Source organism: Macrotis lagotis, chromosome 1 (genome assembly GCF_037893015.1).
Source record: "Macrotis lagotis isolate mMagLag1 chromosome 1, bilby.v1.9.chrom.fasta, whole genome shotgun sequence".
In the NCBI taxonomy this organism is placed as follows: Eukaryota; Metazoa; Chordata; class Mammalia; order Peramelemorphia; family Peramelidae; genus Macrotis; species Macrotis lagotis.
This window is the reverse complement of record NC_133658.1, coordinates 908,269,584-908,393,904: the sequence shown is the minus strand read 5'-3', so window position 1 is coordinate 908,393,904 and position 124,321 is coordinate 908,269,584. Positions and strand designations below refer to the sequence as shown.

At 46.0% G+C, this 124,321-nt stretch overlaps 3 protein-coding genes across 7 annotated transcripts; 1 reads left to right on the top strand and 2 right to left on the bottom strand.

Moving 5' to 3' along the window:
- Positions 1-32,782: 32,782 nt before the first annotated feature.
- ATP1A3 (ATPase Na+/K+ transporting subunit alpha 3) lies at positions 32,783-54,368 on the bottom strand. Its single transcript, XM_074192692.1, has 22 exons — positions 54,246-54,368; positions 53,768-53,827; positions 53,386-53,589; positions 52,364-52,477; positions 51,857-51,991; positions 51,520-51,637; positions 44,099-44,367; positions 43,329-43,527; positions 43,048-43,157; positions 42,294-42,428; positions 41,384-41,576; positions 38,817-38,992; positions 38,565-38,701; positions 37,588-37,738; positions 37,037-37,205; positions 36,421-36,575; positions 36,003-36,126; positions 35,031-35,176; positions 34,693-34,823; positions 33,711-33,812; positions 33,164-33,255; positions 32,783-32,884 (listed from the first exon to the last, which is right to left on the bottom strand). The coding sequence occupies exons 1-22, from the start codon at positions 54,246-54,248 to the stop codon at positions 32,856-32,858; spliced, it is 2,952 nt and encodes a 983-aa protein (XP_074048793.1). The 5' UTR covers positions 54,249-54,368; the 3' UTR covers positions 32,783-32,855.
- Positions 54,369-66,123: 11,755 nt separating this feature from the next.
- GRIK5 (glutamate ionotropic receptor kainate type subunit 5) lies at positions 66,124-93,030 on the bottom strand. 2 transcript variants are annotated; one of them, XM_074192685.1, is made up of 19 exons: positions 92,900-93,030; positions 92,045-92,209; positions 91,447-91,544; positions 91,197-91,362; positions 90,713-90,891; positions 87,132-87,185; positions 86,599-86,760; positions 85,314-85,466; positions 84,141-84,245; positions 83,834-83,941; positions 83,145-83,348; positions 82,177-82,293; positions 81,785-81,894; positions 80,842-81,015; positions 79,872-80,037; positions 78,400-78,625; positions 75,412-75,540; positions 75,184-75,305; positions 66,124-66,994 (listed from the first exon to the last, which is right to left on the bottom strand). In XM_074192685.1, the coding sequence occupies exons 1-19, from the start codon at positions 92,976-92,978 to the stop codon at positions 66,563-66,565; spliced, it is 2,949 nt and encodes a 982-aa protein (XP_074048786.1). In that variant the 5' UTR covers positions 92,979-93,030; the 3' UTR covers positions 66,124-66,562. The 2 variants fall into 2 exon arrangements, with proteins under 2 accessions (XP_074048786.1, XP_074048787.1); XM_074192686.1 differs by having other exon boundaries at positions 82,177-82,290.
- A 15,801-nt stretch (positions 93,031-108,831) lies between these two features.
- ZNF574 (zinc finger protein 574) lies at positions 108,832-116,342 on the top strand. Of its 4 annotated transcripts, none has more exons than XM_074219405.1 (2): positions 108,832-109,023; positions 110,702-116,342. In XM_074219405.1, the coding sequence occupies exon 2, from the start codon at positions 110,714-110,716 to the stop codon at positions 113,378-113,380; it is 2,667 nt and encodes an 888-aa protein (XP_074075506.1). In that variant the 5' UTR covers positions 108,832-109,023; positions 110,702-110,713; the 3' UTR covers positions 113,381-116,342. The 4 variants fall into 4 exon arrangements, with proteins under 4 accessions (XP_074075506.1, XP_074075503.1, XP_074075505.1 ...); XM_074219402.1 differs by lacking the exon at positions 108,832-109,023 and adding an exon at positions 109,121-109,706; XM_074219404.1 differs by lacking the exon at positions 108,832-109,023 and adding an exon at positions 109,614-109,734.
- Positions 116,343-124,321: the final 7,979 nt, after the last annotated feature.

The following is a 124,321-nucleotide window of genomic DNA, read 5'->3' as shown; positions in this document are numbered from 1 at the left end:
CAGTAGATAAAGCACCAGCCCTGGAGTCAGGAGGACCTCAACTCAATTCCAGCCTCAGACACTTAATAATTACCTAGCTGTGATCTTGGGCAAGTCACTTAACCCCACTGCCTTGCTTTAAAAATAAACAAAAACCCAGAACAAAGTGGTGATAATGTTTTCAAAGTTGAGATAGTGCTCATCTCAGCCCAAATAAAGTTTTTGTCTGTTTTTGGTAGCATCCTAGTTTCTATAGGTAATAGATTTTTGCATTCTCAACTGAAAAATTAAAGCCAAACCTTTTCATACCCCTTCATACTCAACATCCCCTTCAGTCACTGCGATGACTGGGAACCAGAACATTGAAAGCTTACTGGTACAGTTTCAAAGAAAAAAAATTTGTATGTAAGGGAATAATTCTGGACAGTTCACAAGCCTAAGGTTATATGTCTTCCATAGAGTTCTGAAAGAAGCAATTATTACTGAGTTGTCTGACTTCAAAGTTCTGAGACTGCTTGTTGGTCATTTGCATATGAGAGGTTTTAGAATACTGGATCAAAAGCAGTCCACTGTCTCCTTTAGTTATTTGTAAGTGAAGAGTTGGAGAACTTTTAGAGTAATGATAGGGAAATGAGGACATAAACTATTTTTATCAGTCAAACAATAAACATTTATTTAATGGCTACTCCATGGCAGACATTGTGCTAAAGGCAGGGGGATATAAAAAAGAGGCAAAAGACCCTGCCCTCAAGGAGCTTACAGTCTTATGGGGAAGACAACAATTATCTACAAAGTAAGTTATATAAAGATAAATGGGAAATGACAGAGGGAAGGTGCTGGAATTAAGATGGTTTGGATAGAGTTTCCTGTAAAGGATAGAATTCCTGTAGAGGATGGGAAGCCAGAAAGGTGGAGATGATGAGAGAGTATCTCAGGTAAGGGGGATTGCCAAGAAAGTATTCCCATAGTGAAGAGATGAAGGGTCTTGTTAGTGAAATAGCCAGGTTCTCTGGATCAAAGAGAAGGTGGAAGGAAGGAAGATTGTGAGAAGGGAAATGTGAGAAGACTGGGAAGGTAGAAGTTGGAAGGTTTCTGAAGGAACGCTGAGCAGAGCCATTTATGTTTGATCCTGGAGGCAATAAGAACTTGCAGGGTGAGAGATAGGGAGGATTCCAGGGTGACTCCTGTGAGCCTTAGGGCCTGGGACAAAGATACTGAGTTCTATTTGTGACATACTGAGTTTAAGAAATCCACCGGATGTGTAGTTTGAGATATCTGAAAGGCAGTTAGAGATTTCAGATTGGAGGTCAGCAGAGACTTAGATTTGAGAATCATCAGCATAGAGATGGTAAGTAAGTCTTCGGATCATCAAGTGAGATGAAAGTAATGTGGTGATCCCAGGTCAAAGTTGAGCATTTGACTATTCATCTTACATTAAGGTGGAGTCTTTCAGAGAGACGACCTACTTGCTTATCCAATAAAGCGTGGGAGAGTGGAAGAGTGGGAGGAGAGAGAACCGAATTTCAGTACAGTGTCAGAAAAAGAAAAAACAAAAAACAAAAAAAAAACGAACTCTGGTGGGTCACTTGTTGCCAGACAGATTGGTTGGACTGCTCTCGATTGCCATCTGCTGCTCAGAAGGAGTAGAAATCAAGAGAGAATTCTCTGTTCTCTGTTATAATTGGTAATTAAAAAGAATTTTCTATTTGTCCTTCATTCTTGAAGAGAAACATACATTAGGAAGGCGGTACTATGACTTTCATGAGGCAGGGCTATGCAAAGTCACCAACCTCATTTTCTCTTCTGGAATCATCTGGATGGAGAATAGGAAGCAGAGAAGGTGTTGCCAACATCAAGTTAAAGGGCTTTGCCTTTACTATAGGGGAAGGTATCGATGAAGTTTGAGCCTGGATGTGTTGTCTAGAAGTCAACTGCCTAGAGGAACAGCAGGCAAATAGAGAATCAGAGAAGCTGCCCCATGGGTTGAGTGGTCAGTCTGCAAGACATTGTGCTCAATAACGACTTAGTGGTTTAATTCATGGATACAATGAAAGTGTCTGTTTAACCCAGAGCGGGAGGTATCAAAGAACTTCTAAAAAAAAGTTCTTGAGACAAAAACAAGCTTCCCAAGCTTACAGTTCTCCAGTTTTTACATGCCTTTGCCACACATCTTCTTATACATGTCCCCTAGAAGTAACTCTTCAACCCACACCTTGGAGTCCCATCTGGAAATACAGGTTTCAACAAGAGAACCAAATCAGGACTCCAATCTGTGGGACCAGATTTCTCAAGATTTCTATTGAATGAAAAGATCTGTCCATAAATCTCATTTACTGAAAATAGCTAGGCTGGCACAGAGGATAGAGGGGTTTGTCTACAATGATAATTTGCAGAGAAGAAGTTATTCTGTATTGATAGAGATATAAGGGAATTTTTTCATTGGGAGTTTCCTATTCCAACAGTCAAAAGAAATAAACATATGATGTTATCTCATTCTCTCACTTGTTATCAAATCAGATCATACATGTAAACTACTTAGCACTAACACAAAGTAAATACTATATACATTTTAGCCATTGTATTATTATTGTAAATTCAGACATTTTTCCTCAGAGATGTCCCAAATGCCAAAATTCCCTCATTGTCATTAGACATTCCTTTACCTCTAGATAATCTGAGATAAAGTTTATAGGAATCTTGAACAAGGAAAGGGCACAAAATGCTAAAATTCAGGAGTTTGATTTTAATTTTTGGAGGGGGAAGGGTTAGCATTCTAGAGTAATAGTCACCTAATCATCCACTAAAAGGATCTCTTGCTTGGAGAAAGATATCTAAACCAGCTCCTCAGACTCATGCTCCTCAGACAGGGTTCCTCTCTAAGCAAGAAATGCTTGAATATAGAAAAAAATTCATTAAAAAATGTCCTTTGTGTTAAACAAACATTTCCAAAACATGGAGGCTAGTATTAATATTTTTCTTTGAACCAATGATCAATTCTATCCTCAAACCTCATCTTATTCTGTGCTTGCTCTGTTATTTTCCTTCCTGGGGTGATAATGAATAAACCACAAAATCACTTATTTGTAGAAGTAGGAAGTGACATGGATAGGAGAATCTGGTCAATTCCATTTTTCAATTATTTTCTCCAGAACCAAAAATCTAACCCTAATGTATTTGGCAAAAGGATGCTAATTTGAAGTTGGTTTGCCAGTTTTGTGGAAGTGGTAATTCCGAAACATGAGAAATTCTCGAGAGTACTGTTTCTGGAAGTCCTAGATGGATGATGATGATGATGATGAAGTGAGTCACAGAGAATTCTAGGATTTGTAGTTTGTGGTGCAGAAATGGTGAGAGCTATAATGCCAGCAAGCACAGCATTATGGGAAATAGAGTTTTTTTTTTGGCAAGGAGTGCATTGTGTCTATGAAATGAGGAATTGTGGGATCTGTAGTTTTTGAGAGTCACAGCTTTCATGCTATGGAAATAGTAATCTGGAGTTAAAGAGCATGGAGGGACTCATAGTCTTCGGGCACGTGGCATTAAGGGAACTGGATGATGAACAGAAATTGCCCTTGTCGAATTGATGGGAGAGCTTCTTTTATCTGATCACAATGTCCTATGTTGTTATTCTTCATCTTCACCCTAAGCTCAATTTATCCATCCTCACTTGTTTAACTAGCGATAATCTCCTTCTTTCCCCATCTTGACTTTTTGTCCTCTACACTATCTTCTACACTCAAATTCCTTGCCAACCCCCAACCTTGGACTACTCTTATACCTGCAGCCTTTGCTCCTGTTCACATGTTGCTGAATGAAACAGGAGAAAATCACAAAACTGTGCTGAGTTCCCTACAACAATCTCAACAGAGCTCTCAAAACGGCAAGACAATCTTTTTTTGGACCTCCCTAATTAATTAACTAATCCATTCCTTGAAATCTTTTTATCCTTCTACCACCCTCTCCATACCCTCTCAACTGAAGATCTTGCCTCATACTTTATTGAAAAAAAATTGAGCTCCCTCTTCTCCTCTCTTCATCTCAATTTTGCAGATATTTTCCTCTATTCCTGTCTTCCATGAAGAGACGGCCATTCTCCTGATGAGGTCAAGCTCCCTTTCATGTACCCCCGATTCCATTTTATCCCATCTTCTCCAGGAGATTGCTCCCTCTACCATCCATACTCTCCTAGCAATGTTTATTCTTTCCTGTCTTAGTAAGTAGCTATTTCTCTATTACTGAAAGAAATACTGATTTCTCCCCATCCTTAAAATCCATTTGATCTATTTGTCCCTTCTAATTAGCTTCCCATATCTTCCCTCCCTTTTGAGAAGGCCATCTTTAATGGATTCCTGTACTTCCTTTCTTCTCATTTTGATCTTAATTCTGTATAATCTAGCTTCTAGCATCATCAGTCAATTAAAACTCCAAAGTTTCCACTGATCTCCTAATTGCCAGTTCTAATGGCCTTTTCTCAATCCTCATCATTTCCCACTTCTTCTCAGACTTTGACACTGTTGATCACTCTCTCCTTCTGAATATTTTCTTCTCTCCATGTTTCTGTCTCTCCTGGTGGCAAAATGGATAAAGCACTGGAATTGAAGTCAGAAAGATCTGAGATTAAATCCAACCTCAGAGAAAGACTCAGGAGAACTTCTTTTTTTAAATTAAAAAAAAAACATTTTTTTTTGCAAGGCAGTGGGGTTAAGTGGCTTGCCCAAGGCCACACAGCTAGGTAATTATTGTCTGAGGCTGGATTTGAACTCAGGTACTCCTGACTCCAAGGCTGGTGCTCTATCCACTGTGCCACCTAGCCACCCCAAGAACTTTTAACCTACTCAGTCCCTCACCCCATATGTCCAATTGTTGTCAAATTTGTCATTCCTACCTTTACAATACTTCTAGTAAATATCCTCTTTTCTCCTTTGATTGCCATCACCCTGGTGCATGCCCTCATCACCTCATGAATGAATTATAACAATATAGGATGAGATTCTTTTTCATGTACCCCTGATTCCATTTTATCCCATCTTCTCCAGTAGATTGCTCCCTCTACCACTCACACTCTCCCATAAATCTTTTATCTTTTTTGTCTAGTAGCTACTTCTCTATTACCAAAAGAAATATCAATGTCTCCCCTGTCCTTAAAATATTTTCACAATAACTTCTTTCCTCCCATCCACAATATAGCAAGGCTTTCCCTAAAAGAAAGGAAAAGTACCTCTGGAAAAGTGACTTGACCCTTCTTCCATGGCACCGGTTTATGCTTCCTAGGAGCATAACACCCCCTAGAAATAAGGAGTCTGGGCTTCTCAGACTTAATGGGTGCCTAAAATAACATGCTATCATCTGTGTTTATTATTCCTGTCATATCCAACTCTTTGCTGACCCCATTTGGGGTTTTCTTGGTAAAGATACTGAAATAATTTCTCATTTCCTTCACTAGTTTATTTTGCATATGAGGAAATGGAGGCCAACAGGATTAAATGATGTGCCCAGAGTCAGTGTCTGAGGCCAGTCTTGAATTCAGGAAAAGGTGACTCTGAACCCAGGGCTCTATCCAGTGCACCACTGAGCCGCCCAAGTACCCTATTCTGATGACTTATGATGTTCTTGTCAGATTCCTTTCCAGATGGAGACAAGGCATATCCAAAGACTGTATCCTGGCTGCATGTCCTTGCCTTCTCAGGACATCTGTGTTAGTTGTTCAATGTTTCACAAGAGTCTCCTTTCATTAATCTTGAACTAAGAGAGCACTAGCATTAGAGCTGCACCTCCAACAACTTGATAGTTGATCTCCATGCCTCTCCTCACTCCAATCCATTGTTTTATTTATTTTTTAACTTTTTGCAAGGCAGTGGCTTGCCCAAGGCCACACCGCTAGGTAATTATTAAGTGTCTGAGACCAGATTTGAACTCTGGTACTCCTGACTCCAGGACCCACTGTGCCACCTAGTTGCCCCCCAATCCATTCTTCAGTCAACTGCCAAAGTCATTTTTACAAAACACAGGTTTTACTATGTCACTCCCTTACTCAATGATCTCCAGTGCTTCTAGCACCTATATAGGATCAAATAAAAAAGATCCTCTGACATCCAAAACTGAGTTTGTCAACTGATCCAACCTCCTTTGCAATCTTCTTATACCTTATGTTTCACCTCTGGCACATGGTAGGAGATCCAGTTACACAGACCAGCTTGCTGTTCCTCACAGTCAGTACTCCCTGTCCCTACTCAGTTCCTTTTCACTGACTGTCCATGCCTGGAATGCTCTCCCTGCTTACCTCTTCCTCCTGGTTTTCCTGTCCTCCTTTAAGAATCAGTTCAAACCCTACCTTCTGCAGAAGAACCTGCCCCATGTTCTCTATCTTCTGTTTATACTGACTGTATCTTGTATGTATCATGATGTATTTTCATCTTATTAGAATTTGACTTTTTCAGAAGTGACCCGTGTTTCTACTTTTCTTTGTGTGCTAAGGACTTCATATGATGTCTGGCATACAGTAAGGGTTTAGATTATCACATCTGGAAAACTTTGATTGTTAGGATCTTGTTCCCATTCCATTAGGGTGAGGAAATCCCATTGTGAGATCTTCCTACATCAACTGTAGATCCAACCCTTCTGTTACTTAGCAGATAAATCCCAGGGAATTAGATCCTGCCCAGGGTCACAATCTAGTCATCTGAGCTCAGGCCTTTCTGACTCAAAACAACAGATCCAAAGCACCAGCTTATTACCCTTATTTATTAAAATAATAAAATATTATAAATAATTCAAATAGAGTAATTATTCAAAATAAGTTAGCCTTTATAGAACACTTTGAGATTTGCAAAGATCTTTAGAAATAGGATCTTATTTGATCCTCTCAGCAACACTTACATGTAGATGTTATCACCTCCATTTTTACAGATGATTAAAAGGAAGCAAGCAGGTTAAGTAATTTGCACAGGTTAACCCAGATAGTGCATGATTCCCTCTTCCTTAGTCTACCATAAATCTAGCTCCATGTAACGTTCCCCCTTGTCCTGCTTTCTAGGATCAAGAAGAAAAAACGGAACCCTTCTCCTTCATGATAATCCTTCACATCTTTGGAGTCTTTGGGTAAGAGCCATAGTGGATAAATATTTGAGCCTGGAATCAGGAAAATCTGAGTTCACATCCAGACTGTTATTTCAGGAACCAGAATCAGAGAACCTTTACCTTGCTGAGTAACCAAGAGCAAAATGGAAATGAATCGATTTCTTTCATCTTTCATGAAGGTTTGGAACTAGGTACTGAAAAGGGCTTTCCTAACGGGTCATTTGGGAACAATAGCTTGAGATCGTGGGCATGGACTTTTCTGAGTCTTAGGTTTCCTTTCTTCCTTTAAGGCCTAGCTAAAAATCTCTCTATGCACAGGAAGCCCATTCCAATTCCCATTAATTCTAGTGCTTTCTTCTATTATTTCTATTTATTTATCCCATATAGCTTGTTTGTATATATTTGTTTGCATGTTGTCTCCCCAATTAAATTGTGAATTCCTCAAGGGCAGGGACTGTCTTTTACTCGGTATCCCCAGAGCTTAGCTAGCAATATATCTAGCATTTTAATAAATGTTTACTTACTGGAGTTGGACTGGTTGAACTCTTCCAGCTCTTGAGCTATCCGTGGTCCTGAACAAAAGTTGGGCCTGAAAGAACTGAGCACAGAACAGAGGGGGTATTGAGTTGAAGACAGGAACATGATGCAAATCTTATTTCCTATTTCATTTCTTTATTAGTAAATATATTATAATCTGCATATGAATAAGTGGTCCTTTTAGTCATGTGAAATTGGGTAGATGATAATCTCAGTGGAATAGAGGCAAACTTGAGTTTTGAGTTCAATAAAAGATGAGTTATTATTGTGTGGAAGATCCCAGGACTCCATTAATTCCTGCCTTGATGACCAGGTAAGACAAGGCAAGTCATCTGACCTGCAGCCTTCTCTTCTGCACTCCAGGTTTTCATTACTCACTCAAGGATTGAGAATCCAATCACTATTACCATTTCTTTCAAGAAAGTCACAAGTGATCCATTCAAAATCCCTGTAATTCAGCCTAGACTTAACTCCCTTACACAGCCAACCCTTCTTCCTTCTCAGAGTAATAACAGCTAGCATTTATGTCATATGCTCAAAGTTTTGCAAAACACTTTACAAGCATCTCATTTGATCCTCATCACAACCCTGGGAGATAAGTGCTATGATTTGCCTCATTTTACAGATGAGAAAATAGAGACACAGAGAGTTTAAGTGTGAACCAGTGTCACAGCTAATAAGTATCTATGGCTGGCTTTGAACTTGATTGTTCCTGACTCCACATCCAGCCCTGTCAGCTCCCCTCCTTTGTCTTCTTCTCACTCTGCTCTTCCATTGTGCCCTCAGGAATTCCTATTCTATTGTGAGCCCCTTGTATTGAATGAATGAATGAATGAATGAATGCTAAAAAGCATTTATTAGATTCTTACTATCAGTCAGTCAATAAACTGGATGCATGGCCAGTCAGAGAGACTCAAGTGGGAGGGATAAGGAGGTCAGATAGATGGGAAGAGAACCAGGAGAGGAAGAATTACACTAAGCACTGGGGATATAAATAGAAAATAGGAGACAGTCTGCACTCAAGGAGTTCATATTCTCAGGGGAGAAAAAACACATAGAGGAAATTTCACTTGCAAGTTGGATAGAAAAGGCTAGTGGTCCTTAGGGTGCAGCAGCAAAGAAATGGTAACGAATCCTCTTTAATGTCATTTCCAAGGATAAAAAGCTATCTGTTTCTGCTATTGAACCACTTGTCAGGGTGATGGTCTTTGGTGATGGGAACTTTTTCCTGATCTTTAGCAGTTGTGGCTGCTAAGGAGATGGGGGCTTCAGTACCTTCCCAATGAGGGCAACAGTCAGTAGTTGGAATTGATTGTTCATTTTCTCTTCCCCATCTTGGAAATTATTTTATATTTTAATTTATATTTAATTTTCTTTGTCCACATTGTTTCTCCCAAATAAAATATAAGCTTACTTTGTGTTAGGAGTGTTTTTTTTTTTTATTTTTCTTTGTATCCCCCAATATGGAGAAAGGTGGTAGGCTCATCATCCGTGTCATGCCCACTAACCAAGGATCTATTCTGGGTCCTCTTCTCTTCTCCCTTTATACTATCTCATTTGGTGACCTTATCAGTTTCGAAGGGTTCAATTGTCATCCCTATGTAGATGACTCCCAGATTTTTCTGTCTATGTATCCATCTATCTGTCTGTCTGTCTGTCTGTCTGTGAGGTCTCCATTGGTGAAAACCATAATGTGGATTCCTAGAAAAAGTCTTTAATAGTAAAAGCCATGAATAATGTGGGTTTCCTAGCAAAAGTTTCTATAAGTGAAAGCCATAATAAAAATAATATGGAATCTCTACTAATGAAATGTATAAATAATGTAAACCAAAAATGTAAGCCAAAAGAAAGCACATTGATTGGAGCATGTCCACAGTGACAATCTTTGTATTCCTGGGACTCCAGTACTGATAGGGTACCCAGAGGTCTAGGACCTGAGCCCTGTACTTGAGCAGAGAAAACTCAAAAATATCAGGTAATCTGCATTAACATATTCTATAACTCATCTTCTCTTTGTCTGATTTCTATAATCACTACAGGGTTTTTTTGGGGGGGGCAATCTTTATGAGAATTTCGATGTGATATCTGGTTGCTGCACGAGCCAAGGCCTAGATGGGAGTATCCCACTTTGATTATTAAACTACCATATAGCTGATCTGAACTCCCTAACTGCTTTATTCAGTATCATGTTGTACCCTTTGTTTGGGAAGAGCCTTGAAGGGGGATTTTTGGTCAAGACGCTGTCTGTCTGTCTGTCTGTCTGTCTGTCTGTCTATCTATCTATCTATCTATCTATCTATCTATCATCTATCTATCTATCCCTCAGTCTCTTTTTCTGAGCTCTAGCACCAACTGGCTTCCAAACATCTCAAACTGGATGACTCCCGTAATACATCCAAAATAGAATTTACATGTCCCCCGCCTCCTCCAATTCTCTCTCATTTTTAGATTCCCTATTCTTATCCAGAGTACCACTCTTCTTTCTCCTGCCCTAGTCACCCAGGTCTCTACCTTATGTGTCATCCTTGACTCCTTATTCTCTCACCCCACATTTTCAATCTCCTGTCAAATTATGTTGTTTCTGCCCCCACAACATTTCTTGGATATATATCCCCATTCTCTCCACCCACACAGTTCCTATCCCATGCTTTTATCACATCCAGTCTGAACTATGTAGAGCTTTCTAATTGGTCTCCCTGCCTCAAGTCTCTTTCTGCTTCAATCCATTTTCCACAAGCTGCCAAAGTGACTCATGTCACCCATCCTTCCCTCATTCAACAAACTACAATGACTCCCTAGGATGTCCAAGAATAAAACCAAACTCCTCTGTTTGAAATTTAAGGCCCTTTATAGCTTTCTATCTTTCCAGTCTTCTTATCTATCGCTGTTCCCACACACTTTGCTCAGACATTCTTCACATATTATTCCATCCCCAAATCTCCTCACTTCCTAGAATTCCTGACTTTCTTCAAGCCTCAGTTTAAACACCTTCTATCCTGGGAGGTCTTTCATCCAAGCCAAGGTTACTGGTTCCTCCAATGTTTCCTTGTAAAATCTTGATTTTTATGTCTTGTGTGTGGCCACCTCTATGTGTAAATACCCTGTCTCCCCCATTACAGTGTAAACTCCTTGAGTGTAAGAACTGTTTCCCCCTTATCTTTGTATTATTCCCAGAACTTTGAAAATGCCGGCACATAGTATAATCAAATTGAATTCATAGGGAATCTAGGCTTGGAAGTTAATAACAATTAATAATAAAAGTTGGTGGTTGTAGGACTCATAAATATTGGCCCCTGGGAATAGCAATAACACTTCCTACTAAGGTGGTTGCATCAAAGGAAATAACTGCGAAATGCTTAGTCCAGAGCCTGGTACACAGTATCTCGTAAATATTACTTTTGTTGCTGTTATAATTACTACAGAGAAAGAGGAAAAAGCTCACCGAAGAAAAGAGCTGGCTCAGCTCAAACTTGGCGTGCCATCTGGAGGCAGAAACAGAGATTACACCCTATTCTCTGTCCACTGAGGATGAGTTTAATAAAAAAATGTTGCTTAAGCCCAGTCCAGAGGTGTTGCCACTCCCATCCCAATGTAAATGTTCCAAGTTTCTTTTTAAGGTGGTGCAAGAAATTTCACCTCAGATTTCCCTAAAGTGTGGAAACTATCAATTGGTTTGAAATGATCTAGGTCAACAGCATCGACCCATCTAGATTTGAACCAGGCCTGCCATTATGTTGGTGTAGGGAATGACCAACATGGAGATTCCCTCTGTATATGTTAAAAGGCACTTTCTCTTCCAGTGCAGTATCAAAGAATTACCTGGAGAGATCACTCAATCAATGAATACACTCACTATGTGTTAATAAATGAGCATATGATAGGTCGGAGGGAAGTCTTGAACCCAGGTCTTGGTACTGAGGCTTGCTGTCTATCCAATATATCAGATAGTTCACAAACTATTCCTCTTTTCTTGACTGATGTGCCTAACTGTAATATTGTAGACAGTGGTGTTGCCTCTTCCTACCCAATGTACAGATTCCATGCTGCTTTTGAAGGTAGAATAAGAAATTTCACTATATGCAGAAGAACCTACACCTGTCCTCTGAATGGGAAGAGAGAGAGGAAGGACAGGACTTGTGGAAACTTTAACCATCAATGCCCACCTGGGACCCTTCAGCAGCACTAAGATCACCTGATGCTTTGTTGAATACTAGAGTCCTCAGAACTCATTTTGGTTTTTTGCTTGTTTGTTTTTGTTTTTGCAAGGCATTGGAATTAAGTGGCTTGCCCAAAGTCACACAGTTAGGTAATTATTAAGTGTCTGAGGTCGAATTTGAACTCAGGTCCTCCTGACTCCAGAACCAGTGCTCTATCCACTGCGCCACCTAGCTGCCCCTCGAGAACTCATTCTGAAAGTTAATAATCCATGATGCTTTGTGGATGACTTTTCCTACATGTCCTGCTGGCATCAAGGTCTCCTCCTGGTATTTCCTATGGTTCTGATCTCAAACTCCAGAGACTTAAGAGAATTGGTGTCTACTTACTCCATCATCATCATAGGAAACACCATCTAAAATCTCTGTGTGCCCAACTCCTGTGTTGTCTATACTGGCCTTTCTCCTTTCGCCTCCACAGGGTGTGGCTGTCTACACCTGCTTCTCTTCATGTCCCTTCAAGGGATGAGGTTGTCTATACCTGTCTCTTTTTCCTTGTGCCTCCACAGGGTGTGGCTGTCTCTACACCTGCCTCTTTCTCCTTGTTCCTTCAGGGGATGTGGCTCACCTTGTTGTAGGAGGCAGTAGATGAAGCTGGCTGGGATAGCAGGAGGTAGAAGTTGCCTTGGTCTGGGGCAGATGGAAACCAAGCCAGGTCCCTTGACACCATTTCTGAAGGGACATAGGCACCTGGTGATGGGAGTCATGCACGGTCAGATGGAACATCTTTCTGTTTGAAACTGGAGTTCAGTCAGGTGCAGAAGGATGTGGAAACCTCCTGTGTATGACATTTGTAAAGTTCATTGCACTATATTAAAGAACCATATAAATGTTGGCTATGATTATTATGTATGGGGGACCTTTCTTTTTATCTCACATCATTTTTTATGAAGTCTTTTCTCCCTGCCCACCTCGAAGGCCAGGGAAAGATTAAAATGGAAGGCAAGATGAAGTTCCCGAAGCCCACCAGGGATGCCTACTAATTGACTGAGGGCTCTGGGAATTAGAAATTCTGGAAGCCCTGGACTGGGAAGATATGCAGGGGTGATACTGTGGGAAACAAGCTAACATAAATTTTTGAAAAGGGTGAGAAGTAGTGGAGAAAATCTAAGCAATGTCAAAAAACAAAAGGGTATCAATAAAATATTTTAAAATTTTTACATTTGAATTACTATCTTTTGTCTTTCCTTATATATTCCCCATCCCTCTTTCAGAAAAACCATACCTTATGATGATGAGGCTTATTCTTTGTTTTTGAAGTAAATCAGGGAGCTGAGGTCATGACAAATAGATGAACTGCATTTGGGTAAGGGGTGCTGTGCTAAATCACCAGTCTCACTTTCTCCTCCAGAGCGCTCTGGGAAGAGTGGCCAAATATGGATCAGGATGACTGGTAATGGCCCTGGATGGGAGGTAATCAGGGTGAAGTGACTTGGCCAAGGTCACACAGCTAGTAGGTATCTGAGGCTAGTTTCAAACTCCAGTCCTTCTGACTTCAGGCTCAGCATCCCCTGTGCCATCTAAGAAAGAGAAGGGGAAAAAAAGTTAAACAAAACTTACAAGTTCATGGACTAAATTTTATGTTACAGGCAATGGTTCTTATTTCTTAATAGGGTCAAGCAACTCACCTATGAAATGAAAAAATTAGAATGGCAGATTTCCCAGTACCCTTCCATCTTTAAAGATACAAATGTATAAAGTCCCTGGTGGTGACTTATAGAGTATTCATTAAGGAAATTTTTTCTATGTCTGGATTTTTGTCAATGTATGAGCAGCCTATGGATGCCTCTGGAATTTTTTTGGAGGGGGGTCTTTAGAATTTTTGTCCTGATGATCCCCTTCAGATAATAATAGCTAACCTTTAGATAGCTTTTATCTCAAATGAGATATTTGTAAAGCACAATGTCTAGCAAACAGTATGTATTTAATATGTGCTCCTTCCCTCCCCTCTTTACAGTTTCCAAAACATTTTATAAATGTTACCTCACTCGATCTTTGCAACAATCCTGTGAAGCAAACTCTATAATGATCTCCCCCCGCCCCGCCTTTATAGATGAGGAAATTGAGTCACAGAGCTAGCAGATAACATAAGTAGCATTCAAGCTCAGGTCATGCTGATTCTACATTTAATTTTCTATCCACTATACTATAAAGCTGCCTCCTGAAAAAAAGGCAATTGTTGTGTTTCCTTGTATTTCCAGGGGCAGCCAGGTGATGCAGTGAATAGAGGAAGAACTGAGTTCAGATCTGGCCTCAGACATTTATTGGCTGTGTGATCCTGGACAAGTCATTTAATCTCTGCCTGTTTCAGTTATCTATAAAAGAGATCAAATGAGATAATAAAGTATTTCTTACAGAGTCTTTCAGTGCTATATAATATATATATACACACACACATATATAGGTGCTATATAAATGTCTATTATTATTGCTATCCTTATGCCTTTATGCTAAACCTACCAGTCATCTTATCTTGGTTTTATACTTGGGCATTGATGTTTGCTATTGATGTTAAAAAGAAGAATGGATGTTGAATCCTTGGAGCTTTGGCAGGAGATAGGAAAATTATATCCTCATGAGGAATGAATGACTTTAGGAGTGCCTCTTGGCTGTGAGGTCAGTCACTGAGTAAGGAGGGAAGAATATGAATTTATTAAATATCTACCATGTGCCAAACATTTTACAAATATCTTATTTGGTCCTCACTATAACTCTTGAAGGTAGGTACAATGATTATCGTCATTTTTACAAGTTGAGGAAACTGAGGCAGACATTAAGTGCCTTGACCAGGGTCACACAATAAGGTCTGAAACTATAGTTGAGCTCAATTCTTCCTGATTTCAGGTTTGGCACTCTGTCCAGTACTCTATTATGCCCCCAGCTGGCTCTCAGACATGAATGACCTGGGCATTCTCCCTCTCTCCCTCTTCCTCTGTCTGTCTCTGTCTCTGTCTCTCTATCACACACACACACACACACATTTCCTTCTCCCTTTCCCTCTCCATTTTGCTCTCTCTGTCTCTCTCTCTTTTTTTTAGGTTTATTAAGTGTCTGAGGTCGGTTTTGAACTCAGGTACTCCTGACTCCAGGGCTGTTGCTCTATCCACTGTGCCACCTAGCTGCCCCTGTCTCTTTCTCTCTTACACACACACACACACACACACACACACACACACACACAACAAACACACAAACAATTCCTTTTCCTCTCATTACCCCTCTTTCTCCCTCTTACTATCCCTCCCTCTCTGTCCCTCTCTCTCCCTCCCTCTCCCTTTCTCCCCTCTCCTTATTCTTCCCCCTCTCCTTCTCCACCTCTTTCCCTCTCCCTCTCCCTCTCCCTCCCCCACCCCTCAAAGGTGATACAAGGAGTGAATCTGTGCTCCATAAGTTACCTGAGTCAGGTGGGTGATAAAAGTTGTGAGGGGCACCGGGACCTATTCTCTAATCATTACTGAAGAGGAAGAGATGGGAAAAAAAACCACCTAAAGAATCTCCCACCAAGGAGATGTATTATCTGAAAATGAATGAAGGAAAGGTGATGAGTGAGTGCCCAGGCCACTGGTCAGGGTCAAGGCTTCATTTAGGAATTGCTGTGTCCATCTAAGGAGGAACCATTTGCATCCAGGATAGCCCTTGGATCACTCCACAGCAGAAGCAAAACAGTGGCAGGTGAATGAAGTGGAGAAAATGACGAGGGCTCAACATCTGACATGGTAAGTGGTCTGCTATTAGAGGACCCTATCTTTACTATGTTGGAACACTCAGAAAGCATAGAGAAGCAATTTACATCTATAGTCTTCATTTTTTGCCTTGTCCTCCCCACCCCCTGTCCCCTCAGAAAACTAGCTAACAAAGAGAGGAGAAATACAAAATTCAATGAAATTCTTCTATATATCTAACAAGCCTGTCATCAAATGCAATGCTTCACACCCACAGCCCACCCCCAATCTCTACAAAGAAACCCTTAGATCTAAGAAGATCTTAGGAAGGTGAGGCAACAACTGTAAACGGAAGGGACTAGGTTGGATGACCTCAGACTCGTCCACAATGACCTTATGCTTGGTTCTGGCATACATGCCAAGGTTGGAAACTCTCCAATTTTGTGCCAGAGATGGACAGACAATCTCAGAGACTGGTAATCAAAGGACCAGTGAAAGCAGATGCTCCCAAACTGCTAGAAGTGACCTGTGGTTTGCTAGTCAATACAGAACTAACTGGGGCTGAACTTTGGATTGGATGACTGGGTGTTATTTCAAATAAGATACTCAAAAGGTGTCATCATGAAAAGGGAGAGGTGAACCACAAAGTAAAGTGTCCATGGACAGAGGGCAAGTAAGTTTTCCTTCCCACCCACTAGTTGCCCAGATTTGCCGGTGACTTGGGGAAAATCTGATGAGAAATAAAATGAAGGACAGAATGACTCCACTGATGTAACAGAGTACACCACAAAACCACAGCAAGGGACTATGTAGATAGGTGCTGGGGGATTTGATTTTGATTTAATTGCTTACTGGGAGGGGTAGTGGAAAGGACAGGTTGATTAAAAAAATACTTGTCATTCATAAAAAAAAAACCCAAATGGCAAGGATACTGAACTCCCCAATATCAACGGTATTTCCAGACAGGGATGACTTTGATGACTGCCCAGTGAATAAAGAATGAAAGAATCATTTGAGGAAGAAACTCAGCATGAAGATTAACACAATGTTTTTGCCCTAAGTGGAATGTACGTGTACCTAAAAAGCTAGCCAAGGAATCCACCATAGTCATTCCCAGCCTTTGAAGCAGAATCTGAAAAGATGTTTTCTCAGAGAGGGAAAAATTTAGAAACCACCTTAAGGAAGTGTTATCCAATGGTACCCTCTTAGAGTCCTGAAATTCATGGGCATCATCCATAGTCTTGATAGAGATTAGGACATTCAAATATATGTGGACTCTAAGATAAATGACCAGTAAATGACTAGTTTGTTTACTAGAAAGCTAGTAAACTTGGACTTATAAAGTGAATTCTTATATATCATCATATGAAAGGAAGACAAGGGGGAAATAGCCTTCATCTGCCCAGCGTGATTATTATCATTATTCTAATTATTATTCTAATTATTGAAGAGAGTCATTAGAGAGGAGCTGTTCCACTATACTATGTATGGAGTTCAATTTTAAGCTTCGATTCATAACAAACCATTGATGATTTTGATTAGCTACCTTTTGAATGATGCCTCATTAACTAACAGCACTAGCCAACAATGACATCAGCATGCCCTTATAAGTCAGTAAAAATTTACTGGGGTGTGGGGGTGGCTAGGTGGTGCAGTGGATAAAGCACTGGCCTTGGAGTCAGGAGTCCCTGGGTTCAAATCTGGTCTCAGACCCTTAATAATTACCTAGCTGTGTGGCCTTGGGCAAGCCATTTACATCTGCCTTGCAAAAACCTGAAAAAAAAAATTTACTGGGGTGCCCTGTCCTATGGGCATCCTGAACCTGAAATTATGATAATACCTAAGAAAGATAGGTATAGGGATTGTACCTTGGGATTTTATGGGTACAGGGAAATCCTAAAGAGATTAAAACGGGTGCTGTATCATTTATTTATTGATCTTATTTATAATTAATTGATTTTTGTCTTGAAATTGCTTAAGAAATGGGTCTTTTTCTCTGAACTTACTTCAGAATTCAGCTGACTTGTAATGGGTTAATTTTAGAAATCAAATTCTGTTTTATGACTTGTCTATTCTTGCCTCAAGGGATTTAGATGACCTTGGGGGAACGCTGCCAACCCAAAGGATTTAGGTCTAATATCTTCACACCATCAAACTATCCTTCAAGAAAGTTCAGTTTGTTGTCTTGCACCTGAACTCTTAGGAGAAACAGAGGTGGATGTTGCACTCTCTCATTATCAAACCAATGATGTTGTTTCCTGTACCTCAACTTTGTGATCAATCATTTTGCCCTCAATTATATAATGACACCTAACCTCTTCTGTTCTTTGTTTTGTTCTCCCCAAAATCTAAGTAAAGGGAATTGTCCTTTTGTTCATGGTTTTTGGAATAAATAGATGTAATTCATGACTTGTTGCCTTTCCATACTCAAAGAAGACATGGAGACAATTAAGACTTACAAGGAACAGGTTCATGATCCCATGAAAACTGGGACCCTGAGATTCCCATCTTCATCATTCAGTTTTTTAAGGTATTTTTTTTTACAAGACAGTGGGGTTAAATGACTTGCCCAAGATCACACATTTAGGTAATTATTATGTGTCTGAGACCAGATTTGAACTCAGGTCCTCCTGACTCCAGGGCCAGTGCTCTATCCACTGCACCACCTAGCTACCGCTCCCCACTATCATTATTAATGAACTCTGCCCCCTCTTCATCTCATTTGTCCTAGAATGGATGGAAGTGGAAGTAGCTGCATGATGAAGGGCCAAGACAAGCTAAGAAATGAGAGTGATTCTTATGGATACAATTTTCATTCCCCAAAGGGGACTTTAAAGTGAAGACAACAGCAGAAAGTTGAACTATACCTAACTAATGGAGTGTGGTAAGGGTCTGTTACTGATTCCACATGTGGTACCATAAAATACTTGGCTTTTGGCTCAATGACCATGGAAATTCTATACTATGATTTAGGACATCAGTCTCAAGAAAGATTTCTCAAACTAGCAAGAAATAAATTGCCTCCCCTCTCCCCAAATCATCAAGTATTATTAAAAGTTTGAGAAATGCACTAAAACTTAGAGTCAGCAATGGCAGCTCCATAGGGTCATAGAGTTGAAGGATACTTCAGGGACAATCTAATCCAACTCCCTGGTTTTACAGATGAGTAAACCAAGGCCTAGAGAGAGTGACTGGCCCAAAGTTACATAGGCAGGAAACATCAGAGGCAAGATTTGAATCCAGATCTTTTGAGTCAAGGACCAGTATTTCCCTCCCCACCACCCACCATGTTACCTCTTTTATTTGGAGACTATAAGCACTAGTAAACCTCTAGAATTTGTGGTATTTAGACTTTTTTTTATCCCTAAGAAGAAAGAAGAAAAATGTGGCGCTATATCATTTAAACATCCCTATGGACAAGCAGACTTATCCAGGAATGAGAAAGCTTTGACAATTGCTAAGAGGTTGTAGAATAAGCATTTCTCCTGCTAAGTTTTATTTTTCAGGCTCTATTCTGATCAAGGGAGAAATTTGAAGAGGAAGCATTGTTGGCCTTTTTTGACTTTAAGAAGTTTATCATAAAACTAGACACACTAGGAACCTTGAGCCCTGAGCAGAAGGCTCAGTGGTCTCCACACCTAGAGTCCTGGTGCATTTATACAGTGGATGAAATGTTAAGAATGGTACCACAGGGATGCAAAATGGTATTTGGATGACAGATGCATTTGCCTTTTGACCGGTAACTTAAGATCTCAGAAGATGGCACTGATTCTTAGGATCAGCCTGTCTTTCAGCTGTGAGATTGACCCCTAGCTGTGACCTCCACTCAAAAAAGTTCTGAAGCCCAAGTTCATTGTCAAGATTTTCAGCAAGGTAATATAGCCTTGCTAAGATATTTAGTATGCAGGGAACACACAGAATTGCAGAGCGATGGAAAGCCATCCCATACCAAGTAATTGAAAGACTGGGCAAACTGCCAGTCTATAAGATAGACCCAGAGCGTTGATAATAGCTCAGAAGTCAATGTTTTGGATGAGGGAGAAATAGAATACTGTATTTGGAATTCCTCGGAAGGTCAAGGAAATGAGCCAAGAGTCTTGGCCCCAGGGGTCCTTTTGTTGAGACAGGGGCTGAAGGTTGAACCCACAAGCAATCTCTTTTCAGCTTAATACTCCAACAATGGGAATCCTTTGGAAATAGAATGTGAAGGGTATAATAGTCACCCAGAGAAATCCTCAAGCACAGGATTGGGGCTACAAGTCAGCAGGTTCCTGGATTCTGATTATTGGATATCTGGATTATCAAATTAGTTATTCAATTAACAAACAATTATTAAATATTTACCATGTACCATTCACAATTGTAGGAGGTCAAGAGGGGTCTGCCAGGCCTGGTAGACCAGTGACTAAGCCTACTCATTGTGCTTTGCTGGCAGATAATGGATACAATACTGGATTTAGAATCAGAAGGAGCTGAGTTTGAATCCTGTCTTACACACTTACTAGCTATGTGACCAAGTTCAAGTTATTTAACCACTCTCTGCCTCAGTTTCCTCATCTGTAAACCAAGTATAATAATATTACTTATTCCATAGGGTTGTTGTGAGGCTCAAATGAGAGTAATGAATGTAAAGTATTTTTCAAACCTTGTTAATAAGTCATTTTTTTCAGTCATGTCTAATTCTTCATGACTTCATTTGGGATTTTCTTGGCAGATATTGGAGTAGTTTGCCATTTTCTTCTACAGTTCATTTTATAGTTAAGGAAACTGAAGCAAACAAGGGCAAGCAAACAAAGGCAATCAACAAGTCATTTATGACTTGCCCAGGGTCACACCACTAGTAAATGTCTGAGGTTACATTTGAACCCAGGTCTTCCTGATACCAGACCTGGTGTTCTGTACCTGTCCCAGCTAGCTGTCCTTTCAAATCATATCATCATAAAAATATTAGCTATCATTATCACAATTAATATTTAGGAGAAATGGGAGAAGTGATTAAAGAGCTAACACCCATTACTGGAGAGCATAGGATGTATTTTGTATGTTACTTCAATGTAGACTATCATGTGTTCAGTATGACCTGTGTATGTGTGTGTGTTTTTTTTGGGGGGGGAGGTGTTTGTTTTTAGTTTTTGCAAGGCAACAGGGTTAAAGTGGCTTGCCCAAAGCCACACAGCTAGTAATTATTAAGTGTCTGAGACCGGATTTGAACTCAGGCAGTGCCGACTCCAGGGCTGGTGCTCTAACCACTGTGCCACCTAGCCACCCCCTGACTTGTGTTTTCTAGACAGTGTGCTCTAAGTCTGCAGTGTCAGCCTGGTAGCCCACTTTTCTTCCAAGTACAGGATGGAATCAAATTAAAATGCAATTGGGGAAAGTTTACAAAATAAAATAAAAATTTTATAAAGTATAGGTAATATTAATATGTGGTTTTCTAAGTCAATATGCAGCTTGCCTGAAGGTATCCTTACATGTGATTCTACTGGAATTTCATGTCGCTGCTCTAGAAAATTCTGTAACTTGCAGAGAAGCTACTAATTTGCTTTGGGAGGAGAGGTTTCTGCACCTGGGAATTAGTTCTATATCATGAAATAGACAGAATCCCATTTCTCCATTCTATAGAGAACTGAGTCAAATTGATGAAAACAAGTCATTCCCCAATTGATAAGTAGTGATATGGAAAGATCATTCACAGATGAAGAAATTAAAGCTATCATCATATGAAAATAGTTCTAAATCATTATTGATTAGGGGAATGAAATCAAAACAACTCTGAGATACCATCTCACTCCTATCAGACTGGCCAATATGACCAGAAAAAAAAGGTAAATGATCAATATTGAAGGGGATATGGGAAAACTGGGATACTAATGCATTGTTGGTGGAGTTGTGAACTGATCCAACCTCTCTGGAGAACAATTTGGAGTTAGGTACAAAGGGTAATAAAACTACCCTTTGATCCAGCAATACTACTACTAGGTCTGTCTCCCAAGGAGATCATGAAAAAAGGGTAAAAAAGACCCACAAGTACAAAACCATTTCTAATAGCTCTTTTCATGATAGCAAAGAATTGGAAATCAAGGGGATTCCCATCAATTGAGGAATGGCTGAAAAAATTGTGGTATATAAGTGTGATGGGGCACTATTCTATAAGAAATCATGAGGGGTGAGACTTCAGAAAAGCCTGGAAAGACTTGCATGAACTGATGCTAAGTGAAATGAGTAGAACCAGAGGAACATTCTACACACTAATGTCCCATTGAGTGCTGGTCTGCTAAGATGGACTTGTCCATTTCTGCCGTACAATAATCAAAGACAATTCTAAAAGACTTGTGATAGAGAATACCATCCACATCTAGAATGGGAACTGTGGTTGTTTAAATGCCAACTATACTATCTTCAATTTTTAAAAGTTGTCTTATGTATTGTCTTTTTTTTTAATGTTTTCCCCTTTTATCTTTGATTCTTTTTTCACAAGATTAATATGATTCTATGTTTAGTTTAATTACACAGGTAGAGCCTATATTAGATTGCTATCTGTCAGTGGCGGGGGAGGGAAAAGAAGGCGGGAGAAAAATATAAAACTCAAAACATTGCAAAAAATGAATGGTAAAAACTATTGTTGTTGAAAAAAATAAATAAATAGTGATTAAAAAAAAAGAAATAGAGTCCTATCTCTGTTTGACTGGGAACTCTTTGAGGGCAGGAGCCATCTCTTTGCCTTTCTTTGAATCCCTAGCACTTAACAGTACCCACCACATAAAATGTGCTATATAAATATCAGTTATCATTATAATAGGGGCTTGTTGACTTGACTTGACTAAATTCCTCCTCTTCCTCAGTAGTCACTGCTGTTGATCCAGAAAAGAAACTTTTTGACACCAAAGACCTTGGCTCTGTCCAATGGCTTAATCTCAGAATCAACTGTATGTATCATCACCTGCTGCATCATAGGGATCATGGGATCTGTCCATCTCACATTTGAAATCTTCTCTATGTGTGATCTCCCCCTTCCCTTAGAATGTATACATGTAGATATAAAAGACTGTCTTTCTTTACTCTCTCTATCCCTGGGGCTTGCACATGTTTTTTTCCCTTTCATTTGTTCATACTCTATGTGAGAGGTTCTTTACCTTGCCTCTGTCAGGGACCCCTGTGGCAGTCTGGTAAAGCCTGTGACCCCTTCTAGGACTCATCATTTCAAATACATCAAGTCAGGTGCACAAGATTATAAAGAAAATCAATTATATTGAAATAATTAGCATTAGCAAAATATTAAAATAAAAACACTTTTATGGACCTTAGGTTAAGAACCTCTGCCTGCTTATCTGCCTTGCCTGTCTATCTGTCTGTCTGTCTGTCTCTCTATTCATCCATCTATCCTTCTATCCATGTTGTCACTCTATGTATGAAATCCTAAAGTAAACATCGTTATGAATGAGATATATTCGTGTGAAAATGAGATAACTTCCTGAGATGAAAGAATATGCCAATTTATGTTATTTGTGATGGAAGTCCACAGGTGTTCATCTACAAACCAAGTAATTTCAAGGGCTGTGATTTTTTTCCCCTTCAAGAAATAGCATAAACTAGCCAATCTGGGAACTCACTACACATTAGGACAGAGAGATGCCCAAATAATTAAAGAAAATTATCATATTCTCAAAATCTTCTCTTCTCCAAATTAAACATCTCTAATTCCTTCAACTAATCCTTGCATGTCACAATCCTGAAATTTTTTATTAATTTGTTTTTCCAACAACAATAGTTTTTGCCATTCTTTTTTTGGCAATGTTTTGAGTTTTATATTTTTCTCCCTCCTTCTCTTCCCCTCCGCCTTAATCTAGTCACCCTTCTCTGGTCATGCTCCAGTTTATGCGTATCTTCCTGTGTTACTCTTCTTCCATCTCCTTGACAACCATTTTGATCCCTGGACCAGAGACCATGGCCTGGAGGATTTAAGCTTTTCATTATCCTGCCCTATCCCCCAAACAAGCCTTACAACTCTGGATTGGTGGGTAAAATGGGAATAAGTATTCAGCTTGAATAATTCCATTTTGTTTTATGTTTTCATTTTTGTGATTAAGTAGATGTTATGTAAGTTACTTTTTCATAAGTACCTGTGTAGAGTTTAATGTAGTGTGTTGTCCCCCAAATCTGGAACGTAATCACTAATGATATGTATATGTCCCCCGAATCTGGCAAACAACTGGTAAAGACTTGCTAATGATGGTAGAAAATGAAAGCTCTAATTGGTAGTGTCCTTTTTTCATAATCTCCGGTAACCGATCACCAATTTAGAACTTCGATTTTAATTTTAAAATATCCTTAACCAGCACCATAAAAACCCACTGCAGATCCCAGCTCGCAGTCTGCCTCTAGGTGGACACAAGAACTAACTCCTACATTCCCTGAATCCCACAACTGATCAAAGAGCATCATTGATTGATCCCAGAATACTGCCTCGGAGGTAGATATACTGCCTATCTCTGAGCAAAGAGGGAATATTGTAAAACCCAGTATGAGACACACCTATGGGACCAGTTAGTGGTTTGTTCCTACAGGGTCGATGTCTGTTTTGTCAAATGGATCATTTAACCCTGTTGGTTAATAAAGACTGATTGCATGCATTGATGGTTGTAACTTTGATTAAATGTTTCTGTCAGTGTAGGTAGAGGGGGAATAAACCCATATTTATTTGTTTATTTATTTATTTATTTGTTTGTTTGTTTGTTTATAGATTTTTGCAAGGCAAATGGGGTTAAGTGGCTTGCCCAAAGCCACACAGCTAGGTCATTATTAAGTGTCTGAGACCAGATTTGAACCCAGGTACTCCTGACTCCAGGGCCAGTGCTTTATCTACTGCACCACCTAGCTGCCCCACAAACCCATATTTAACCCTAGGAATAGTATTGTCTAAATTTAAGAAAGCAAATTTTAAAAAAAGATTCTTACTAAGCTCATCCCTGCAGGGGTGGGGTAGAGATAAGGACCCTCTAAGCAAATACAGATAGAACATAGATATGTGAAGAGCAACAAAATGTATGAGTGACAAAAATAAGGATACTGGACTACCGGTTCAAGATCATGTGACTTTGATAAAGTCAAAAATCACCAAAACAAACATTTAATAGTACCCCTTTGCAAGGAGCTGAGGATTTCCTATTTTAAAAATTTAGAAGAAGAGGATAGATTTGATTTTACAGGAAAAAATGTCTCTCACATTATGGAAATGGAAAATAAGCTAAGAAATTATAAAAACAATGAACACACATTTGTGGATTAATTGGAAACATTATGCCAAATGGCTTTCAGACATAAGAAAGGATGATGCCTTTTAGGTCTTTCACCCTTTATCAACCCACAAGATTTTTTTTAAGATTAGAGAGGAAACAGCCCTTGACTTTGAACCTAGAACCTATGACAGAATTGAGTTGGGTCAGACTTTATAAAAGAGAGAGAATTCACCTACATTTTGTAGTTGTGGTTATTTGGTCATTTTCAGTCATGTTTTGACTCATTATGGGTCCATTTGAGGTTTTCTTGGCAAAGATACTTACCATTCCCTTCCCTGGTTCATTTTTGCAGATGAGGAAACTGAAGTGAAAGTGAAACTAGGAAGGTCTGGCTCCAGATTTAAACTCAGGAAGATGTCTTTCTCCTTCCAGACCCAGAACTCTATTCGCTGAACCACCATTACCTAGTTATTAAGAGTCTATTACTCAGATAATGAATCCATCAGGTTAGAACAAGATGAGGTTAAAAGTTTAGGGATAATTAGTAAGGACAAAAGACTGACCCATGCAATTAAGAAGTGAGAAACTATTAAGAAGCATAATAATCTCGAGGTTAGCAAAAGATATTTAGCTGCAATAGATTTTTTTGTGTTTCGAGGAAGTCATGACCCACCAATAAAAGAACAGTTGAGACTTAGAAAACTATGCCTGAGGCAGTATAGCTTTTATTAAAATCCGCCATGCTAGAACAGATACACAATATATTGAAAGACCAGAACTAAGACATAGCACTGGGAAGATGAAGAGAATCTTGATTCGGTCTGAACAGTAGCAAGACTTTATTCCTTCCCCTCTTTGGCAGGAGTGGATCCTGTAGAACAAGCTATGACAACTTTAAAATGAAGTGAGGATGGTAGTTCAGAAACTGGGACACCCGAGCTGTGTAATAATGTCTTTCAGGGGCAACGTGATAGTAATCAAGGCAATTTTAGGTATTACGGAAAGAACAAGATAGAATATGAAATGAACAACATCCTATTGGGGAAGGCTATGGTACAATTGAAACAAAGAAGAATTATAATCTTCAATTTATTCTGCCTATATCTTATTTGTACTTAGTTGTTTGCAAGTTGTCTCCCCATTAAACTGTGAGCTCCTTGAGGGCAAGGACTATCTTTTGCCTTCTACCTTGTCTTTTTTTTTTAAGGTTTTTGCAAGGCAAACGGGGTTAAGTGGCTTGCCCAAGGCCCCACAGCTAGGTAATTATTAAGTGTCTGAGACCAGATTTGAACCCAGGTCCTCCTGACTCCAAGACCGGTGCTTTATCCACTGGGCCACCTAGCTGCCCCTCTACCTTGTCTTTTGAGACAGTTAGAGTGTACTGTGGATAAAGAAATGGGTCATCAGTTGGATGACCTGAATTCCAATCCAGTCTCATCCATTATTGTGTGCCTTAGCACAAGTCACTTTACCTCTGTCTGACTCAGTATCCTCTATCATATATTGCATCAAAGTGGCATATATTCCAAAGGTTGTTATGAAGATCAAATGAGATGTTTGTAAAATGTTCCACACAGTGTATGTGGAGCTTTGTAAACACCCTTTCTAGAACTAGTTCTTTGGCATAAGCAAGGGTGGAAATGATCACATGCTGACACTGTTAGATACTCACAAGTGACCAGACTAAGAGAAAATGGAAAAAACAACAGCCCCAAAACAGACTTGGAAAACTGGTTTTGGAGATTCCCAAACTCCGGGTTAGAAAATCTATAGAGTTTTAAATTTTGTAGATTGGCCTGAGGAGATCTATAGATGTATGATCCTAGGATTACAAGAAACCATAATCAGAAGGAGAGAATTGAGTAAAAATTTGCCTTGTGGATGCAACCAAAAATAAACATTCATTTATTGATGGGAAAAGTCTTAGAGGTTTCAGTAGTCTTGCTGCCCCAAAGCAACTTGTAAATACCCTTGTGCCTAGACTTAAAGGAAAACCAAGGACTTTATTTGGAAGGATTTGGGACAAGGAAGTATAAGTAATTGGATGTTATTACCCCAGCCTTACTCAACCTTACTCAACAGTTACCATTGTGAATGGGCACACACATTTTTCCTCTCCCCACTCCCATTTCCAGTTCTGGAAGCAAAATCAGTCAAAGAGTATTTATTAAGCTCCTACTACAAGACAGTGATCTTGACTTATGTCTTGCCACTAGACTTCATTGATTCTGGAAGAGAGTGAGGCTGGTGATTATGTGCAACAATTTCTCACTTAAATCCAATTCATTCACAAGTCAAGACATCACTCTGTGATGTCATTGGTCCTTTTTGAAAATGAAGGATGAACAACAATTTCAAGACTAACACTGTTCTAGGCTATTGTTTTTCCTTCGTTCCTGAAGAGGACTATAGCATCAGGGAAGTGATGCCATGACATGCAAGTGAGTTGGATTTAAGGGAAGGCTATGCAAAATTACCAATCTCATTTTCTCTTCTGGAGACCATTTGGATCCAGTAGCAAGATATAGATTAGGAGGACTAGGAAAGACCTTAGCTTAAAAAGGTCAAGGTCTCCCACTGATTTGCAGTCATCTGTTCTAGGTGATGTGATACTAAGTGCTAAGAATGAGATCCTAAGTACTAAAGATGAAATCACCTTTGTTAGTAATCAGCTTGATAATGATAATGATGATGATGTTTGTCCTTCATTCTCACAGAAGACCATTATATCATAGAATTGATGCCAAGGCATGCATCTGAATTGGATTTGAGTTGGGAGGAGATACTGTGCTAAGTCACCAGCCTCACTTTCTCCTACAGAGCCATCTGAGTATAGAGCCAGATATGAATCAGGATGATTGGAGATGGCCCTGGATGTGAGACAATAAGGGTTAAATGACTTGCTTGAGGTCACAAGATCAGTCAAATATTTTGGTCAAATTTGAACCCAAGGTTCTCCTGACTCCAGGACTGGTGTTCTATCCATTGTACCACCTAGTTGCCCTTAAGTAATTAGCTTACAGTCGAATCAGATAAATACTACCATTGTTCCTGAAAGGATGTGCCCTATTAGTTCTACTCATCAACAATCCAAAATACTCTTCCCTGGTCCCCATGCCTTTATGGGTGATCTCCTTAATTAAAATATGTAAGCTGGGGGCAGCTAGGTGGCGCAAAGATAGAGCACCAGCAGCTAGGTGGCACAGTGGATAGAGCACTGGCCCTGGAGTGAGGAGTACCTGAGTTCAAATCTGACCTCAGACACTTACCTAGCTGTGTGGCCTTGGGCCAGCCACTTAACCCCATTGCCTTGCAAAAACAAAACAAAAAAACAAACAAAAAATATGTAAGCTCCCTGAGTGCAGAGATGGTTTTCTATTTTAATTTTTTTTAAATCCCTTAATGTTTAACCACATAAGTTCTTCAAAAATGCTTTTCCTTTCAATCATTCCTAAAATTTGGGTTCTAGACCTAAACACAGTTCTCTAGATGATGTCCTCTGACTTAACATTTAGAGGTGAGAAAAGAAGAAAGGAGGGAAAAGTAGGGTAGGAGAGGAAAAAAAGAAGGGAGGGGAGAAGAGAAGAGATAGCTAATATGACTGAGGACAGATTTGAAGGAACTTTGGAGACAATCACGTACAATCCCTTTATTTTATATCAGTATGACCCCTTTAGACTTCAGCAAATTCCAGATCAGAAGGATCAAAGACAGAGAAAACAGGATGTAAAGACAAAGTACTTTCAGAAGTGACTTAGTCATCCTATATCTAGAAAAGGATCCAAGGTTTTGAATAGCTCATTTGTAAATGACAGGCCCAACAGAAACAAAGTTATAGCCTCTAGTGCTTAGATTGGCCAATAGGGTAGAGATTTTGAAAAATCTGTTGGCCCCATACTCCCAGATATAATTGATGATATTTGGAAATGTCTATTATCTACTTATAACCTAGCCTACTGAGATGAAGGTCTTATAATTGTATTGGACAATCACCATAGATAAGTATGAGATCTCTCATGCTGGAGGGACCTATTCCTGAATTGGGCAGATTTGTCAAAAAGGAAATTTTAATTGTTTTCTAAGAGTTATTGAAGATATAACAAATTTCAGAGTTAGTATCTGAGACAACAGATCTTGATATGTTTTTTACCATTCCTAGGTGTCTGGAAAGACATCGCAGTACCTTAGCTGATGATCAAAGTAATGGTGATAAAAACTATTCTTGATCATTAAGAATGAAAGTGGTGGTACTCAGAAAAATGGTATCAAGGCCTTTAGCACCAAGGTTATTAAGTTATTTTGAGTACCTGTCCTCTTCACTTGTTCTTCACTCATAATATTATTTAAACTTGTGCCTACTTTAAGAACTGATACAGAGTATGCTTTAGTCTATAAAGGAGAATTGTTTTTATAATTACTGTTCTTCCAATGGCATTTGAAATGCCTTTGCTAAAAGCTAATTGATGCTACAGGCTGGCTATTAATGAGAAGCACACTAGTGGGGGCTTGAGAACTACAGCAGAAGTATTCCTGTACACGATTATCCCTAGAACCCAACATGAAAGTCACCTCTTGGAGACTCAACCCATGGGTCTTAGAAGATACTACATAAGGATAAGGTGATTGGAGTCCAGAGGAGGCAAGTGAGGTCCCCTAAGGTCACATGACTGGAAGAGGCAGGATTTAAACCCTGGTACCCCGACCCCAAATCAGTGCTCTTTATTGTGCACCAGACTACCCTAGGAAAGGACCCAGCACTCCATGCACTCTCCCCAGGATCAAATTAGAGATCCCTGAGGGGTCTGAGATCTGCAGTAGCTGGAGTCTTAAAGGAGGCATCCTCAAAGTGACTAATCTAGAGGAACTCTTTGGGTGATGAGAGAATCACTTGGCAATTGTGAATTCTCTGAGGTCAAAGGGGATTGATGGGAGTTCTAGTTCCTGGGAGGGGGCTTGGGAGGACTAGAAAATACTGGGAAGGGGCAGATGGGAAGACACATTAAGTTTTAAGCACAGCTAGTGGAGGCCAAAGTCCTGGGACTGGAGGATGGTGGGGAACCAGAATCATCTAGGGGAGGATGCACTCTTGGAGAAGACGGATTATATAAAATGGAGCCTCCAGAAGGAAAGGATTATGGGAATTGGAGTCCCCCCATGAGAGCCAGCTGCAGTCCATCTAAAGACCAAAGGATAGTGGGATATGGAGTTTCCAAGGAGGGAGAATTCCAGGGAAGGGAGTGATTGTGGAAGGTTCGGTAGTAGAGGATTATGGGGAATAGAGTAGGTCAAAGGAATGATGGGAAATGGAGTTTCCAGATTGAGAAATTATGGTGGAAATTGGCCAAGAAGGCACCAAGTTTATGAGTTCTGCCCAAGGACCTGAGACTGATGTGGGCTGGAAGAGGCCATGGGGAGGACAGGGATAAAGAAAATCAGAACATTGTTTGGGTCTCTTTTTGCACCATCTTTGATGTTTCCTGAAGTCAAAAGTCATAATGGAGGTAGAAGAATTCCAGTTCAGGTTCTGTCACCTTGGACAAGTCCCTTCCCCTCATTGAGCTTCCATTCCCCACCTCTTAAAAATGGGGGACTTGGTCTTCCAGGTCTCTAAAGTTAATTCCTGTTTTGGCATTATTTTCTCCATTCTAGGTCCTCTGTCAAAGCTCTGACATCCCTTGTTCTAAGACCCTCTCAGCACATCCCTTGTTCTAAGACCCTCCCAGCTCTGACCTGTCCTTTCTGAGCTCTATGATATGCAGGACATCCTTTTTACTTTTGTAACTTCCATCTGAGATAATCCCGGGATTTTTTTATAAACAAGGTTGGTGAAGTTTATTGTTGCCCTCCCTTGCCCTTCTGGCACTCTGTTCTTTTTTGCTTTGTTACACACACACTCTCACACCCTCACTCAAATCCAATTCATGTGCTTGTCATGACAATGCCTGATATCACAGGCTTCTTCAAGAATGAAGGACACACAACAACACACACACACACACACACATACACACACACTCACACACTCAGCTCAGAGGTTCCTTTACAAGTCCTATGGCAGTGCCCACTAAATTTGGTAGCTGGTACTGTGTAGCCTGGCAGGGCTTCAGCTCTGCACATAAGCCTGGTTGCCCTGGTTCCTCCTGGCTTCTTTTTTTTTAGGTTTTTGCAAGGCGAACAGAGTTAAGTGGCTTGCCCAAGGCCACACAGCTAGGTAATTATTAAGTGTCTGAGACCGGATTTGAACCCAGGTACTCCTGACTCTGGGGCTGGTGCTTTATCCACTATGCCACCTAGCCGCCCCACCTCCTGGCTTCTTAAGACACTTTGGACTTTGGACAAATCTGAATTGTTGATGATGGGACAAGTTGATCTGTGGAGTCCAAAGTGAGACTTTTGGGAAAATCTTCACAATAACTAACATTATTGTGGTGCTTTGTGGTTTACAAAGCCCTTCCCCAATCCTTCCCAGCCCTGTCCATTGGATTGTGCCTGTCCTCAGTTTCCCTTGTGATATACTTGAATCTATGTCGAATCCCTTTCCCTCAATAGAATGCAAGCTCCTCAAAGACAGGAAGCTTTCTTTGATATCATGCATACCCCAGTGTGTGGTCATTAATCATTGTTTATAAGGTCAGTACCCCCTGAGTTCACATGTTAAGATTCTGGCTTTTTAAGATTCTGGGATTTTACAACTTGAAGAGTACAGAGTCACAGGTTCTTATGGAGTCTGCAATTGAGATTTAGAGCTGGAAGAGACATTAGCTACCATCACGTCACCTCATCACTTTACAGATAAGGAAATATAGCCTTTGGAGATGAAATGACTGATCTAAAAACACCAGCTCATAATAATGACTGCTGGCATTTGTAAAGAATTTTAAGGAGAGTAAAATACTTTACAAAAAATATGTCATTTGAGTCTCACAACAGCTTAGGGATGTAGATGCTTTTGTGATCTTCATTTTTAGTGATGAGGAAACTGAGGCAGACTTGTGCAGTTACATAACCAGTAGACGTCTGAGGTTGGATAAACTCAGGGCTTCCTGACTCCCTGCCCATTGCTCTATCCCTAGTTTTCCAAATGGTGAGCTTTGAAAGGTTAAGGAGCTTGCCCAGGGTCACATAGCTAGGGAGTACAGTAGATAGAACACCAGCCCTGAGTTCAAATCCAGCCTCAGACACTTGCCACTTACTAGTTGTGTGATCCTGGGCAAGTAACTGAACCCAGATTGTTTAAATTCCAGGTTTATCTCCAGTTGTCGTGATTCACATCTGGTCACTGGACCCAGATGGCTCTGGAGGACAAAGTGAGGCTGGTGACTTAGCGCAGCCCCTCCCTCCCCCACTCAAACCCAATTCACTTGCATGTCATGGCATCACCTCCCTGACGTCATGATCTTCAAGAAGGAAGGATATCAACAAGAAGGTAGGATTTGAATCCGGATCTCCTAACTCCAAACAACTTACTTTAACCATTATATCCCATTGCCTCTATTCAGTTCGAGGAGTCTAGATTCTGATGTTCTAGGGTTCTCAGAGGCTGGAGTCTGGGATTTTAAGAATCTAAGAGTTCAGATTAAAAGGATTCTAGGATCTTGATGTTTAGGAATTTTCAATTTGAAGATGCTAATGTTCTCTGCCAATGTGGATCAATAACACCCCCAGGACATACCAACTCATGCCAAAGCATTCATGCCAGTCCAACCCCTTCCCCTCTCAGTGTAGTCTCTGAAAGCAATGATGACACGGAGACAGTCTCTTCTCTCTCTCCACCATATATTTTATACTTGTCCAGAACCAGAGAGATGGAGTCGGCCATTGAGAAATAAAAAAAGAGGGACAGGGAGAGAGAGCCAGAAAACGGAGAGAGGACGACAAGGACATGGGAGAATAGAGAGGAGTTGTGAGACGGAAGGGCAAGGAGAGAGAGACAGTAACACAGAGAAGGGTTATGGGGAGGAAAGCAAGCCAGGGAGAGTGGGGAGCAGGACGTAAGAACTTTGGGGGTGGGGGAGGCCGGGGGGCCGAAACCCGGCTAAGGGAAGAGAAGGCCCCTCCCCCCAGAATACAAAATGAGGGTGGGGGAGCTGGGGGATGGTTCTCTCCTGGGCTGGGGGGTGAGACTGGATGGGGCAGTTCTGGGAATGAGGTCAGTAATAGGTCTCCTTCTCCACCCAGCCTGGAAGAAAAGAGACAGATAGAATGAACCAGAGGCCAATGGAGAGAGAGAGAGACAAACAGACAGATATAGGTAACAAACAGACAGAGATAGTCACAATTAGATAGAAAAAAGGCAGGAGAGAAAATAGAAACCAGTCAAGTGAATTGGCTGAGCCTTCCTGGGTCCATCCCCATGACTCCTCCCCGCAGGTCTTCTGGTCCTGTCCTGCACCACTCCCAGCCCCAGGCTTCTCGGTAATGCTCCCAGACCCACCCCCATGCCAGCCCCAGCTCTCACCCCCGGGGTTCCTGCGCAGGATGAGCTTTCTGATTTCATCATAGACAAAGATGAGGAAGCTATAGGGGAAGGCACAGAACCACCAACTGGGCCTGTAGAGCCATCAGGGAAACACAGAGATGGGGAAAGAGGCAGAGACAGACCCAGGACAGGTGGAAAGGGAAAAATAAAGATGGGAAATAAAAGAGACAGAAGGATGAAGAGAGGGATGTGGAAAAAGATTAAGGATGAGATATTAAGGGGCAGAAAATGGAAGGGAAGGGAGGAGAAAAGGAGGAGAGAGAGAGAGTGATTAGTGATTAGTGATTAGCATCTGATCTAAGAGTGTTATTCATTAGTAAAGAGAGATCCCTGGTCCCTGGGATAGAGGAGGGGGCTTCCACTCAAGACTGAGACCAGAATCTGTAGGAGATTTGGGATCCCAAGGAAACTGAGAAGGAAGGAGAGTAGATCTCCTAAATTGGGTGTAAGAGACTGGGATTCAGTGGTATTATCAAGAGTGAAAAACCAAGGCTAGGGAGTATGCCAAAATGGGGGGAACACTCACTTGAGTGGGTACATGCGTAGGGCCACATCCATGCCAGGGCAGTAGGACAGGAAGGCGGCCAGCGCTGTCTCTTCAAACAACCCGAAAATCAGAATCTTGTTCCTGTGGAGGGGTAGAATTTAATGCGGAGCTGAGTAGGCAGAACCACTTTGAGGACACACACACACACACACACACACACACACACACACACACACACACACACAAGCATCCTCCCTCGCCATCCATTCCAGTAACCTTTTCACACATCTACACATTCAGACACAGTGACTCAGAGAGACCTACATCGAGACAGAGAATCAGGGAGGCAGAGCTACAGAAAAACAATCATGGATAAATCCAGAGTCATAGAAATAGATGAAGCCCGAGAAAAGGAAGATAGATTTAGGGACAGAGGTAGAGAAACCCCATGAGAGGGAGACAGAAATACCAAGTGACAGCAATGTAAGAGAAAAAAAAGGGGGGGGAAGATCCAGGGATGTACTTAGAGACAGACATGACAAGCCTAAGTCACAGGAAGAAACAGATGCAAACACACTCAGAGGCAGATTGAGAGACAGATCCCTCCTCATCTCTCCAGATGGTTCTCACCATCTTATTATACAAAGAGATAAGGGCAGCAAAGACATGGAGATATGGAATTGGAAAGAAACACAGATAAGAAGAGGAGGGGGAAGAAGAAGAGAAAGGCAAGGAGGAGAAGAGGGAGGGGAGAGGGAGAGAGAAACAAACATAAAAATAGGAAACCCCTGAGGAATGGGGACAGAGTGACCCAGAGCCAAACATAATCACAGAAAAAGATGGAGAAATTCTCAAGAAGACAGAGACACTCAAGAGATAGACCCAGAGACCAAGAAAGAAAGAAATCCAGGGATTGATAGGGAGACAGGCACAGAGATCAGAAGACAAGCCTGGTAGAGACACAGAGAGTGAGGAAGGCTGATCATGCCATGCCAGCCCCAGCCTGGTCCCCAGCCCTCACTTCATTCCCTGCTGGAAAACAGAATTCCTCCTGGTCTTGCAAATGATGAGATCTGCCCACTGCACAACCACAATGCTGACGAAGAAGGCTGTGTGACAGGTGAATTCCACTGACTTCCGCTGCTCATAGGTCTGAGGGAGAGATGGACAGAGGAGAGTCAGCCTCAACCCCCTTCCCTTTCATATTAACTCCATACCAAGAGTCTCGTCTCTTGTCCACCTCAGGGAGTCCCTCAAACCCCAGGCTCCCTTCACTTCACCTCTGCTCATGTTCTTCCCCTTCTCCAGAAGCATCCCTAGCTCCCCAGCCCATGACTTGGGAGCCCCCTCCTTACTCACCCACTGCTGCCCGTAGCTATCTTCAAGGTCATTGACAGTTCGGTCATCCCAGTTGAGTCGAATACCCACAAGGTTAGAAGGCAAGAAGCCATTCTCCGCCAGAATTACAAAATAGGCAAAGAAACCACCCAGAGCCTGGATCATTCCTGCAGGGGACAGAAGAAAGGGGGTTCAAGAGCTGGGTTACCTGAACCCCTTCTGTCTTAGAATTTAGAGACTGGTGGGACCTGGGGAAGACTAAACCCTAGTGTGGCATTCCATTTTACAGATGAGAAAACTGAGGCTCAGAGAAGTCACCCAGGGACCTAGGTTGCCCTGAGATCACACACATAACAAGAATCATATCAGGAATAAACCATCCTAGGCTCATCTTAGCTGGGTTACCTGAAGGGATAAGGCAGGCAAACAACAGGCATTTATTAATTGTATTCAAAACTTTTATGCTAAACACTGGAGATACAAAGAGGCAAAAAGAGGCCTTTTACTCTAAAGGGGGAGATATAAGTAATAATACAAATAACACAAAATATAATGATACAAAAAAGTTGTAAACAAAACGATCTGCTAAACATGCTCCGTGTTAATTTGTCTGACCCCCTCAATAACCTCCGCAATAATGGAATTATCATTATACCCATTTTGTGGATGAGAGCTTAAGTGATTTCCCCAGTCATACAGCTATTTAGCTGTCTGGGGCAGGATTCCAATTCAGGTCTTCTAAGTCCAAATTTAAGAACTCCAGTCATTATGTCACTTCACCTGAGGCTCACCCCTGTGGAAGGTTACCTAAAGGCTGTTTAAGTTGATGTGAGTCACCTGAGGAAGTCTTATCTGAGAGGGGTCACTTAAGGGGGGGGTCTCTTGCCTAAGATGGGTCACCTGAGATAGTAACCTGAGGCAGCAGCCCAGGGGCTTCAGATGCTCTAAATCTGGCATCCAAGGGACCTTTTGCAGGCAGATCTAACTTCTTACCTATCTGTCCATATGCCATACTAATGAGCCTCTCATTCACTAGCTTGTCTGTCCTTGGATTTCGGGGCTGTCGCTTCATGATGTCACTCTCAGCAGCCTCATAGGCCAGGGAGATGGCAGGGACCTGTCCAGGAAAGAGAAGGGAACCACCTCAGTGAACATCCACCTTAGGTAATCTAAGAAAGGAGGTCTCACCTGAGATCACCTTGAGAAGCCTCCCTAATTTGGGTAACCCAACAAAGACCTGAGAAAGGTGACTTAATGGAGTCCCTCCTAAGCAAGGTACCCCAGCACCCTCCTCTGAGCTCAGCACCTTTAAGGGACTTTTAGGTAGACCCACCCCATAACTACTAGTCATAGACCACAATGAGTCTATGTTCCCCACGGCTCCTTGAGGAAGCTAAGCAGAATGTCTCACCATATCTGTGCCCAGGTCAATGCAGAGGATGGTGATGGTTCCCAGGGGCAGGGGGATGTTTGCCATGATGAAGAGAAGGAAGGGGGTAATCTCAGGGATATTGCTAGTCAGGGTGTAGGCAATGGATTTCTTCAGGTTGTCGAAGATCAGTCGGCCTGAGGGAAAGAGTTCACGGGGTCAAACCAGGCAGTCACCTGCCTTCCTGAGGGGTGAACTTGCCCTACCATTGGGGCAAAGGAGCTTGCCCCTTTGGCAGCCCCTTACTCCTTTATTTCTCCTTCTCCCAATAGTCCTGAAATTCTTGTTTTCTTATCTCCCCTGAGGTGTCAATTCCTATGGAGAATGGGGTAGGGGACCAATGAGGGAGGCTCAGCCTCCTAAAGAACCCAATTCATGTCTAAGCACATAGAAGCCCAGAATGGAATGGTCCTTTTGAATCATTCATCTAGTCCTTTCCTTTTACAAGGAAGGAAACTCGGGCAACCCAAAAAAGGGCCCCCAAGGATGCAGAATCAAACAACAACAGAGTCAGAGATGACCTTACATTTTGCAGATGAGGAAACACAGTGAGTCAGTTGGAAACTCTCAGCCTCCAGATCCCCAAACCCGTCCTTACCTTCCTCCACACCAGTGACGATGGAAGCAAAGTTATCATCCAGTAAAATCATGTCAGCTGCCTGCTTGGAGACGTCGGAGCCAGCAATGCCCATAGCTACACCAATATCCGCCTTCTTAAGGGCAGGTGAGTCATTCACACCATCCCCAGTCACTGCTACAATAGCACCCTGTGGGGAATAGGGTGAGGGGAGGGAGAGGTAGGCAGGTCCTTGTCTCTTTTAGGGACTCAGTCTTCCAGAGCCTGGGTCTCTCTTTTGGACCCAGGCATTTAGACCCAAGGATCAAATATTCCTGAGGGCTTAGTTATACAATGTCCGGGATGGGATGCTTTTAGAGTATTAGTTATCCCAGAATCATACATTTCACTTGTCCACTTGTCTCAAGAGTCCAGAATTCTGTTCTTCCATCCCCAGGTAGCTAGATCACCACCCACTAGTATTCACAGTCTTTATTTTTCTCAGAGGGCCGGTCATCTGGGACTCAAGGCCATGCTCCCTTGGTGACTCGGGCCTCCTGACCTCCCGAAGGCTCAGGTATCTAAGTTCTTACCTGTCTCTGGCAGCCTTCTACAATGATGAGTTTCTGTTGTGGGGAGGTTCGGGCAAACACAATTTCTGTGTGGTTCTGCAAGATTTCATCAATCTGTTCTGAGGAGAAATCCTTCAGGTCTGTGCCATGGATCACACAGGCTTTGGCATCCCTGCACAGGCACAGAAAGTAGGTGAGGGATGTCCCTTTCTAGGGCCAAGGCAGGAGAGGAGAGAGTGACTGAAGGGGACACAGTGTACAATGAGGGAAACAGAGAAAGGTAGGGAGGAACAGAGAGAAAGAGAGAGAGAGAGAGAGAGAGAGAGAGAGAGAGAGAGAGAGAGAGAGAGAGAGAGAGAGAGAAGGAGGAGGAGGAGGAGGAGGAGGGGCAAACAAGGAAAGACTGACAAATCAATGAAAGATAAAAAGAAAAGAGGTAGATAAAGAGGTGGATAAGGGTAAATAGGACCCCCAGACAGATCAGAGATAGGAGAGAAATATAAAGCTAAACTTGAAAGCAACCTCAAATACCAACTTGTATAACCTCTGTTTCTAATAAAGAACCCCCTCCCCAAGACCCAGAGAGATTAAATCATTTGACCAAGTCCACACTTGGGGGTTGAGGCATGGATTTGAACCCAGAACATAGGTATTATTGAAAGACAGAGACATAGGACAGAGAGACAGGAAGAGAGATAAGGAGGCAGAGAGACAGAGAGAGGAAAAGGACAAAGAAATGGAGGATAAGAGAAGAGAGAGAGAGAGAGAGAGAGAGAGAGAGAGAGAGAGAGAATGAGAAGGTGAGAAGGTAAGGATAAAACACCATAACACCACATAGAGAGGAAGCTGGAAGAAGACTCAGAAGACTAAGCTGGGCAGAGAGAATGACATGAGGTAGATACTGCCACATCATCAGAGGGAGACCTCAGGAAGATGACAGGGATAAAGTAAATAGGGCAGAGGTGGTGGGTCCAGGATAAAGTGGTTGGTTGCTTCACCTGGGATTGACCTGGCTCACAGGGATGTTGAGCCTGGCAGCAATGTCCTCCACAGTCTCATTGCCTTCAGAAATGATCCCTACACCCTTGGCAATAGCTTTAGCTGTGATGGGGTGGTCGCCAGTTACCATGATCACCTGTAGCAAAAGAGGAAGTAGAGTTAATGGCCACTCTTTCCCTTTCACTCTGCCCTTCACCCCCCAGGAATTCAAGTATTCTGGTTCCTCCCACTCACGGCCCCTCCTGGCTCACCTTGATGCCAGCACTTCGACATTTTCCCACAGCATCAGGGACAGCAGCTCTGGGTGGATCAATCATGGACATGAGGCCGACGAAGCAGAGATTGTCAGTGGTGAAGTTGACATCATCACAGTCAAAAGCAAAGCCCTTGGGGAACTGTTCCTCAGGTAAGTAGTAATGGCAGAACCCTAGCAGGGCCAGAATAGATGGTTAGAATTTAGGATCTGGTGCCACCTCCCCTATCTCAGGATCTACATCCCAAAACATGGAATTTGGAAGTCATTAGTTTCTCCATCTTTCAACCTTCTGGTATCTCAACTCCCAATATCCACTCTCTTCTCCCTTCTTCCCAACCTCCATATCCCACTCCAGTCCTCAATATTTCTATTTCCAATGGTCCTCCTCCCACCCCCATTTCATTCTCCTAAAACATTAAGGTTGACAGAGGTCCTTTCTCATAGCCACCCTGAGAAACTGTGAAGATGGTCATCTTCGTTTTGTAGATGGGGAAAACGGAAAATAAGAGCAATTTGCCCAGAGTAAGATGGTGAATATCACACCTAGGACACAAAGCCCGGGCAAGGGACTCCAAGGGGCTCTAATACTCCCCTCAGTATTCTCTTCCTCTAATCCTCAATTCTTTATCTTCCTAATCCTACAAGTCCCCAACTATCTTATCCCTATAGCCCCCCCAATTTCCCAACTCCTCCATCTCCCAACTCTGCAGTGCCATAAGCTAGCTATCTCTTCAGTCCCCCAACTCTGATGCCCAAGATTCTTAATTCATCCTCCTCAAGCACTGCATAGCCTTCAGGTCCCTAATTCCTTATGCCTTAGACCCTCAATTCCTTAGTATCCCCAACTTCCCAATTCTTCATTCATCTAGGTTTCCAATCCTTTAACTTATTTAGGTTTTTGCAAGGCAAGTAGGGTTAAGTGGCTTGCCCAAGGCCACACAGCTAGGTAATTATTAAGTGTCTGAGACCGGATTTGAACCCAGGTACTCCTGACTCCAGGGCCGGTGCTTTATCCACTACACCACCTAGCCACCCCTACGCCATCTAGCCGCCCCTATGCCATCTAGCTGCCCTATCCTTTAACTTCTAATCCCCAAGTCCCTCACCTTCCAGTTCTAACCCCACATTTCCCCAATTTCTCATGCACCCAGTTACCCAGTATTCTCTTTCAATTCTTTCTCTTAGTCTCCAACTTCTCTTTCTCCAGCTTCCTAATTTCTCACCTCCATAGTCTTCTTCTGATCCCCCATCCTTCCACATCCTTCAATTCCCTAAACTTGTCTCCCTACTCTTCCAATCCTTACCTTTCCATCCTCACTCATTCCACCAATCCCTTATTCTCTCCACTTACATAACCACCACCACCTTCTGCAGGCCCTCAGCATCTGTCCCCCAAGGTTATTGAAATAACACAGCTTCTTCACCTTGTCTCAGATCTCTCCCCTCACTGCTGATAATATGGTTTTCCCTAAATGCAGATCTGGTTATGTGACGTCCCTACTTTACAAATTCTTGCAGCTTCCATTTGTTTCTAGAATCAAATACAAACTCATCTGTTTACTTTTAAAGGTTTCACACCTTGCTTGCAAGCTATCTTTTAAACCTTATTTAACATCATTCCATTTCCATTCCACTTCTGCAAACTGCCCTTCTCATATACAACAGTCCATTTCTTATCTCCATGTTTTTTACTAGCTGTCCCCTGGGCCTAGAATGTGTTCCCTCCCCACCTTTACCTCACAAAATCTCTTTCCTCCTTCTATATTTAGCTGAATAACCTGAAACTTTTTTGGGGAACCCCAATCTGCTTAACACCTTCCCTCCCTAGCCACTTTGCATTTCCCTAATTTGTACAGGGAATATATAAATATATTTATATATGAAATTGTTTCCCTCATAAGAATGTGGGCTCCTTGAGCATAGGGATTATTCCCATCTTTATATTCATATTCCCAGTTTCTAGCACAGCCTAGGGCACACAGTATGTGTTTGAAAAAAGTTTCTCTGGAGGCAGCTAGGTGGTACAGTGGATAGAGCACCGGCCCTGGAGTCAGGAGTACCTGAGTTCAAATCCGGCCTCAGACACTTAATAATTACCTAGTTGTGTGGCCTTGGGCAAGCCACTTAACCCCATTGCCCTGCAAATAAGGAAAAAAGTTTGTCCCCCCAAATGCTCTTTTTCTCTTCTCCTCCAAGTTGTATCCTTCAGTCCTTGGTTGATTATCTCCAATTTATCCTGTCTAGATCTTGTTAGTACATAATTATTCCCATGCTGTTCCCCATATATGCATTATACTGTGAAGTGAGTAAGAACTATTTTTTTGTCTTTCTTTGCATCCCCAGAATTTCTCAATGACTGACACATAGTAGGTAATTACTGATTTGACTACAATTCCTCATCTTTCCAATCTCCTGTTCTTCCAATTCTCCATTTCCAGCCTCCTCATCCCATTTCCCACAATATAGAACACTCCCCCCTCCCCCTTCACCCTCCACCCAGTCAACTCCCATTTCCTTGATGCTGAAGTGGGAAGTGGAAACATGGGCTAGGCTGAGCCATACCAAGCACCCGTTCGCCCAGCCCGCCCAGCTCCAAGTAGGCATTCTGGAACGCCTCCTTGAGTTCATCATCCAAGGTCTGCTCTTTGCCCTGAAGCAGAATGGTGGAGCATCTGTCCAAGATCCTCTCAGGGGCACCCTTCATCACCAGCAGATAACGATTGTCATTGGGGTCCTCTGTCTCGTGGATGGAAAGCTGGAAAGGTCCAGTGAACAAGTCAGGGAGGGCACTTGGTGTGTACACACTCCTCATTACATCAGTCCTCCTCTCTCCACACCTCACTCTTTGGTATGTCTTTCCATCCATTTACCTCTCTCTTTTTTAGTTTTTGTCTCATTCTTCATCTCCTTGTCTATCTATCTGTATCTCTCTCCCTTTTCCTATCTCACTGTCTCTGCATCTTTGTCACTCTCTGCATCTTGACTTTAATTTTGTCCGTGCAACCTCCTCTGTCTTCCTGGCTTTTTATTTCCCTTCTTCTCTATCTATGTATCTTGATCCTTCTTCTTCTGCCTATATTTGTGTGTGTGTGTGTGTGTGTGTGTGTGTGTGTGTGTGTGTGTGTGTGTCTCCATCTACCGTCTTGGAGGAAAGAATTCTGGGCTGGTTAGGGAAAAGGAAAGGGAGTCAGGACACCTGCATTTTAAGCTTTGTTTTTCCTCCTTGACTGGATATGATGTTGGACAAGACATTTTCTTCTTCTTTATCTGTCTGTCTATCTATCTATCTGTCTGTCTGTCTGTCTATCTATCTATTTATCTATTTGTCTATCTATCCAATATCAAATGGTTCCATCAAATACTATGAAATATCTACCAGACACTATCAGATAGTATCAGAAGCGTCAGGGTAAATTTGAAGTCTTCCTCCTTTCGTTACTGGTGGAATTGAAAGGGATCAATCCTTACATACCTGGTATTTGTTGGTGGAGTTGAAGGGGATCTCAGCCACCTTTTTGTTCCTCTCTCGCATCAGTTTCACGGAGCCAGATGACAACTCAATGCATTTCAGAAGGGCTGACTCGGAAGCATCTCCTGCCACATCCCTCTGCATGAAGGATAGGGGTGGGAGAACAGAGAAGGGGAAAGGCCAATGGCAACAATTACTAGATTAACCCGGTGGTATTGGAGATGGAAGCAAGAAATAAGGCAAGAGACCCAATCCAAGGGAAGGTGCTAGGGAAAACCAATTATGACTTATGGGAACTAGGTCCTTGGAGTGAACCCCACAGCTGTATAGGCATAGATGAGCACAGCTAAAAGGGGATGAGGGGACTCATGTGGAAGGAGGTGACACCCAAGTGGACATGGGGGAGGAAAAGAATGACTGTCAAAACAAGGAAGGTCATAGGCAGAAAGGAATTGGAGCAGTGGAAGCTGTGGGAAGAACTCTAAATTTAGAGCACTGAAACCAGAATCATAGGACCTTAGTTTAAATCTTAATTCTGCCATTTACTGGTACTTCAGCAAATCATTCCAGCCCTTTGGAGCTCATTTACTTCTTTTGTAAAATGTGGGGATTGTATAAGATAACCTCTAATTCCAGTCATTTTTTTCTATGGATCCATGACTAGTCTAAGGCCAGCTGGAAGGGGTTGGGAACTGGGTCTGAGAACCTCTAGGGAGTTGAAGAGGGCAAGGGGAGAAGATCCCTAGTCCAGTCCTACCTTAAGCACGGGTATGTTGTCCTGGCCTCCCTTGAAGACAGCTCGGTTGCAGAGACCAGCAATGTGGGACAAGGCCACCCAGGTGTGGGAGCTCTTGTCAAATGAGGTTCCTGTCAGGGGTGGAGGGAAAGATGTGGAGTCAGTATGGGGCTTAACCCTGTTCCCCAAATTGATATTTGAGAGTCAGTCTCCCTCCAGGTGCTATTATTACCCCAGATCTCTCTTGATATTTCCCTAGTTCCTCTGTTTCTCCCATGCCACAGCACCTGAGGCACACTTACCAGACTGGTCCTCAGTGGTGTCTGCCTCATGGATCTGGTTGTCAAACCACATGTGAGCAACTGTCATCCGGTTCTGGGTCAGAGTCCCAGTCTTATCTGAGCAGATGGTGGAAGTGGAGCCCAGGGTCTCCACAGCCTCTAGATTCTTTACCAGGCAGTTCTTCCGGGCCATGCGCTTGGCAGTCAGTGTCAGACACACCTGGAGGTGAGGGAGATGTTGGCGTCCAATTTCCCAGACCCTGACCCCACAAGGAACCAAGACATCCACTTCTGCAGGTACTCTCCTCTTGGGGACACTAATGTCTAGTTGGTCTTCTCAAAGACAATGTCCTTGTCTTATTGTAAATCCAGAATTTTCACTCACCAAGGGAAAGGTCCTTCAGAGGATGAAGTCTGTGCCACTGGGACCCAGACATCCTATTCCCTGCCCTCCTAATCCCTCCCAATATCAAGTATAAAGTTCCCTAGACTTGGACCCTCTCAGGAATTCAGACATCTTGTCCTAACAAATACTACTTCTTGGAGATCCAGGCTTATAGTTACATAATCTATCCCTCTAAGGAGCCAATATGTCCATTCCCCTAACCACTCTCTCATCCGACTTCTCATCCCCCAAGTGACCCATATGGCCTAATCCTCCAGTCCTAATTCTTCATGTCTAATGGCATCTATCCTTCTGACTCCCATCCTGAAACAAGGGGACCTAGTTCTCCAACCCCCTACCCTTTCAGGGACCCAGGTAACCTAAAGCCCTCAGAGGAAACCCTTACAGTGACAGTGGCCAGCAGACCCTCGGGTACATTGGCCACAATGATGCCGATGAGGAAGATGACAGCCTCAAGCCAGGTGTAACCAAGGATGAGAGAGAGGATGAAGAAGGAAACGCCCAAGAAGACAGCCACGCCTGTGATCAACTGGATGAAGTGTTCTATCTCAATAGCAATTGGAGTCTTGCCCACTTCCAGACCTGAGGCTAGAGTTGCGATTCTGCCCATGACAGTCCGGTCACCTGTGGCCACCACCACACCACGAGCTGTGCCTGAAGTTCAAACCAATCAGTGAGAGAATGGATGTACAGAAGTAGAGAGGGGTTCCATTGAGGGAAGCAATCTCAGGGAAAGGAGAATGGGGGAACTCAGGAAGGGGAGAAGGTTCACTGCTGGGGTAGGGGCTCAGGAAGGATTTGAGGAGTTCGGGTAGAGGATGAGGGAGGTCATTTAATGAAGGGGAGGAAGGCAAAGTTAAGAGGTAGGGGAAACAATGAGGGGAGTGGGGCAAAGTGGTTCAATAAGATAAGAGCCTTTACAAGGGCATGGAGGACTTAGTAGAGGGATGGGAGACTCAGTGAGAATATTGGAGCTCTCGTGAGCAAGACAATGGAGAGGGGGAAGTAAGGAGATGGGGGCTCAGGGAGGGAATGGTAGTGTTTAATAAAAAAATGGAAATTCAATGGGAATGTGATGTCACTCTAAGTTGATCTAGAGTTTCAGTATGAGTACTGGAAGCTCAGTGAAGAAGATATGTTCAGTGATGGGGGTCAGTTGGGCAATAATGAGGCTCAGAGGTGGACTGGGGACTCATTGGTGAAGTAGGAGCTCAATATAGGGCTATGAACTCAGCAGTGGAAAGGTTGATTCAGTGAAGGGCATGGGGTTCAATGAAAGAGATATGAATTTAGTTAAAAGGTGAGGATATGTGAGGGGAATGAGGCAAAGAGATTCTTCATGAGAGTATGGAGGTTGTAGTAGGGTCATGGGGGCTCTGTGAGGGGATGAGAGACTCAAGGAGAGATTGGAGCTCTAAGAAGGGAAGGACTCAGGGAAAGGCATGGGAGACCCAGCAACAGTGGGGCTGGTCAGTGAAAGGGATGGTAGTTCAGTAAGAACATGATGAATCTGTGAAGTGGGCTGGAGGTACAGTGGGGAAATGGGGAGCTCAGTGAAGAGGATGGAGTTCTGTGAAGGGGAGAAAGTAGAATAAACCAACCAATGGTAAGGCTCAATGGGAGGACTGAGGATTCAGCAGAGGAAATACAGGACTTATTGAAAAGGATGTGGTTCAGTGAGGTGATGGGTAATGATGAGAGAGTGATGGGCAATGATGAGACTTGGTAGTATGCTGCATACTTAATGAGGGAATAGGGCTCCGGGAATGAGCTAAGAATTTAATAGGGGAATGGGAGGCTTGGTGAAGGGAGGGGGGTTAGTGAGATGTTGGGGGTTCAGTAAAGGGTATTGGAGAATTAGAAAATTGGGGATAAGTATTAGGCTCATTGGGGAATTGGGGGATCAGTGTTGGCTGGGAATTCAGTAGGAAAATGGGTGAGTCAGTGAAGGGGATGGAGGTTTTACAAGGATGATGAAGACTTAATTAAAAGAAGAAGTAATTGAGGGGAATGAAACAGTGGGGTTTCGGTGGGAGGATGGGCCTTCCAGAAAGTCTGACTGGGGCTAAAGAGGAGGATGGGTCTTAGTGAAGGCATGAGTCATCAGTGAGTAAGATGCTAGCTTAATTTGAGTAACAAGGACTCTGAGGGGATGGTGGAGAGAATGAGAGAAATGGAGGCTCACTAGGGAGAACAGGGAATGAGTCAGAGGAATTAGGGACTTAGGAAATGGAGAGATCAATGATAGGAAGAATTGTTTGTTGAGGAGGATAAGGGTTCAGTTAGGGCATGGATGGAATGGAGGAATAGGGGCTTAATTGAGACATAGGGGATGAGTGAGAAGGAAAGTCATCCATAAGGCATGAGGTTTAGTGAGGGGGACGGGGTCCATGAGAGGACAGGGCTTTATGAAAGCATGGGGTCTTACTGGGGAAGATGGGAGCACAGTGATAGGGGAGTTGGAAGAACTCAGTGAAAAATGGAGTTTCAAAGCGGATGGAGTCTCCCTGAGAAGATGAGAGCTCAATGAGCAGAATAAAGGTAGGGGTAGAGGTGAAGGATGAGGAGGAGAAAAGGTGACTGGGTAAGGGAAGAGGGACTTAACTGTGTAACAGTAAGTAGGTTGAGGGACCACTCTGGGGGGAGGAGGGCGAAGGAAGGGAACTAGGAACTTGGGGAGGAGATAGACCAATGGGAAAATTAGAGGTTCACTGAGGAAGATGGAAGCTCAGTGAATGGATATAACTCAGTGGGCTGAGAGATGAATTTAGTAGGACATAAATTCTGTGACAGGATAAGGTGTCACTGAACAGATGGAGGATTCAGTGAAAGGGATAATGGCTCATGGTCGGCCTCCATAAAAGCATGGGAATGGAGGGATGTAGGTTGTGAAATTGATAAGAGGAAGATTTGCTTAATGAGGTCATGAGAGTTCATCAAGGGAGTCAGAAAGAGGGGAAGGGCTCAGCGAGATGATGAGTATTGTGAGAGAATGTGAGGCTCAAATGAGAGGCTAGGAAATTCAGTAATGGAAATTTAGGGGCTCAATAAGAAACATAGGAAGCCTAGTAAGAGAGAATGAGGGTTCAGCGAGGAGATTAAATGTCAATGTAGGTATGGGGACAAGGTGACAGTGATGGGTTCAGAGAGGGCATTGAGGGTATAGCAGGGGCTGAATGAGAAAAATGGGGCCTCACTGAAGGATCAGTGAATATGTGGATCTGGGTCTTCCTCATGTATTAGAGAAAAGTGAGGAGGAGGATGCCTCATTGAAGGGAATACAGGCTCAGTGAAGGTAATGCTGGCTCAGTGAGTAGAATGAGGTCTCAGAGAAGGAATAAAGTTCAATCAGAGGGATTAGGGGCTCAATGAGGGAATAAAGGGATCACTGATAAAGGGACAGGTTCAGTGAGAAAGCTGGGAGCTCAGTGAAAGGGATGGGAAGCTCAGTAAGAGAAAGGAAGCTAATGAAAGAAATGAAATCTGAGAGGATAGGGACTCAATTAGGGGATGAGAAGCACATTACATGTGGGTTAATTGGGGCTATAAGGTTCTGTGAAGGAAATGGGTGCTCAGTGAGAAGAATGAGACACTCAGTGAAGGAAATGGGGGGGGGTGTGGTCAAAGGAAGGATGAGGAGCTTAGCAAAGTGGCCTAGAGAACAGTGGGGAGAGATGGAACTTCATCAGGGAGGCGCTGTGATGGGACGGTGGGACTCAGCAACTGAATGGAGGAATCACAAGACAAATGGGTCTCAATGGTAGAGCTGTAAGGGGAATGAGGGGGTTCAGTCAGAGGGATGAATGTTTTAGTGTTTGGAAAAAGAGAACATAAATATTAGGGATGTTAGGGATGAAAACCAAGTGAAGAGAATATAGACTCAGTGAAGGAAAAGCCATCTCAGTGCATGAAGTTAGGGCTTGGGGAAAAGATTAGTCTTTAAGTGAAAGTGATGGTGAAGGAGAAATACTTTGGAGTCAGAGGACCTGGATTCCATTTCCAATTCTAATTCTAACTAAATGTGTGATCTTGTAAACATAACCTCCTTGGATCTTAATCTCCTCATTGGTAAAATGAGACTTGAATTTCTTGGATCTTGGTTTCTGAGATCTTTTCATCATCTATGATCCTATGATTTCAGTGAAGAGGATGAAAGCTTAGTAAGGGGAGATTGGGGAATCAGCATGGGAGACTTCAGGAGGAAATGAGAATTCAATGAAGGAAGTTCAGGCTCAATAAGAGTTATAGGGTTGTAAAAGTATTAGGATTCAATGAATGAAAGTGTCATAGAAGTGTGGGGGCTTAGAGGGAGAGTGGAAAGTTCAATGAAGGGGATGAGGGTTTAGTGACATGAAGGGTTCAGCCATAAGAATGGGCTTTGGTGGAAGATAGATTTTATGGCAGAATAGGAATTCAGTGAGAAGTTCTGGGGAGCTCAATGAGGGAAATAGGGAGTTTGGTAAATGAAAGGAATTCAAGGAGGTTTAGTTGGGAGGATAAGAAGCACAATGGATCAGAGCAGGAAGAGGAGATGGGGTATGGTTCTAAGTGGCTGTTCAGTGAGGGACATGGGGGCTGAGCAATATCAGAAAGGAAAATGGATTAATGCAGGGAAATCCAGTTATGGAGACTCGATGAAGGGATGGGAATCAATTAAGGTAGTGGGGGTTGAGTGATGGGGATGGAGATCAGTAATGGATTTGTTGGGAAGTGGGAGCTCAGTCAAGGAGATACACTCAGTAAGGGAGCTGGGGGTATATTGGGCAAATGGGGGCTCAATGGAGATTAAAGGGGGCAGGTAAGTGGTGCAGTGGATAGAGCACTGGTCCTGGAATCAGGAGGACCTAAGTCCAGTTCTGGCCTCAAACACTCAATTGCCTAGCTGCTTGACCTTGGACAAGTCACTTAACCCCACTGCCTTGCAAACCGTGCCCCCAAAAAAAGAAATAAAAAAGAAACTCACATAAGTGAGAGGAAAAGGGGCTTAGTGATGGTGGTAATTGTGATCAGTGAAGGTATATAGAAGCTAAGTTAGGGAGTGGGAGATATTGGGGAAGAGAGGGACTAGGGAGGTGATAGGAATTCAGTGAGGGAATTAGAGTTCAATGAGGTATGTGAAAGCTCAATGAGGTTAAATGATGGGAATAGGGTCTCAGTGGCTATAATAGAAGATAAGTGAGGGAATATGAGGGTTCTGTGAAAGAGACAGAGAATCAGTAAAGGAGAAGGGAGGCTCCTGGGGGAATGGGAAATAGGTAAGATAAATTGAAGATATGTAGAAGCATAGGAGCTCAGTGGAAGAGATCGAAGCCCAGTAAGGGGGACAGAAGTTAAGCGAGGAGGAAAGGGCCTCAGTGATAAACATGATGAATCAGCAAAGTGATATAGGGGGTCAAGGGAATGGAAGTTTATAGGGGGGAATGGGGATTTAGTGAGAATGATGGGAATTCAATGGGAGGATTAGAATGAATAGATAGAGTGATGGGAATGGAGGTCAAATGAAGAGTTGAGGGACTCAGTGAAGGCAATAGGGGATCCAGAAGAATGGGGGATTAGTGGAGGAATGAGAACTGTGGAGAAGAAAGGATTGAGTTGGGGCAGTGTAAATATTCATAAAGAGAAAGGTGAGAAGTGGGGTATTATTTGAGGCATTGGGATTCAGTGGTGGAATGGGGGTCAGTAGGTGAAATGGTAGACTTGTGGAGGGAATGGGAGCTCATTGGAGAAGGTAGGGGCTCAAAGGAGTATGAAGGTTAAGTCAGAGCATAGTTCAGTGATGGTGAAGGGGAATAGTGTGGAGAGTGTGGGATTAGTGGGGGAATGGGGACTTAGCTGGGGTAGGTACTCAGTGGAGGTTGTGGGGGATCAGTGAAGTGATGGATTAGTAGAGATGAGGGTTTATAATATAAGATGAGAGAATTCAATAAAGGAATATAAGACTCACTGAGGGAAAGGCTGACTTGTAGGAATTAAGGCTCAGTGATCACCATAAGGGATCAGTGAAAGAAATTGTAGATTGGTGGGGAGACTAGGGGATCACTGGAGAGCTTCACTTCGTAGCATGAGAGGGTAAGGTCCAGTGAAAGAATGGCAGCTAAGGGAAGTAACTAAGACTCAGGAAGGGAAGTGTGAAGGATATCATTAACAGATATTAACAGAAGCTCAATGAGGGAGAAGAGATTCAGGGAGTAGGGCAGAGATCAGGAATCCACGAGGAACTGGTGGTATTATAAAAGGGGATAGAGTCTCAATGAGGAGAAGAGTGCAGAGATGAGATGGTCAACTCATGGAAAGAATGGGAGACTCAGGGATAATGGAATCCAGTGTAAGGGTGGGATGCTCAGGGAGGGGGCAAAGGGATCAGTGATAGGCAGGACAAGTCAAGGATAAAAGGTAGAATGTTGAAGATGGGGACTCAGTGAGAGGAATGAGAGCTCAGTGAGAAAAAAGAGGATTAAATGAGGATGATAAGAACTTGGTAAAGAAACGTGGAGTTCAGCAACAGGGTAGGGATTCATGTAGGGGTCTATATAGGAAATGGTGAACACATGAGAGCTCTAAGTAATTCTGTCAGTCGATGAGCTCTCATTTGGTGCTAAGTGCGAAACACTGCAGGGAATAGGGTGGGGTTCAGGAAGAACCCCAAGAAGGGCCCTGGATTAGGGCTTAGTGAGAGAATAGAGCCTTGGTGGTGGACTGGGGATTTAGGAGGGCAATGAGAGCTCAGAGAAGGAGATGGGAATCAGTGAAGAGGAAGGAGTTTAGGGGAAAGTCAGGAAGCTCAGTGAGGAGGATGAGGCCTCACCTAGTATGAGGCATTATGAAGTAATCAGGATCTGGAGTGCTGGACTTGAAGCTAGAAAGACCTGGGTTCAAATTTCACCACAGTCACTTACTAGCTGCATTAATCTGAAGAAATTATTTTAATCTCTCTGGCATTAGTTTCCTTATCCATTAAATGGATATCATAATAGTAACTACCTCACAGGGTTGTTGTGGGAATTAAATTAGGTTATGCATATAAAGTGCTACATAAATGAGAATTATATTGTTATTATTGGTGATCAAGAGAGAAGGCTCGAAAAAGATGGGAGTTCGATCAGTGGTATAGGTTGATTGATGATGGGCATGGGACCTCAGGAAATGGGTTGGGATCTTGGAAAGAGTGATGAGAATGTAAGGGGGTCAGTGAGGCATCAATAAAAGAATAGTCAGTATGGTGAAGGGAGATGAGGGATTAAGTAAGAGGATTAGGGGTTCAGATGGGGTGAAGGCTCTATAAGGTTCAGTGAGGTGATATGCTCCAGAAAGGAGATGAGGGTTCGGTGAGGAAATTGGGCTCAGTAAGGGAAACTGGGTCTTAGAGAGTGGATAAGAGCTGTATGAAAGCATAAGGGTGGGGCTCAGTGATGGGCTGGCACATCAGGAAGGGGGATGGGGACACAGTAAATTGTCCAGGGGTTCAGTTGGGGGATGGCAGCTTAGTGAGGATTATGAAAGCTCAGTGAAGGACTTAGGGCTCAGTGTGTTGGAGGGGGGTTCCGTGTATTGAATGAAAGCTGAGTTAGGAGGATGGGGAGATCTTTGTGGGGAGGGGGCTAAATGAGAGTAATGGGGGGGTTATTGGGAGGATTAGGGTTCCAAAAACATGAGGACTCACTCATGAGGATGGAGGTTTGATGGTAGGATGAGGGGCTCAGTAAAGGAGGAGTTAGTAGAGTAGGATGCTCAAGTTATGCAGGTCCCATTTGCTTCCCTTCCTCCCTTTATTAGACCATGCCTCAATTTCCCCTAGGATGTTCCCACCTTCCACACAATTGGTGGAAAAGAAGGTGATGTTCCTGGTCTCCAAGGGGTTGTCATGTGTACAGTCTGGAGATCGGGTCTGGGGCTCAGACTCGCCAGTCAGAGAGGAGTTATCCACCTGTAGAGAAAAGTTCAGTCGATGAGGAGGGATCAGTATGCTTGAACCATTGATTCAGGAGGAAGGCCAGGTATCCCTGAAGAGGTAGGGAATGCCTGGACTCTAGGACTCTCACATGCTAGGGAGCTTGAGTCCCTGAGGGACTGGGGGCTAGGACACCTGAATCCAGAAGGGATCTGGAAGTGGGAAGGAGAGGCTTCTCCTGAGGCTCTGGCTCACCTTGCAACCATGTGCTGAGATGATCCGGAGGTCAGCTGGAACTCGGTCCCCACCCTTGATCTCAATAAGGTCACCGACAACCACTTCCTCTGCATTCACCTGCATCTTTTCTCCCTCTCGGATCACCAGGGCTTGCTGCAGGAGACATGGGGAGGAGGGGAAGGACAGGTAGGGAGAAGTCAAAACCCTTTCATATCTGGTCCTGCCAATAACCTATGGCCTTACACTAGATATAGATCTCTCTCTGGGAGTCTTCCAACCTCTGTATGAGTCTTCCCTTGTCCTATATGCACCACATCCATCTCTAGCCACCACTTCAAGGTTCACCCATTTCTAACCAGGCTCCATTTTTAGCTTTACCTAGTCCAGACTGTCCCTTCCATTCTTCAACTAGTGCTCTAAGCTTCAACCACCAAAATCTCCACCTATCCCAAGATCAGAACCCCTGTCATAATTCAACCATGCTCAACATCCCTTAAGCCTACCCCAACCTCAAGAACTCCTGACCTGAGGGACCATGTTCTTGAAGGATTCCATGATTTTCGAACTCTTAGCCTCTTGGTAGTAGGAGAAGCAGCCAGTGATGATCACCACGGCAGCCAAGACGATACCCAGATATAGCTGAGGGAGGGAAGCCACTCATGGGTCACAGAAATGTCCCATTTTATATGCTTGGACCATGTTCTGTGTTTGCCCCATGACCATACCATGTCTCCTGAAAGAACAGCATTCCTAGTGTATTCCTGTTTTCTCACATCATGTCTGTTCATGTCCATGGATTGTCCTGTGTTCCATTATGTTCATGTGCTAGGTGAATGAGCATCCCATACCTCCTGCCTGTCCCAAGCATGCCATGTCACACATGTGGGGGACAGATCAGAGCAGAGAGAACTGGAAGATACCTAGAGGCTTCCCCTTCCAAATTCCTATTTTAAAGACAGGAAACTCAAGCCTAGCCTAGTGTGTGTTATCACTAGAACTTAGAACTGAACTCTTCCAAATCCAAATCCGCCATGCTCAACTAGTTCATACTCATAAGACCTTGTCCTGTCTCCTGTGTATATAGTATGTGTGAATACAACATATATGTACTATATGACAACACATCTGTGTTTCAGGTGTCCATGTGACTCACATGACTTCTCCCTACCTGTCCTAGTGTCCTTAGTGGCAGATCTGTGTCCTCTATTGTCTCCTAATTAATCATGTCCTTCATTCCCTATATACCAATTTACTGTGTGCTTTCTAAGAGTATCACATATCTCATGTTAAATGATACACGTATCAGACAGTTCCCCAATCCATGTGTGACATCAGTGAGTCACATGTACAAGCATGTTCCACAACCCATGTTCTTTGTGTGTTTCTCTCATTTGAGTCTCCCATATAGTCCATATTCTCCTGTGTCCCCTGGGCTACTGTGTCCCACACCCCTCTATATCCATCTTCCATGTGCCCTGCTTGTCCCTTGTGTGTATCTCCAGTATTTCATAAAGATCTTGTGTAATTTCCAGCCACCCGTCACTTACATTGTCTCCTGCAGGGTCGTCCTCAGTGCCTGCCTGGATACCATAGGCTAAGAAGCATAGAATAGCCCCGATCCATAGCAGGATGGAGAAGCCTCCAAAGAGTTGGCGGCAGAACTTGACCCATTCTGGAGTGGTGGGGGGAGGCGTGAGGGCGTTGGGGCCGTCTCGGGCCAGGATCTCCTGCGCTTTGCTGTGGGTCAACCCCTAGAGGACAGAGATCTCTAACAGTCCAGCCCGGACTTCAAGCCCCACCCCGCGGGGCCCTAGCTCTCTTTCAGAGAGTTCCCTCGGATCTGGGGGTTCCAGCTCCTGCTCCACTCCCTACCCTTTCCACGGTCCCCAGGCATCTGCCCCTCCTCCCCGGGCAGGCGGCAAGTCTTACCTGGACACAATCTGTGTTGTATTTCCGACAGACCTCTTCCACTGACATCTTGTGCTCTGTCTAGAGGATAGGAAATGGGGAGGTTCAATCAGGCCTACCCAGCCAAGAGGGCAGGGCCCAAAAGAAAGAGGGGGGGTCAGAAGAGGGAGCGGAGAAGGAGCTAGGAGGACACCCAGAGGGGCGGAGCCTCAGAGAGGGCACCCCTGATTTCATGGGTTTATAGATTTAGAACTCAAAGGAACTTTAGAACTCAAATCCTTCATTTTACAGATGGGGGAAAATGAGGTCCAGAGAGGCAACGAGACTTGTCCAAGGACATATAGTCAAGTTAGTGGCAGACCTGGATCTTCTGACTCCACTGCAGCACCAGGCTAGGGATGGGGGAAACTTGGGAGGGGTGGGCTCTGGAGGAAAGGAGGAGGACTCAGGGAAGGGCAGGGGTTGAGAAGACTGGCAGGCTCCAGGGGTCAAGGCTCACCATGGCCACCTCCTTCTTGAGGTCGTCCAGGTCCCGGCGTTCCTTGGGCGCCTTGCCCTTCTTGGGCGAGCCCTTGTCATCTTTCTTGTCCTGCGAGGTGGCGACACGATAGCTGTCAGAGTGGCCGCGCTGCGGGCGAGAGGAGGTGACAGGGAGGGACGCCCCCACAGCGCCCCGCGCCTCGCCCCCGCCGGCCTCAGCTCTATCCCTCCCAGGTAGACCATTTATTTATCTAGATGTCTCCTCAGATCGCCTCTCCCTTCTCGTTGTCTCTCCTGTAGTGCGTGTCTGTGTGTCTCTCTGGCTTCTGCGTCTGTGTGTCTGTGTGTCTCTCTGGTTTCTGCGTCTGTGTGTCTGTGTGTCTGTGTGTCTGTGTGTCTGTGTGTCTCTCTGGTTTCTGCGTCTGTCTGTCTGTGTGTCTCTCTGGTTTCTGCATCTGTGTGTCTGTGTGTCTCTCTGGTTTCTGCATCTGTGTGTCTGTGTGTCTCTCTGGTTTCTGCGTCTGTATGTCTGTGGGTCTGTGTGTCTGTGTGTCTCTCTGGTTTCTGCGTCTGTGTGTCTCTCTGGTTTCTGTGTCTGTGTGTCTCTCTGGTTTCTGCGTCTGTGTGTCTGTGTGTCTTGTTTCTATCCCTCTCCGTTTCTGTTTTTCTGTCTTTCTCTGCCTCTCCAACTTTATCCCTCTTTCTGTCTCCCTCTATCTTTCCATCTCTCCACCTGAATCTCTTGACTAAGTCCCTGTGCCTTTGTCTCTCCCTCTTTGTCTCTCTCCCTCTGGGTATCTCTCTGTATCTCCTCTCTGTGGCTTTCAAGGCTGTGTCTGCTTGTCTCTTTCTCTCCTCTCTGTCACAGGCTGTCCCTGTCTCCCTCTAGTTATGTTTTTCTCTTCCCTTTGTGTATCTCTTTTGAGTCTATCTTGTCTCTGCCTCTCTCTCCTTTTCTTTGGTTTTCACTTTTGTTATATTTGTCTGTTCCCCTAGCTGTGCCTTTTTCCCTTTTGGTGTCCCTCTCTCTGTCTCTTTGTCTCTTGCTAAGTGTCTGTCTCTGTCTCCCCCTCTTCCTGTTGGTATCTCTGCATACACCTAAATGCCTATACCTTTACCCTTCCTCTCCCAGACCAACACTGCTGGAAATATCATGTCATTCCATCTTTATCTCTGGGCCTCTACTTCCCCATCTATCGGGCCGCAAGGATCTTTCTCACTTAATGTTCTCCCCTCCCTCCTCAGTTCCTCCTCTTCATTGAAGAATATATGAAAAGCTAGTCTGAGGGATAGAGACAAGACATAAGGAGAAAGAAAGACAGGTGGTCAGAGAGACAGAAACAAAGAGAGATAGGCAGAAGTAAAACAGAGAGGGGGTGGGGGTAGATCCTGTCTTCTCTCCATCTGGGCAGGATCTCTAAGCTGAGAGGAATCCAGTGTAGCCCCATCCTTCTCAGGCCAGCTCTGCCAGGGACGCTAATCCCTTGGTGACCTTGCAGAGGAAAATAGGGAGAGGGAAAGCAATCTACCCCTCCTCCCAATGCACACATCCACCTAACCCTCCCCAAGCCTTTGAGTGCTGGGATGGAAAAGGCATCCCGATAACCAGGAGCACTTTCCAGTTCTGCCCTGTGTCTCAATATCCTCATCTATGAGTTAGAGGCAGAGGTTGGACTCCGACAGGATGACAAAAAAGGACACAGAAAATGGGGGGAGGGAAATGGGTTGACAAAAGGGGGCAGAAATATGGAAAGAAAGGGAAGAAAAGGGAGAAGCAGAGAAAGGCAAATAGAGATATAGGGAGACAGAAGACAGAACCAGAGAAACAAAGAGGGGGGAAAGAATTTTTTTTAAAAAAAGGCAGAGACATAAATGGACATGGAAAATCACAGAACCAGAATAGACACACAGTAATGAGGGTGCAGGGAAAGACAGAGATGAACACAGAGATATCAGAAAAGAGGAAAAGACAGAGAAAGGTGAGATAGCAATAGAAAGAAATGGAAGGGAAAACAAAGATAGCTGCAGAAAGAGTCAGAGACAGGTGGTCAGAAAGACACTGGAGAAACAAGGAGGCAAAAACACACAGAGAGAAAAGAAAATGGACACAGAGACAGACCAAGAAAGAAGAGTTAGAAATGTAATATGTTCAGATTTATATAGTGATTTACAGGAAAATGGAGACTCATAGAGACAGAAAGAAAAATGGGAGGGAGAAGCCAGCTGTCAGTGTGCAGGGAAGAGGAGGACGAAAAGGTCCTAGAAGGAGGGGAGGCCTGGCCACTAGCCAGCTCTGCAGTAATACTGCACCCTAGGAGAGTGGGGGCATTCTTAGAATCCCCACAATACAAAGGAAAGAGACAGAGACATAGGAAAGGGTAACTCCCTGAAAAATGGAAAGACTGAGACATGGATTCTGATGTTGAAAGACTTGAGAGGAAAGAGAGATATTGAAAGGCAGATATAAAGAAAGAAGCACAAGAGAGTTGGAGAGACATAAAGGTGTAAATAAAGAGACCAAGAGAGGAACAGAGACCTTGGGGATCAGATAGAGACCTATAGAGGAACAGACAAGGATGTGATGATGCGGGTTGGAAGACAGGCTTTGAATTTTTGTGTTCCAACTGCCTAAACCTTAGTGCAAAGGAGTGTATTGGGTTCAAATGTGAGAATCCCTGAGGTAAAGGGGGTGGGGGTTGGGGTGGGGGCTAAGGACATCTGGGAAGTCTCCTTGAACAGGGGACCCTGGAGACAAGGCTGGAGGGTTATGGGATGCCTACTCAGGCTGAGAAAAAGACACAGATGGAAAAACAGCAGGGTACAAGGAGAGACTGAGAAGGGGGAGGAGGGAAAGAAAGGGGAGATATGGCAAAGGAGAGCCCAGGGGATGCCCAGCTATACAGCTCCTGCCTCTGTGTGTGTGTGTGTGTGTGTGTGTGTGTGTGTGTGTGTGTGTGTGTGTGTGTGTGTGAGAAAGAGGGAGGGAAAGACTATGTCTCTGTCTCTATCTCTCATGTCCGAGTCTCTTCATTATAGCTATCTATTGATACCTGCCCCTTGACCTTCAGATTTCCTTTTCCCTTCCTTAATCTCCTAACTTTTGTCCCTCAGACTTTCCCTCATCCTTGCAGAAATGCAGTTCTGGAGGCAAAAAGACTAAGAGACAGATGGTAAGAGAGATGGAGAAACAAGAAAGAGGCAAGCTGATAGGTGCAGAAAGATGGGGACTGCAGAGAAGAAATGCAGGGGGGAGGGGGGGAGCTGTCAAGACACAAGGACACAGAGGTGGAGAAAAAGGACACTGTCCCAGATCGAGAAAGAAACAGGTTCAGAGACTCAGGGAGACCAAGACAGGGACACACTGTGGTGGTGAAACTGAGGGACAGAAAAGTAAGACGGAGAGATGGGAAGGGTAAACTGAGGAACAAAATAGGAGAGATTGAGATTATAGAGATATGTGTGGGGTTGGGGCTGAAGTCTGCTCTCTGTCTTCCCCTCACCCTATCCCAGGCCTGATCTGGCTCTTTGTCTTTTTCTAGCACTTAAGAGTCTCTTCCTTCCTTGTTACCATGTCTCTCTCCCCTTGTGACTCTTCTGCATTCTGATACCTTGTTTTAAAGCCACTCTGTGTTTATTTCCTCATACTCTAGCTTTACCATTATGTCTTTCTCTCTCTCTTTCTGTCTCTGTCTCTCTCTTTTCTGCTTCAAATCCCTAGACTCATTCTCTTTCCCTGGATCTCTCCTGTAATTATCTTTTTCTTTCAGCCTCTATCCCATGTTCCTACCTTGGTCTCTTTTTTTCATTTCATCCATCTCCATCTCTTTTCAATTCTACTTACCTGTGTCTCTCTATCTCTGTCTCTCTTAATCAATATCTTTCTCAGACCATGCCTCACTTTCCTATTTTTCTTCTTTTATTTGTAGGCATCTCAGAATCACATGTCTTTCTTTGTCCCTATGTCTCTTCCAGTGTCTGCCTCTGAGCTCCTCCCAAGAAACTCAAGGATTTTTTCTCTGTGTTATAGCTATCTGGTCTCATCATTCCCACTCCCATTTTTGTCTTTCTTAAAAATCCCATAATCAATTCAATTTTTAATCATTCTCCATATCTCCCCATATTGCCTCCTCCTCCCTCAGTCACCCGCCCCCATTTCCCTCCCCCTGTCCTGAGGCATTGAATCTCCCCAATCCAACTTACCTGGAAGTCAAAAGCCCTCATTCCCTTCCTCTGCCCCCCTCCCTAAACCCCTGTTTGGCCCCATTTTTACCCTCTTTCCCACCCCAATCCCAGCTCCAAGTTCATTTCCAACCTCCATCTTTATCCCACCCTCATTCCAGTTCCCATCCTCCATCTCTATCTCAATAATGGTGCAGTGGGGAAAAGACTGAATATGATGCCAAATGGACCCAAGTCTGCTACCTACTAGTCTTATGACCTTGGGCCAGTCCCTTCACCTCCGTGGGCCCACTTTTCTCATCTATAAATGGAAGAGACTGGACTAAATGACCTCTAAGGTCCCTTGCTGTTTTAAATTTATTATTGTCTGCTCTCTATTCAATCTTAGCTTTCCTGCATCCCTCTGTTTTTCACAGGGTCATCCAACCCCCCCCCAGTTTTCATTTGCACCCCATCCCCATCCTTCAAATTCCTCTGCATTCCCAAGGACTATGTACAAAGTCCTCTGGGGTGTGCAGAATACTTCTAACACAATTGCCCTGTGCGCTAGATCATGCAGGTATTGCATATTACAAGTGGAGAAACTGAGGCCCACAGAGGGGAAATGCCCAATTCAGTCACAATAGCAGAACCCAAATTGGAACTCCGGACCCTCGTAACTGCTAGGCTAGACGCTTGTCCTTACATCACGCTGCCATTCGGGGCCCCAGCCTGTTATGCTCAGCCTCCATTTGTCATTCCCTCCCCACCCCATCCTCCTCCGAGCTATTCCTGCCCCTTCCCCTGTTCCCGGGCTCCATCCCCATCTCCACCCCCATCCTCCATCTTGGTCCCCCTCCCCACCCCCTTCCTCTTGAAGGCCATTTTCCCCAAAGCCCCCGGGCTGAGGATCAGCCAGAATGGGATCCGGGTCTGCGGAGGGGGTCAGGAAACCGAGGCGACAGCATCTGGTGGAGAGACCCAGGGACACAGGCAAGGACACTTAGACAAGGACACCGGGACACGCAGCTCGAGGGTTCTTGGACCCAGATGCTCATCTTGCCCCTGGGCAGCTCCAACACGCACGGACACACACTGCGGAGCCCCCCACCCTGACGGCCGGGCCGCAGAGGAGAGAGGGAGGTCATCCCGGACCCCCCCCCCAGCCCCCGGCCTCTTCCCACAAGGTCACCCAGACAGTCACAGTCACACCCGCAGTCCCAGCTGGCAAAGGCTCCGGCTCACCCAGGGCCACGGCGGGGTCTCGGACCCCACCTCCCCGACCCTCACAACGCCGCCGCACAGATGCCAAGGCACACACTGGCCCCCGGCCCTCTCTGGGCAGACGTCCCAGCGGCTCCCGGTGGCCCTCGGCCCCGCATCTCACGCTCAGGTGCCCGGGGTCCCAGACGGACGCCTCGGGCACAGACACACGGACGTGTCGGACGGCGTCGGCCCGACAGACAACGCCACACTGTCCCGCGGGGCCCCGAAGCCCGGTCCTGGGCCACGCAGCACCGGCCCCCGGCCCCACCAAGTCGCCCAGCACCCACAAGCTCCCCTCCCGGCCCGGGCACCTACCCCCATCCTGGCGGCTTCGCTGGGCCGGGGGCCGCGGAGCGGGGGGTGGGGACTGGGCCGGAGCCTGGGGGCTCGGGACTCAGGGCTCCGGGCTCGGGGCTCCGGGTGCGGGGCGCGGGGCTGGGCTCGGGGCTGGGTCCGCGCGTCCGCCGCTCGGTCCGCAGAAGAGGCCTCCCGCCCCCCGCCTCCGCCTCCTCATATGGCCGGGCGCGCGGGGGGGCGGGAGCCGGCCAATCGGAGGCCCCGGCGGCATGAGTGGCATCGCGGGCCCCGCCCCTGGCACTGCAGCTGTCGTGGCGGCCTCCGCAGGGGGGGCGGGGCGGGGGGGCAGCGCTGCGGAGCCCCCGCCTCGGGCGCCCGGGATGCCAGGCTCCCGGCCCCCGCCTCCTCCGTCTCTCTCCCAACCTCCTCCCCCCTCCCCGCCCGAGGGGCAGCCCGGGGAACCCTCCGCAGTGCGGGGTGGCACAGAACAGGGCCCGCCACCACACCGGGCAGAGACCGCGGCAAGACGAGCAGAGATCGAGAGACAAGGAGAGAGAGAGAGAGAGAGAGAGAGAGAGAGAGAGAGAGAGAGGTGCAGGATCCAAAGCATCAAGAGATTCAGAGGGAGGTGACAGGGATACAGCCAGGGAAGAAGGGACTAGACAGAGGGAGACCGAGAGACTGACACAAAGGAAGACGAGAGACACAGTGAGAGACACCAGAGGCAGAGACACAGACACAAGAAGAATTAGATAACAAAAAACCAGATTAGACACAGAGAGAGAGAGACAGAGAGAGAGAGAGAGACAGAGAGAGAGACAGAGAGACAGAGAGAGAGACAGACACAGAGAATTAGACTCAGAAACAAGAAAAGACAGACACAACTCAAGAGACAGAGAAAAGAGACCCTGAGGGAGACCAAGATAATGAGAGGCCAAGAGAGAGATGCAGAGACACAAGGAGAGAGTTAGGAGATGGCCGTAGAAGGAAGCAGAACTTAGGGGGCAGAGGTAAAGAGGTTTGTAGGCTTCGGGTTAGGGGGACACTGACACGGCACACTGAAACAAATCAACCTCTTGTATGACATTAGCAAACTCTCTCAAAGGGTCATTACTGACTGGGGCCTTGATTCAACACTTGGCAGAAAGAGAAATGTGTGTGACTTTCTCTTTGGCCTCCTGAAGCTTCATAGTTTTGGGACAAAGGATTAGACCTTCCTTGGCACTCGAATCTAAACTACCCAGCAGGTTGTGTTCCCCTTTACCAGCCCCCTCCAGCCAGAAATGGTTTTATCCCTACTCTACCACTCCCCCCCCACCCCACATCTCTTCCCTTTCCATTAAACAATTTGTCACATAAGGGAAATATAGATGGCAGGTACTAGATAAAGTCAGTCATTGATTGATAGAACATTTGATTATAGAGAACATCAGAGTGCCTGGAATATGGACCTTAGAACATAAATCCAAAAAGTTGGCAGAGTCTTGAGCAAATATAGTGGGAAAGTTGGAAGGGTCCTTAGGACAAAGAATCTTGAACTTTGGTTCCTGTCTGTAACACCTACACCAATGGTCATCCGGATGGTGATTAAAGACCTCCAATGAAGAGGGACCCAACTATGTCCTGCGGCAGCCCATTTCATTTTAGGAGATGTTAGATTTCCCAGTTCACCCTCACCCCTCTTCCATTAAGCCTAAACTTGCCTCTTTGCAAAAACTCCAACCCATTGTTCCTGGTTCTGCCCTTTGAAAACAAACAAGCCAAGTCTAGTCTTTCTTCCATATGAAGACCCTTTAACTAGGAAGAGAACTCTGATTGCTTCCTTCCACAGGTTAAACATGCCCAGTTCCTTCAACCCACCTCATATGGCATGTTCTCTGGGAACTTGACCTTGGCTGCCTTTTGGACCCGCCTGCTTTTTTACCCTTTCCTAAAATGTAGCATCCCTAATCCTCCTAATGTGGCCCTGCCTAAAGATGTTCTCACCTCCTAGTCTGGGGACTCTGTCCCTCTCATGAGATCACCTTGGTTTTCTTGGCTGCTGTAATATCAATCTATGCTAAAACAAAACAAAAAGCAATGGAAACTGGGATGGAAAGGCTTATTTTGCCATCTAAGAATCCAGCTATTTTCACTGTTTTCCCTAATTCCTCCAGGGAATAGTGAGAAAAGGAGTGTTTTGCCTTTCTGAACGGGGCATGGGAGGGGTAGTGCAATCAAGACCAGAGACAGAGACAGAGAGAAGGAAATGGAGTCAGAGATAGAGGCCCAGTCCCCAAAAGGCAGAAAAGCCCAGAGCAGAGAAAGATGGAGACACATATAGAAGCAGAGGCAGAGGAAGACAGGCAGATGTATAAGCTGGATGGAGACATTCAGAGACACCCCCATCTCCAGAAAAGGCTCAGGAACTGCTGGTTGCCCAGGTTACAGTAAGCAGGCTACATTGAAGGGCTGGAAGGTTGGGGAGGGCCGTTACTATGGAGACTGAGAGGCCTCTGTGGTCCAGTTCCAGGAGGCCCCATCAGTGTATTCCCCTAGTTGTCTGAGGAGAATGGGAAAGAGAGGTCAGACTCTCCAACAAGGTTTCTCCCAGTGTTACTGGTATCAGGTCCAACATAACAAAGAGTGGGGTGGGGGGATATCAAATGAATGCACATTTGGAGCTGGATTGAAAGCTTGACTCTGCTACTGGCTACTGTGGGCAAGTCAATTCCCTTTGCAGGGAAATTATGAAATGAGAAAATTATGCAGCCTTCAAGGATCAGCTCTAAGGCTGCTGACCCAAGGTGCCTAATGGGAAGAGGGACTGCAATCCATAGGTCCCTGAAAGAGATAGGGTGTAAATCCCATGGGTCCTGAGGGCTAGATTATCTACATTCCTGAAGGGAACACTGGGACATTGTTTGGAGAAATTAAAAAGCCAAAAATCTATGTCCTTAGGCAAGGGAAGATGGGCAGGAAGCATGGTATAATGCAAGTCTGATTTCAAATCCGAAGGATATGGATGCTGCTAGTCATTACCCATTTGACTCCAGGCAAGTCACTTCCTGAAGGACCTCAGTTTCTTTTCTGCAAAATGAAAGGGGATTTCAATAAATCTATAAATTTATAAAATAAATATAAAATATGCACCATAACAATTTTGAGTCCATATAAATTCCATGATTAAAATCATAGGCCCACATACATATGTTATTCACCTAAGATGGAATATTCATAAATATATACAGGCACATGTGTAGATGCACAGTTTCACAATAAAACACTTCCAGTCCTTCAGGGACATGTAGAAATTCTATATACACAATCACACACAGGACAGCAGTCACACACACTCACTGACACCAGACCACAGAAGGACTGATGACTCTGCAGCCTCCAGCCTCCCTATGCAGGAGCCGCGGTGGCACAAAGAGAAGGTCACAGGGACAGAACTGGGATTTAGAAAATCTGGAGAAAGAAACAGAGAGAAACCATTGTCCCTGAGACAGAGAGAGACCCTCAAAGAGAAAACGATTGAACAAAGCAGACACACAAGAGGCATGAACAGAATCCCTCTAGGTTCAGCGATGGGGAGAAAGCGAGGAAGACTTTGAGATTCAGAACATGAAACAGGGTGCATCTGCTCGGAGGGGGGCCCAGTGTGTATGCAGAGCCCCATCCAGTCTGGTCAAGGGTTCTAATGCTGATAATGTTCATGTTGGAGAGGAAGAGATTTAGAGTGTGCAGGGGGGGATTTGTGTATGGTTGTGGTGTTATAAAGGATGAAGCATTCTTTTCAGAGGGGTAAGGAACACAGAGTGTTAGAGGGATAGTGTGCTGTGGTAGGAAGTGTTGGGTTTGTAATGTGGTAAAGGGGGCGAATAGTGTGCAGCATCCAAGAATGTGGAGTTTGCTGGGGGCAGGCATATGTGTGTTGTGAAGCGTGTGGGTGGTGTGACAAGTGTAGGCTGAAGGGTCCAAGACAAGTGAATGTCTTGTGAATAAAGGTGTCGGTTGTGGGATGGGGTGGGATGAAGGATATTTCTATTGTGTATGGGTGATGGATAATTAGTGGGTGGTGCAGAGTGTGTATAGTAGACGCACTCACTCCTAAGGCTTCCGTTCTCTGCAAATACTGGACCCTAACCTGAAACGGTTTCCATCAGATATGGTGCTGAATGGACAGCGACCCGAGTCCTGAGTCCGAGCCAAGATGGCTTGTCTCTTTGTCCTTCACTCTCCACTGCTGTCCTCTTGTTTCCTCAGTTCACCCTCTCTCTCTGTCCATCTTCTTCCTTGTCCCTCAGTCTCCCCATCTGTTCCTTGGTCTCTCCTTCCCGGCCCCTCCCTGGGTCCCTGCTCTTTCTGTCCACTGGTTTTTCTCCTTCTTCTATGATTCTTTGTGTCTATCACAGTCTCTTTTTCTCTCTGCCTACATCAGTTTCTGCCTTGCACTTCTCCACGTCCCTGTCTCTCCAGTCTCTTTCTCCTTTCTCCGCGATATGACCTTCACTTGTCCTTTCTTTGCTGCAGTTAAGTTTTCACAGAAAAATACTAGAGGGTTGTGGGGATGGAGGCGGGGCCCCGCTAGAGAGCTTCCTCCACCCACCCCAACTGGGGAAATTATGCTCTCCATCCTCTTCACCCCACCCCCTTTGCTACCAAGACACACCGAGCCAGTCACACTCACATGGATCATGCACAAGTACACAAGCTCCTAACAAGCCACTCGTGGAAACACACACCATCACAAAAGGAACACACACACATCACACATTCACAACTATAAGCATTTATAGGGTATAGGCAGCACATCTGGCCAACACCATATAAATGTCTACATTCATAGCAAAATTAATTACACTCACGTCAAATATCAGTAGCGGGGCACACAAAGACACACAAAACCATGTCACACACGCTATATTACACACATCATAAAAGCAGCAATCATTCAGGTCATATAATGTCACAAATCACTTGCACACTCTGGAACACAGTCACACCCAATGTCACAATTACGTCCCATAAATATTACACAAGCACCTTGAGGCCCACAAAATGTTGTGGGCCAAGTGGACTCGAATGCCTCTAACAATTAGTACCTTTGTACCAAAGGACTTCAGTTTCCTTCTCTAAAATGAGGGAGTTGGAGCAGATAGAAACTGAGGTCTCTTCTGGTTCTAAATCTGTGGGATCTCCTTCCCACTTCCCCTTAATACAGCTCTGTTCCAGCAGAGACCCCGGAAAACAGTCTGTCTTTGTCTTCTTGACTGTGCCCCCTCCCTCCATTATCAGTCCGATCTCTCGGGGTCTCTCTCGGGGTCTCTCTCGGGGTCTCTGGGCACTCAGCACCAGGGACAGTAAAGAAGGGCGGGGCGGAAGAGCCAGAATCTCGGTTGCCTTGGAAACGAGAGCCGCCCCTCCCCCTCCCCGGGGTGAGAAGCTAGGCAGGTCCCGTAGCGCGACTGCGCAGGGAGAAGATTTGGCTCTCCAACTCCGCCCCCTTTGCCTGCTTTCCTGAAAAACCTAGAATATGGGGCTGTGGGGGCAGCGTGGCGGGAGGAACCTGCATCTGGTCCTCGGGAGACTGGGATCTGGGTCTGGCCTCGCTCCTGGCTTAACCCTGACTTAATTTCCTCTTTTGTCAAATGACTGGAACTGGGGAGGGGAGGTGATGTGAGGGGAAGGACAGAGCAGAGAGAGGACTGGGAGACTCTAGGGCCGAGGGAGATGAGAGGGACAGCGACCGGAAGCGAGCAAGTCCAGGATGGCCCCGCTCCGGCCCCCCATCCCTTATCCTCCAAACCTTCAGGAACCCAAGAGTCCCGATCTGACCCGCAGACCCTCATCTTATTCTCCATCCTCTGCACGCCCTAGATGTCCATCTGCTCCATTACCCCCCCCCCCATCAGCAAAAGAGGCCCAGGCGTCCCCAGGGGTTGAGGTTTTCTTTGATTTTTTTTATTCCAACGGGGACGGGGGACTCGGGAGGGGGAGGGACAGGAGAGCCACGCCCCCCTCCCTAGGGAGTGTCATAGAAATCTGGGGGCTTCTCCCCAAAAATAGAGAAAGAAACAGAGACAGAGACAGAAAGCTGGGCCGGAGGTCGCCTCCCCTTCCTGCCACAGGTTGGGTGGGGCGCTCAGTCCAGAGGGCTTTAGGAAGTGGGGCCCCCGGGCGTCCTCCAAGCATCCAAGCTAAGGACCTTCCCCTCCGAGAGGACTCCTGCTCCCCGCTACGCCCGGACTAGTCCACCAGGGGGCTCCAGAGGGCCAGAGACCCCACCCCACTCCCATCTCGCCGCCCTCGGGCGGGTCTGGCTGCCAAAGGGGCCACTTCTTGGGAGTCCGGAGTCAGAAATTCTCCTTCCGTGATGCTCCCTCCAGTGGAGAGGGGCCGGGGGCTCGGCCACTTTGGCTCCCCTCCGTCCGGGGCCCCCGGCCGCCTGGGTCGCGTTCGAGAGAGCGGCCTATGGGCTCCTGGAGCTGCCTCCAGTCCAGGTGGCACCTCGTGGGGTCAGGGGACCGGACGCCCAGGTCCTTCTCAGTCTCGGCTGGTCAGAAGCCTGAGTTCTCCCCGAAGTCTGAGTTCTTGAGCTGGCTGCCAGGCCGCCCCTTGGCATGGGGGCGGTCACTCTTGCTCGGACAGCTCCCGGGGCGCCGGGGGCCCCGGGCGGGGCCTCGGGGGGCTGGTGGTCTCGGTCGGGGGCACCAAGCCCCGAGGGGCCCCCCCACCCGCCGCCCGTAGGGCCTGGATGCGCCGGCACTCGTGGCACACGCGGACGTGGGTGCAGCCCGCCGGGGCAGGGGCCGGAGGCCTCCCCGGGGGGCCAGGGTCATCCAGGAGGCGCTGGGGACCCCCGTGGCCCCCGCCCGAGTCTCCGCCGCCCGCGCCCGCCGAGTACAGTTTCCCGTTGCTGAGGCGCATCTCTCGGACCGCCCGCAGGGACAGGGCAGCCCGGCCCGGGACCCCCGGGTAGCGGCGGCGGCGGCGGGACCGGGAGGTCTTGCGGCAAGACACGGCGTGGCGAAGCTCCTGGAGCATCTCCTGGCACACCGACACCTGCGGGGATGGGGGCGGGGGGGGGGGTCAGAGGGGGGCCCAGCAGCCCTGGACCGCGGGCCGAGCCCACCCTGTCCACCTTTCCTCCCCTCCGTTCAGCTTCTCTCTGTTCCTCCCCTGCCCTCCACCCCTCCGCCTTTGTCCCCTTTCCTCCACTTTCTTCTGAGTCCCCTCATCTTTCTCTGACCTCTATCATCTCCTCTCTCTACTCTCTGACCCTTTCATCTCTTGTTTCTCCCCCAAATCGACCTCACCTCTCTCTCCTTTGACCTCTCTCTACTCTCTGACCCCTTAATCTCTTGCTCCCCCCAATCGACCTCACCTTTCTCTCCTTTGACCTCTCTCTACTCTCTGACCCCTTAATCTCTTGCTCCCCCCCAAATCGACCTCACCTTTCTCTCCTTTGACCTCTCTCTACTCTCTGACCCCTTAATCTCTTGCTCCCCCCAATCGACCTCACCTTTCTCTCCTTTGACCTCTCTCTACTCTCTGACCCCTTAATCTCTTGCTCCCCCCCAAATCGACCTCACCTTTCTCTCCTTTGACCTCTCTCTACTCTCTGACCCCTTAATCTCTTGCTCCCCCCAATCGACCTCACCTTTCTCTCCTTTGACCTCTCTCTACTCTCTGACCCCTTAATCTCTTGCTCCCCCCAAATCGACCTCACCTTTCTCTCCTTTGACCTCTCTCTACTCTCTGACCCCTTAATCTCTTGCTCCCCCCCAAATCGACCTCACCTTTCTCTCCTTTGACCTCTCTCTACTCTCTGACCCCTTAATCTCTTGCTCCCCCCCCAAACCTCGACCTCTCTCTACTCTCTGACCCCTTAATCTCTTGCTCCCCCCCAAATCGACCTCACCTTTCTCTCCTTTGACCTCTCTCTACTCTCTGACCCCTTAATCTCTTGCTCTCCCCCCAAATCGACCTCACCTCTCTCTCTCTCCTCTGACCCCCCTTCATCTCCTGCCTCTATTCCATGATTCCCTCATCTTCTACTCCTCTCCAATTCTCCTCTCCTCACTACTCTGATCCCCCACTGTGCCTTTGCTCTGATCCCTCAGAGCTCTTTAATAGGAGGGACTGTCCTCATTACATCCCACTTTCTAGCACAGCTGCTAGCATTTACATTGCAAGGGCTAAGCTCTCCACAAATATCATCTTATTTGATCCTCACAGTGATCCTGGGAGGGTAAGCTCATCTCCATTTTATAGTTGAGGAAACTAAGGCAAAAAGAGGTCAAGTGACTTGTCCAAGGTCATGTGGCTAGAAGTATTTGAATTCGGGCCTTCCTGAATCTATGCCCAGTACTCTCTCCTAGGTGCCACTTAACTGCCTCTTCTTTAGGCCCTGAAATTATTAATGATTGATCCTTCTGTCACCTTATTGGGGATGTGGTCTATTTTTGGCCACAATTCTATCTGTCACACACAGAGTGGGACGTGCTGTTCCAGATTAGAGCTGGAAGAGACCTTGGAACAATCCAGTCCATTCTTCTCATTTTACAGAGGAGGAAACCAAGACCTGAGAGAACTTGTGGTGCCATGCCCAAGATCACAAAGTTAATAACCGAGACTAGTGAGGGAAGTAGCACATATCTCCGCACTTCAGGGAGAGGAAGAAGGAGTGTTTTGGAGATGAGATAAAACTTGAATTTTATGGGACATTAGAATTTCCATTCACTCCCATAGTCTCTTGAGGATGGGGGAAGGGAAAAGGTCATTTGAGATGGTAGGGAATTGTAGCATAAAGAGTGACTAGTCTCAGTGGACCTGGTTCAGCTGTGTGACCCTTCAGCCCATTTATTGAGCCTCAGTTTGCTCTTCTGTTAGATGAAGGGGCTAGACTTAGTCATCTATCTGGTTCCTTCTGGATCTGCCCTGCAAGACAGAATGGCACTAGGTCATCAGGCAGCTTTCTGATTAACTAAGAGGCTATGGGGAAGGGAATTGTAAAATAGATCAATGAGCTTGGTCCAAAATGGCTCTGATGCATAAATCCCAAATCAGCTCATGTTGGGAACTGGGAGAAAGTTGAAAAAGTAGTAAAGGGGAGGTGGAGGGGAGGGGAGGAGAGGAATTAGGAATCCTGGCTCAGAAAGTGATTTGCCTAAACTAGGTGAAACAGTGGATAATGAGTTGGTCTTACAGACAAAAAAATCTTGATCTCAAATCTTGCCTCAGATGCTTACTCATTTTTAGAGCCCTGAGCAGATCAGGTAACCTCTTAGCCTCAGTTTCCTCAAAAGAGGAAGCTTCCTTCTATAGAACCAGGATAATAAGCTCCTATTTCACAAAGTTTTTCTGAAAATCATCGGAAACAAGGTTTTACAAACTTTGAATCATTATGTTAAATGTGTGCTATTATTGTTTATTATTATTATTAGTTTCGTTTTTGCAAGGCAATGGGGTTAAGCGGCCTGCCCAAGGCCACACAGCTAGTATTTGTTCATTATTAACTAGACCTGGATAAAAGGACTATTGAAGTTTAGCTGCCACTCGAACTGTGGTAGGAGGGTTTCCTCAGAGTGTACTGTGTGATTTGGGAGAAGTCAGTTAACATTCCTGTGCCTCATCCTTCCATCAGTTAAAAGAAGAGGGGACCCTAATTAATCTCTAAAGTCTTCTTCCAGCCTTAATGGCTATGATTAACATATGATCGACCACTGATTCCACTTTCTGGGTCTTAGTTCCCTCATCTTTAAAATGAAGGAGCCAGCTCAGAGGAGAGGCAATGAAGTATAGTAGCAAGAACTTGACTTGTAGTCAAGGAGACCTGGGTTCAGATTTGATGTCTTACACACACACACACACACACACACACACACACACACACACACACACTGATTGGATGAACCTAGGCAAGTCACTTAACCTCTAAGTATCCCCACAACTTGAAGCTGAAAGGAGTAGATTTTAATAACAGAAATATTCTCACTGTTATTTTCCTTTGTCTAACCCCTTTTCAGTTTTTTCTACTTTTCATGACCCCTTTTGAGTTTTCTTGGTAGAGATATTGGAGTGTTTTGCCATTTCCTTCTCCAGCTTATTTTACCGATGAGGAAACTGAATGAAACAGGGTTAAGCAACTTGCCCAAGGTCACACAGATCCTAAGTGTCTGCAGCCAGATTAGAACTCAGATCTTCTGACTCCAGGCCCAGGGATCTATCCACGGTACCAACTTGCTTCCATCAAGTAATTTCCTACTTTTATGAAAACTCAGCCCTCACAAATATCATGTGACTGAAAGGTCTTAGTGCAATTTTAAGTTATGAATGCTTTAAACTATATAGATACATATCCATATATGATGTAGCTATTTTTATCCACTTCTGTGTGTGTTTGTGTGTGTCTGTGTCTGTGACTACCAAATCTGAAGGCACAGGACTAGGTTCAAATCCTGACTGCTCCCTGTGGGAACCTGAACAAGTCACTTAAATTCCCTGGGATCCAGTTTCCCGACATGTAAAAATCAGGGGATGATCCTAGGTGATTTCTAAGGTCCCTTCCAGATTTTAGTCTATGATCACAGAAGTTAGTATCTCTTCTCTCTCTTCCCTTATAGAACACAGAGCTGACTTTGAAGCTAGAAAGCTGTGAGTTCAAATCTTGCCCTTGGCACATCCTGGCTACATGACCCTAGACAAGACACAGAACCTCTCAGTGCTCTAAGCGACTCTTTGAAACTAATTTGCAGGGAAGGTTCTGACCTGCATGGGTAAAGAAAGTTTCCTCACCTAAAAATTCTTTACATTAATGGAATCATAAATATGCTCCTCCTTATTCCAGTAAAGTATGAATCAAATGCCACATCCTCTAGGGAAGCCTCCTCTGATCCCATCTCTCTCCCTACTGCAACGTCCTTCCCCTTGGGATCTCCTACATCACTGCTTGCAGCTCTTTGTTTCTTCCTCCCTCCATCCCTGGTTCACACCTATGATTTAATCAGTTAAGGAAGTTTTTTCCCCAATACAGATGTGCAAATAAGGCTAAAATTTAGAGCTTTAAAAAATGGCCCAACTGGTCAAATCACTCATCCAGAGTCACAAAGTCAGTCTGTGTCAGAAGCAGGACTTGAACCCAGTTCCTGGCTCTGAGGCAAATCTCTCTATATACTGGACTGTGACTCTTGGCCAGGCAGCTAAATGGAGCAGGAATTACAGTAATTTCTACATTAATTAGATTAATTCAATCAGGAAGCTCTGAATTCAGATTCAGCCTCATATATTTAGTAGCTATGTAGCCCTGGGCACCTCATTTAACGTCTGCTTGCCGCAGTTTCTTCAATTGTGAAATGATGATAATATTAGCACTTACTCCCAGGATTATTGCCAGGATCAAAGAAGATAATATTTGCAAATCGATTGGCACAGGGCCTGGGGCATAGTCATGTTTATGTCTGCTTTTTGTAACATAGTATACTATGGGCATTTATCTGTGCTTCTACACACTGAGCTTTGTGAGAAAAGGCATGGGAGTCTTGCCTAAACCCTCCCCTTAACAACTTGTGGTTCTGCACACAGCAGGTGCTTAATAAATGGATACTGAATGAATAATTTCCAAGGTCCAGTAACTCTCAAAAGCCCGTAATCCTAAAATTCTCTCAGCACAGTTCCTGATTCAGCTCACAGCCCTCAATCCTACCATAGTTTATGGCTTCAAGGATTCCTCGACCAAAAAGCTTCTCCCCAGGAGACTAGTGCTCTGCTTCTGAGTCCTTCTGCCCTTAGCCAGCTTGGTCCACAGACGCCAGACACACCATCTGTCTCTAGGTTGGTCCTCGGAGCGGATCTAGCTTGGCAGGACCTGCTAGAGTTTCTGCTCCATGAATGCAGCCCTCAAAAACTCAAGGTCACTTCCACATCCTGAGGGATCAGAGTGGGACTTTTAAACTATTTTCTTTCCTAATACTCTGGCTGCCATAGTCTGATGAATTATTTCTGACTTTGTCCTAGCAACAGAGTGGGAAGAACCATTCAATCTGAGCAATTGCTCATCAACTTTTTGTATGACCTTGGGAAAATCCTTTCCCCTTCTATAAGCCTTATTTTTCTCACCTGCAAAATGAAGATGATTAAGGCAAAACTTACTTCCCAAGGGGAATAAGAGCTGTACCGAGGGCAACATTAATGCAAAATTAATTTATAATTAATGTAATTGATTTATGATTAGTGTAGTGCCCTACTTAAAAGCCAGCTATTATTGTTACTCTCTTTTTCCTGGTAAATATTTCAACCTCTTTAGGGATCTGGGATTTCATTAGAGTGAGTATCCCTCCCTTGACTCAGGTGTGAGCCCCTCCAAGCTTTAGCAAATCCCTCTTTATACTTTAGTAAATCCCTATCAACTGCAAAATGGGGATAATAACAGTGTCTACCTCCCAGGACCAAGGTAGCAGTGAAGATCAAGTGAAGAATATTTGTAAAGGGTTTAGGACCCTAAGCTCAGCACTTAGTAGGTATTTAATAAATCCTTCCTTCCTGTCTTCCTTTCTCCCTTCCTTTTTTCTTTCCTTCCTGTCTTCCTGCCTTCCTTCCTTCCTCCCTCCCTTCCTCCTTTCTTTCCTTACCAATTCAGGGGGGTCAGTTACAGTAGATTCAAGAAGCAGGCCAATTTGCCCTTGAATATGGGAGGACATGAGAAAAGTGTCTTGACTCAAAGAAATAAAAAGAAATTTGTGAAAGGGAGCCTCAAGGTTAGGATTTTCTGACAGCAGGATCAGAGTAACTGATGAGATTCAGGGAAACCCAAAGAGAGAAAAATTGCTTCCTTGATGGCATTTCAGCATGAACTCATCAAAATGAGTGGAACCTCAGTTATAAGAACAGGGATGTCTAATGAGAAGAGTTGGCTCAGAAGGGGAATGGAAACCAAGAGATGAGTTTAAGTAGAACCTCAAAGGTAGAAAGAAGAAGTTGGATAAGAATCTGAGAATTTAGAGATAGAAGGTAACTTAGATCTCAGGTTCACAAATGTGGATCTGGAAGAAGTCATCTAGTCTAACCCCTTCATTTTACAGAGGAGAAATAGAAGTCCAGAGGTTAAGTGACGTGCCTGAAGTCATATAGAAACTAGATATCAGTGGGAGGGCTAGTCCCCTGCCTCCCAAAGCAGTGCTCATTCCATCAGACATTGCTCAATGCCACCCTCTCTTAGTAAGAATACAAAAATTAAAACCCAATGAAAAGAGAGTTCCACAGTATGTCATAGAAACAGGAAATGTCAAATCCAGAAAAAATCTGAGAGAACACTCAGCCCAAATCCTTCACTTTACAGAAGGGTAAAACTAAGATACAAAAAAGGAAGGAAAGAATGTAAGCACCTGGAAGACAGGGACTATTTCATTTTCTCTTTATATCTTCATGGCTTGGCCCAGAGTAAATGCTTACGGAATAACTACTATTTTCACCAAAAAAATATAGAGAGATGTGTATTTTACGTAGCATGGCAGAGTTCCAAGTGTTGTCATTCATACACCAATGGAAATGTTATCGAGGGTCTACGTTATCCCAGGATCCTGTGTTGAAGCCTAATTTTCTTTTTAGCCAGTCACTTGGATCAAGGTACTGATGATTTGCTTGTCAAATCTGCAGATGATACCAAGTTAGGAAAGAGAACTGATTCACTAGAAGACACATTGGTATCCGAAAAGGTCTCAAAAAAACTAGTGCAGTGGGCTGAAGCTAATAAGAAAAATTTCAATAAACGGTAGTCTTAAACTTGGGTACAAAAATCAAATGTACAAGTACAAAGCAAGAGAAGCTTAGTTAAGCAACAGTGTGTCTGAAAAAGAACGGGGGGATTTAGTGGATCAAAAACTCAATATAAGTCAGCAATGGGATGCAGCCTTTCAAAATGCCCAACATGATCCTGGGATGAATTAAAAGAATAGCTTCTCGGAACAAAGAAGTGATATCTCTGTGTACACTGCTCTGGTCATACCTCCCATACCTGCAATATTCTGGGAACTGAATTTTAAAAAGGACATTGACAGCTATGATGATGAAAGCCCTTCGAGACCCTGTCATTTGAAAATTGATTTAAGAAACTGGAAATGCTTATCTTGGAGAAAAGGGGGAAGTGTGAGAGCTATATTAAAGCATCTGGCTGAATGTGGTAGATTTGTTCTATTTGACCTCAAAGGGCAGAATGAAAGAGTGGAATAAGAAAGGGAAGTGCATAGAGGAAAATGGTACCTTGATGTAAAACCACACAGACACACACACACACACACACACACACACACACACACACACACACACAGAGAGACACAAACCCCTAGTTACTAGAGATGTTCAAAAGTAGAATGGGCTTTTTCAGGATGTGCTGAGTTCTTCCCTGGACCTCTTCAGTTAGAGACTGGATGACCACTTGCCAGATATGTTATGGTGGAAATTCCTCTCTGATAGAGTTTGGGTTCCTCCTAACACTGAAAAACCATGATTCTATGGATGAGGTGATTTTCCAGACCTTGTGAAGGTGTTAAATGCCAGAGCTTGGATTTGAACTCAGATTCTTTAAAGGATGATTTTTTCCCAGTTCACCACAGCTGGGCTGTAATAGGTTTGGTCATGAGATTGAGGTTACTATAGGATAAGGTTCCTGGTCTCTATAACGCACCAATTCTATGCCTCATAAGCTTGACTTTTGTACTACTCCTTTCCTTAGTCACTAGTAAAGGCCTCCTGAACATCTCAGCCTGTTTCTGGAGACCAGGGAAGATCAGGTATGAGAGAGTAGAGAAGAAGAAGCCCAATTGGTTGGTCTACTTTGTACCTGAAGTTTCGATTCCTTCCATTCTCTTTGCTCCCCTCACTTCAACTCTGTCTCCTTTCTTTCTCTTTCATCCTCTCCTCTTCATTTTTAAGCTCTATGTACTCCTTTCCTCTCTGCTCTATTCACCACCTTTGTCTTTCTTCTTTGCTCACTCACCTCTTTTCACCATAACTCTTTATCTCCTCAGCCTCGCCTCAGTCTCTCTTTTTTGCTGATTCACTTTCTGTTTCTTCTTTTGTCAACCATCTGCTCTCATTTCTTGCAACTTCTTTCTTTCCTCTGCTCCATCTCTTTCTTCTCTCTCATTACATTTTATCCCTTTTCTCTCTACTCCCATTTCTTATTTCTCTATTCTTGATCTCCTTGTCTCCCCACGTACCCTGTCCCCCATTCTCTTGGCTCCTTGGGCCCTCACCTCCTCGGACTCTGCTGACCTCCTCGTGGACCACACAAACTCCATGACAGCAACGAAAACAGCAATGATGAGGCCACAGATGAGCACCACAAATATTCCACCAATATTCTCCATTCCCAATCCTGGAAGGAAATAGAGAAGCCAGGGAGACACTGAGGGTTCAAAAGAACCCTCACCCTAGGGTGTGAGGTGCTCTTATTTGGGGGGAGTAGGGGAAGAGATACTGACCTTTGGCCCGATGATCTTCCTCCTTGGGACACCGGCCTCCCTCCCACCACTTTCGCTTTAGAATCTCCAATCGATTGTTTTCTTGAAGTTGCAAGATGGCCAAAGTGATCTCATCCCGGAATGGGGAGCCTAGAAAGGAAAAGGGGTGATTAAAGCCCTTCTGCCTTCACAAATCCTCCCAGGTACTTTCTTCTGAATCTGATCATCTCCATCTTCAATTTCCTCCAGTTTGTTCCCTCTCTCATCCTCCATCTCTCTCTAGATTCTTCTGATTCATTGTATACCCATCCCTCAGTTGACTTATATATCTTACCCTCTCCATTCTGTACCCTTCTTTTCCTTTCCCCTTATGTCTGTATCTCCCGTATCTCCCATAATCCCAACCTCTAATACTCCCTCCCTTTATAACTTCCTTTACATCCCCTTCCTTCAGTTTCTTCTCCTACCCCTATCTCTCCAACCCAGATTTCCCCTGAATCCTTAATCCTTCTATTTTTCATCTGCATTCAAACTGCATAGCTACATCTTCAGTCTCTGGATGCTATCATTTCCATCTTCATAGCCTCCATACCTCCACCTCTAGATTCTTCCATTTTTCAATTCAATAAAAAATTATTAATTAACCTATAAAAAAAAGTGAATTTCTGAGCTAGGTTGCCCTATCCATGGGCATCACATTAGCCAAAATGTGTGGAGACACAGGCTATACAGTATATCTTTTTTTTTAAGTTATTGCAAGGCAATGGAGTTAAGTGACTTGCCCAAGATCACACAGCTAGGGAATCATTAAGTGTCTGAGATAGGATTTGAACTCAGGTCCTCCTGACTCCAGGGCCAGTGTTCTAACCACTGTGCAACCTAGCTGCCCCTATACAGTATATCTTGACAAGCAACATGTGAATTCTCCAATTGTGTTTACTCTTCCCATTGGTATCACATTTATTTATGGTAGAGTGCATCCAAGATTTATGGGGCAGTTATTTTGTTGCAACAGCTCTATTTAATAAACGTCTCTGCTTTGAGCTAATTGTGTCCCAGCTGAATAAAATAAAGGTAAACACAGTGATGGGGATGGTGAACTATATTTTTAGGTACTTGGAACCATCTCACTCAGGACCTAATCTATGAGGGTGAGTCAGGGACTAAGTAGACTACAATGGGATCACAATGTTCAATAGGAAGTTACTCTCTCTCCAAGGGAGAGTCCAAACTATGCTCCAACATCATCATACTGGATGAGTTACACATGTTAACTATTACACTGCTCATTTGACTTGCTTGACAGTTTCTAATTTGGAAGAAACCATACTCTGCTCCCCAAATCCACTATGACTAACATGACAAGGAGTTAGCCAACTCCATTAAGAAAGATGCCACCCTCTCTTGGAGCAGTCTATCTCTCCCACTTTGGGATAGTTCTCATTAGCAGGAAGTTTTCCCTTGCATCAAGACAAAATTTTCCTCTCTGCAGAGTCCACCTACTACTACTTCTACCGGAGAGTTCTCTGGAACCAAAGCGAACAGGATCATAGATTTTTGTATCAGAAAGGGCTTAAGGGATTATCAAGTCCAACATCCTCATTTTACAAATGAGAAGACTGAGGTCCCCAAAAGATAAATTACTTGCCCAATATATTTTAGGTGGCAGAATTAGGATTAGAACCCAAGTCTGGGGCATCTAGGTGGTGTAGTGGATAAAGCACCGGCCTTGGAGTCAGGAGTACCTGGGTTCAAATCCAGTCTCAGACACTTAATAATTACCTAGTGGTGTGGCCTTGGGCAAGCCACTTAACCCCATTTGCCTTGCAAAAAAAAAACCCTAAAAAAAAAACCCAAGTCCTCTGACCCAAATCCAGTTCTCATTCCACTTTACCACACTGTCCTTCTGCTTAACAGCCTTTGTAATGCTTATAGATTGCTCTTCTTTTCTCTACTTCTCAATTCTGTTACTCCCATTGCCTCTTTGCCTCCCTTTCCTGTGTTCTCTCCATCCACATGTCTGTCTTGGAATCTCTGTCCATGTCCTTCATTCATCCTCCATAACCCATTTCCACCCCTTTTCACCTCCTCAAATTCATATCTGTCTGCCAATTTAATTCAGTTCAAAATTTTAAAGCACTGACCATGAACAGGACACTGTGCTAGGAACGGAGAAAAGAAAAATAAAATGAGAGCTAGATCCTGTTCCCAAAGACCTTATATTCTGTTTACTTAATCTGTCTCCACATCTCTGTTCCTTAATCCTTCATCTTCTGGTTCTTTATTTCTGTTCCATGCTCTTCATCTTCCTATCATTTATAGTTTTTATTACTCTGTTACTCATCTTCTCCCAGTAACTAATGTCTCTGAACCTTTGTTCAGATTCACCTTTGATGTTCACCACCTGTGTTACCTTAGGCAAGTCACTTCCCCAACTTGGTTTCCTCATATAAAATGAAGGGGTTGAATTAAATAGCCTCTCTAGCCTAAACTTAGGATCTTCCCCTCCCCACTCTTCCTCATTTCCATTTCTTCTCATGACTCTTACAATCTAACTTCTTCACTTCTATGTTCCCCGTAGTTCCTTTCCTTCAGGTCCATATCTCAAAATCTCCTTGTAGAGGAATATGGAAACACATCTAACATGATTATACAGCACTTGCTGTCTTGGAGAGTGAAGAGAGGGAGGCAGAAAAATGTGGAACTCAAACTTTCCAAAAATTAATGTTGAAAATCATCTTTATATGTAATTAAAACTTTTTAAAAATAAAATTACAAAACAAAATCTCCATGTAGTCCCAGCTTTCCATTTTTCCATCTCCATTTTCTCCCAATATCCCTCTTCAATCTGCCTCCCATTAGGCAGTACCCCATTTCCATATTTTCTTGTATAATCTCCCACTTCATTACCCCGCTATGTTCCTTCTCTCTCTCCAACTCTGTATGCCTACTTAACATCCACATTCCTGGGTGAGTCTCTATACTAAGACCCATGGAGTCATGGCTCACCTAGTGGCATGCCAATGCCATAGCCCTTGGTATCCAAGAGACCTCCAATCTGGGTGAGGTTGCAATTGAGGCGCCTGTGATACTCATTCATAGTGGACTCCAACAAGAAGGCATAGCGGGAGTTGAGGACTCGGGCGATGCCTTCCTCCGTACTCTTCACAAACACACTGGGCTGCTTGGACTGCATGTAATTCCACATTCGCTGGTAAGTCTGGTACCGAGAGTTCTGGTCAATGTGGGAAGGTGGGGGGGAGAGAAATTCTACATGAATGCCATGATCCTCCATCATCTCTGTATCCCTTACCCTGTATGAGCCCTTTTCTCTGACCCTCCTCTGCTTCTGCAGGTCCTGCTCAATTTCTCCACCTCACCCCACCCTTTCTCAACTAGGAACTTTCTCTGATTAACCCATCCCCCCATGAACTTGATTATACTTTGATAACTCTATTTCAATATAATTGGTTTCTTTTTCATCTTATATATTTTTTATGTTAAAAAAAACAAGTTGGACAAAGCAGGACTGTAGGTTTCATTAGACTGATTGCCAACATGGTCCCTGAATCACACACTAAAGTAAGAACCTCTGCTTTACTCAGTAGTTCCTTGGCAATTTGGAGCTCTAGGCCAGACCATTTCTTTCTTATAACATCACACTCCTCCCAAGGACAAGACTATGTATCTCTCTAAAACTAGGGACAGTTCACAAGGTTTGTGATCCCTCTTCTTCCTTGGACTGAGGGATTTCTGAGAGCTGTGATTTCCCTCTAAGCTCTGAGGTTGTTCCTGGAAGGCAAAACCTCATTCCCCACCTAAAACACCACAAGTCTGAGCTGCTAATTCCTCAGGGCAAGGGTTAAGGTTTGAGTTATATCTTCTTCTCAGATCAGGGTCTCCTTGAGAAGGGCCCTCTTTCTCAGAATAAGGAGGGATGCTCCCTGAAAGAAGGTTCATGGTACATTTTTAGTTCCCTCCCCAACATTCCAGACTTGCACTAAATCCACTCTTGGCCAATCCTGCCCCAAACTCTCCAAGCAATCTCTAAGCCGTCCTTGTTTCTGAATCAACCCAGTATGGTGGAACAATTTCTGTGTGTTCAGTCTCATTGTGCTCTTTTGAGGGAGGGAACTGGAAAAAATGAGAGAAGGGGACTAGAAGAACAGCTATAGAGAAAAACCAATGAAGAAGAAATATCCGGAGATACTGAGGGAATTGGAGAGGCCATTTGGGTGATTGCTAAGGGGAAGGAAGGGCTAGGAGACACTGAAGGAGGAAGGTGATAGATTACTAGATGAGAGAGAACTTGAAAAATGAGGAAGAAGACTCTGGAGACTTGGAGAAAGGGGAGTGTAAAGCACTGAGGGAAAAGAATGAGGTGTGAAAAATTAAGGAGGACAGAGGAGAAACTGGGGAGAAAGTAATGGGGACACACTGGAGAGAGATAAAGCCTAGGGGCTGCTAAATTTTAAAAGTACCTGAAAAAAGGTCATGGTGGAGCCCGCATGGATGGTCCCATATTCAATATTGGTCTGGTCGGCCAAGTCATCAGCCGACTCCACTGGCACTTCCATTCGCTGCACGGTGAGAAAGGCCGCCAGGTTGGCCGTGTAGGAGGAGATGATGATGAGAGTGAAGGCCCACCTGGTGGGAGGGGGCAGTGACTCGTCCAAATCCCCCTGTCCCGGAAGTATCAGACCCCAGGCACCTGGACTCTTAGGTCCCTACATACTCCCCAGTCCCCTAGACCCTGAAGCTTCAGGGCTCATGCATAACCCAACCCAGGGGCATTTTCATGCCAACAGGGGTTTTCTAGATGTGTTCCTTCAGACTAATGGAGAAAGAGCCATAGATTTGTACCCTTCTAACTTCGAACTAGTTGTATCCTCTCTGCATTTCAACAGCAGGTTGAATTTGACAAACTCTATGGTCCCACCCAGTTCTGAAGTCCTGTATTCTATGTTCGTCGGTCCCCCAAAGTTCTGATATTCTCCATTCTAAGGGCCCTATTATCTTCATCATTCTATTTCCTAAGGTCTCTTCCAAATCTAACGTTTTATGTTCAAAGGTCTTTCTCATCCCTGACATTCTCTAGTCTATGTTCTAAGGTCCTTGCTTGATCTGACATTCTCTATTCTGAGGTCCCTCCCAGTCCTAACATTGTATACAGGAGAAGTTTCTTAGATCCCTCTGAAATACACAGGAGCAGGATATCAGGAAGGTTATATTCTGACCCAAGAGCTGTCTCTGATATGCTGCGGGCGACTGAGTGATTTATTCCCTCATATGAAGGGAATAAATAGATTTTTCCAAATCTACAAAATGAAGATGTAGTTAATGGTCATCTCTAAGTACCTTTCAAACTCAAATATCCCAAGATTCCTCCCCACCCCAGCCCACTCCACTCCCCTGGCCCACTCCATCACCCATTGTGATTAGTGCCCTCACCAGACCCCGCTGACACATCGAGTAGAGAGTGCCCGGGGCATGATCTCCGAGCCCTGCTGCATGAATCCCCCGACGGGGAACCACAAACTGTTGCCCAGGGTGTACTGGTTCTCCACCACATGGGGACGTGCTCGGAGGCACGGGTGAGGGTTATACCACTCATAGGGGCTCAGCCTGCAGATACATGGAGAGATGGGCCATGGCAGAGACAAGGACTGGCAGGCAGACACATAGGCAGGACAGACAAGAAGATAAGCAGGCAGGGGAGGAGGGGAAGCTGGGGGGGGGCAAGGGGGGAGGGGATGAGTGGTGCTTAGTGACCCAGGAAGAGGAAAGACACAAGAAGGGAGAGAGACAGGAGGAGAATGACATGGATCAATAAGGGAAGAGATGAGAACAAGGATAGACAAAGAAGGACAGTGACAGAAACAGTAAAAGAGTGAAAGAGAAGGGGGAGGAGCTAGGAAGAAGACCAGGGATGGAGACAGGGACATGGAGTATGGAACTGGGGAAATGGGAGGCACTGACCATGGTAAGAAGAAAGAGGAGGAAAATAAAAATAAAGATGATAGAGATAGAGTGGCAGGAGAAATACAAGAAGAAAACAGAAACAAAGATGTGGGAAGCAGGAACTGACAGAAGGAGACGAAGAAAGATAAGATCAAAGAAGAAATAAGGAAATGGAGAAGAGATAGAGGCAGAAGAAACCAGGTCAGGGAAGAGATGGGGGGGGACGAGAAGAAAACAGGGTTCAGGCTGAAAAAGAAGCATAGAAATTGTATGGTTGAGATAGGGAAGAGTAGAGGGGAAGCAAGATGCAAATGGTGTTTGCTGAGATGGGGAGGGATCAGGGCAGGGGTGGAGATGGAGAGAGCTTGGGACTCAAACAAGAGACCGGAAGGCCCAGGCAGACAAAGATACAGAAATAGGATCCAAGCCTCACCTGGCTGCCAGGAAAAGGACACAGCTAACAGCCAGGTAAGCCAAGAGCATGAAGAGCCACACAGCAGGTGAGAAAGGATCTAGGAAGGAGAAGTATCCAGGCTTTCGACCCTGGGGCAGGGGGAAGAGAGCCAGGTGTCAGTGATTCTAGTTCACGCTCCCTCATAGATACAGTTGACTTCATCTCTGAGCACACACACACATACACACACATACACACACACACAGAGACAGACACAGACACACAGACACACACTCACACTCACACTTGGCATATCCATCTCCCAAATCCCTGACCTTCCATTTCCCCCAAGAACTCAAGCATCCCAAACCCCAAGTCTGTATCTCTTCAGGAACCCAGATACTTGGTGACCTGGCCCCAGGGAACCCTACCATGTGCACTCTGTAGAGGATGCTGATTCCAAGGGTCATGAAGGGTTTAGAGAAATCTATGACCTTCTCCCGCTCAGCTGTGATTGTGAATGCAGCCACTGCCAGATCTGCCTTCTGCTGGGGACGTGGGGGTGAGAGACAGACAGACAGACAGACATAAGGGGGGAAGGGAGGGAAGAGTGTGAGATGAAGATGAGAGAGAGAGAGAGAGAGAGAGAGAGAGAGAGAGAGATTCAAAGAGAGATGGGGAAGCAGGAATACAGAAATATAGAGAGACATAGAGATAGAGATACAGATAGAGAGACAGGGAAAGTTAGAAATAGATGTGGGGGAGTGAGACAGATACAATGTGAGACCAAGAGAAATAATCCAGGATTCAGATGTTTGGCAGGGGGTGGGGTGGGGGTGGAGTGAAGAAGAGGAGGAACAGCTCATTTGGAGTCCAGGAAGATATTCACACATAAGCCCTGACTCTACCTCCTGCCTGAATTCTTGCCCCAGTCTCCACTTTGATCTCTTGCTTCTCATCTCCCCTGCTCAGAGAACTGGACCCTTCTCTCTACAACTTACCTCAAATTAAATCCCCTCCTCATTCATGGACTTCCCAACAGTTTCTTGAATCCCTTAATATTCACTTTTCTCTTTTTGGCACTCAAGATTTCTGAAATCACTCCCTACCTTCCTGTCAGGATCATCCCTCCTGGACACCTTCTCTACTCTTTCTGAAACCTTGTCAAGTCATTTTCCCTTATAAAAAAATGAGAAGATTGAACTGAATGATATCGAGATCCCTCCCAGCTATGACATTACCAGCTCCAAAATTCTCTGTTCTCAGGTCCCTTCCAGCTCCAACATTCTTTGTTCCATGACTATTTTTTTCTCATTCTCTCTCCCTCTCTCCCTGTGCTCCACCTTACTCAGTGATCCTCCCTCCCTCATTGGACCCAAGAGCTCCCCCTGCTCCATACCCGATTGATGAGTTCCCCAACCATTCCAGTCCAGGAGCCATTGGGCTCTGGTGCACCATACAGCCCATCTTCTACTAGTCGAAGTCGAAAACGAAATCGGAGCAACTCAGCCAGCTCCCGAAGCATGTCAACACAGAAGCCCTCAAACCTCTCATTTCCTGACAGAGACTGGAAGTTGGGCCTTCGCATGACATATGGATTCTCCTGAGGAAGAATCGGGGGGGGGGGGGGGGAAAGGAGGTGAATGGTCAGAGTTCAAGGCTCCAAGGTCAAGGATTAGATGAAAGTGTATAAGATCAGAAATGTAGAACCCACAATTAGCAATCAAGAACTTAGGACCTGAGATCAAGGTTCAGAATCTATGACCCAAGAGCAAGAATCGAAATAAGTTCTCAGGGACTGAAGATTAGAGGTCACAGACTAGGGATCACCTAATTACACACAGGAAAAATAAATAGGAAAGATCTCAAGATAAGTAATAGGAAAGAGCCTCAAGGTCTGAATTGAGTCTCCCAAGAGCCAGACCTATCTCTTTCACAGGGCAATTGTCTGGAGACACCAAGGTGCTCTGCAGTTTTATAGACATAAGTGTCCCATGATCCCTGGGGAACAATCCTAGCTAGAAATCTAAAGTACCATCTCTCCCAAGTTCTGTTTCTCCCCAAAGTCCCCCACCTTCTACCTCTTACCAAGATGGTGGTGACTACCAGGGTCTTGTTGGCTAAGGTCTGGGACAGGTTGATGTCCAGAGTAGTGGCATTCATAGCCAGAGTCCGATTTGAGTACCATACTCCAATCTGGAAGGAGGAGACAAGTTCAAGTCTAACCATGTGGAGCTAAAGATGTCTAACACACTCCCAATTCTACATCTTCAAGGACCCAAACATCTGGCTCCCAAGTCCATGACTGACCAGGTCATCTAATTCTAGTTTCTCCCTTCCCACCAACTCTTCCAACCCTCCCAGCTCAGAAAACTCAGTAGGCAGCCCCACTCACCTCCCGATGGCCCTCCCGGGACTTCTCTAGGATCCTCAGGGTGTAGTTGGTCCGTTGACCTTTGCTGTTGAACTCAACTCGCCCAGTCAGCCCATCATACTCTACCTAGCCAGGGAGGGGAGGTCGGGGAGGGGACAGGCACGGAGGGCAGAACAGAGGAGGGCAGGAGAGATAGAGACAAATGGAGACAGAAAGACAGAAATATACCCAGAAGAAGAGTCAGAAACAGAAACCGGGGTGGGAGAGAGAGAGAGAGAGAGAGAGAGAGAGAGAGAGAGAGAGAGAGAGAGAGAGAGAGAGAGTCAGGAAAGGGCAGGGACAGTTCAGAGAAAGAGTAAGAAGACCAACAGATAGAGATCAATAGTGAGAGAGGGATACCAAGAGTCAGAGTAGGAAAGAGGTAGAGAGGAAAATTGAGAGGAAAACAGAAATATAAAGACCAAAATAGAGAGAAATGGAAAGGGAGAAAGGTAGAGAGATACACCGAGGAAGAAACAGGGTCACCCAGAAGGAGTGATGGGTGAAGAGGAAAGCAGACACAGAGGCAAATGGACAGAGTAACAGGATAGGAAAATTCAAGTGAAAAATGAGAGGAACAGAGAGAGATTGATAGAAAATAGAGAGACCCTCAGAGTAAAGGTAAGAGATAGAGAAGAAACAGAAGCCCAGAGAGAAACAGAGAAAGAAGACAAAGACCAACATAAAAATGGAAAGAGAAACATTGAAAACAATAGAGAGAGACAGACAGATCAAGAGAGTAAGGTAGAATTGACAGAGATCTCCCATCCCCCCTCACCCATAGAGGTACAGAGGGAGGAGGAAACACAGAGAAAGACATGTTGAAGCCATCATATAGATGTCCACAGAAACAGATGTCCAGAAGGGAAAAAAACAGCGTCAAAGAAAGATGTAGATAAAGAGGGAGAAGAGAGTCCCCCACAGACAAAATTAGAAATATAGAGAAAAACAGATCCCAAAGAGAGATATAGAGACAGAGATAGAGATAGAAGAGAAATAACCCCCCCATATACACATAGAGGAGGTACCCAGAAAGCTCAAGACACAGGATTTGAGGACAGGAAAGAGAGGGGGAGCAGGAATGGGCACACAGTAGATTTCCCCACCCCTCAGCCCCAGTTCAGCCTCATCCCAGTCCCCAGCCTTCCAGCTCACCATTCGAAGGTAGTTCATGAGGCTGGTCCCATGGGGCCAGATGTTGGAGGAAGTACAGGCCAGGGGTTTCACACCAATCTCTTGGCTTCGATTCAGCTCCCTCACAGCACTCACAACTACATGCACAGCATCAAACATCAGGGCTGCAGACAACTGGAGGGGGATGAGAGAAAAAGGAGCAAGAGAGCTTAGAAAGGGCAAACAAAACCTTACCCAAGCCCTCAACCCCTGCTCTTTCCCAAGGGCTTTGTAGTCTCTTCTTTCATTCTTCTCTTTCCTCATCCTTCCCTCCCTCCCCTTATCTTTTCTTCCCTCCTTTCATCACTCTCCCTCTCCATCTCTGCCTCTCTTTCTCCATCTTTATATCCCTCTTTCTCTTTCATCTCTTTCTGTCTTTCCTCATCTCATTCCCTCCACCTCTGCCTCTCTCCCTGCCTGCATCACTCCACATCCTTTCTCTCCCATTCCTCTTTTTGTACATGTCTCCTTGGCTCTGTCTGCCTCTATCCCTGCATTCCTCTATCCTTCAATTTCTCCCTCTATCTTTGACTCTTCTGACATCTCTCCATCCCTGTGTCTCCATGTCTCCATCTTGACTCTGTTTCTCCCTCCCTTGCTTCATATTCTGGTTTCTTTCTCATTGCTTCCATCTTTATCAAATTAAAATTTATTTTTTTCAATTATTTTCTTTCCCACCTTCTCTCCCCACCAGAAAAAGGAAAAGAAAGGAAAAGCCTTGTAACAAATATTCCATCTCTGTATTTCTGTCTTTCTTTCCCCAGATCTTTCAGACCAGCTGTTCCATGGACTGAAGGAGAGGGCAGAGTTATTTCTGTGTTTCTTGGAATATCCATGGTGTGTGTCTGTGTGTGTGTGTGTATATATATATATATATATATATATATATACACACATTAGGGCGCATGCATTTCATTAGACTGGGTTCTGTTTGTATTTGGGTGTATCTGCATATCTTCCTTAAGAATTGTGGTGTGTGTGTGTGTGTGTGTGTGTGTGTAAGAGAGGGAGGGGAGAGAGAGAGAGAGAACAGAGATCATTGAGATAGAGAAAATGACAGAAATAGAGAAAGACAGAAAGATAGAGAGAGGAAGGAGGGAGAGAGCAAAAGAGAAAAAAGTTGAAAATGAATGCATATGAATATTTTTGCATTTGTCTTGATTGTACATCTCTCTCTCTCTCTCTCTCTCTCTCTCTCTCTCTGTGTGTGTGTGTGTGTGTGTGTGTGTGTGTGTGTGTGTAGGAATCAGAAGAGACAGAGGCTCACCGCTGGACCAGGGTACATGCTGGCCTCACAGTTCTCCCTCCAGGACATGTTGAGGCTCCGAACAAACTCCAGATAGAAGGGGTGAGATGTGTTGAACATGGAGAAGCCCAAAATGTTGGATGAGTCCTCCACAATACCATCCAGGTGGAGAATAGGGAAATCCTAGAAGCAGGGAGGGGGTGGGGGATCAGGACCCAGGGAAGGAAAGGCTCAGAGCCTGAGACAAGAGAAGGGGAGGCTCAGAGCCTGAGACTGGTAGAGGCAAGTCTCAGAGAGGGATTCTCAAGACCTGGGGACAGAGAGGGAAAGGCTCAGAATCTTAGAGAAAAGAAGCTCCAACCTCCAAGGAAGGGAGCCTGGAAGTCATGGGAAAGGGAAATAGAGGCTCCAAACCTGAGAGAGGTTTTGGGGAGAGAGCACTCAAGATTTGAAATTGGGGGGGGGGGCTGAAGGGCAATGAATAGATAACTGAGAAATGCCAGGTTGGGGGAAGAGGCAAGTGGGCCAAGACAGGGGATAAGAGGGGGACTTACCATGGTGGTGAGGATGTATTTATAAAATGCTGAGGTCATCCCCAACTCCGAAGCCTGGAGGGAAAAGAGACAGTGGGGCGGGAGAGAGACAAAGACATACACAGAGACATCCAGATGGAGAGACACCAAGAGTGATGGAGATATAAAGATAGTAACAGAAATGAGATACAAAGAGAAAGATGAACATTGACAAAGAAATGTGGTGGCAGAGATACAGATAAAGTCAGAAACACAGAGAGAATTAAAGTCAAAAGCAAAATCAAGAAACCACCAAATTAGAGAGAAATACCCAGACAGGACAGAGGCACGAATTTAGAGACCAAAACAGAGAGCCACATAAAAAGATGGTAGAGTTGGTCAAGGGATGGTAGAGAGAGATGATGCTGGTACCCATTAGACAAGCTAGGCATTCTCTCTCTCCATTGCCAGTCCCCTGTATCTGAAATTGGAAGACTAAGGAAGGGGAGGAGGACATTCAAGATAAAAAAAAATACATCTAGGGAAGATGCAGAGAGTGCTTGGAGGCTAGGGGCAAAGGGGCACAGGCAGACTCACAAAGACCTTTCTTCTCCTCATTCCAGAAAACCAAAATCAGCACTTAAATTGTTTACAACTTCCCAAATATTCTAAAACATTTTTTTGTTTGAAAAGTACTCCATCTCTATCCCACACAGTTCATGTCTTCCCACCCTCTCCTTCAGCTACCCTTTTCTGCCCTTCAATATTTTCCTTCCTCTGTTCATCATCCCTTCTCTCTATATTTCAGTATCTCTCTGTGTCCCTCAGTATTCTGCTTTATATCTTTCCTTTCTTCCATTTCCCTCTGTACCTAAGCTCTTTCTTTTTGTGACCTTCAATCTGTTCCCTTTACTTCTATTTCTGTCTACTCTTTGTCTCCTCCTTTTTCTTTCTTAGTCTTACTCTCTCTGTCACTTGACCTCTTCTTTGTCATTCAATCTCCCCTTCTTTCAGTTCCTCCTCCTCCCCTGCCTTTTTTTCTAGCTGTCTCCCTTTTAACCCTCCATCTTCACTCTCTGTCCCTCATTTTCCTTGCCCCCCCCAATACCCCCTTCTCTTTTCTCCTCTGTCTTCCACTCATCTCTGCATGTCCCTCAGCATTCCCTCCTTCATTTCCATCAATCCTGCCCTCCCGTTCCCTCGGTGTCCTCCTCCACAGAATCACAACATCCCAGAATCAGAAGGGACCTCTAAGACCATTCAGTCTAACCCGCTCCTGACCAAGAATTCTCTCAATTTCCATTAAGTGATCATTCAGCTTCTGCTGGCAGACCTCCAGGAACAGGGAATCCACCACCTCCACTTTGGGGCAGCTTTTATCCTTAGGAAATTTTTCCTCCCATCCAGCCCAAATCAATCTCAGCATCCTCCACCCACTGTTTCTGGCTTTCCCTTCTGGGGTCAAAGAGAGAGTCTCTAATATATCTTCTACATGACTACACTTCAAGGCAGTGATTGTGGTGACCCACATGCCCATGCCAGCTTTCACTTCTCTGATCCTCAGAAGATAGAAATGGAATAGAAATAGAGAATCCTATCTAAGAATCCCTGAGGGCTGCATATTGACTTAGAAAACCACATATTAACATTCTTTTGTTCTATTGTATTTGGGGGGGGGGGGTGTTACATATTTCCCAATTACAATGTAATCTGCTTCAGGCTGATGGGGGTGGGGTGGAGTTGAAGGCTGAAATGTTACCCCTGGAGGTGTGTTTGGCATTTCTGGACCAGAGGACTTTCACTATCCCAAGTATCCTGGACCTGAGCACTTTTGACATTCATTTGTTGGGGGGGGGGGGTTGGATGTTAATATTTCTTAATCACAAAAACTGTTATCTAGCCAAAATTGTCCTTGAGTCTTGGATCAGGAGTTTGAAGATACAAGTTTGACTCTAATTTCAGACCCCTTATAGAGAGTGAATCTGAGCAAGTCATTTAACTTCTATCTGCCTCAGTTTCTTCATTGGTAAATTGGAAATCATGTAGTTCCTTCCTTCTCAGGCTTATTGTGAGGATCAAATGAAATATTATTTGCAAAGCATTTGCAGACTGTGAAAAATTACATGTTAGCTATGGTTATTCTTATTACTATCATTATTATCTTGATTAAATTCAATTTTATTAAACTAAACCCATTATTCTAATCTACCGAAATCTTTTTGGATCCTATTCACTTAACTATCCTTCCTAGCTTTGAGTCTTCTGCAAATTGAATAAGGATGCCACTGGCTATGAGTTCAGAACATTAATGGATAAAAAAAAAGATAAACAGTTCAGTGTCAACCACAGATCCCTCTCTCTAATTGAACTTTTAATAGCTATTTTGGGCTACCAGACTTTCAGCAGGTTTGGAATCCCATACTCTCTACCTTTGTCTAATTCTTCTGTGCTCTATCCCTTATTTTCCATAAATAAACTATCATAAGAATAGCTACTACCTTCTATATTGAACTTGAGGGTTTACAAAGTCCTTTATATCCATAATTTCATTTGATCCTTATAACAACACTACTATTATTATCTCTGTTCTATAGATGAGAAAACTGAGGCTGAATGACTTGCCCATTATCATACAGCTATAAGTTCTCAGGCAGAATTTGAACTCAGGTCTTCTTGATTCTACATCCAGCATCCTGTGCTCTAGCACCATCTAGCTGACTCTGCTTCATCTAGGTCACATTTCTCCATTTTGTCCTCAAAAATGACTTCATCAAATGTTTTGCTAAAATCAAAGTAAATTATTCTTCATTTCCTTATTCGTATAGCAAACCTCTCTCTCTCTCTCTCTCTCTCTCTCTCTCTCTCTCTCTCTCTCTCTCTTTCTCAATCTCTGTCTCTGTCTCTCTCATGCGTGTCACACACACACACACACACACACACACACACACACAGCAAACAACTTTACTCTGGTGTGATCAATTCATTATAAAAGTATCCTAATTGATAATTGCTTCCTTTTCTGGTAGTGCACAAACCAGCTCTTTTACAAAACATTCAAGGGTATGACCAGAAATTGGAGTCAAAAGTATTAGTCAATAATTTACTGACTCTACTCCTCCATGTTTTTGAAAATATGGACATTTGCACTTCTCCATCCTTGTGGGGTTTCTCCTGTTCTTCACAATCTTTCAAAGGTCATGGATCATGATTTTCCTATTCCTCTCTCTATCTTCAGCCTCCTTTCTTTCTGTTCCTAAATCTTTCCCCTTTTTCTGTCCTTCAGTCAACCTTCTCTTGGTCTTTCATAGTCTATTTCCCACCTCAACTCATCTCTATCAATTTTCTACCCTATAATTCATGTCAATCATTTCATGTTCATGTCAGCCCTTGGAGGAAGGGGACAGTGGGCATCATTTTTCCTCTTCTGCGGTGAAAAAAGAAGAAATGCAGAAATGGAGAATAATCAGTATATACCAGTGCTCAAGCCAGAAGCACAGTCCAGGCCTCCATCTGAATTATTTTATTTTTAAGGGTAATGGGTCATGGCTCTGAGCTCAGAAGACCAGGATCAAAAGATTAGGTTCAGAGGGGAAAAAGTTGGAAATTAGGAGAGCAACACAGACCTTCTTGAGGATGAGATGAGAGATGGAAGCATTGGCATCAATGATGATAGTGGAGACCTTGTCGTCACGAATTTCTTTGAGCAGAGGTGTGGGGTCCCGGCTTTCATCAAGCATCCGAACTGACAAGGTCTCCTTGGAGATCAGGAAGCCTCGAACCAGCTCCTCCAATCTCAGCAGGCCTAGGGGAGAAAGAGAACAGGTTTGGGGTCAGGACTGGAAGAGTCACTGAGGAGGTGAGAGGAGTGTTGGGGGGAGGGGGGTAGAGGAGAGGCTGAGAATCTGGACACCTGCATTCTTGGGGGGATGGGGACCAGAGCTCCCCCCAACAAAGAGCAGAGACTGAAGAAACAAAAGCATGGGTGCCATCCCAGAGAGGGGTTAGGAGCAAGAACCCTGGGCTCTTCAGAATGGTAGGAGGAGAGGTCATGCTTGGGTCCCCCATGGAAGACGTAGAGGGTTCAACTGATCGTTTCCCCTCCCTCACACTCCGCCTTGGCACAGATGAGGCTGGCTGAGGGGTAGTTGAAGGACTTGAGGATACGGGAGACAGCCAGACTGACGTCCTCATTGCTGGGGTAGAGACTGACAGAAGCAAATCGAAGGTACTGGAGTCGAGGAGTCTCTTCTGGGCCCACCTTAATATGGGGGATCTGGAGAAGGGGACAGAGAAAGGTCTGTACCCCTCCCTACTTAGCCTTATCCCCTTTACCTTTACGTGTCCCATTGTTCCTTACCTCCTTCTCCCCACAGATGTGGCTGACGATGGAGGCTGATGCTGGGCTGGAGGAGGGTCCTAGGACTGATACAACCCCCTTGGGCAGGATCTGGCACACTTTGGAGGGAAGAAAGGGAACTTCCTATCAGGCACAGGTCCCAAACTCTGCCCCCTCCCCACTTTGCCCCTCCCTTAGCCTTTTCTGCTCTGAGATCCCTGGGCCAAGGACAAAGACACTCAGGTTTTGGTACCCAAGTGAAATGTTATCAAGTTCTGGGGCCATTCAGACCCACTGGCTTATTCTCTCTGGCACCTATGGATAGTTCCTTGGGGTGTCCCTTTAACTCAGAGACTCCTTCTCCCCCTCAATTTGATCTGCATTTTAATGAATAATTAATTGGCCAAAAGGGGACCTAGTGGTAAGAGCTGAGAGAGAAAAAGACTGAGGGGCAAAGAAAGGAAGGAAAGAAGAGAAGTGAAGCAGCCTAAGGGAAAGCAAGAGAATAGGGTCTGAGGGACAGAGAGAAGGCAGGCCTGGGGTCCTGCCTTGTCTCCCTCTGAAGGTTGGGGGAAGTCCCTGTTCCCCTGCCCCAGGCCCAGTCCCTGGCTCCGCTCACTGGTGTCCGTAGTCTCGTACTGGCTGTCTCTCTGGAGCTCAAAGATGTCCACCTCCACTCGGGCCTTGGCTGGGACTTCGATGATTCCGTTGATCTGTTCCCGGGCAAGGGCCAGGGCCAAGCGTTCTCCCCGGCCACATACAGTCTGGTCGTCCAGGATAGCGGCTGTAGGGACAAGAGGCTGGGAGACCAGAGGCCCCTGAGGGAAGCAGCCCTCAGGGATCAGGACACCTAAGTCCCTGTAGAGGCAGGGAATGGGGGATGAGGACTTCTGTAGCCCTTGGTTTCAAGTCTCTGAGGGCTAGGCACTGAAAAACCTGTATACCCATGTCTCTGAGAGTCAGGACCTGGGGTATCAGGGATTCTAGGGACATTGAGACCAAGGACCAGGAGATCAGGGTTCCTGAGTACCTGAGGGTCAGAGCTGGATATTTGTCAGAGTCAGCATGTTTGGGTCCCCGAGGGAGTGGGAACTTGTAAGGGTACGTGAGGGGGGCAGCTAGGTGGTGCAATGAATAGAGCACCAGCCCAGGAGTTGGTAGGACCTGAGTTCAAATCCAGCCTCAAATAAATTACTTAAAAATTACCCAACTGTGTGTGTGAGACCTTGGGCAAGTCACTTAACCTCATTGCCTTGCCCCCCCCCCACAAAGGGGTACCTAGATCACTTATGGACAAGGGATCAGGGCATCCAAGACCCTGAAATACAGGGCCCGAAGGATGAGAATACTTGGACATTCTGTGAGACAGCAGGGCAGGCCAAGGGGTGAGGATGCCTGGATCCTTGTGGGGCAGGATCTGAAGTATGAGGACGCAGGGGTCTCTGTGAGGGTAGAGGGGTGGGGGAGGCCTCACCCATGCGCAAGGAGGACAACACCTGGCTGCTGGGGTGGGCGAAGGCAACAATCAGCAGTAGCAGCAGCTCCGCCGGCATCTTCCTCCCCTCCTCATGGAGAAGCTGCTGCCCGAGGCCCCCACGCACCACCTGCAAGGGAAACCCGTGCCCGAGTCTCCTGAGCCAAGTAACAGCCCCAGGGTCCTGGGGAGGAGAAAGTCCATTGGAGGAGCCCTGCCCAGGGGAATGATCCATTAAGGGAAAGTCCTTTGCCTTGGGCTATTTTGGAGGGAGGAGATGATAGCCCAGAAGCATATTGGGGGGCTGGGAGCTTATGGGCCCTGGGGCACTACTCCCTAACCAGAACAGATTCTTGAACTGGTAGGCAGTTCACAATCCTGGTTGGGCATGAAGGGAACAGGACTCAAAGCGGAGAGGAAGCTCTCAGTCTGAGGACTATTGGGGAGATGAGAACTCCCAGGTCCTGGGGCACTGCTGAAAGAGGGAGCTGGCGGCCCCTGGGGCCCTGCCAAAGAAAGAAGCCTATGAGGTTGGGAAGGGGTAGAGGGGAATGTTGGAGTAAAGCTCACAGCCCCAGAACATGGCTAGATTGGAGGTGGGGGGGGAGCTGCCATCCCAAGTCACTTTTGGGGGAAGACTCACATCCCAGGGAAGCAACTCCAGAGGAATTGGGGTGGGGGAGGAGCTGGAGCTGGGGCCAGAAGCTCACAGTTCTCGTGTCACCACTGGAGGGGGGAGCTCACAGCCCAGTGAAACTGCCTCAAGTTTGGGGGATCTCAGAGTCCCAGAAGTGGTCTTTGTGTGATAGGGTCACAGAGAGGCTATCCCCACCCCGGAATCAGAATCGGGGCCAGGAAGCAGCCCCCGCCCCTATCTCTGGGCAGGCGCCCGTCACTAGGCAACAGGAGGCGGCTAGAGAGGATGCAGCGGTCACCAGGCAACAATATCCCAGCCCAGATCCCTGCCACCTCCCCTCCCCTGACGTCCAGCTTTCCCACAATCCCAGGGGGCTGGGGCCTGACAACTGGGATGTGGTGGTGGGGGGAGTGGCAGAGAGAGAGAGAGAGAGAGAGAGAGAGAGAGAGAGAGAGAGAGAGAGAGAGTCATAAGTGGGAAGTACAAAGGTGACAAAGATGTAGAAAGGAAGAATCAGAGAGAAATAGAGAGAGGAGAGGGAGAGAGACACACACAGAGAGACAGAGCAAGAGTCAGAGAGAACAGGGAGAGACATAGAGGAAGAAAGGAGATTCAAAAGGAAAGATAAAGAGAAGGAAAAAAGGAGATAGGAAAAGAGAGGAGGCAGAGACAGAGAAAGGGGAAATAGTGAAAGAAGCAAGGCTGAAGGCTTAGCAAGCTTTCCAAAGTGATTTACTTGATTTCTGTTCTTATGTCCTGGGAGGGAATGGGAAACTAAATCAGAGTGGCAAGCTCTCAAGACAAGGCCATTTAGTTCAAAGCTCCTCTCCCGCCATTATACAGATGAAGAAACTGAGTCTCAAAGGAGGAAAGCATTCACAGAGTGAGATAGACAGAGGCAGCTATCCAGTTTAGGGTTCTGTCCACTACTACTTCTCACAAATATCCTCTCTTCCTTCCTCACATCACCCTATAGATCCCCTTCCCCCATTCCCTCCAATCAGAAAGATACTGAGGTCACCCAGCAACTTAGGAAAGATAAACTCCCCCAAGGAAGAAGAGAGTCTTTAGCTCATTCAAAGCCTTAAAAAAGCATTAAATCCACACTGGAAGACAAGAAGTCTCTACGACATCCCAGCCTCTGCTTGAAGATCAGAGTTCAAACCCCAGGTTGCCTCTTATACCTATGTGACCTTTGGCAAGTCTTTTGACCTCCCTGGGTCTCAGTCTACTCATCTGTAAAATGAGGAGTAATGACTAAATGTCCTTCTAAGGTTTTTTCCACCTCTAAATGTGACCTCCAATGATACAGATCACCACTTCTCTATGTTATTCTATTCCAGACTATTCCACTGGAGGATAGGGCTCCTATTGACAACGTTTTTCCCCTGTCAAGTCAAAGACTGCCACTCTATAGTTTCCACCCATTGCTTTTTGTCCTGCCCAATAAGAATTAGACACATCTGTTCTCCACAAGCCAAACCTCCATGCTTTGAAGACAACCATCATGGCACCCTTGAGTTTCTCCCATCTTTATACCCCTTGCCACCCCATTGACCCTCCTTTGGATGAATTTTGGCAGATCACTACCTCATCTCATCTGTAGTCCCAGAATAGGATGTTATATGGTCCTGCCACAATTTGGAGGGAAAAGTTTCATCAATCAATATGATCTAATCTAACCAGGGTTAGATCAACAGAAGGAGGGTAGAGGATTTTTTTTTTTTTTTTTTTTTTTTTTAGTTTTTGCAAGGCAATGGGGTTAAGTGGCTTGCCCAAGGCCACACGGCTCGGTAATTATTAAGTGTCTGAGGCCGGATTTGAACTCAGGTACTCCTGACTCCAGGGCCAGTGCTCTATCCACTACGCCACCTAGCCGCCCCTGAGGATTTTTTAATGAGATAGATTGTCCTGAATTTCTTCCCCATCCTTCTCCTATCAGACTATAACTCAGAAAGTATTCAAATTAGGAGTGAGGGAGCTTTAAGGTTATAGGATAGAGAGTGCCAAAGGTAAGAGAAACCTTAGGACATAGAATGTTATAGCTAGAAAGGACCTTAGGACAAGAAATACAGAGCTGACAGTCAGACCTTACTTGGAATATAAAATGGCAATTTCAAAGGACTTATTTTTGAAAAACTGCTCTTCATCTCCAGGAAAAAAAAACAACTGATTAACTCTGAGTGCAAATTGAAATATAATCCATATTTATAATTGATGTCATATTGCTTTGCTTCTCAGTGGTTGGAATGGGGTGGGAGTGAAGGAGAAAATTTGAAACTCAAATTTTAAAATTGAAAAATATTAAAAATAAATTTTAAACATTTTAAAAAATTTTAAGCAAGAACTTTTTTTTTTGCTTAGAAAAAAAAGAAAATGAAATGTCACACCTGGGAGGGACCTTAGGACAAGGAATGACAGAATTGGAAGGGGCTTTAGAACAGAGAATGTCAGACTTTAGAACATGTAATGTCAGAGCTGGGAGGCATTTTAGAATAGAAGATGTCAGGCCTGGAAGGGATCTTGGAACTGAGACTGTCAGACCTAGGGTTGGACCATAGAACATAAAATGTCTGAGACAGGAAGGACTTTAGAATATAGACCATAGAATATCCTACCTGGAAGGGATATAAGAATATAAAACATACAGTTTTAAAGACATAAGAACCTTAGAATATATAGAGACTATCAAAGCTGGAGAGCAAAGTGGAAAAGATGAAAAGACCTTTAAAATAGAGGCTATCTGAACAGGAGGAGATATTAGAATATAGAATGTTATACATGCATGGGACACAGAAAACAGAATATTGGTGCCAGTAGGGATTGGGGAACAGATACTATTGAAGCTGGGGATGGACCTTACAACACAGGTGTCTGAAATGGGAGAGCCTTAGACTATAAAATATAAACTGTCAGACTGAAAGGAACCTAGGAATACAGATCATACCATTTCAGATGCAGGGACCTGAGAACATAGACCATCAGAACTGGGAGGGACCTTAGAATGGAAAATGTCTAGACTGGGAAGTCTCTTAAAGATTATCTGTTCCAGTCCCCTTGTACAGTTGGAGAAACTAAGGCCCAGACAGAGGAAGTTATCAAATGAAATATTGTAGAGAAATACTTTGGAAACACTAAAGTGCCACAAATACTTTGGAAACACTGAAGTGCTACAATTTTGTCAATACCATTCTCAGAATGACTTTTACTAGGATTTCCCAATATTATGGTAACCCAGTCATTTCACTAACTTTCCCTTGAGAAATTTTTCAGTTACCTGAGGAGACTTGGATGGGAAAGGGGAGGGGAGAAAGAAGATCATTAAAGAAACTTTGGTTAGTTCTTAGGGTGACTACAATCCCAGACTGGGAGAAAATCCTAGACAGGAAGAAAATCTGTCATAATTCTAGTCCCAATGCTGACTTATTATATGACCTTGGTCAACTACTTTTCCTTCCCTGGGCCTCAGTTTCCCCATGTGTAAAAAACCAGATTGACTCTGAGATCTGGTTCTTTGAACTCAACAAATATGTGCTCTATGTTTATGAGTTAGACCTTATAAATGGCTGAACTAGGGGTCCCTGAAGATGGAAGATAGAGAGGAAGGCAGGGGTCACCTGCGTGAAGAACAGCTGCCTGAGTCAAGTGAAGGTAGGAACCAGTGAGGAAGAGACATGGAGATAGAAACAGGAACCAGGAGAAGAGATGGAGAAGATATAAAGAGATAGAGAAGAAAGAGATAGGGAAGTGAGATAGAGTAGAGATGAGAAATCAAAAAAAAAAGAAGCAGATGGGTAGAGTAGGTAATAGATGACTGACAGAGATAGAGAAAAGGGGAGAGGAGGAAAAGTGACAGAAAGAAGGAGGTAGAGGTGGGAAGCAAGAGAAAAGGAGACAGTGGAGAGACAGAGAGATGAGAGAGACCTAGGCAGACAGAGAGACAGTCACACACACATAGACAGCACTCATTGGATCAGAGTAGGAGACTCAGGTAGATGATAAAGTCAAATTCAAAACAACAGGCAGACACAGACAGCCCAAGGCAGGGACAGGCAGACAAACCAAAATGGGCTAAATCAGAGATAGGGAGGATAGGAGCACAGGTGAATTAGAGGGGAAAAAGAGTGGAGGGGAAAGCAGTCCTAGAAAGGAGAAAAAGTTAGGAAGAGATGACATGGAGAAAGAAATACAGAAGAAAAACAAGGAAGGACCTAGAAGAAGAGAGAAGGGCAAAGGGGATGGAAATGAGAGGAAGAGAAGGTGAGAACAAGGGGAAAGGAGAGCAGAGGAATGAATTGGGGTCTGAAAGGAGGCCTGAGCAAAATAGAAGGGACAGAGTGATAGAAGGGGAGGAGACATCAATACAGAATTGACAGCCACAGAGGAAAGGAGACAGAGTAAGAGGAGACAGAGACTCCTCTAGCCAGGTCAGGAGAGAGGAATGGAGAAAAGAAGAGGGGCAGATTAACAGAGACTATGAGAGAGAGAGAGAGAGAGAGAGAGAGAGAGAGAGAGAGAGAAGATAAGAGAAACACAGAGGAGATGATAAAGAAAAAGAAGTGACAGAGAAGCAGAGACAGAGAATGACAGAGAAAGAGATAGACAAAAGAAGGGAGACAGAGAATAAGAATCATAGTCAGAAGTACAAAAATGGAACCAGAAATAAGGACATAGAGAGAGGGGTGCAGAAATGCACAAAGAAATAAAATGAGAAGGGCCAGGACCAATGCCCAAAAAAGAGAAAGAGGGTTAAAATAAATGGAGTAGAAACAAGTGAAAGATAGTAGAGTAAACATGAAGACAAGTGGAGAGACAAGAAAAAGTCAGAGATACACAGAGGGAAGGACAGAGATAATAATGAAATCAGGAGAGTAGAGAAAAGAGAGAGGAAGGGAAAGATGAGATACATAAATATTAAAATAAAAAGAGAAATGAAAAAGGTAGGTGATGACAGAGACATGGGAAACACAGAGAGATGTAGAGAGACACACACATACAGAATAAGAGAAAAATAGTAAGACAGACAGGGGGAATCAAGAAGAAAGAGAAGGAGAAGGAGACAGAAGGAAAAATACAGAGCAAAAAGGAAATAAGGACAATGACTAAAACAGCATGAGACTGAAAGACAAAGAGAGACTGTCATACAGGGTGAGAGCAAAAGGAGATAAAGAGACTGGTCAAGAGATAGTTGGGACAGAGAAAGAAAAGATGAACTAGGAAAGTTAGAAAAAGCAGATGACCTAAGACATGGAGATAGAGAGAGAAACAAGAGTCTGAATCAGAGAGAGCCTGAGGAGTATAGAGAGATAACTAGAAAAGAAGACAGGGTCAGAGAAAGCCTGAAACTGGGAGGCACAGAAAGACAGAGACTAAGAGACCCAAGGAGACAGACAGATATAGAGAGTTTGAGAGGGAGAGAGACTAGAATACAGAAATTAAGAGTAGAGAAAGACAGAGAGACACAAGAAAAGGAGCTAATACACAGAGAGACAGAGAGAGAGAAAAAAGAGAAAAGACAAAACAGATTGAGAGATACTGGGAGAAAGAGACAGTTAGACATAGACTGAAAGATACCAGGGAAATTGAGGCAGAAATTAAGAATAATAGAGAAAAAAATAAGATAGAGGTTAGGCCATAAAGAAAGCGACAGAGGGACATGGCAAGGCAAGAAACAACACACATCCAAAGAGAGGCCAAAAGATAAATGAAAAGTCGATAATGTGTCCCGAAGGGTGGGAGAGGCTGGAGGGTTGGGGGAAAGGGGAAATAGAGGAGAGAAGCAGAATCTGGAAGTATCTAAAAAGTGATCTGGAGAAATGAAGGGATGTCAAGATGAAAGGCCTCCCCACACCACCCCTAGCCCCAGCCTTTGCTCCCTAGGGGAAGTAGAGTCAGTGAGGGCACTTTGCCAGGGACCTTGGAGCCTGTGGGCAAATCTGCCCTGTTTCTAGGAGTTCTCCCCCATCAATGTCCCCCCAAGAAGTCTTCCTCCTCCAGCTTGGCTGTGCCCAGCCTCACTCACCCACCCCGCCTCCATTCCCACCACCCCACCACCCATACACACACAAGCAGACACTCACGGATCCTGGTGGGCCAGACGGCTGGGGCTCTCTTGCCGGCTCAGGGGCCAAGAAGGGTGGGGGTGGGGAGGGACACTGAGATGGGAGTAGGGGGAGGGTCTTCTGGTCCCCAGTTGCTGGAGGTGGGAAGCCAGGTGGAAGGGGCGAGGGAGAGAGGGAGGGCTGGCGGGCAGGCCTGAGAGGGGAGAGAAGGGGGAATGCAAGGAGAAAATGGAGGAGAAGATGGGAAGGAGCAATGGAGGGACGGAGGGAGAGAGCTGGCCCAAATGGGGCTCCCCACCCCCGGCCCCCTCCCCTCAGCCGGGCCGGCCTGGGGGGGCTGCTGGGGGTGAGGAACGGGCCAAGATGTAGCCCGTGGCCATGGGGTGAGGGGGTGGGGGAGGGGAGGGGCCAGCAGGGGGAGGGGGTTACCCCGTTCTCCCCCCTCCCCCCCAGGCCTTGCCCCTCCCCTGGGGCAGCAGGGGAGAGGGGAGACTAGGGATTCAAGACTTCAGGCCTGACCAAAGGAGCATCAGGCCCAGGGTTGAGGAAGGAGGATGGAAGAGGAGGGAATAGGGGGTGTAAAAGACAGTGGGGGAGATGGGGATGATGGGAAGGATGGGGAGATAAAGGAGGCTCAGAGAATGGGGGGATTGGGAAGCTGTTAGCACAGCGAGGGTGGATGATAAAAGAGGCTGGGGGCACGAGTATGGGGGATGCGGGTACAGGGAGGAAAGTGGGTAATGGGGAAAGAGGGACCAGGGAATCGCTGGAGAGATGGGGGAGGAGAGGAGAGGAAGGGAAAGAGAGGAAGAGGAAAGGAGAGGGAGATGGGGAAGTGAGGGGAATAAGGAAGGATGGAGGAGGAGAGAAGAAATGGGGAAACTGGAGAACCAGAGGAGAGAGAGAGGGAAGGGGGTGGAGGAAAGGGGAGATGGGGAGGGACCAGAAGGATTGAGTGAGCCCGCCCGGTGGCCCAGAAGAGAGGGGATGGAGGAAGCGGGGGAAGGAAGGAGGAGGAGGAGAAGGAGGTGGGAGGGAAGGGGAGAACAGTGGTGGGGGGGGATGAAGGGAGGGATGGGGAGGAAGAGCAGAAGGAAGGATGGAGCGTTCCGGAGTAGGGACTGGCCTCCTGGTTCCCCTTCCTGTCTCCCCCTCAGCGCTGAGCTACCGGCCTTCACAGGGCCCTGCCTCAGGCCACCCCTCTCCCTCTCCAGATGCCGATTCTCTTCCCTTCTCCCCTTCTCTGAGTCCGCGTCCTCCCTCGATGGCTGGCGCTGGGGGGAGGAGGGGAAAAAAGAAGAGGGAGGAGGATGGAGGCAAAGAGGAGGGAGGGGAAGGGAGGGGGAGAGGCGAGGGGAGGGAGAAGAGTAGGGGAGGGGGAGGGAGAGGGAGAGGATGCTATTGGTTGGCAGCCTGATGGGGGGGCGAGAGGAGAATACCAATGAGGGGGATGGAGCTGCACTGAGCATTAGGGACCACCCTAGGCGTCCTCTCCTCCTGTGCCCTCCCCAACATCCCCCCAGAGACCCCAAGAGACCCAGGGGTAGCCAGAGAAGAAGAGGGGGCATAGAGGAGAAGAGACAGACCCAGAGACAGTCAGAAAACAAGAGGAGCAGGAAAGAGGCACAGAGAGAGAGAGAGAGAGAGAGAGAGAGAGAGAGAGAGAGAGAGAAACAGAGTAAGGGGAAACATGGAGAAGGAAGAGATCTTAGCCAGAGACAGAGACAGAGAGGGAACAGTCAGAGACAGGGGAAATTGGGAGAAGAGAAGCAGAGGCAGAAACAGAAGGAGGCAAAGGAGGACCTAGAGATCACCAAAGCAAAGGAGGGGAATGGATCTAGAAAGAGGGGTTGAATGGGAGAGGGGAGAGATGGAAAGGAGGGACAGAAGAGACCTGGACACAGTCAAAAACCAAAGAAACAGAAGAGATTTAGAAAGAGGGATTGCAAGGAGCAGACTGAGAGGAGAGGAGAGAGAAGAAGAGGAGGGACAGGAGAGATCTAGAGATGATCAAAGACCAAAGAAACAAGGGAAAAGATCTAGAAAGAGGAACTGCATAGAGCAGGCTGAGAGGAGAGGGGAGAGAAAAGGAACGGGGAGACCTAGAGAGAGGCCAAGGGAAGGAGAGAGATGTGGAGTCAGAGACCAGAAGGGAGGTGTGGAAAGCAGGAGGGTCCAAGGGGCAGTCAAAAAGAGGGCTAGGGAAACTTGGAGAGGCCCAGAATGAAACATAGATCAGAGATTTTTTCAAAAGAGAGAGTAAAAGAGAGGACCAGGGAGACCCACCTAGAGAGAAGGGAGAAACAAGCACAGAGAAAGACAGAAGGGGGCGGAGGAGGGAGATGGGAGACAGTCCTGGGGGGTAGGGGGGGGAAGAACAGACAGTTGGAGCTGGAGGCTGAGACCGGGTGACTCATCACCGCCCCCATCGCTCGTGACTGGGAGGAGACACACATGGGCTCACGTGTGCCAGCTTCACATGTGACCTCATGCCTTACACACACCTGCCACATGGCACACCTTGCCCCCTTCTGACACACCACACCCCAGGCATAGTCTGCCACACATCACACCAGGTGCTTGAACTTATCATACATTGAACATGCTCAGTCATCCCCAGGAGCACACACGTGGCATGGGTACTTGTCATGTGTACCACCAGCCCTCAACCACATCTTCTGCTCCTGGGTTCCCATCATATCAGAAATACGATGGAGGAGAAATACAGAGGAGCCATGGACAATGGCACAGCCCAATCTTGTGTGCACATGGCCCTTGAGGTTGAGTATCTTCCATAGGCCTGCTCCCTCACATCATCATGCCTCTCACAACTCATCCATATTATTCATCCTTTCTTTTACCCCACTTCATCTCTACCTCTTCCCCAACAGATGTACTGTATACCAGCAAGCCTGCAAGAGGAAAGAGCCCATAACCCTGGATCATTCTATCTGAATTTCAGTTCAAGTGTAGCCCTGGATTTGATGTGTGCTCTCAGGCAAATCCCTTCACTTGTACAGCTCTGCTTCCCACATCTAGAAAACGAGGGGTTGGATTAGATGATGCCAAGGGACCCTTTCATAAGAGCAGTCCAGAATAAGGGAAAGAGTCTTGGACTGGGATTCATTAGCATGGCACATGGGGAAGATTTCTCCATTGAGGTTCAGAGGACTTGGGTTAGAAGCCCAGCCCTACCACTTAAAATCCACAGGACCTTGCATGATACTTAATTTCTTTGGGTCTCAATAGAACAAAGTGGTTGGGCTCAATAACCTCTACAATCCCTTCCCTGATGTACATTTATGATACTCGGGTTCTAGAACTAGGTCTACCTCTGTCCTCTATGAGCACCAAGTCCTCTATAAGCTCCCGTTTCCCCATCTATGATATGAAGCTTAGTGTCCATTGGATTCCTAGGACTTGGTTCAAATCCTGGCTGTCCTACTCGCCTAATATCATAACCTAAGTTTCCTCACCTGTAAAATATGAGAAGGAAGGTGACTTTGTAATCCTATTACTATTTCCCTGCCTCACCGGATCTCTACACCATACCCAAGAAACCCTGGATAGGAAAATGATGTTATCTAAATAGTTGTGCAAATATGTTTTTAAAAAAAGGAAGAGAAGGAGGAGGAGGAGGAGGAGAAGGAGAAGAAGGAGAAGGAGGAGGAGGAGGAGGAGAAGAAGGAGGAGGAGAAGAGGAAGGAGGAGGAAGCAGGAGGAGAAGGAGAAGAGGAAGAGGAAGGAGGAGGAGAAGAAGAGGAAGAAGGAGGAGGAGGAGGAGGAGGAAGAGAAGAAGAGGAAGAGGAAGAAGAAGAAGGAGGAGGAGGAGGAGAAGCAGAAGAAGGAGGAGGAGAAGGAGAAGGAGAAGGAGAAGGAGAAGAAGGAAAAGAAAAGGAGGAGGAAGAAGTGGTGTTGGAGAAGAGGAAAAAAAATGACCCTCTTCCATTTTCTCATGCTGTTGATCTTTTCCCTCTCCTCCCCTGAGCTCTACCTATCCCATTCTTCTTACCTCTTCAAAGGCTAGTCTAAATGCTCCCTCCTTAAGGAAGTTCTCATCAATTTTACTCATCTCACAAATGGATATCATACTTTTTCCCTCTAAATACCCTTATCTTCAGTCTTCTGCCCACCCTTCTTTCCTGGCCCTCTTCTCATTCTCTTCTAGACTTTGATCTCCTTTGTGTCTCTTCAGCTCCTAGCTCAGCATTGTATTCACTGTAGGTATATTAGATCCTTGGTTTTGAAATGTACTCATCCATCTGTCTTTTATTGAGTCTAATATGTTCAACACATGAGGAGACACAGAGCCCTGGCCATGTAACATCAACCTTGAAGGTAGGTAAATACAAGTATTATTATTATTTCCATTTTACAAACTTGCCCATGGTCACAGAGATGATGTAAACGATTTGTTGATCTCATATATTCATTCTTGATAGAGAAGTCATCCAGTGAAAGGAGGCCTACGCTTTCCTGAGGTTGAATTCTGGCACCGCCATGGACAACTCTGAATTTGAACCTGTTACCTGATGTCTCTAGACCTCAGTTCCTTCTTTTGCATCATGACACGGTCTGACTTGTTGACCTCTGAGGTCCCTTCAGGTTCCAGATTCTAGGTTCTAGAACAATGAGTCTGTGACTCCTGCTGTGAAAGATAGGCAACAGCTACTCAGAATGTAATATCTATGCAAACCACCAGGTGGTTCACCAAGTTGAAACTACTCCTGCTCACCTCCAGTGGGCATTAATGAGAAACTTCTAGGTTTTAAGGTTTACAAAGCACTTAACAAGTATATTATTATATTGCTATTTTTATCTCCACTTTGCAGCTAGGGAAGCTAAGGCAGACAGAGGTTAAGTGATTTGCCCTAAGTCAATCATTCAGTCAACAAACATTTTTAAGCATTTTTAGAATTAAAAGATAAGGACAGTCCCTGCTTTTGAGGAGCCAGGATAGCAATATACAGGTTAGACTGGAATTAATCAACAGAAGGAGGGCATTAGAATTAAGAGAAATCAGGAAAGACTTCCTGGAGAAGTCTAGTGTCTATGGGCAGATCTGAACTTGGGTCTTTTTGACTCTGAGTCCAACATTTTATCTCTGGTGTCACAAAGCTGCCTCATTTACATTTACAACCCATGGACCTGAAGCCAGAAATCCCTGAGTTTAAATCCAGCTTCAGACACTCACCAGTCTGGTGACCTCAGTCAAATTACTTAACCTTGTTCTGCCTCAGTTTCCTCAGATGTAAAATAGGAATAATGATAGCACCTATTTCACTGGGTTGTGGTTCAAAGGAGATAGTATACATAAAATATTCTTTGCAATTTTAAAGTGTTACATGAATGCTATTATTAAATTAACAGTGTTGACCTCAAAACTCACCAGAACCGGGCTACCTGCTTCTCCTAATGATATTTGAAATCTCAATGCCTCATCCCTCCAGTCTACTGGATCTGGCGTTATATCATTGATCAGTCCAGCCAACAGATCACCTTCCAAGCACTTGGTGCTTCAAAGGTTCTGGGTTTGAGCCATAATCTATCTCTCTCTCTCTCTCTCTCTCTCTCTCTCTGTCTCTGTCTGTCTCTCTCTCTCTCTCCCTCTCTCTCTCTCTCTCTCTCTCTCTCCCTGTCTCTGAATTCACCACGAGCTCTTCTCACCCTCTGGTTACTTTTGTAACAACCCCCACTCAAGAACTAGTCACCTGCTAAGTCCGGCCCTGGGCTCCTTAGCCACATGCCCTTTGGAATTTTATCATGGGATATCACCACTATTCCCTTGCATCCCAGTCAGCAAATGTGAATATCTACTTCCATACACCTTACCCAGTCAACTCGATCCCATTTCAGTTTCTAACTAGGCAGCCAATACCATTCTGTTCCAAGTGGCTATTGTTGGCTCGAATCCCAAGAAGACTGAGGATAGAGACCCCAGGGAGAGATCTGGAGTACTGATTTTCCCACAAGAAGCCCACTGGGGCTCATAATCTCTTGCAACCCTCTGACTTAGTCCTTCATGTTAACTGAACACTCTCTTAGCCACTATCTTCTTTGACACCCATAGAACATTTAGAGTTTTAGGCAGAAGTTGCTTCAGAGAAAAATTATGCTAGTGAGGATCAAAGGCAGGATTTGAATTCAGGTGCTGCTGATTTCAAGTGAGTATTTTATTCACTACGCAGTCTCATAAAAGATGAAGCCCAACTTTGCTCCTTACTACCTGTGTTTCTTCCCCTCTTTGGACCTCAACCATCTCATCCAAAAAATAAGGGAGTTGGACTAGATGTACTATATTTAGCACTCAGAAACAAAAGAAAGCAAAGATAGACTGACTCTGGAAGAGCTGACCAAAGGAATACCTGTCCCTAACTCCACCACTCCCTATTTGGGGAAAAATTAAAAAACAATAGAGAAAAAAGAAAGTCTGAAATTGTAGAGAACATTTCTATCTGCCTAAGTTCCCTAAGAGGTCCAACCAAATTTCAGACCCCTGAGGCACTAGGAATAGATAAGAAAGAAGCCTCAAGGTTCTGATAACAAAGAGGACAAGTTAATCCTTTCTCAGGCTCTTGTGATTATACAGTGTGGCAAATTGTATTAGAGATCATCTTTTGTTGTTCAGAGAAGGAAACTGAATTTCATCGAGGAGCAAGAAATTGCTAGGTCAATATTTTTTTTTTGGCTTTTGCAAACTAATGGGATTAAGTGACTTGCCCAAGGTCATAAAGCTAGGTAATTATTAAATGTTTGAGGCCAGATTTGAACTCTAGGTGCTTGAGATTCCGAGACAAGATGTAAACACTGAAAAATAGTTCCTGTCCTCAAGGAACTTATATTCCCCTAAACAATATGAATATGTAGCACCCTCTCTGGGCTGCCCTCCCAACTTGATTTGGAGTCTTCAGAGGTTAGCTACTAGTATTCTCTCAAAGCTCTAGGGATTAATAAAGACTGGGTTTCTAGATCTATTGCTATTGAACTCCTGACTGTGCTTCCCATCAACAATCAGTAATCTCAATCAGTTTTTCAGCAAAGATATTTTACCAAGATGGTATAATAAAAAATTCCCCCAAAGTGTGGGGCACAATCCACACATGCACACATAACAGTGGATAGAATGGGCTCAAACTTAGAGCATGATGATAAGGAGTCATTCCTTAACATGTGACAAAAAGGCAACACAACTCCTGGCTCACTGCCTGGCATGGAGTAGGCTCTATATAAGAGCTAGTTATATAAAACCTCATCATCATCACCAATCTTTCTTGAGTCATAGCCGGAATCGTTCTCTGGTGTAAGGAGTCATGATGTTGTTTCCTTCTTTCTGCATTCATGTTTATCCTCTCTGGTTCTGTGATCCCAGTTGGGTATGTTGGCTCCTACTCATTTTAGTCTTTCCAATAATATGATTGTTGTGGGGACAAGAAAGAGGGAGAGAGAGAGAAATCCTCTCCTCTCCCAAGACCTAATATCTGAATTGGCCTTCCACTAATAGTCTAGTATTTTACCTTGGACTAATTGTTTATTTTTAAATGTAGACCCAGAGATTTGTTAGACTGGTGCACATTCCTGAATGCTATGCTCAATTTAATTAATTAATCCTCTGAAATTAATTAAGGACTTCTTCATACCTGCTTTATACTTTTGATTTATGGACTGATTCAATCCTGGTGTCCACACCTTGTGGGATTAATTAGAATGGGGAGTGGCATCCTGTATTTATACATGCAGCCAAATAAAGACAAGGTCATTTGAAGAAGGTGAGGACAGTCACAACAAGGAGGCTCAGGGAAGGTTTTTCAGAGAAGGTGGCAACCTGAACTGAACTTTGCAGAAAGAGCTAAGGATTCTATTCTCAGCTTTGCATTAACTTGCTGTGACCCAGAGAAATCTCCTTCATTTCCTTTTTGTATCTGGAAAAAGGAGGAACTTGGAGTAGATGGTCTCTAATGTTTAAAGTTACCTTTTCTGTTCTTTAGCCTTGATTTTCTCTTCTGTCCCCCCCCATCCCTAACCTTTAGTCTCCTCTCCTCTTTTCCCCTCAGTTTCCCCATCTCTCTATCCTTTAGTATCTCCTGTCTCTTGGGGTCCCCCTTTATCTGTCCATCACAGTTCCTCTTTAGTCGGGTACCTAGGGAGACTTAACCAATAGGTCTCCCTACCAGGCAGCCTTCTCTCCTTCAATAGAGTGCAAACTGCTTGAGGGCAGGGACTCCTTTCCACCCTCTCTTTGTATTCTCAGAACCTAGCAGAGGACTGGAACACGCGAAGAGCTTAGTAAAATGTGTTGATTGAATGATTGATTGATTGATTGATTGACAAGTCCAGGCCCTTTTCTGCGATAGGAAGCAGGCTTTGTGAGGGCAGGAGCTGCTGGTGTCCTTGGATTCCTATCTGAGCTTCATGATGCCTAAAGAATTGTTGAGCTAGGGGCGGCTAGGGGGCACCGGCCCTGGAGTCAGGAGGACCCGGGTTCAAATCCGGTCTCAGACACTTCATGATGACCGAGCTGTGTGGCCTTGGGCAAGCCACTTCACCCCACTTGCCTTGCAAACACCTAAAAATAAATAAAATTATAAATAAATAAATAAAAAATAAATAAAAGAGTTGTTGAGCCAGAGCTTGCAAAGAGCCTCTGATGGGGCCTCAGTCGCCTCTTCTGTAAAATGGGGGAACGGATGCTTGAGCTCCGTCTCCCTCCAGCTCTCAGCGGGCAGAGGCCAGGAGGCGCTCCGTAAGCCTCCCCCCACAAAGGAGGCTTCTTTTGCTCGGCCGCCCCCTTCCCCGCAGCCTCTCTTCCCCTCCCCTCCTCTCCTTCCCCGCACCCCCATGCCCCACAAGATGGCGCCCGTAGCCTCATTCCGGCTACCACTGACGTCACTCCCAACTCGCTCTCTTCCCGACCAGCCCCGGACGTGGGGGGCGTGGCTCCCCGCGAGGCCGAGGGAGGGGCGTGGCGGCCGACGGAGAAATGTCGCACGCGGATTGGTTGTCGTCGGCAGAGGGGCGGGGAAGGAGGGAGGGCACCTCCGCTTCGCGAGCCGTCATTGGCCCCGACCTCGGGCTCGCGGGCAGCCGATTGGCCTCTTCTCCCGCCAGCCCGCCGGACGCACGGCCCGGGTGGGAGGGGGCCGTCGGAGCAGCGGGGAGGGGCGGGGCGTTGCTGAGGGCGACTGGCGGCCAGAGCGAGGCTGAGAGCGAAGGGAGAGAGAGAGAGGGAGAGGGAGAGACAGAGGGGCCCGAGCGAGGGCGCAGGCCCGGGCGGAGAGGCGGCTCCAGAGCGAGAGCGCTGCGGCAGGCGCGCGAGCGGCCGGCCGACGCGACCCGGCCCGGCCCGGCCCGGCCCGAGGACGGAGCGAGCGAGGGAAGCCGCGGGCCCCGAGGAGGCGGAGGGCGGGCAGAGCGCGTGCGCGGACCCGGTGAGTGCCGAGCGCGAGGCGCCCTGGGCCGGGGCCCTTCCCCTCCCCCCGCGCCCGCGCGCCACGCTCCACCCCGCCTGCGCAGAGAGCGCCGGGAGAGGCCGCGAGACCCCCGCGCGTGCGCGGCGGCCCGGGAGCGAGCAACGGTCGGAGCCCCCCGCGCCTGCGCGGCGGCCGGGGGGGGGCTGGGCCCGAGGATCCCAGGCTGTGTGCCGCCAGCCCCCCCCCGGGCCCCCCGAAACCCCACGTGCTTCCCCCCGGCCCGGGCCCCCCACCCCACCCGGGGCCGCTTCGTGAGGCCCCCGCTCGGGCTCCATCCGGGCCCCCGGGCGGCGCGGGGACATCGTGGGGGGCCCCAGCGCGGCTTCACCCAGAGCCGGGGGGCTGGGCCAGCGTCGCCCCCCGACCCTCCCGGGGCCTGGGGACCCCCTGGGGCGGCTCACGTGCCTCTCCAGGGCCCTTCCCGAGGCCCATCCGCCCCCATGCCGGGGCGTGATTTCGCCCTGCCTCTCCCGCCCCTCGCCGGGACCCCCCCCAGCCTGCCTTGGCCCCGCGGGCACCGCGTCAGGGTGGCAGTGCCAACCGCGGCTTCCGCGTCCCGCCCTGAGGGAGCCCGGGCTTTGGGCCCCTGCACCCCGGGGCCCTCCGCGAAGCCAGGCTGGCAGCACCGACCTCTCGGATGGGTGCGCATCACAGCAAACGTTTGCCCAGGTGCTCCGCAGGCCAAAAGCCCCATAGAAAGGCTCGCTGACCAGCGTTCCCCTTTCCGTCCTGTCCACAGTTGCCAGGCTATCTGCCAAATCCTCAAATTCAGCTTTGAAACTCAGAAACCTCCAGGGACTCCCTGTGTCCGTTCCTCGGGCTGCCACTGACCGAAGGTCCTCCGACCTTTGCAGCCCCCTCCTCCTCCATTCCAGACAAATGCTTCCTTGAAGTCAGCACAGCCCCCTGCCGCGTCCGCTCCCCCTCCTCTTCTGCTTCAGGCCCGCTCAGGTGCTGCCTTCTCTGGAAATCCTTCCTCATGTTGCTCTTGGGTTTTCAGCCCGCTCTGCCTCTCTCTTGGCAACATAGATGCTCATCAAAGAGAGGAATTTTGTCATTCTTCACTTGTCTCCCCAGGGCCAAGCACAGGGACTTGAAAATAGTAGGCTTGAAATAAAGTGGAGTCATTGGAAGGGAGACTGGAACATGAAGACAGGGTATCAGGGTCTGCAGGCTCGAGTTGAGGGGCAGGGGACCCAGTGTGTGGTCCTCTTGAGTAGATTAAACAGTGGAAAAGAGGCTGGGGGTTGGTGTAGAGACAAAGGGATCTGGAGACCTTGGCATGGGGGGTCTCTGAGGTAAGGACAAAGAATCAGGAGAGCTGGGGGAAGGACACGCTGGAGTGATGAAGAGGAGGGTTGGAGCAGCAGGAGCAGAGACTGAGGGCCTGGAGCCCTAGAGAAAGGAGGGCTAGGTTTGTGGGGGCAGGAGGTTTGACCAGAGCCCCCAGAGGGTTTGGGGTAGGAACCGAGTGGCCTGGAAGAGGTGGCACTAGGGAGAACTTGGGAGCAAAGAGGAAAGCTCTGAGCATTCCCAGCTCCCCCTTCCTGCATGAGCCATGGCCTCCATCCATCTGAGCACTGATGGAATGGACCCTCCTCCTGACTCCTTTCCCTCTTCCTCTCCCCAACCCCAGGGCCCTGCCACCATGACGGAGGAGTCGGAGGAGACGGTCCTCTACATCGAGCATCGCTACGTCTGCTCGGAGTGTAACCAGCTCTTTGGCTCCCTGGAAGATGTGCTCCTACACCAGAACTCACATCTCCCTCAACAGCATTTTGAGGTGGTGGGTGTAGCCGACCCCGGAGTCTCTGTGGCTGCTGAAGCACCCGGTGGCTCTGGCCTCTACCAGACACTGGTGCAGGAGAGCCAGTACCAGTGCCTGGAATGTGGGCAGCTCCTCCTATCTCCAGGCCAGCTCCTCGAGCATCAGGAGATGCACCTCAAACTGTTGACCACCCAGGAGCCAGCTCCACCTGAGCCACCCCCTGCCAAGCCACCCCCCACCATCTCTGCCAGCACCATTCACTATGAGTGTGTGGACTGCAAGGCGCTCTTTGCCAGGCAGGAGCTGTGGTTGAGCCATCGCCAGACACACCTCCGGGCTGTGGCAGCTGTTGCGGCCACGGCTGCCTCCCCTCCCCAGCCCTCCCCACCCCCAGCTGTGGGACCTCAGCTGGGCCAAGCTCAGGTGGCCCTGGAGCACTCTTACCGCAAGTCAGAGGAGGCCGGGGAGGCCGCTGGCCCCGCGGGGTCTGGGGAGGTGGTGGCCGAGGTAGAGCTGCTCCTTTATAAGTGTTCCGAGTGCTCCCAGCTCTTCCACTTGCCTGGCGACTTCCTGGAGCACCAGGCCACTCACTTTGGTCCATTGGCCCCCGGCCCCGAGACTGCTGGGGCTCCCGACCTGCCCCCTACCTCTGACCACAGCTACGAGCTTCGCAACGGAGGTGAGAGTGCTGCCAACGGCAGTGGGCGGGAGCGCAGAGGTGGCCGGCGACTGCTGCGACGAGCCGGTGGTGATTCCCCAGGGGTGGCCTCCCCAGAGCTCTTGTGTCCCACTTGTGACCAGCTCTTCCTCTCCCCCCATCAGCTGCAGCAGCATCTGCGCAGCCACCGTGAGGGGCTCTTCAAGTGCCCTCTCTGCAGCCGTACCTTCCCCAGCCCTCCCAGCCTGGACCAGCACCTGGGGGAGCACAGCGGCGAGTCCCACTTTCTGTGTGTGGACTGCGGCCTGGCCTTTGGCACCGAGGCCCTCCTCCTGGCTCACCGCCGCACCCACACCCCCAATCCCCTGCACTCGTGTCCCTGTGGGAAGACCTTTGTGAACCTCACCAAGTTCCTGTATCACCGTCGCACACACGGTGCTGGGGGCGTCCCCCTCCCTGCCCCCACCCCAGCAGCCCCCTCTGAGGATCCTGAGCCTGCCCCTGTGGAGGCAGGAGGAGCCCCGGGGCCCGGAACCCCCACCAGCACCCCTACGGCCCCCCCTGGGAGCCTCCCCACCGTAGCAGGTCCCCACCGCTGCCTGCTCTGCAGTCGTGAGTTCAGCAAGGCCCTGCAGCTTGCCCGCCACCAGCGCTTTGTGCACCGCCTGGAGCGGCGGCACAAGTGTGGCGTCTGTGGGAAAATGTTCAAGAAGAAGTCACATGTGCGTAACCACCTACGCACCCACACGGGAGAGCGACCCTTTCCCTGCCCCGACTGCGCCAAGCCCTTCAACTCGCCCGCCAACCTGGCACGACACCGGCTCACGCACACCGGGGAGCGACCTTACCGCTGTGGTGACTGCGGCAAGGCCTTCACACAGAGCTCCACCCTTCGCCAGCACCGCCTCGTGCATGCCCAGCACTTTCCCTACCGCTGCCAGGAGTGTGGCGTGCGCTTCCACCGCCCCTACCGCCTGCTTATGCACCGGTATCACCACACGGGCGAGTATCCCTACAAGTGCCGCGACTGCCCGCGCTCCTTCCTCCTGCGCCGCCTGCTGGAGGTGCACCAACTGGTGGCCCATGCTGGGCGCCAGCCTCACCGCTGCACCGCCTGTGGCGCGGCTTTCCCCTCGTCTCTGCGCCTGTGTGAACACCGCTGTGCTGCTGCCCAGGCCCAGGCCCCCCGACGTTTTGAGTGTGCCACCTGTGGTAAGAAAGTAGGCTCTGCTGCCAGGCTTCAGGCCCATGAAGCTGCGCATGCGGCAGCTGGTCCAGGGGAGGTCTTGGCCAAGGAGGTGGCCACACCCCGACCCACTAGGGTGGCACGCCCCCCACCCCCGGCTTCCTTGCCTGCTGCCTCTCCCACTACGGCCCCTCCGGCCCCTGCCCGGCGGCGGGGGCTCGAATGCAGCGAATGTAAGAAGCTCTTCAGTACAGAGACATCGCTGCAGGTGCATCGACGCATCCACACAGGGGAGAGGCCTTACCCGTGCCCAGACTGTGGCAAGGCCTTCCGCCAGAGTACCCATCTCAAAGACCACCGGCGCCTGCATACCGGGGAGCGACCCTTTGCCTGTGAGGTGTGCGGCAAGGCCTTCACCATTGCCATGCGCCTAGCTGAGCACCGCCGTATCCACACTGGCGAGAGGCCCTATGCCTGCCCTGACTGTGGCAAGAGCTATCGCTCCTTCTCCAACCTCTGGAAACATCGCAAGACCCACCAACAGCAGCACCAGGCGGCTGTTCGGCAGCAACTGGCCGAGGCGGCGGCTGAGGCGGCAGCCACCCTGACGGTGGTGGAGACGGCAGTCGAGGCTCTGCCCCTGGTAGAAACCATTGAGATTTACCCACTGGCTGAAGGCGATGGAGTGCAGATCAGTGGCTGACCCCAGGGAGTAGGGGAGTCCCCTGACCCCAAGCCTTGTGGATGGGTCCCTGTGCCCCTCAGGCTCACAGACAGCGTCACTCTCCCCTTTGGGCCCAACTGTGCCTATCTGGGGCTTGGTTTGGGCAGGAGACCATCCTGCCCTCTGTACATACTGCGTGTCGTCCCCCCCACCCCACCCCCTGTCTTTGGTGTTAGTTCAGTAACTGGATTTTTCCTTCATCACAGTTAAATCCTCCTTGTCCCAGGGTCCTTGATATTCATATTTGTCCCCTGCCCTCACAGCGTAGTTCCCAGCCCTGGCCAAGGCAGCCAATAAAGACTGAGTGGACACTCTGGGTGTATTCTGTGGGGCAGCAGGGGTGAGGGTTTTGGGGGTGCTGCTGAGGGGGTTTACCTCTCTGGTTGGTACACTGAGGAGCTGGGTGGAGGTCGGCCACTAGAGGGCCCCCCAGACAGGCAGAGCTTGCCAGTGTCGGGCTTCTAGTGCTGACCGAGAAGGCTCATGTTGGATCGCAGCTTCAGGGCCGTCTGGTCTGCCCACTTCTCCCTCTGCCAAGCACTCCTCCAACTAGTTAGGGTTGGAGGCAGAGTGAAGGGCTGGCTTAGGACCTACACTGGTCTGATCCTAGGAAAACTTGCCTTTCAGTATGGCAACTCAGGGATTCCTCTATGCATTGGAGAGGATGGATACCTGTGGGATCAAAAATGACTCCTCTAAATCGGCAGCCTCTGTCTCCCTCCTTGCTGCTTCCTGCACCTGGAGCCAGTCCAGGTTATAATTCTGAAGTTTTTACAAAGCCAACATTTTAACTAAAGCCCTCCACCTAGGGCTTGTAGTCTCCCACAAAGAGGCAACCCTAAGCCAAAGAAGTGATGGAGCTCTGTGGTAAATGTATTCCTTAGCATCATTCCTTCTGATAGAGAAGAATCCCAGAGTTAGATCCTCTCCTTTGATCCCACCCGCCCTCTTGCGATCAAGGAAGAGCCTGGTCTGTGACAGGGAAACAGTCCCAAGAATCTATTGTGACTTGGGCAGTGTTGGGAGACAGATGCCTCGTTGCAAAAGGCATTCCAGCTCTGAGAGACCCTGACCTGGTGGGGTGCACCAAGCAGGACTGGGTCTTCCCATTCAAGTCTCCCACTCTGAATGCCTTGAAGGTCATATTTGAGGCTGAGCAGATGCAAGCTAATCTGTGGCTTAGCCCTGGATTATTTGGCCCCCAAACTCCATATATACCAACATCTGGTTCCTGAGACAGAGGAAGAGGGATGTACCAATTCTCTAGGCTAGGGCAGTTCTGAGACCTGGATTCCAGGTGATGGAGGGCAGATTCCCCAAAGTCTACATGGAGGTGTTAGAATTGGTGCCATTTTTGACTATCCTGGGGGCAGGACTACCCTGGGCTCCTTTCAGCTGTCCCAAAGATTGAGTTCATGGGTATAATTTGATCTCTTGCAGAGAAAGACCAGGTGTGACCTCAGTGCAGTTCCACATGCCCCCACTGCTTATCTGGACCCAGCACCCTCCCTTCCCCACCGTGATAGGTCAAGAATTGAATAAGTCTCATGTTTGGAGCTGAGCCTCAACATGGAAGGGGCAGCGTGACACCCACTGTCTCTTGTGCTTTGGGCCAGCACCAGTGGATGGGTGCAAAGGTCAACTGAAATGTGGTTTGGGGGTCAAAACAAACCAGTCAAGACCTTCATCTGTAGAATCCTAGGATTTAGAGCTAGCAGGAGCCGCAACAGTCAACTCCCTCATTTGGGGACCCAGAGTGGTCAGGGACTCGAGCTATTGATGACAGAGCCCTGACATCTTGAGGTCTTTGATTCTTGTCTGGCATGACCACCGAGCCTCTTGTACATAAGGGTCAATCAGGGCCCTTTCATAACCATTTTGTGATTTGTCTAGTAGCCAGTATTCCATGGTCTAACCTAACCAGGGCACTAAGATTAAGCCTACTGGACGTTTCCTCATATTAGTGTATACAGCTTAAGGCAATGACCTAGAAAACCTCAAATCAGCATGATCTGGGTTATTGTTTCATTCTTTATATACATTTCTCCATTACATTTAGATTTGTTTTGGGTGCTGGCAGTTCACTAAGATTCAGAGATCCTTTTCAGGTAATGAGTTTTCTAGTATGTCTTCCTCCATCCTATACTTGTCCACTTGAGCTTTGAATTTTTCATTTTGACTGTTATTTGCTGTTTTTTATAACTGCTTTGCATTTCCAAAAGCATTGTCCCAACAACAGTCTTGGTATAGTTTTAAGTCCTCCCCTTTTTTACTCAGCAAAACATCCTTTGTAGGAGTTGATAGTTTTTTTTAAAATCCAAGTGTAGGACTCGTTAACATTTAGCCCCAAAGAACTACCTTCAAGGATCCTTGCCAGAGAAATGGGGGGGAAACAGCTGCTATCTCTATCAGGGAATCTTCCAAAGAACTGCCCAACTGCCCTATCTTAAGAGAAGAGACTTAAGAAGGAAGTGGTAGCTTTCTTTGGGTCCTTCAAGGGCTGTCATATGGAAGAGGGACTTGTCTCCATCACATTCAAGAACAGAATCTGTGGGGTAGCCAGTTTCAACTAAACATACCCCAAAACTTTTATGACAGTTCTCAAGTCAGAAAATTGTTTCAGTCGCCACCTGCTGCTCATTACTAAAGGTCCTCAAAATGGACAACATTTGTAAGAGGCTCAGAACTTTCTAGGGTCACTTTTCATTCTTTGGACACTAATGACTTAAAGCCAGGGAATTGGGGTTTTCTAATTACAGGAACCTGGGAATAGGAGAGATGGCTAATTGTATGACAGGAGATTGCACTTTTTTTTCTAAAACCTTTGGGGAAAGCCGATTCTATAATATGGGGGATTCAAGTAACCATCTCCTTTAGTCTCAAGTAGGTCTGTCAAAACTTGTGTGTACAGCCTGAACCAGATTAAAATGTAAATGAGAAATGTTTGCTTGTGGTTTTCTAAGTCCGCATTTGTGACAAGAATCCATTTCTGTTCATTTGATACTACTGGTCTAGAGTAATTAGCTATCCACTGGCCAGGAAGAACCCTCTCCTGGGTTCACTTTTAATAAAGGAGCCAACTGTCCTTTCTCTCATTCCCAGTCTACCATGAATGCCCCCCAAAATGTCAGTGTGATGAGAAATGGGAATCGGCCAGTACTAGGAGATGTGTCCACTTGTCATGCCTGGAGTTCATCTACCAATCAAATGCCAAATCAGAAAATGATTCCCCTAACCAGATATAAACTTTTTATATAAACTCCTAGAGGAGACAAAACAGTTCATCAATATTTGTGTTTAACTCTTCCATTTAAAATTCTACTTCCATTTGAACTGGAAAGACCTTGAGATATCTGGTCGAATTCCTTAAGAATGGGCAAGCATACCTGGAAGAGACTTTAACCCAAGGAAAGCTCTTGCCCCTCTGGTCCTCCTCCATGACCACTATGAAGGTAGGGGAGGGACTAGGAGATACCTTTTCAGACCCTGGTCACGTGGAAGAGCTGGGAAGAACTGGGGGTAGAGCACAGTAGAATCTCCGGTTGTTAAGACCTCAAGTCGCTCCCACCCAGACCAGAACAAGGGTTCTTTGCTGGACAGTGGTCCCTCCAGCTTATGTTCAAAGACCACTAGTGATGGAGAGCCTAATATCGACCCATCAACCCTAATAACAGACCCATGTTTGGTCTGTTGTGCATTTGGTTGTTCTAATTGTTACATTTTTTTTTTTATTTTCACCAGCCTCTTGTCCTGGGCGTAGGAGTTTAGGCACTGAGGAAGGCCTGAGTTCAAATCTAAACTCAGACACTTAGATAAAGCACTTCACTGGGACAGTTAGGTGGTATAGTGGATAGAACACTGGCCCTGGAGTTATAAATTCAAATGTGGCCTCAGACACTTAGTAATTGGCCGTGTGACCTTGGGCAAGTCATTTAACCCCACCACCTTGCAAAAAGCAAAAAAAAACCATATCACCTCTGCCTCAGTTTCCTCAACTGGAAAATAATAGCACCTATCTCATTGTGTAGCTCAGATGAGGTATTTGTAAAGAGCTTCTTAGACCAGTGCCACCACCATCATCGTCATCATCATCATTTTCCTCTTTGAGGCCAACCATGACAAAGTCTAAATTTCTTCCTTGTGACAACCTCCAGTAACAGAAATAATTAAATCCTGTCACTCCCGTGTCTGTATTTCTGTAGGCTAAATCTTCCCAATTGTTTTGCCCATTCCTTTTGTGTCATGGTTCCCAGTGCTGTCTCCCACCCCTAGGCTCACACATCTCACACATCGGGCTTATCAATGTCTATCCTAATGGATGAGCATCCAAGGCAGAATGCACTGGGATAGCCACTTCCCTCATTTTGGAATGCTGCCTCTCAATATTAGCTCTTTTAGTCATCTAATTACACTAGTGACTCAGTCCACTCTGCTTCACAGATACCTTTCACGTGAATTGTTATTTTAACCGTGTTGTTGGTCAGTCATTTCAGTCACGTGTGACTTCGTGACCCTGGTTTGGGTTGTCTTGGTAGAGGTATTGGAGCGATTGGCTGTTTCCTTTTCCAGCTCATTTTATAGTCAAGGTAACTGAGGCAAACTGTGAAATGACTTGCCAAGGTTCACACAGCTAGGACTTATCTGAGGCTAGATTTGAACTCAGATCTTCCTGACTCCATGGCCAGTGCTCTATCCATTGGGCCACCCAACTGCCATCTTAGCCATATATTCCCATTTTGTACTTGGGAAACTGATTATGGGACCCGTGTTTATCCCCATTGGGTTTCATCTGCCAACATCCCTATTCATTCATTCATTCCTTCATTCATTCATCAAAATTCTAGCCCAGGGGTCTTTCCTCTCTGTGATACTACTTCATAATCGCTGGCGTTTGAATTCTGTGCTGGAGACCATAGCTACGAGGTAGCTAGATGCAGTCTTGCAGCATATCCCTCCTCCTTTTCTACCATCCTATGAAGCAAAGCTGTGGACTCCAGCCTGGACCCTCTAAATCTCAGAATATCAGACTGAAAAGTAGATTCATGGGAAAGAAAGATGAGCAAGGTGGAGGGGCCAAGGAAGAATCACTCATTGGCTGCAGACTGACCCCGGGGCTGAAAGCTGTGACAGACTGTAGAGACCACCAATCCAATACCTTTCTTTAACATGGAGGAAGAATGTGGTGTGACTCCAAGGCCACATAGGTGTAGCTGACATTTATTGGTCACTAAGTGGCGCCATAGCTCACAAAGCACCTGGTGTCAGGAAAACATCTCTCTGAATTCAAACGTGACCTCAGAAACTTTCTAGCTGTGTGACCCTCAGCAAGTCACTTAACCCTGTTTGCCTCAGCTTCTTCATCTATAAATGAGCTGGAGAAGGAGATGACAAACCATTCCAGTATCTTTGCAAAACCATGTCATTAAAAATCAGGTGTGACTGAAAAACAGGAACAAATAAAATGCTTTAAGACTTGTGAAGCACTTTACATACACTCATATTCAAAACCCAACAGTATTATGAGGTTAATGTTATCCCTTTCCCCTTTTACAGATGAGACAGCTAGGTCAAACTCCAATAGAAACAGGCCCCTAATTCATACATAAGAGTCTCTGTGGCCATGGAATTTTATAAAAACTGTAATGTTACCAGTATTTATTTATTTATTTATTATTTCTTTTTTGCAAGGCAATGGGGTTAAGTCACTTGCTCAAGGCCACACAGCTAGGTAATTATTAAGTGTCCGAGGGCAGATTTGAACTCAGGTCCTCCTGACTCCAGGGCTGGTGCTTTATCCACTGTGCCACCTAGCTGCCCCACCAGTGTTTTATTGTATTTTTATTTATTTTGTTAAATACTTCCCAATTACATTTTAATCTGGTTCTGTGAACTTGTAGGTTTTTCAGGTCATATTTGACAGTGGATTTGGTGTTTGGAGGACTGGACTTGGGCTCAGGAAGATCTATTTGAGTTCTGCTTCACATTACTCTGTGAGCTTGGGCAAGGCTGTTGATCTCAGCCTCAGTTTCCTCACCAGGAAAATGCAGATAATAACTTCCTTATTGTGAGACCCAATTGAGATCACATGTAAAGTGCCTTGCAAAACTTTAAAAAGCGTTATATAAATGCTAGCCATTATGAGCAAACAGTCCAAGAGTTTAAGTGATTTGCTCAAGGTCATATAGCATCTGCTGGGCAGGTCAAACCACTATTACCACTTTGGCCACCATGTCCCTTCATATTCTGATGGAAAAGGCACAAGATCCTGAGTCCAAGGGCCTTGGGAAAACAGTACCCCATAGGCCACCAGATCTATTTCCAGTCCAGCTCCTGTAGCCATCACTGAGGGGAGAAATCATTATGGGAAATGCAGGGCCAGCACTGGTTGTCCTGACCCAGATCTCACCACTGGACTCTAATGAGTCTAGAAGAGGGAGTGAGGATGAAGAATCTGAGCAGTTCGGCCTCACTTAAATCCAATGCAGGTGAGTCAAGATATCACCCTCATGATGTCATTGTTCTTCTCTGAAAGCAAAAGACTGACAACATTGGAGGACAAGCGCCCATCTTCATCATTAAGCAATAGTACCTGCTGACCGGCTGCCAAGACCACCTGTCCTCTTTCCAGCTTGGCCCACACAGTCATTATCTAGAGAGGTGACTCCCTTTTAGAAGGAAGGGGTCATCCGTTCCCCACCAACTACCAACCAATTGTCTTTCACAGAGCAGGGAAGCCTGCTTGGTGAAGAAAGAGAGGGGAGAGGGGAGAGAGACAGAGAGAGAGAGAGACAGAGACAGAGAGAGACAGAGATAGAGAGAGAGAGAGAGAACCACCATCTCCTCAGGCCCTGATGGAGATAAGCCCAGTCCCCTCCCTCCCCAACTCAAGAGCCTCAGGAATAGTAGTGGTTTCAGCCCAGGGTCTTCAGTCATCATCCTAGGAAGCAGCCCCCTTGGAGATGCAGCCTGACCCCTGCTGCCTACAGTCCCAGAGAAGGGAAAGGGAAAGGACTTGACCAAGGAGCTCACACAGGTAGCCTGTTAGCTTTCTAGCCAATGAGAATAATTGTTGCCCTGTTTCTTACATGTAAACCAACCTTGATATTAGCTCCTCTTGGACCTCCCCAGCCCAAGACAAAATTCTATTTTGAAGGTAGGTTATTTATTGATAAACACGAAATAGGCGATTTCCAACCCCAGTTTGAAAGAGAGTGGACCATGTCTTACTGACAGAAGAGATTAGGTAGACAGTCCCACAGAGGGATAGCCATTGCCTCTTTCCCAGGAAGGAAGACCTGTTTCCAGTTCCTCTTAGCCTAAGCCTTGGCTGTTTGGGCTGGATCCTGGCTGGTCCTCAAGCTCAGCCTAGGATAAGGGTGATTAATGCTATCCTGGGACTGTTGGTACACTGTTGGTACAGTTTTTGCATTGTAAACTTTACTCCAGTTAAATTCTCTGAGGCCCCTTAGTGGCTTGGAAGAAATTCCAGCTTATACCTTTGAGAAGAGTCATCTTCATCTTACTAAAAAGATTGTAAATGTGTGCCCAGGACAGCCTGGGTGATGTGAGGAGTGGCCTACTGAGTACTGAAGGTAAGGATTTTTAATTTCTTTGGTCCTTGGAAACTCATAAAACCATCTATTAAGAGATTTTTTTGCTAAGTTATGGGATTTACTAAGTTTTGGTAGAGGGATTTTCTCCTTTGATGAAATCACAGACTTCCTTAAATGTTAGAAACTCCATCTTCCCTCCCCTTAAAGCTTTGCTAAATTCAACTGTCACAATGACAGCATTGGGACACAATAAACTGTATCATCAAGACACAAGGTCTCATGATGAGCAGAATTACAGGAAGTTCCCCCCTCCCTTGGACTTGGGTATAGTCTCCCAATGGGCTGAGTTCCATTTGGGGATCCCAAGTGAGGGATTTGTTGGTAATTAAATGGCACATCCTTTCCCATCCCCCAGGAGAGTTCTGTCCCTTTTCCCACCAGTAATACCCTGCCCTCCTTCCCCTTCCCTGGACAAACAGACAGAACCGGGGGGCCAAGGGGAGCGGGCATCATTTCTCTCTGTACAATCTTTAATTTTTTTTTGTCGTTGTTCAGATGAATGACACATTCAAGTTACAAAATTGGGCCTTAAAAGAAGCACATCATACAATGAACAAGCAGATTGAATTTAACACTGAAACGCTAATCCGCTACCACGAGAAGAGAGACAGGGAAGGGAGGGGATTGGGGAGGGAAGGGCTTACAGACATGGGGTGGGATAACCAAGGGAGCAGGAGGGGACATGGGCAGGGATTGGGGCATAGGTCTATCTCCTCTCTACATACAGCCTGCCTCCCACCTCATGCATCTATAGTGGTCATTCATGTTGGTAGATGATAAATGACCCTTAATGGGCCAGGTAGTCCTGGTCTTTGCAGAAGATGACCCCTGGGATGGGCTCAAATAACTCCAGTCTTTCCAAGGCATGGGCTACCATCAATGCAATTGGTTGCTTGAGATCAGGTCTAATCCTAGTGCATATAGGGGTAGCAGTAGTGGAGATGGGAATCAGAGAGGAGTCAAAAGTCTGGCCAGTGGGCCAAGTCCACTCCTCTGCCTTGTATACTACCATCTATTAATCTAACCACTTGGAGGAAAAGAAAGGGAGGAAAAGGAGAAAACCCAGCCCTTCCCAATGACCCAGAAACACCTCCCCTCACCTTAGGTCATGGAGATTCCAATGCCCATGTCACCCTGAAAGGACACACAAATAAATAAATAAATACAGGGCCCCTGGGGTAGGAGAAGAGGAAGGTGAGGAGGGAGGGAAGGAAAGAGGGGAAAAGGGAAGGGGAGTCACAGACACAGTTAAATAGTTGTCTCCATTCCCAGCGACATTTCTCTGGAAATTTTTTTCTCCCTTTTTCTTAACCAGGAGCTAAAATTTCAAGGACAAATAGTTAAAAATATACATTATTTATTTTTTTCCCTTCTGTTGTCTTCGCTGTCTTCGATGTCTTGTTCTGGAGACTGCTGAGGTCAAAGTTCAAGCCACACCAAGGGACTGTGGCTTGGGGTTAGTTTCATTTTTTATTATCATTTTTTATATTTTTTTTTTCGCTTTTTTCTGACATATAAAAAGGTAGCGGAGTTGTCTGGGTATTTTTTTTGGTTTTTGGTTTTTTTTTGGTTTTTGTTTTTTTTTTTAATTGTTAAAATCTTTGGTTTGGTTTTTGGTTTTTTTTCTCTTGGAGGCCTTGTCTCTCTGTACTGGGGCCAGTGGGCCCACATGTCTCTGTCTCTCAGTCTCTCACACTCAGTCTCTGCAGCTTTGGGCAGGTGTTGTTAGGTGGGGATGGGGATTTGGCTTCTCAGGAGGACAGAAAGTGCCAGCTGGAGCAAGGCGATCCCTCACCCAGCCAGCGCCCTCACTCAACTTTCCCTAAAGTCCATCCCAGCTGCCCTGGCTTAGAAACCGACACCACCTTCCACCCCCAACCCTTGCCATCCCTTATTGTGTCGCGGAGGGGGTGTGGGGGTTCTGTGAAGACTTTGGTTTCTGGATTCAGGCCCCTGTCTGAACTCTACCCATCCTGGGCTGGGGGCTGGGGAGGGTTGTGATGGCCCAAGGAAGAGGGTGGCCCTCTTGCACAGCCACCCTGCCCCCAACCCCAGCCTCTGCCTTCCCCCTTCCCTCCAGGAGATCACAGAGAGAGGTGGTTTGGTTGGGGGGAGGGAATGATTTTTGGCACAGTTAAAGGGCCCGCCACATGGCTGGACCCCATCTCTGCCCTCACCTGAAAGGGGGGGAGAGGAGAGGCCAGAAGAGAGGGGATTCCCCTTTCTCCTTTCTTCGGTTCACCCACCCACCCCACCCCCTCTCTCCACCCCAGACCACCCCCCACCCCAACATCTAACCTACTCCCAAAACCCCAGGGTCTCCCCCTCCCTCACCCCCCACCCCCCACAAAAAAATCCCAGTCTCCCCGATTCTCTCTCGCTCACACACAGACACACGGGCACAGGCCCCCCGCGCAAATCACAAAATAAAAAGGATGAGATAGTTTTGCTTCCCGGAGTCGGGGTGAGGGGGTCAGGAGTGGAAGGGGTAGGAGAAGGGGAAGGGGCAGCATGTGGCTACCACCCCCAAGCCTTCCGTGGCCTGGCCCCCAGTCCCTGGCCTCCCTCTTGCTGCCCACCCCCCACCCCTACTCCCCAGCCGGCCCCTTACGCCGACGATATTTGGTTTCTCTTAACATTAAAGTTCTATGAGGTATTTGGTGCCTTATCTCCAGTCCTGGGGGGAGGGGGGGCCCAGGGGGGAGACCTGGGGCTCATCTGCCCCTCCCTCCCCTACCCCTTCCCAAAATATTTGGTTTCACAGCTGTAGTTAAAGCTTGGGAGTTTGTGGGTTGGGTTTTTTGTTTGTTTGTGTTTTCTTAATCCCCCGAATTTTTGTTTTCCTTTCTCGCCTGGTAGTTGAGTGAAGATGAGGAAGGGTGCCAAGGGAGGACCCTCCTTCCCAACTGCACTGTGGCAGGGTCTACGGCCAGCCCTGCCTTCCATCTCCCTCCTTCCCCATCCATCCATGTTCCCCACTGCCCCCAGCAGCTAAGGCAGGGGAGGTACCTGGGGGGGGCACAGGCCCAGGATGGGCAGGAAGGAGATGATCGAGGCGAGGATGATGAGTCCAGGGGGTGTTCAGGTTTGGTTTTGGTATGGTTTTTTTTTGGTCTAGAATCAAAGTTTTTGTGTTGTTTTTTTTTGTTTGTTTTTGTTTTTGTTTTTCCAGCGATTTGGAGTGTTCTCAGCAATGCCTTCTGTAGATTTTGTCCATGCTTTTTTTTTTTCCTTTTGTTTGTTGCGTTCTGTCATCCCTGTCCAGGCAAGTAGCCCTTAGCCCCATTTCCCCCAGGCCCCTTCAGGG

Excerpts from the sequence above, each read along its gene's own strand:
- ATP1A3 (XM_074192692.1), bottom strand. Across the intron at positions 51,638-51,856 it reads TCTCAGCACATGGTTGCAAG|GTGGATAACTCCTCTCTGAC; the intron begins GTGAGCCAGAGC and ends TTTTCTCTACAG. Across the intron at positions 38,993-41,383 it reads GCTGGGCGAACGGGTGCTTG|GGTTCTGCCATTACTACTTA; the intron begins GTATGGCTCAGC and ends TGGCCCTGCTAG.
- ZNF574 (XM_074219402.1), top strand. The coding sequence starts at position 109,506 with ATGCCGGGGCGTGATTTCGCCCTGCCTCTCCCGCCCCTCGCCGGGACC. Across the intron at positions 109,707-110,701 it reads AGCACCGACCTCTCGGATGG|GGCCCTGCCACCATGACGGA; the intron begins GTGCGCATCACA and ends CCCCAACCCCAG.
- GRIK5 (XM_074192685.1), bottom strand. The coding sequence starts at position 92,978 with ATGCCGGCGGAGCTGCTGCTACTGCTGATTGTTGCCTTCGCCCACCCC. Across the intron at positions 87,186-90,712 it reads CTCATCTCATCCTCAAGAAG|GCTTCGGAGTTGGGGATGAC; the intron begins GTCTGTGTTGCT and ends TTTTCCCTCCAG. Across the intron at positions 85,467-86,598 it reads GCATGTACCCTGGTCCAGCG|TTGTCTGCAGCCCTGATGTT; the intron begins GTGAGCCTCTGT and ends ATCCCCCTCCAG.